At 31.8% G+C, this 144,179-nt stretch overlaps 4 protein-coding genes across 4 annotated transcripts; 2 read left to right on the forward strand and 2 right to left on the reverse strand.

Moving 5' to 3' along the window:
• The first annotated feature begins 19,647 nt into the window (after positions 1 to 19,647).
• LOC143074179 (uncharacterized) lies at positions 19,648 to 27,370 on the forward strand. Its single transcript, XM_076249726.1, has 6 exons — positions 19,648 to 19,901; positions 20,374 to 20,652; positions 22,522 to 22,773; positions 23,309 to 23,395; positions 25,339 to 25,358; positions 27,203 to 27,370. Exons 1-6 carry the CDS (start codon positions 19,841 to 19,843, stop codon positions 27,368 to 27,370), a joined length of 867 nt encoding a protein of 288 aa, XP_076105841.1. The 5' UTR covers positions 19,648 to 19,840.
• A 14,463-nt stretch (positions 27,371 to 41,833) lies between these two features.
• LOC143074180 (uncharacterized) lies at positions 41,834 to 45,591 on the forward strand. The gene is made up of 3 exons (XM_076249727.1): positions 41,834 to 41,990; positions 42,434 to 42,546; positions 45,394 to 45,591. The coding sequence occupies exons 1-3, from the start codon at positions 41,909 to 41,911 to the stop codon at positions 45,589 to 45,591; spliced, it is 393 nt and encodes a 130-aa protein (XP_076105842.1). The 5' UTR covers positions 41,834 to 41,908.
• Positions 45,592 to 57,149: 11,558 nt separating this feature from the next.
• LOC143074781 (uncharacterized) lies at positions 57,150 to 75,560 on the reverse strand. Its single transcript, XM_076250059.1, has 7 exons — positions 75,452 to 75,560; positions 70,702 to 70,805; positions 66,329 to 66,646; positions 65,482 to 65,591; positions 63,437 to 63,623; positions 58,038 to 58,184; positions 57,150 to 57,506 (listed from the first exon to the last, which is right to left on the reverse strand). Exons 2-7 carry the CDS (start codon positions 70,766 to 70,768, stop codon positions 57,415 to 57,417), a joined length of 921 nt encoding a protein of 306 aa, XP_076106174.1. The 5' UTR covers positions 70,769 to 70,805; positions 75,452 to 75,560; the 3' UTR covers positions 57,150 to 57,414.
• Positions 75,561 to 90,330: 14,770 nt separating this feature from the next.
• On the reverse strand, positions 90,331 to 124,440 carry LOC143076560 (uncharacterized). The gene is made up of 6 exons (XM_076252385.1): positions 124,339 to 124,440; positions 117,837 to 118,079; positions 102,751 to 102,992; positions 96,921 to 97,521; positions 95,691 to 95,792; positions 90,331 to 94,007 (listed from the first exon to the last, which is right to left on the reverse strand). Exons 2-6 carry the CDS (start codon positions 118,057 to 118,059, stop codon positions 91,321 to 91,323), a joined length of 3,855 nt encoding a protein of 1,284 aa, XP_076108500.1. The 5' UTR covers positions 118,060 to 118,079; positions 124,339 to 124,440; the 3' UTR covers positions 90,331 to 91,320.
• Between the last annotated feature and the right edge of the window lie 19,739 nt (positions 124,441 to 144,179).

Consider the following 144,179-nt stretch of genomic DNA (forward strand, 5'->3'; position numbering starts at 1 on the left):
AGTGTACTTATATGATGTGCAAATATACTTATATGATGTGCAAACATTCTTATATGATGTGCGAACATTCTTATATGATGTGCAAACATTATTATATGATGTGCAAATGTACTTATATTATGTGCAAAGATCCTTATATGATGTGCAAAGATCCTTATATGGTGTGTACATATCCTTATATGATGTGCAGTTTTCTTTATATTACGTGCAAACATCTTTATATGATGTGGTTGTGTCATTATATTATGTGCTTGTAATCTTATATTATGTGGTTAGTTTTACTACATTATATGATGTCGAAACGTCATTATATGATGTGCTTTCATCGTTGTTATGGTCAATGAACATGTTTACGATTAGAATGATTACTGTCTACGTCATAACTGATTCCGATCTGCTTCTGTAAACTATTAACCCGGCTCAAATATGTATCTATCGCTAGCGAAAGTGCAATTTATAGGGGAAATGAGACAAAGCAATTTAACAAAATCAACGTTTCAAACATTTCGGTTGAAGATTAAGATCAGTTACTACGGGAGCTAGTTGAAGACATTCCCGGCTGTGGAGAAAATGATAACAAATGTAAAAGCCTTTTATAGCTTGCTATTCGTTTTAAGCATAGGCTCCGTGTTGAAGGTCGTACTATGACCTATAAAAAGTAAAAACACAAAAATACTGAACTCCAAGGAAAATTCAAAAAGGGAAGTCCAAAATCAAAAGGCAAAATCAAAAGTCAAAACACATCAAACGAATGGATAACAACTGCCATATTCCTGACCTGGTATAAGTATATAATTGTTTCCTCTTACAAATTATGACTTGGATGGAGAGTTGTCTTAGTGGTTCTCATACCACATCTTCTTATTTCTATTCATTGCAAAAGACACCATTGAAATCACAGTCTGTTTCAAAAATATTTCATAACAATAGCTATAAAATTATCTACTGATGCATAATATGGCGAGATGGTTTGATTTATAAAATGTTATTGAATAATATTAATCTGTAAATGGTAAGATGTATAATGTAGTATTTGATATGTACAATGATATTAATCTAGTATATCATATAATCTATGCCACTAAAGGAAGAGACCGATTTCATTGAGCCGCAACTCCTCTCAAACCATACCAAGTCGAAAATATTTGTGATATGACGTTTACATGTAGTGTTTTTTACTTTTAACTTGTCTTTGAACCAATCTTTTTTCCACAGAAAACGCCAGTTATGTTAGAAAATACCCAATTTCGAAGATTGCAAGCTTAGCCGACGTAGTGCCCGCGAAATGCGAAATGGCTATGTGGGTAATTATAAAAAAAGAAAAATGGGTATCTTTGCTAATGAGACAACTCTCCACAACAGACCAAATGACACAGAAATTAATAACTATAGGTCACCATACGGTCTTCAACAATGAGCACATATTTGCATATACAGATTGTTTATTTTCAACTTATTTTAATGGAGATTTTTTTAATTGCTAATAAAATTCTGAAACATGAGTACTAGTATGTCAACAGATTTGGAGTAGCATCAACGATTTCTGAGATACAAGGGATTGATTCCTGATGAAGTGTTTTCGATTTAATTTTTCGTCCGATTACATCGGATTTTCCCCATTGTGATACTTATTTTTATCCTTTTCGGTAATGGCAACGGATTTTACGTAGACGATACAGTTATTGAGTTAAAAGGGAAAAAAACCCACTGAAAATCACACTTTGCCACACTTTTTCCAATTTAGGGTATTTAATATTTTTATTTTCCAACCGAGATGAATGGGGTGACGCCCGTCTTTTGCATTTTGTTCCTCTTTTTCGTCTCCTTAAAAAAAAGAATAAAAAGGATTAACTTTGTCATTATTGTGTCCACCTTATTACTGTGTCATCACTCTTTGTTTCAACACTTGCCCACTCGCTTGCATCTTCGTGTATCATCGGTACAGCAGATATTGCTACTAACCAAGCAGTCGTGATCGATTTTTCGTCTGACACGGTACGAAAATCTTTGTTTTGTTTACATTATATCAATGTGTACTTCAATCTAAACATATTTGTTGTTTAAAGAAATGATTTGGTCGTAAGTTGTTGATTAGAGAAGTCTCACTATTTGCCCAAAACAAGAACCCTTACTAAAAACATGTGCAGATACTTGTCAAAGAAGTTGGCGCTCGTCTCATCCGATATGATTTGATATTCATTGCAACTCTTTTTCTGATAGAAGGCTACTGTTTGTGCGTAATAGGTATAGCTGTTTCAATAATTGGCATTGAAATATTTTGTCCATAAGTTATTTTTCGATATTTTATTCCGACAAAAAGCGTTGTGTATAGCTGACCAAATGAATCCTTCTGTACGGTGCATAGTTAAATGAATGTACGGTATATAGTTTTTCACGCTTCGAAGTACCTATAAAGCTATATCCGCTGTACCGATGATACACGGTAGTACTTATAATTCGGAATACTTTGCTTGCTTGTGACAATGGTGTTCGACAAGGAGAAAACTTATCACCTTTCCTATTTTATTTACTTTTGATTGACTAAATTAATTTCTTAGTGACTAAAAATATCATGACAAAAAACATTTATCCGATAAGGCTTTAAGCCATGTACGAAAACTTGAAAACAGGAAGGATGTATAAGATTTCTGTAGAATGTCAACTTCAGCTTGTTCGTTTAAAAAAAAATATATAAACACGTGCGTTTGTCCTCCAGCTGGCTTGGTAATTTTGAAACCTCTCTCTCTTGTATATACTGTAAATAGTTATTATTTGCAAGAACCCCCTGAGGGGTTCATGCTTATATATTGGCGAGTTTTGGATGTGTCTATGGGCCACTCGATATCTCTCGGCCGGAAGTCAGAATAAATTTCTCGGAACGTCTTGAAAGTTTTCGGTTATTTATACAGGTCTAAACAGGTCGTTATCAAGTCTTTGATGTGGTCCCTTGATGACCCTTGACGATGCAATTATATATTTTAAAATGACCACTGTACAGTGTGTGTATCTAGGTCAATTATAATGTGGTAGTGGCTGTTGTCTCGATAACATTTAAACTAATTATGTTTGAAGATTGAACCACGAGATACTGTGTATTTCATCATAGACTAGTCACTTACGAGAGAGAACATTCTGGTTAAAATATTAAAATTAGATCGGAAAACAGAAAGATTATATTCTTATCAGCTTTATTTTATTCAATCCGAATCAAAGAGATATATATAAAATATATACTGTATTTATGTTTCTGAAGAAACTAACAATAATTGAAATCAGAATATTTTCAGAGTTGCAATTAAGAAATAAGCATTTTGTATGACAAGATACTCTGCTTAGATATTTTTAAATATTCATTTGTACAGGAAACATAAAAATTAAATCTTAATAAATTCTTGCATCATACAAAAAAATGTTAATAAACAATAATCCTTATATTTCTACGTTATTTATTTCATATCATTTTGTTATTTCGGTTTTATGAGTAATTATTATTTTTTTGCCTTTGTTTTATTATATATCCATAAAACGGAAAGTAAGATAAATTTATTAAATATCCAATTTTTAAACTGTCGTGAATAAACTGAATACTTGTGTGTTTTCAATTCGTAAAGCATGACTTTAAATCCTTACAGCTTACATCAACCGTAAAAATAATTTACTATTATCACAACAAAATTGAATTACGACCATAATGAAAAAAATAATAATAATTTATTTTATTAAAGTGTCACATACTTGTCTACAGATTGTTTACAGTTTATATAATATACATTGCACAATAATAAAATAAGACAAATACCCAGCCTAGAAAGGCTTATGAGACACTATATATACAAATATATATCTATTTAACAAATACAAAATAAAAACATAATAAAATGTTAAAAATGTTTAAAATTATTCGGATATTACACATCATAAAAAATAAATATTAACATAAGTAGATAAAAAAAAAAACACAAAAAAACATATCTTTTAAAAATAGATATGACAAAATTAAGTATGACGTAAAAAAAATAAATGATATGTGATAAAAAGAACATATTTTAAAGAGGTTATACAAACAGATTGCGAAGAATAAAACGAAGTAATCTTGTTTTATTAAAACCCTCTCAGTAAAATAGTCAATAAAAAGAATATGATTGAAATGAATTAAAAAAAAAATAAAAAATTAAAAAAAAATAACTGTAACTTTGACTTTTACAGAAATATACAATCATGATTTAAAAAATAAATAAAATTAAATATAACTTTGACTTTTACGAAAATATACAATTAAGACTGTAGATTACTTTTCAGAGCGCGACGTCTTCTTATCATATTATGCACCAAGATAGATAACTCGTATTGTAATTCAGCATTTTGAATTAAAAATACAAATTGATTAAAATCTGACTTTATACAAAAAGAATTATCCATGACCATTGCTCTGTGAAACAAATTAAACAAATTAAACCTTAAGTCACTGTTAATGTCACAATTAATCAAAAAGTGTATTTCATCTTCTACAGCATTATTACAAAATGGACAAATTCTTTCTTCTAACGGTATTAGTGGTTTCGTATAACGACCCGTCTCGACAGACAGAGGTAAAGTTCCACATCTAAGTTTACATAATGTTAATTATTTTATACTGTTTTAGTATGGATTTAGAAGTCTTTGCTTATATTTTGCATAGTAATATATTCACATAGTAAAATGTTTGAATTTGAAAATAGATTCATTCGATAAATAAAATGTCCATCCGTAATACTTGACGTTCGTGTTTATTGATATTATATATATTCGAAGGATTTGAAAAAAAATACTAACATGAACGTTAGTTTATTATGAAATTTCAATTCAAATTTTGTTTGTTTGTTTTAATAGTTTAACCTTATAGCATCTACATACTTGTACTATGGTACGGGTTGGAAATTGTATTAATTGTGTTGACCAACTATCCTACACGTCTTGATTCATTCACATTATAAATCACATTTCAAAAGCACACTATCGGTTTGCGTTCTCAAAAATTCTGGATAAAATATCAATGAATCCGGAGTCAAAACATTTAATGTAGACCCGGTATGACATTCGAATTCAACTATTAGATTTTCCTGAGTATCAGCGAGATGCTTTCTATTTACTATTTCGTGTGCTAAAATACTACTTGCATGCAATACTATTAAATTCACACGTGAAAGGTTATGTTCGTTTTTGTCCTCTAAATACAGGACACGGCAGAAAGAGCTTTTCATGTGACTTTCAAGCACGGTCATCATTACTAACGGTATTCTAACCTCGAGTTGTTTCTATTTTATTTCTTTTTTGAGTCACTGTTCTATTATAAACTTTGACCTGTTTGAAAAGCTAAGGATTGCCTACCCAAAGAATAGATTCCTTAAATTTGTAATGTACATGCATTTAGCCTTTTAACTTTTTTCATTCGAGCGTCACTGATGCTTTTCTTGTAGACATAACTCGTGTCTAGCGAACATCATTTTAATTCTGGTATCTTTTTTTTAAGTAAAATCAGGAAATCCTTAAAATTTGAGATGTTTTATGAGACCAAAATAAGTCTCTTCATAAGAGGTACCAATCAATTGCATGCCACAGGTTTCACCGCATACAACATCTACCATGAGAACAAAATATAAGATATATGATAGCTAAAATAAATGCATCCAGAATTCTAGATTATAAAGCAAACTGAGTGCATAAATTTATATTGCGATAGGTTTGAGCAATTTGCATAAATCATCCGGTTAGTAGAAATTAGGATTTGCCAAAAAGTTATAATCGGAAACATTATGTACATTCCCAAGTAATAAATAAAATAGTCGAGCTTTAAAATAACTATTCAAATAGAAGCTGTAAATATATACTTTGTCTTTCAACTGGCTTCTTCTATTCACAGTCAATTATTTCAATTCAAAAGCAAACACAAATTCAGCAACAATCTTTTGGTGACTCGGCAGTCAGCGGTCTTAGGTTCATGTATTGCTTTTCTTTTTTTAAAGAACGCAACTTGTTTTTATCTCTGTATACTGATGTCATACATTGACTTTGTGAGACCAAATATAAAGATTTAGAGGCCATAAATATACCGGTATGGATTATTGATTGACTGTTTATTTAGCACCACTTTCAACACTTTCATGCTATTTCGTGGCGGTGAGTTTATATTGGTGGAGAAAGCCGAAGTGCCCGAAGAGAGCCCCTGACCTTCGTTTGGAAAACAGACAATTCTGGTCAATTAAGATTGGAATCGAGCTTACCTGCCACGTGAGGAATTTGAAATCGCACACCTAAGTGTTGACATGCTAGTGATACAGCAGTTCGACTACTTATAAAAAAGAAGATGTGGTATGACTGCTAAAGAGACAACTCTCCACAAGAGGTCAAAATGACACAAAAATTAACAATTATAGGTCACCGTACGGCCTTCAACAATGATCAAAGCCCATACCGCATATTCAGCTATAAAAGGCCCCGAAATGTCAATGTAACCACTCGACCACCGAGCGCCCATCACTTTCACCCGAAATGGATTAAAGGAGATATGGAATGAAGCTGAACTCGGTGCATTACATTTACGTGCAGCTTTTTATCATGTTTATGTGCATATATTTCACAGTTTCAACGATAGATGATTATGGGTGGTTTCCTGAGGTCCAGCGGCAAATTGATATATGCATATTCGTACAAGAACATGTTAATGTGATATGAATATTAACCCTGTTTTGTACTAGACCGACACCCTGAGCCGGATTTTTTTAACATGCTAGTTCAAAAGGTAGCATTCCGAAGGAAGACATTATATCACCTTACCCGGACACATTTTTCTGATTCCGAGCCGACCAGCTTTTGCTCTTAATCCTTAATCCCGCGTGCTTATATAATTAGCTGGGAAGCAGCATGTACAGATGAATTTTAAAGTCTTTGGTTTTGACCCGGACGGGGTTCGAACCCACGACCTCTCTCACTCAAGGTGAACATGCTACGACGAAAGGGGGGGGGGGGGCAAGTTGTTTTGTAAATGTTTGATTCTAAATTTCTTGAAAGAGATTTTATCTATTTCAGAAGGGAAGCGAAATAGTTTGTTCCCATTTAAAATGAGGAAAAAATAAAACAATGATGAAACTTAAAAAAAACAAAAAAAAACATGTTTTTTGTGGGTTTTTTAAAAATTAATTTCGAACAAGGACACGTGCTCCTTCCCTCAAACTAGAGTCGGTGTCTACCACATTTATTTATTAATATATAATGTACAGATCATCTGTTTAAGCCTTGGATACAGAGATCTGACAACACGTCATTTCATTTTCTGTCCTTGTATATATTACATCAGCCAATGAAATTTCAGCCTTCAAATTTTTGAAGGTGTGTATCAATCCAACAAAACCGGAGAATTGAGCGTTTTTAATCTGGTGTCTAAATGAACTTAAAACACTGCATTTATTTATTTTTTACTTAGACCTGTTGTTCTCTTTCATATAGAGAGTGGTGTTTTGAATTTTTCAAAGTGAAGATTTACGGCAGCGGCTTTTAATATTTGACGTTTATCCTGGAAACATAATAGATTAAAAAAAATAATAGTGCAATGTGTCTGAATTATACTCTATAGTAAAGGTTCTTTTTGGGCAATTTTGGCTTTTCAGAGTTTTGTTGCCTTATTGGCTATTATCTTGATAACTAATAATAGAGAAACCTTTTCTTGCAAGGTATAGACAAGAACATATATAATCAAAGTACTGAAGTATGAAAGTTGTGAACTTAGTTTGGATTTGCCGTTGGTGGTTTCATTATTTTTTACCACGCCTTCATTCAATTATAGCTACAGATGAAAAATTCTCTGCTAGAAGAAATTGTTGAAACTAAATTTTCAGGTTTAATTTTAACAATTCAGGTGAGCGAAACGAGGCGTAAAGATTGATGCCTACGGTTGACGAAGAATTCGCCATAACATTATACCGCGGCAAATTTATAACTATATAAAATTGAATGTCACTTTTCCATTCCAAAAATGATAAAATGAAAGGCCCCCTTTATTTTTTCCTATCCCCTCTTTTTTTTTGGTTTCAAATGACCGGATCCTTATATTGACCATTACTTTACCAGAGTCCGGTTTTTCCCCAATTGTTTGTGTCTATCTTGAGAATATACAAAGAGAAACTCCAACAGCTAAAATGATCAGAAAGACAATATTTACATAAATGACAAATCAATACTAAACTTCATGTATTATCTTCTAAAAATATAGAAAAACTGCTAACGTTAGGTATACTGAAATTGACAAATATAATGCCTTCCCTCGTTAAAACGTTCTATAGAGCATGACATAAAAGAATTATTTATTAAATTTAATAACCTTAACCGTATTGTAGACTTCGTACGAATATTTTTATTATTAAAGACCCGTCGATTTAAACAAAACTTTGCAATTCATATATATTTTTACAATTTTCCAACAATATCAGATGTGATTTTTTGCATCTTAAAAAGAGGTACTAACATGGCAAGGTTTATCTCGAGTCTCAACCATTTTCTAAACGGTAGCTACAGATTTGATCCTAATTAGTAGTAACGGTATCTCCGCAGAAGCGGATCGGAATCAGTTATGACGTAGACAGTAATCATTCTAATCGTAATCATGTTCATTGACCATAACGACGATGAAAGCACATCATATAATGACGTTTCGACATCATATAATGAAGTAAATAAAACCACATAACATAAGATTACAAGCACATAATATAATGACACAAGCACATCATATAAAGATGTTTTCACAGAATATAAGGGAAACTGCACATCATATAATGATATGTACATATCATATAAGTATATTTGCACAGCATATAAGTATATTTGCACAGCATATAAGTATATTTGCACAGCATATAAGTATATTTGCACAGCATATAAGTATATTTGCACAGCATATAAGTATATTTGCACATCATATAAGGATCTTTCAATACAATATAAGTATATTTTCACATCATATAAGAATGTTTGCACATCATATAAGTACATTTGCACATCATATAAGTATATTTGCACATCATATAAGTATATATGCGCATCATATAAGTATGTTTTCACATCATATAAGGATGTTTGCACATCATATAATGATGTTTGCACATCATATAAGTATGTTTGCACATCATATAAGGATGTTTGCACATCATATAAGGATATTTGCACATCATATAAAGGTGTTTGCACATCATATGATGACAAGTGCACATCATATAAAGGTAAATGCACATCATATAAAGGTAAGTACACAACATATAATGAAAAATGGGCATAATAAGACAGTGTTGGCGTTCCATAAATAATCATTGATATGGTCATTATTATGAAAAAACTTTTAATAGAGCCTTGAACTTAAATGTTAGCAGCTTGATGATCTAAACAGACCAAAAAAAGAATATCAACTTAATAAGTGGTTGAGTTATTTTAAAAATCTTCCATGTATTTTCAAATGATCTTTTTTATATTATTGTTTCAGTTCTATTGTCCACTAAAGGGGTAAGTGGTTTAGTAGCGGAAGGATCAACAATTCGTTTCCAGCAGTTGGTCCGCTCTACTGGCATTACCAGCACTGCTTTAAATAAATTCAAGGCGGACGGTAAATTCGTTTGTGAAGCAAAAGGGTTATATCTTGTTGCTGCCAATATCATTACGCACACAGACGGCGGATGGTTTAAAATCATAAAAAACAATGTAGAACTAAGCAAAACCTACATAGCATATCATAGCGGAAACGCTTCAGATGGAACAGCAGTATCGGTATAAATTATGTGCTGCTAAATAAAATTGATTATGTGTATATTCAAGCCCGAGCAACCAAGACTTTATCTGGAGCCGAGACTACTCTCAACATTATAAAAATTGGTTAAAAAACTTGTTTCTAGCGGCAAAGCTTTTATTCATTGTGTGCGGGTTTAGCAATACATTTAGTCTCTTTGGATTTATTAACTTTTCTTTGTTTAAAGTTTGGATGTTAATTATTTTGCATCGAACATTACTGAAGGGAGAGTAATTGATAAATGTGCATCTACATTTGTACAATTGGTACCGTTAATCAGGTGGAAACCCGGTTGAAATATAACAAAAGAATCGGAGCTCTTTGTTAGAGAAGGCGATAAATGCTTACTGTAATGTTTACTATAGTAACAAAATCTTTAAAAGTTAAAAGAAACAAATAAAATGACAATTTTTTTCTCTATTACGATGTGTTCTATTTTTATCTATTACAAAGAACAATTAGATATCAAGTCGACGACATGGGTATCTATCAATTTGGATGTAGAAAATGCTTAACCTCCGATTATTTTGAAAACATTACCACGGACGGAGAACATGTCAATCTATTAGTTCAGTAATTTTCGTGTCTGTCCTTCCATTATGTGACTCAAATTTTTTTCTCTAAAAAATGGGTAACAATTGTATCGAAAAGAGAAAATCGAGTGCACCTTTTTATGTTAGGGCGAGTTTGTTTGAGTTGAATATTTTGTCTTGAAAACGTACAAAGCAAGAATATTTGATACATCATCTCGCTTCAGATACTACCATTTTTATAAATCAAAGCTACAGGTTGACTTTATAACATAAAAAAATCACAGTACTAAAAGATGAAATACTGTAAATTCAGAAATTATTGCGTGCATTTATTATTGCGATTTTGTCATTTTAGATTTAAATGCGATTTTAATTTTTACGATTTTGAGAAAAATTCTGTTAAATTCATATAAAATATTTCAAAATGCGAGTTTAAATTATTGCGTTTACAACTCAGTCGCATTTTTCGCAATAATAAAAACCTCGCAATAATTTCTGAATTTACAGTATATGGGTCAAGTTAAATACCTATCTAATGAATCATAAAAACAGAGTAGGTGTGTTCGAATAGCTAACTATTTTTTTTTACTAAAAGTACTTGACGACAGTCTCTTAAGTTGGATGATGAAAATGCATATCTTCGAAAAATAATGATTTTTTTGGGTGTGATAACTAAAGTTTATATTCTCAACCACTAACACAATCTAGTCTGCCCCCCGGCACCAAATATTTAATTAGAATTTTTTTTAAATATTTATGAATATTTAAAAAATTCCACCTGACAACCGATTAGACAAAAGTTTTAAGTTGAATCAATGCAGACAAGATCGTTAACTGATGCTCAATAGCTAGTAGATACATTTGTCTTTTAAAATACAACTGACATATAAGGATCGTAATGGTGCTCTGCGGATAAATTTATCGGTTTTCAAGTGCAAAATTGGCAGCGCGCCATCCCTACAATGGCTTTCATTTCTACGATTGTGAAAATCAACTGCAGTCTGGCGTAACAAGCGATAGCCTTTCAAAAAGTGCTAAATTCGACTCTTAGCTGATGAAAATGGAAAGAGCTCTCGCTTTGTAGATAAATTCATTTACTAGAATAGCCACGTGCATCAATCAACAAATTTTACCACACACGTGAGGTCACACGTTATGAACTTGTAGTATAGTTTAACGTTGTTGTTTACTCCAGAAGATTCGTCTATTTATAGATAAAAGTTACCTGTGTAAAATCTTATTGCTAAAATAGAGACGACAAATCCGATACTCTACGGGATTGAAGGACATTTACTTGGTTTGGATTGTCCTAACCAATCAATAAATTTTAATTATTCACGTCTCGTGATATCTTCCAATCAGGTAGCAAGAAAAATTCACGCCCTTAGTGTCCATCGTTCAATTCTTAATCTCGACTCCTAGGAGTCGAGAATGAGGAGATAATTTTGACGAAGTAGAATCCTGACTGTAATAAAATATATCGAAGAAAGCGGATTTAAATCTAAACGTGTCCGTGGATTTTTACCTTTAGTTTAAATGTTTTCTGAGATTATTTAAGAGTAGCAAATTTTTTTTTTACTGAGTTGGCATATTTTTGAAAGATTGAAGAAGATATGTACTTTTACCCAAAGAACAATGGTCCTTTTTTGACACACATTTGGGAATTTTGGTTCATGCTCTTTATCTTGGTATATGAATATCGCTGTACTTTTTTGGCTTTATAATTATTTTGATCTGAGCGTCACTGATGCTTCTTATGTAGACGAAACGCGCGTCTGGCGTATAAAATAATTAGCCTGGTACCTTTTATCTATGATTGTGATGATTTGAGCGCCACTGATGAGTCTAATATAGACTTGCGTATTGGAATAATAAAAAGAATAGTTCCATATGATTTTAATGAACAAACTAACAAATTCAACTTTAAAAATGATTTTTTTTTCTTTGTTGGAAATGTTAGTTTAAGGAAATAAGATCGTCGTATCATATCTGTTTATTCCCCATGTGAAACTTTATACTAGTTTAATTTCACATTCAGATATAGTGATGATTTTCTTTCCTTTAAGAAACCAAACTTTGCTGGTTGGGTTCCATTTATATATCTTTCAGAACTAGAAACTAAAAAAACTACAAACACAGCTTCCCATCTACATCATTTTTAGACTTATCATTCGAATTTTACATAAGTGGTTATCTCAGTACCAAAATCTATGACACACTAAACGATTTTAATTTTAAAATTATCAATTTTCCACACCTGGGTAACAATTTACTAATTTCAACTGCATATCGGATATACATTTCCCAACTTATTCGGTATCCAAGAGATTGCAGCTCCTACTCAGTCTGTTGAAAACGTCACCAGTGTCTGAGCAGAAAGTTGATGAACCAGGGGTATGTCAAAGAACGTCTCGTTATTGTTCTATAAAATATAATCGTAATATTCCAAGACCTTGTTGATAAATATTCTGTAACAACTTCACAAATAATACACGATCATTTGAAGTGTATATTCTAGGTACAGACGTTGTTTATCAACGTAATGAAGTTTAATAGTATTCATTTCATGTTTTTGTGAATATTACTTTAACTGTTTAATCAATGTTTGGTAATGTTTATTTGACGTGGCTCTGCACTTATACACCGTCATTGTGTTGTTGTGCTATAGTGAATTTTGTATTCTTGTCTATCGTTTTTCCAGCGTGCTATGTATGTATGCCCTTTCGTGTTTCTTTGTTGACATATTTGTTTTTTTTGAAATTGATAAATATTATAACTCAATGTTGACTGCTGTACATGTACCCTGATTTTTGACAGTTTTATCTATTACATATCTGTTTTCTTTGTTCACGCATTGTCAATTTAATGGAATTTTATACGACTGTCGTGCAAGTGAGGTTAAGCTAGCTATACAACATTGGATTAATCAAACATTGTATACGTAAGATTATACCCGTACCTAATCAGAAATATGAAAGTTGTTATCCATACGTTTGATGTGTATTAGCCTTTTATTTTGCCATTTGGAACTTTTCTTTTTGAATTTTCCGCAGAATTTTGGTATGTTTTGTTATTAAATCATATCATCTTTTTTGAATTCTAGTTAATGAAAAACAAGAACTACTGATTCATCTTTAAAGTGAATGTTTCTTTTACACTTATTCATGCACACATTCATCTTTTAACATTTTATTGTTCTAAAGCGAAAGATCAAGAGGCGATAACTTAAGTACTTTGAGAATAGATTTAAAGATTTCCACTCCTTATCCCATATTATAATGGGGCCATTTAGAAACATGTGCTATAAAGACCTTATTACTAAATTGATTGGAAAAGTACGCTTGAACTATTAACTATTTTTACATTTCTCGCTTTGACCGTCCATTTTAAGTATCTGTTACAATTAATGAAAAAAGATACAAAAAAGAGTTAGTGTAGTTCTGTTCCCACCAGTGACACGCGTTGTATAATTACTGTAAAACCCGTTGACCATTCATATCTATATACGGATTTGTTAAGTAAATGAATATTACCTAACAACAAAAGATGTCACGCAGAATAGACACGTTACCATATCATTCCGAAATATTACTAAAACAAAACCCAAGATCATACCTTTGAATGAAAACTACACCATATCGTTCTTGCGTTCGGAGAGCCTTTCTGGATTTACCTTCATCAGTATAGCTCAAATCTAAATATTTAAAGGACAATGATGTAGAAAGGTTAGGAGTTATAAGACCAAAAGGAATTATATAAAAACAATACTAGTAATCAAATATTTTGCTATATTTTGAATAAAGTCACGCTAGCTTATCGAACGTTTAATGTGGTCATTTTTATAAATTTCCTGTTAACAAAACTTTGAATTTTTCGTAAAACTAAGGATTTTCTTATCCCAGGCATTGATTACAGTAGCCGTATTTGGCACAACTTTTTGGAATTTTATATCCTCAATGCTCTTCAACTTTGTACTCGTTTGGCTGTATAAATATTTTTGATATGAGCGTCACTGATGAGTCTTATGTAGACGAAACGCGCGTCTGGCGTACTTAATTATAATCCTGGTACCTTTGATAACTAGTAAGTCCTGTGTGGAAGAAACCCACGTCTGGTGTATTAAATTATTTACCTGGTACCTTTTGATAGCTTTTATTCGTGTGTGTCTGCGTCCTATATGTTCTCCAATTTATTTGAGTTGTAGTCCTGTCATGTAATGTTGTCATTTTAATGTTATATTAGACATTGCCATGAAAGCGAAAGGTTTAGCTAGCCGCTTAACCAGGTTCAACCCACCATTTTTTTCTTCTTAAAATGTCCAGTACCAAGTAAGGAAAATGGCCATTATTATATGATTGTTCATTTCTGTGTGTGCTACATTTTAGTGTTGTGTTTCTCTTGTGTCGTAGTTCTCCTCTTATATTTGAAATGTTTCCCTCAGTTTTAGTTTGTAACCCGAATTTTTTTTCTCAATCGATTTTCGAGTTTTGAACAGCGGTATACTACTGTTGCCTTTATTTATCAGAGGAGGTATCACAAATTTTCTACAAAATAATAATATTTCATTGTTTACATTTGCAAAAATTCCAGAATTTTAAGCAAATTCGGTCTTTGCAGTTAGGGACAATTTCGCGTTAGCTATGTTCAGTAGGGGTTTTTGGTGAGACGACGCTCAATAACAATAACAAAATTATGAAAATTACTATGGACCATTCAGGAAAATTGTCATTTCTGTGAATAATAAACTTTTGGACGTTTTAATTGGTTACGGAAGATATGAGAGCAAAAGTTGACTATCTCGGATAGTACGCCGGAATCATTGTTAGTGATTTCGACCAAAACACAGCTATTGGAAGATTAAAAAAAACAATTTCGAATCGGCACCTCGCTAGCAAAGCAAGCTCAACACATCGACATGTGGGGCGACTTATTTTGTCAATCTAGCGATTTTAAATTAACTTCATATGTAAACTGTATCAGTCATATTGATTAAAGATAAAGTTCAAATTTGAGGAAATGTAACAATTTTCCAAATTTTGATTTTCAATATCATCTTCAGATTTTCAAAAATGCGGAAGTTTTATTAATTATAATATTAATTTTACAATCATTGAAAACGGAAAGGCCTTACACGTCATATACAATTATTATATATGATTAGTATAATTTCAAAAAGTTCATCTCTGAATAATTTCCCCAATTGTGGATAATCATGTCTGTAGTAATGTGAGTAAATATTAAATAAATATGTCTTCATCTACCTTACAATATCAACAGTTTAACATTATATCATTTCTGTAGGATCAGTCTTGTATCATTGCAATTCATGTTGTCTGATATTCATTTACATTAAAGCTTTGTGAATTAACTTCTTAAGAAACCGTTATATTCATTTTCAAAATCCTCCGACTTAAACCGTCACCGAAAAATGTTCACCTTTATGTTGTTCTGATAAAATAATAAATAAAATGATAAACATATATTTTAAAATGCAATGTAGAACTCAGTGTACATCAATATTGAAATCTGAATACTGATAGAAACCCATTTAGAGTAAATCATATTGAAATTGCGTAAATAAAAGAGGGACAGTCAAACTCATTAATCGAAAATGAACTTACAACGCCTGGCTAGAAATGAAAGAAGACAATCAGACAAACAATAGAACACATGACGCAACATAGAAAACTAAAAATAAGCGACAAGAACCCCACCAAAAGCTATGGGTGATCTCAGGTGCTCCGGAAGGGTAATCAGATCCTGCTCCACATGTGGCACCCGTCGTGTTGCTTATGTTATAACAAATCCTATAAATTGTCTAATTAGATAGGTGACATTTATAAAAGGGAAGGGGATTGTAGTAACGACATACGGAAAGACATAAGGAACATATCCGATATCAGATATCATTTGTGAAACGGTGATGTGATCCCAAAAGTAGACAGCAAAATGAACTAACTAGCATGCAAACTATTCATTGTTTTTTTATTATATCTAAACATTGTACAGTATATACTGACATTTGTAGGATGATTTTTTCAGTGTCAAATGTTCAATAAATAGGACAGGAGACATAATAATTCAATTTTTTTTTAAATGGTACTGCAGAATTGAAATTAAATTATCCTGAATCATGCCTTTGTCAGCAGAATTTATTCACGAAGTTTTTTGCGATACTTTATAACTTTAATGAACGACTACCAAAACATTGAGCAATGCACACAAGCAAAGTGATGATATATTTTCACATCTAATCTGTAAACATACAAAAAGAGCCAGTTGATTGATGTATTAAGTTATTAAGTATTTAAAAAGATAGGTTGTGGTGTGTCAACTCCTCTACCGAATGCACAACTAGTATTCTTTCATGAACGACTACCAAAACATTGAGCAATGCACACAAGCAAAGTGATGATTTTTGTTATTTTCACATCTAATCTGTAAACATACAAAAAGAGCCAGTTGATTGATGTATTAAGTTATTAAGTATTTAAAAGGTTGGTTGTGGTGTGTCAACTCCACTACCGAATGCACAACTAGTATATCATGCGTAATATGTTTATTTGTAGGTCAACAAATTACGACAGACTCTGCTTGATATATTTCTCCAATATTTTTATTATAATCATGTTGCTAATTAAATATTTTATATGGTATTTAAGTCTGGGAAAATATAGAATTATCTTATTTTTGTAAATCGAATTTTTAGCATGCTGCCAATAACTCATGGTTATTTTTGATCGATACATTTGTTAATGTTCTTTGTTACATTGTAGTTGTTCAAGCTAGGTACGGAACAGATCTGATTGGTCGAGCCCTTTATAACTATTTCATACAGTTAATGCTCACATATTGCAGTTACATCTCTTTTCAAGATTTAGGAAAGATTGAAACATATTTAAAATATAAACATGATTTTTGATACTTTCTAAAGCATTAAGATCTTTTATTTTTTTTAAACTATTTTAGATCATTACTCGAGCATCCTTTTATGAATAGTAACATAGTTACACAAATCAAGTTAACTTGTTTTTTGAACCCTTGGAATAAAAATGTTTTCTCTCGATAAATGTGAAGTTCGGGGAGCATCAGCTGGCTGTACAGTTTTAATCATCAGAAGTTATATTCAGCTTATGATGAATATAAGCATCAACATTGAATAATAATGTGATTGTTTTCCTTTACCACTCGGCTTTTATGTGTTTTCACTTATATTTTGTATGTGAATTTTTTATAACTAGTACTACTCCTGATTTCATAGGAAAAGATTTTAATAACTCCTGACTTTTATGGTATATAAATAATGTAGCATTTCATCTCTAGTCTAGAGAAAACAGCAGAAAGATACAAAAGGGCAATTCAAATTTTTATATCGAAAAAAGAACCGACAACGTCATGGCAAAAAACATAAAAGACATAAGAACAAACTAAAGTACTCAAAACACAACAAAGAAATACTGAACACTAGAACTCAACGATAAAACCAGGGGTGATTTCATGTGCGCTGGAAGGTTAGGCAAATCCTGCTCCAAATGTGGCACCCCTTGGATTGCTCATAGGATTACACACTCGATGATAATTCTAATTCGTAAGGTCACGTTCAAAGAGAAGTGAACGGGTTTGTGATTACGACAATTGGAACATATCCATCGTCATCTGTGAAATATAAACCATAACATTCAACCAATTCGTGATGGCTTGCGTACAACTGTCGAAGGGATGATTTCAACTTCACCGGAACTCTTGGTTCAATATCTTCCTTGAAACAGCTACTCTATATCACAGAAATCATGACAGGAAATGCACGCCCTGGAAAATTGTATCAACTTGGGAATATATACCCCATATGCAGGTACTACAGAAATGTTCCTACATATCAATGGAAAGTTCCTATATATAAAAGGAATGTATCTCCCTCATTCATAGCTCTGATTCCTTTCACGGATTTGGCAATACTTTTTGGACCTTTTGGATTATAGCTCTTCATCTTTTATGTAAGCTTTGGATTTCAAATATTTTGGCCACGAGCATCACTGAAGAGACATGTATTGTCGAAATGCGCATCTGGTGCAAGATAATTGGTATCGATAATTTTATTTCACAACTGGGAAGCTGAAATCGTCACTTTTTCGTTAAGGTTTTTTCTCAACAGACCCTTATTGTCAATTTATAGAAGTTAGTAAAGATATATCATACAAATAATGTGATTACAGAAGTACATTACACATATAAAAACGTTTTCATACAAAGTACATTTAACATATGATATTTAGATGCACGTAAGTACAAATGAATGAAACTAAAGTACTTTTAAATAAACAGTGCTTTTATGGATGATTATGTTGTCTAAACAGTTTCTTGTCATACTGTTATTAATGAAATATGTTAATTTAGGAAACATCATTTTATAGAAATAAATGCAGTTTTTGTGTTCTTTTCCCTAATATGTAAGTTTTTTTTCTGGTAGAGTTATAATGTAGTGTTTTAAACAGCCATTTAGTTGTTTCGTAAATACATTTTAGTTATAATGCGTTTTTTTCTTAGGTGTATACGTCCTTATGAAGGTACATTCAGAAAAGTTCTATGGAAGCATGACATTTGTAAAGTGTTTTTTTTTTCATAACGTTAACCTGTATATTCGTAACTATTCATTTTTATTCAAGGAACCTTCATTTTGTTTTCAAACGAATGTACAAATATTTTGTTTGAGAGAAAATAAAAATACAAAAAAAAAAAAAAAAAAAACGCAACAAAAAATCAGGCAGAAATCTTGAACCCAGGTCTAATGTTTCATACAAACACTGTGACAAAAATTCCATCAACTAGTTAATTGCATAACTAGTATTTTACTTCGACGTATTACATTTGTTATTGAAAGGTTGAAACCATGCATATAATAAAATAAAAGGAAGTTTTCCAAAACAATTAGTTCAAATGTGTAAGTTATTGGGTATGACCCCTCTCCCCCCCCCTAAAAAAAATTTAAATAAACCCCAACCACAATAACAATCCACTTAGTCCTCTAAATAGAATTAAAAAAAAATAACAGATAAATGAATAAATGAATAAACAATTTAGTTTTGTTTGAATTACAAATAAGTGCCTTGATATGAATACCAAAAAATCATTAATATTATAAATTTTGATTTCACGATTGTGTATGCGCCCAGTAGAAACCAAAACGAAGTAACAAAGACGCAAAATATATAACAAATATTCAAACACACAAGGCAAATACTTTTTCATATGATTTGAAATATATTCTATTCATAAAAAAAGGTATATTTTAGGTACTTCGTACTGCAAAAAACTACTTGTGGAGAAACATACCACTGCTGAAATTGTATGTCCATTTATACCAGAGTCTTGGTATAGGGGTACATCGACTTTCATTGCCTTTGGAAGAGATTTCCATCCTAGATATGCATCCAAATTTAGTATAACAGATACCTTTAATCTTAAAATTTATAATTTTACTAATGATGATCAAGGACGATACATGTGTCAAGGAGTACTTGCTGGGGAATACAAACAACAAAAATTTATAGTTAGCTTATGCAGTAAGTAAGGTATTGCATGTAAAAAATTCTGTTTGGTATATGCATTGTAAAATGATAGAATACTTATGATTTCAGCCTACATTTCAGATACATGTTGAACGAATTCGTGCTTAAACATCCAACAGTAAAATAGAATTAGAAGAGGGCCGAAATATACCAAAAGAGAATCTATTTCAAATTAAAACAATATTGAACTAGATGTGTATTTAGACAAATAATGGCTCTTCTAAGAGCTGAATAACAAGCCAACGAGCAGAATTATTTACCAAGAGGTAGACAACGCATCAACGGTACCAATTTTACTTGACCAAAGATGCATTTCGACATTTAAAGTACCTCCAAAACGGCTCAATGACTAAATCAATTGATTCATGAATATATTATCACTCTATATTTTTCGAATATAAATATTCTCGCTCTATTGTTTCGCATAAACATGCCTGTGGTTTCTGTTTTTTTTTTCTTACTGTAGACGTTCCAGAGAAGATGAGCTATTTCTTAGATGAAACAAATAGAAACACCAGTGGACCTGCTAGAAACCTTCTATGCACAGACGACACTAGTACTCAACATAATTACCACATATACTATAAAGCAGTCATTGGTATTTTCAAAATCCAAGCGATTCAACAAACTGTTGTTTATAAAAGTAAAGAAACGATAAATGGAAGTTTAATAGAGTATAATTGTTTGACATTGAACACAGATAAGTGTGTAATACACAACAATACATATCAGTTACGAGTAGAATGTGAGTAGAACACAAACGTATATTTAGTGAACATTCGGCATCTCAAACTTAATCGGACTTAAATGTTTCTGACATGCCCATCATTCTTAAATGTGGTATACCAATTTTCCTGGGCATACATAACACACATGTTTTATGTTTTATGTTCAACGTAATACTTATTTTCTAAATATATGTATGTAGATTTTGGTAGACCCTCGAAATTAAATATTCACGAAATTGTAGCCCAATCAACTAAAATTGTAATCCAATATTGAATTTACATTAACTGAAATTGCGAGATGAGAGACAAATTTGATGCAAACCCATAGATTTGGACATGCTCTTTACTTGAGGATGCCATAAAGTTGAGATATAAACTATTCAAAGAATATGTTTAGAGACGATAGGCGAGGGTTTCCATCTACATATGATTTATCAACCAAACGCTGATTTATTCTGTAAAAATATGTTCTATTGTCCCTGTAACGAAATGGTTTCTCTTTCAAAAGATGTGTTTGATTTGTCAAATTGCTACCAACAAGTATTATTTTTACAACTTAGCTCATACTTTTGATTCATTGCTTTGGTGACTTTTAAGATTGATTTTTAACATAATCTTTAATTATCAGTGTCAAAGTGTGAACAGTGTAAGTGAAGGAAGTCTCATGCATGTATATTACTTTCCTCACCAACAGTTTGTTTTTAATTGAAACTTCAAAGTGAACCTGTTTTATCATGTATTGTCGAATGTGTATAAATATTAACAACAGGATTGATTCGACATATTGAACAGAATCTGCTTACCCTATCGTGGCATGTCTGGTCACCTCCAGGTTTTTGGTGGTATTCGTGTTGCCAAAGAGGAATACGGGTGTGTCAGTAGTTTAAGCGTTTCAATCTGTAAATGCATCACCCACAATGCGAATCTACACTTTGTAAAATGTTAAAAACAGGATTAGAACACAATCTGTAAATTTACAGATACAAAGGTGTATTTTGTATCTTAAGATCTATGACAACTAAAACATGTTCATACTGAATGTAGACACAATAAAGAAGTATATATCAACCAATTCGTGATTGTAACCATACATCCTATGAAGTGTCGATTTAAGTCTCTAATCCGAACAATTCTGATAAAACAGTTTTTTTTAGTTAGGATCACATCCCTTTTATTGAAGTCTGCATAATGTGAATAACACTTGTATTACATTTTAATCGAGAATAAAAAAAAATCAATATCATGCGAGAAATATGTAGTTTCAAGTTGTGAAAAACAGACTGTAGTATGCGTATTAACTAATACTTAAAGTTTTGATACCAAACCTAAGGCGCGGTTTTGTTATTTCATTTTGTATTTTGTTTTTTAGTTTTATGGTTATCGGCATTTGCTATCAAACAGTGCGTTTACACTACGTATATTGTCATTTGCTTTTATAGAAGTTAATTGTTTTTGTTGTTCCGTTGTTTTCCTTTTATAGTTGATGTGTTTCCCTCGGTTTGAGTTTGTAAGCAGGATTTGTTTTTGGTTAATGGAATTATAACTATTGAACAGCGGTTGCCTTTATTTACTATAAACATTTCGAATGTTTCATGTAAAGTTTGCTACAGCACTGAATTGATACATTTTAATGGGAACAATAGATTTTTCCGTTCAGTTAATTATATATATCCTTTTGATAACCATTGCATTAATTAACAAAAAAATGTTTTATTGATGAAGAATTTTGCAATTATCCCTTATTCTGAAACAAATTTTTAAAACTAAAAAGTATCTCTAAATTTTGATAATAAAACAATCATTAAATGAATATCGTCAATTCAGATTAAAATATTGATTTAACATTTTCCTTTGTTTTGAATAAATGTTTTGTAAATCATTTACAGGGACATCAAGTTATGAGAAAACTCAGAAAACGCCGACAAATGAAACACAAGTGTACGTTTACACTTGTAAAAGTAATGGGTCTAAAATGGAAGAAAATTTACAGTGTAATAAAACTTTCAAAATATACTATTCAAATAAAACAATATATCTGACGGATTCCAAACACGTTTCCACTGGCTATTATGAATGTGCAATAGATGAAAATGATGCTTTCCAGAATATCATATCATCTTCTGACATGGAGCTAGTCAGTAAGTGTTTTCAACTACAAACAGAACATTCATAAAAGAGAACTTTGATCTGTCAAAAGCAGAAAATCAGAATAATGTTTAACAAGGGTTGTTTTTATAAAAAGAGACAACTGGGATTTGTTTTACGCATAATTAGATCTCCTTTAAGTATAATGTATTGTCTCATGTAGATTCCTACGAATAAGAGACGTCCGGACTCTCGTCAACAATCACACTTACGTATCAGACCTTATAATGCAATTGGTATGGGCATTATAAATGAAATTAGCAATTTATACTGCAAAGAGTTTTTTGTTCATATGGGATTTATCTGATAAAAGGGTGATACTGCAATTTAAAATTAAAGATCGTCCTCACAAATGATCGTTCTAACAGATACATGTATAATGTAATATTACCATACCAGCGTATATGTTGGTGTTTCGAGGAATACACATTTTCTTATCAAGTGATCATATATTTGATTCAAAACTGAACGTGTCGTGCTCTGTATATAAACACAGCATTTGGTGTTTAATATGGTATCTATTTTCAGGGAATTATGAAGTGTATTTATTTATTGGCGTATCCATTTTTTGTGGAATGGTTTTAATCGGTGTATTCAGCTTTTGCGTCGTGAAAGGTTTGTACGTTATTGAGAGCTATTCACCATTTATATAGCCCTCTTTCAAGAAAACCATTTCAAAAGCAGCGTAGTCATTTATCTCAAATCAGAGATCTATTTCAAAGAATATTCAGCTAAAAAAACACATTTTGAACACGAATTGAAGCATTTTGAAACCCTGAACATAACATTTTCGAATTATTGTTGTCTAACTCTTCTAAAACAATAGCAAACTGCTTAATATTAAGTTATTGTAGCAATTTGAAAATATGCTGGCATTTCTGACAAAAATAATGATTACACAATTAAGTCAAGAAAGTTTTTTAATGTTTTTCTTTATTGCTACGTGAAGTGCATTTTTGTCACAAACTATAGATATGTGGTTTACATCAATTAGACAACAACCCTCATAAAAACAACAGAGTCTCTTTATTTTACTTCAATAATAATTTTTAAATTGAGAATTGAAATGGGGAATGTATCAAAGATACAAAAACATGACCAAACAACCGAAGCCCACCAATTGGCCACCAACTTGTATTTATAATAATAAGACATTTGTATCTATTACACTAAGACATTCTAAAAATAAACACAATATTTTGAAATACTTCATTTATCAATATAAGAAACATAACTGCAGAAAGCTCGGCATAGTGATAGTGATCGCGCGGTGGCAGTGGCATTAGTTAAATTCTTAAAAGCTTTTAATTTTAGAAGTTAGAAGTTAGAAGACCTGGATGCTTCATATTTTGTATACTGATGCCTTATGTGAAAAAGTTTCCGTCTGTCACATGTCCAATGTCCCTTAACTTTTCATGGTTCAGTGACTACTGAAAATAAAAAAGATTTTTGTTATTTAAATTTTTCCCTTTTTACGAGAAATAGGATAACTATATACGGTATGTGCATACCTTGCAAGGTCTTCATGTTAATCAGACAGTTTTCACTTGACCTCGACCTCATTCATGGATCAGTAATCAAGGTTCAGTTTTGTTGGTCAAGTTCGTATCTCAGATACTTAAAGCTATATGTCTACTACATTTGGTGTATGGAATGATTGTAAATTGAACATGCCTAACTGGCAGGTATCATCTGACCTTGACCTCATTTGCATGGTTCAGTGGTTATTGTTATGTGTTGTGGTATGTTGTACTTATACTGTATGCAGTAGGTCTACTATATTTTGTGTATGTAATGATTATATTAAAGGTGTACATGTCCAACTGGCACTTGACGTGATATGACCGTGACCTCATTTTCAGTTCTTCTTTCTTTCTAATACTTTATGCAAAAGGTCAACTGTATTTTAAGTAGAATTTTTTTGTATGATGTACATGTCAGTCTCGCAGATTTTATTTGACCTTGATCCCGTATTTACGGTTCATTGCTCAGTGTTAAGTTAATGTGTTTTGGTCTGTATTTCATAAACTATAAGCAATAGGTCAACTAGATTTGTTGTATGGAAGGATTATAAGCTGAACATGTCTGCCTTGCATAGTTAATCTGACCTTGACTTTGACCTCATTTTCATGGTTCATTTGTCAATGTTTAGTTTTCTTGGGTAAGTCTGTTTCTTAGAAACTATAAGCCATAGGTCAACTATAGTAAGTGTATTGTATGATTGTAAGGTGCACATGTATTTCCCGATTGGTTTATATGACCTCTACCCTATTTTGTTGGATCATGTTAAGTTTACGTGATAGGTGTAGTAAAGCTTTTTAATTAGGACTACCAACATAATATCAATGGTTAGTAATAAGGCAAGACATTTCAGCGTGTGCACTCTTGTTTTTTTTAAATATGATAAAAAATTGAGTGAACTTTTAGATTTCGTCAGTTTCGGAAATAAATGTAAATATAATTGTTACTGATGTTTCCTGGTAGCTCAACCTATGATAAGTTCAAGTAAATAACAACTGTCAAAAATATATAATAATAACACGTCTTTTTTATTTCAGTTTTGAATAAAGCAAAAAATGTAAGTAAAAACAGAACACAGCTTACAGATTGAAGACACTGTTTAAAATTATGTCTGATCCATAAACAAAACATGTAATGACATCTTGCATTTAAGATGTTATAAGATTGCTATGCCGTAACGAAAAGTTCCTACCACCGTATAAAATGAGGAACAAAATTATTTGTGACAATGTGTCAACTTCAAAAATATTCACAGTCGCATAACTGCCGTAAAAATGAATAAATCGAACTGACGGACATACATGGTCGACTACATATGATAGCATTCAATCCTATCAGGATTAAGAACTTTCTGTCAAATGGTATCAGAGGAGCTGCTTTCACAAAGTGTCATTGTGGTTAAAATTAAAAAGAACTCAAATCCTATTATTCCTGTTACAATCATCAAATCAAATGAAGTTTGATGTTAACCAGCAGTACCCTGGGTTCAGATTTGCATTTACAAGGTGATATTGTGACAATACTAAAATTCAAAATAAAAGTTTAATATCTCTTGGAAAAATTATCAGAGGAAAATTGGTAGTAAAATATTGCCAACCTTACATGATAAAAAATATTCCATCTGCATTAGAGCTTTCTGTAAAACTGACTCAGATAAATTGTATCAACACAATTCTAAAACAAAAGAACAACTACTCCCGTTAAAATTGTGAATTCCCACTGAAAATAGAGTATGGTCAAGAGAATATAGGATCATATAAATAAAAGTACAAAAAACCAAAAACATAGTGAATCAAATGAAGCGACATCAATGCAAAGACAGGATAAGCGTTTACTTATTTGATCTCCTCGAATATGAAGTAGTCAGCTCTATATTCCTATATCAACGTACGCTTTACATCAGTTTTCCAAGGAAAAAACTATAACTGCAAGAAACACAGTGAATGCATTTCCGCTTCAAAGAATGATTACTTATTTCATCTACTCGAATATAAAGTATTCAATTCTATATTCCTATATCAACTGCTTTACATCGGAAAGATTTTATACTGCAATGGCATGCAAAAGGACAGAAAAGCATGTGTGAAAAATATCAAAAATTTTGTGAACACTTTAAAGGAGGGTTTGAGCGTTCACAAACACGTTAAAGCCCGTCTAATTCTTTATATGTGTGTCCAAGGATAGTAAAATTGTTGTTACTGTCGGCAATATTTGTATTTTGTGCTGTTTGTTTAAAAAATCAAATGTTGCTTTCCTTAAGAAGCTGGACATAGATGACTGATGTACCCATATTTTGACAATTTAACCTTTTATGTCTGTAAATGGAATTTGATGCGACTGTCATACAAGTGAGAAGTTTATTGCTATAAAACCAGGTTTAATCCACCAATTTCTACATTTGAAAAAGCTTGTACTAAGTCAGGAATATAACAGTTATTGTACATTTGTTAAATGTGTTTTATCTTTTGATTATGCCATTTGATCAGGGATTTTCCGTTTTGAATTTTCCTATGAGTTCAGTATTTTTTTGATTTTTCTTTTAAATAGCTTATCATACCTATGGGTTTTGATAATTTTCGAAGGTCGTATAATGAGCTTTTCTTGTCTCAATCCCTATATCTTATTCTTTATTGGTAGATGTCTTATTGACAATCGTATATCTCTTAATGTGTATGTTGTTATAGAACAAATCCTTTGAAACCACGACCCTTTCCCATCCCTTCTCCGAAACCCAAATTGTTAGAACATCGACAAAGCATTGTTTTATAAAGCAACCTGTTGACATAAGGAAAACATTAACGATGAGATCTAAAACTTGTCTTATTGTTATTTTGTTATGTGTAGCAATTGATTAATTACATGACAATGCATGAATATATATCCGCTTTTATTTCAACCTAGAATGCTGAGAATATTGTAAGACATCATGAATCACAAAACTTGCCGATGGAAGGATATTCCTCAATTGAAAGAAGTCGATTTATTCAGGTTGGACAAACAGTTTCATATACAGCCAGTCGAGTATCAAGATCGAGTACATCAAACGAGAGAAGACATGGACTAGGTTAACTATCATAGAATTATCATTGATTTTACAGGACGGATTTTTTGGTTAAACTTCTCTTTCAATTCAAAGACAAGAAATATTTTAGGATCGTTACACATATATATATTTATTTATGCTAAGAATTGGTATGTCAATCGGATAAAATTTTGGTTTAAATTTTGATTTTCTCTTAAACTGAAATTTTCAAGATTTTCCGAAAAGACGAGCAGCTGTTCACACTTAATAAGTGACATCCACCGTAATACCCTTGTTTAAATATGTTGATGTATCACAGCAGGTACTTGCTTTTTATGATATGGGATAAACAAATGACTCCTGTCTAACCACAAGACGTCGCCAATTTCAAATTCATTAAAACATCGGAGCATCTAAATCATATAACCCGAATTGGAAAGTTGAAATGAAAATAGTTGAAAGGACAAAGAAAAACGGTAGCTAAAAGATTTCATTCAGTGGAACTGAATGTCATACAGATAAAAGGCTCTGAGTTTTGTAAAGCCTTGTTAAACAAATGCTATCTACAAATTGCCTGTAAAATTATGAACTATGAAAGATCAATTGTGTGTTGGCAATCCCATAAAGAGCTTTTCTAAAAAAAAAAGACAACGAATCTTTATTGACAATTCAATAACATTTGTAATTCCCTAACATACATATCGTGTACCTAATTCAAACAGACACACCTTTGGTGGTATAAATATAAACGGTTACAAATGTTCAACAGGTAAATTAAGTTGATTTTGTTTTCTAAAACCAAAAATGATGAAGATATAAATTAGTTAAACCACAATATAAAACTGGTAGATTTTTTTACCACAAGGATAATTTCGAATTTATAAGCACTTACAATAACAAACCATTAGCATGTACAGTGTTTGAAATTAAAAAAAGAAAATAATATTAAGTTGTGTTATTACCCGAATCAAGCTAATTCAAAAGAGTCATTTGAAGATCAATAATATATTAATGATAAACATATACATACAAATAATGAAAAAAGAAAGTTAAATGTAGGTCAAAAGTCAGTTATACAACATATAACAATTGTATGTAAACATTAATTTACAATTGAAGAACCAGCAGTAATATCAAATAGAACCAGAAACCAAAATCAAAGAGTGTCAAACGAAAAACAAAATTTACAAGAATCCTTTTTGAGAAACCAAACCAATGGAATAACTGTAAGTTTTCCAGTGTTTAGACAAGAATCCTTCGGGATGCTAAATTATCATCTTGGTTGCAGAACAATCTTCAAAAAAAATTGTAACTGTTTATTGCAATGCTTTATCGTTAAGACAGACAAGATAGAAAATGTAAAAACAACCTGATAGTGATTCATCACATGAAAAGAAGATAATGTAAAATATTTTTCATTGTGCTTTTTATTTGTATTTGACACTTTAAGTTTGTCAGTAATAAATTTGTTTTTAGTTTTAATAAAATACATTATAAGTATAGAAAACAAGTTCATTCCGTTCTATCAGATGAAGTCAAATATCATGTGATCAAAGGGAATACGGAATAGATTTGTTTTCTTTATTTAACAGATGCAAATTTCGTTAAATTTTTTTAAATCAGATTTCGATGAAACTTGCTTATATTCTGTTTATTATAATTATATAAGATACTGAGGATACTGATTATTGTCCTCTCAAGAAAACGACACGATGCAATCAGACAAACTAGCTGATGTAAAATTGTAGCAAACAAAAGCGATAAGATGAACAGTCCACAATGCACTATAGCTATACAGAGCATGTGTGAGCCCTGCTTAATCTAGGTGCTCCGAAATGGGCCATATAAATGAGATGATGTGGTATGAGTGCAACTGAGACATCTCTCCAACCAAGTGCCCATCTATGTATCAAGAGTTAAAAACTACAGATTAAAGAACGGCCTTCAAAAATGCGCCTTGTTTTACACGAAACAGCAAACTATCGAGGGCTCATAAATGATTAATGAAAACAAATTAAACAGGAACACCAAAGGTTTAATCTATATAAAAAGGGAGAAACTAGAAACACATATGAACCACACTAGCAAACGACAACCACATAACAACATGCTCCAGACTTAGGTGTATATTTTGTTAAGATGCAAGTTCACGTTTCAGGAAAACTCATATGAAATAGTATATATTTGAATTTTTATGTATTTTATTTTTATACCAATTTTAATTTCTGTGGAAAAACATTTGTAGAACATAGACACACATATCCTGAACTATACTGAAATACAGTTTGACAACAATACTGTGAGTCCAAAGTTTTATATTCATGGATCTGAAAACAGAACGCCATATGCAGACATCGACCTTTCTATAAAGGCTGCTCCGCTTCCAGATAGCGAATCTAGTGATAATGAAGTAGACGATAACCAAAGTGATGTTTTTCTACGTTGAATTAAAAAATCATAATCAACTTGTTGTAAAAGACTGTTCATTGTAAATAAATTAATAAAGAATATAGACACTCGAAATTCGCAATCATTGGTAGAGAACCCGTCAAAGCTAAAGAACAAAATTGAGAATGGACATTATAAATATGTCAAAGAGACAACAGATCGACCAAAGGGTAGATAACAGTCAAAGGCCACCAATGGGTCTTCAACGCAGTCAGAAAATCCAGCACCCGAAAATGGTCCTTAAATAAAATAAAAAAAAACCATACAAGACTAGCAAAGGCCAATGGACTCTGACTTTTCGGCGTGGTTAAACATGTCCTGTGAGATCACAATTCTCCCCTTTACCTCTAGGCACTGTAGAATAAATGTAAAATAATAGCAATACGCACAGTAAAACTCAATGCAAGAGAAGTCAGAGTCCGATATAAAAAAAATTAACAAAAGAAAAAAAGCAAAAAGTTATTGAAAGAAATAAAGCATCATATAAAATTTTGATTTAGATATTAAATCGCATTCGTATTAATCATTTAGTTTAGTTTAATGACATTAAGTACATAACTTAGAGTTTACATGTTCACATTTGATGTTATCAGCTCTTCTTAAATATAAAAAAAAATCAGCAACTTCACATTTTTTCTCACGCTAAAAATGTATATCACTACCCCGTGAAAAATAGCTTGTGGCCTTAATAAATGACACCATTATTTATATATACTAGTCAACAAAAGAAACGATACACGACTTTGAAATAAAATTGATCAAAAAGTGTTAAATATAAAACAAAATGAGATATACTATTTTAAAAAGCTTTCATTTGCAATGTATGCACATGTGATAATGAAAATCAAAACTTGTCGGAAAGTATCTAAATTCCGTGCAAATTAGTTTTGCGGAAAGTTGAATAAAAAATCGACAGATAATTTTCATAGTACTAAATAAAATTTCAAGTTTGTTTAAAAATATTTAATATGCTAATCAAGTTATGCGCATGTTGTAATTAATGGGTTGAAATATTGTTTTTTTCAAATTTTTGGGAAAAAAGTGTTTTTTGAAATCTCAAAAAATGCAAAAAAACATTTTTTTTTTATTTTCGTCTCAAATCAATGCTTTATATATGAAAACAACGCACAGTAAATTTGGAACCTTTCGGATAAGTTTTAAGATTTTTACCGCTTTTTGAATATCACTTTACACATACTGTCTATGGTAAATCAGTTGATAATGTATACATTTTAACGATTTCTCGTGGGGCCGAACTTTGCTTAACAAATAAACAAAGAAACTGTATGATTTTTAAAAACAAATTGATGGCAAACATTGTTTTACTTTTAAATGTATATATATATATATATATATTTAAAATTGAGAATGGAAATGGGGAATGTGTCAAAGAGACAACAACCCGACCAAATAAAAAACAACAACAGCAGAGGGTCACCAACAGGTCTTCAATGTAGCGAGAAATTCCCGCACCCGGAGGCGTCCTTCAGCTGGCCCCTAAACAAATATATACTAGTCCAGTGATAATGAACGCCATACTAATTTCCAAATTGTACATTTATCTTTTTTATCATTGAATTCATGTATGTTCTCTGACAAATTCTAATAAAAACAATACAATATAAGACTGGTAATGTCTAAAAAAAAAACACTTTTTTGGTCAAACAAATCATTACTATCAAAATTGATACTTATATTTTAGGCAAAACAAATTCCCAAAAGCCATATTTCGTCGTTGTTACAGGGTTTAAGAAATGCATATTTTCAGATATAGATAATAGAAATTTGAACAAAATTAAGACTTAGTTTTGATGATCACAAGCCAATTCTACATTTCACTTAAATTTGCAAAGGGGAATAAAACTTTTTTTCCTTATTGACATGAATTTGTTTGACACTCAAATTTATCTCCTCGCGAAATTTATATTTTTACTGAAATATATTCGTTTCTTGGTTAACATAAACATTAGAATACAGATTGTCTTGAATATGAAAAAGGAGAAAGTAGATGATAAATAAGAGAACTAATCAACAGTATCCAAATCAAACAGTTTTAGTAACTGTAGGTCCCGTACAGTCTTTACAGAAATTCAAACAAATGCAGCTTCAAAAGCCTCTGACATGACAAAATGTGGGACAATTGAAAAAAAACAACAGTCTGAATTATGACGAAACTATAATCTAAAATCAATAATAACCGACAAAAATGACTGAACCACAGAATCTGGACTTCGTACAATACTTTTTAGCTCACCTGGCCCACAGGGCCAAGTGAGCTTTTCTCATCACTTGGCGTCCGTCGCCCGTCGTCCGTCTTCTCCTCTGAAACTACTAGGCTAAATTTTACCAAACTTGGCCACAATCATCATTGGGGTATCTAGTTTTAAAAATGTGTCCGGTGACCTTGTCAACCAACCAAGATGGCCACCAGGGCTAAAAATAGAACATAGGAGTAAAATGCGGTTTTTGGCTTTTAACTCAAAAACCAAAGCATTTAGAGCAAATCTGACATGTGTTAAATCGTTTATCAGGTTAAGATTTATCTGCCCTGAAAATTTCAGATGAATCGGACAACCCGTTGTTGGGTTTCTGCCCCTGAATTGGTAATTTTATGAAAATTTTACTGTTTTTGTTTTTTATCTTGAATATTATTATAAATAGAGATGAACTGTAAACAGCAATGATGTTCAGCTAAGTAAGATTTACAAATAAGTCAACATGACCGAAATGGTCAGTTGACCCCTGTAGGAGTTATTGCCCTTTATAGTCAATTTTGAACCATTTTTCGTAAATCTTAGTAATCTTTTACAAAAATCTTCTTCTCTGAAACTACTGGGCCAAATTAAACCAAACTTGTCCACAATCATCATTGGGGTATCTAGTTTGAAAAATGTGTCCGATGACCCGGCCATTTAACCAAGATGGCCAACACAGCTAAAAATAGAACATAGGGGTAAAATGCAGTTTTTGGCTTATAACTCAAAAACCAAAGCATTTAGAGCAAATCTGACGAAGGGTCACATTGTTCATTAGGTCCAGATCTATCTGGCCTTAAATTTCAGATGAATCGGATAACCCGTTGTTGGGTTGTTGCCCCTAAACTGGTAATTTTAAGGAAATTTTGCTGTTTTTGGTTATTATCTTGAATATTATTATAGATAGAAATAACCTGTAAAAAGCAATAATGTTCAGCAAAGTAAGATTTACAAATAAGTCAACATGACTGAAATGGTCAATTGACCCCCTAAGGAGTTAATGTCCTTTATAGTCAATTTTTAACAATTTTCATTAGTCGAAGTTCATTATAGATAGAGATAATTGTAAGCAGCAAGAATGTTCAGTAAAGTAAGATGTACAAACACATCACCATCACCAAAACACAATTTTGTCATGAATCCATCTGTTTCTTTTGTTTAATATTCACATATACCAAGGTGAGCGACACAGGCTATTTAGAGCCTCTAGTTTGACGTTCTAATTTAATCCATTGGCAGTAAGTTGGTTGTGTGCTGGTTGATGTATTATTCGTAAATACAGGATTTCTCTTATTAACTGTAAATAGCTTGGAACAAGCTATAAGTAACAGCGAGTACTTGCAGTCCAGGACTGTTTGTCTTTTGTTGTTATGGATGTATAAATACCTGCCACGTCCGATATGTTTTTTTCTGTCTTAAATATCATTTCTGGTTTGTATCGATCTTAAAAGTTCAGTCATTTACAAATGATTTGTATAATTTATTCTTATGTTCTTCTGCAACACCATTGTCCCTGGTGAGAAGCAGAATTAGGCGCTCCAAATGTTCAATATACCATATTCGTAATTTGCCTGCACCAAATCAGGAGCCTTTTGTTCAATGATTGCCTATTATATTTATTTTTCGTGAATTGTTTTGAAATGAATTAGGCCGTTATCTTTTATACGAATGCCTATTATAAGTGAATTCATCCACTCCATCTTAACTTGGGTCGGTAAATGATAGTCCTAACTTATTTGGTATGAAATATATCACAGAGAAATGAAATTAAGGTTAAAAAACATTGGTCGTTGAAGATCAATGTAGAATGACAATCGTCAGATGCTATTCCCGCAAAAGAAGTAGTACCAATGAGCTTCATGAAAAACTGACACAACAATAGGAGGTTTTGGTTGATCAACACTAAGGATGAAAAAGATAAAGAAATATTGGCCAGTACAGCAGAGTCACATATGCCATCAACCTAAACACCCGACAGTTAAGATAAAATATTACGGAAGGTATTGAAAAAATAAATATGTTAGAATAGAAATGGATTTTGAATTGGTGGTGTGTCACTTTAATTTGTTTTACAATTTCTTACTGCCATGCCTCGACACCGATTAGCATATAGGAAAGCAAGAGTAAACATGCTCGACATTGTCGTCTGCTGAAATATCAAGTGGATAACAACAGAGGATTCCGAAAACAAAAGCAATTGTCAATTTGATATAAAAAATCAGGAAGTATTTCAGCTAATCATATTATTTAACACTCCATTAAAAACGTAAATGATTCGTACTTAGTATTAAATTATTCTATATGAGTTTTCAAAAAATCATCTTCGAATTACTTCCTCATTTGCGGATAAAAAATATGCCTGTCCTGATGTGAGTATAATTATATGGTAAATAGTTTTCTAAGCACAAACCTGCTAATTTTTGAAGGCCGTACGGTGGCCTATAGTTGTTAATTTCTGTGTCCTTTTGATCTTTTATGGAGATTTGTCTTATAGGCAATCATACCTTATCTTATGTTTTATACTCACCGTTTTAAAACCATTTAATATCGAGGTAAAATCAGGAGTCTTGTACTTGTTATAACCAGTATTTCATTTTTTCCAGAACTTGATTTGAAAATTAAAACTCGACTGAATATCTCTGGTGTTTCTTCATTTACTTTTATAATATCGGTATTGTTTTGTATACATTATAGGCTTTATATCTATAGAAATATATATTACTAATGATTAGAATATCACTCAAATTTTAAATATTTCAGACTAGAACTAATTTTGAAAAATTTCAACGAAAAGCTTAAACACGGTCAGTATAATATTTAAATACGAGGATGTTATTGAGACAATAAGGTTAAAACACATTACACAAAACAGCATACTCGTATTGTTTAAGTACAACATATAGATATACTCAAACGAAAACGTGAACTAAATTTCAGTATGCCATAATGTGTTGTTTCGGAGATAATTGCGACAACAGTTTTAAGTGACGAATTGACAAACGAACGGACAGATCTATAGAGATGAAACAGCATACCACCTCCTGCAGACATGGGGTATTACGAGCAGAGAAGGGACATCATGTCCATGCATTTTGTTACTAATTAAACGATGGGAATGGCTATGAGTGAAACCTCGAAACAGCTCTTCTGGTGTTCTTTGAATATATTATTAAAATCCAAAATGGTGAAAACTGTATAATCAACACTATAGTGACTTTTTAAAAGTTAACAATTACTTGTCATAGCAGAATTCTATAATAATGCAATATGTTATTTTATTTCAGGAATCATCCTGTTATTGACATGAAAAAAGTTTTAGTATTCTGTATTATAAGTAAGTGTAGCTGTAGTCGATCAAAAAATAACTCAAATAAAAATAAAAAATCTCTTAATCATTTAAACTCGTAATAGATAGAAATCAATAGCGTAGGTTTAATATTTACTGAATAAAGATGGTAAAAAACATTTACTAGCATATACTAATATACTAAAAATAAGCTGAAAAGATTTATCCTGCAGATTTCTCGTGAATGTTACCTACAGAAATTAACCTTTTTGGTTTTTTACTAATATGAGTAACACGAAAGGTGCCATATAGAGAGGAAAAATTAGTCTCTTTATCATGCGAATAAGCGTATCGGTATATATCACACAAAAAACCCCCAATCATAATGGTTAAAAAATCAGTATAATCTTAACTTTGTTTAAGAATTCATTCACCACAACAGTTAAACATGAATACTAACATGAATATTCCAAAAGATAAAATATGTCAATGGAATATTTATGTTGATATATGTATTGTCATAAATAACAGCATATTTCAGGTGATATATACTGCGACGAAATGTTTGTGAAGAAATACACAAGTGTCGACATTTCATGCCCTTTTACACCAACGTCATGGTATTACGACCAATCAGTGATGATTGCTTATGGAAGAGACGTCAACCCTATCTTTACGTCTAAATATATTTAAGCGATAATGTGGATCTTAAGATTTTCAATTTTACTGATTCTGATCAAGGATGGTACATGTGTAAAGGAATTATTGATGAGGAATTCAAACAAAATGCAGTTATGGTAAATTTGTGCTGTAAGTATGGTTTTTATAGAAATTTGCTGTGAAGACTTTTTGTAATGTATCGTATAACTTTTAATTAATATAAAATGCAAATACCTACCATTTCTGGTGTCAAAAACATCAGCTCTACTTTAAAAGTGTAATATAGGAAGATGTGGTATGAGTGCCAATGAGACAACTCCCTATCCAAGTAACAATTTATAAAAGTAAGCCATTTTAGTTTTAGTAACCATGTAGTCTCTAGTTTCCAAAATAGTGTATAGAAACCCCCCCCCCCCCCAAAAAAAAAAAAAAAAAAAAAAAAATAATGGTGCATTGAAATAGCCAAGATATAAATTTATGATCAGATATGTTTTACCTCAATAAAATGTAGAATTAATTACCTACAACTGAAGGTAATTAATTTAAGGAAATATTTTTGTCGACCTATTGTCGTATGCAACCGGATGTGACGTACTATGATTTGGTGGTATTACACCTATATAATTACTATACAGGGATGTTTTTATTTTGTTTATAACCTTTATTTTTTTTTGTAGACGTACCAGATAATATCAACTATGAACGAAACAAAAATTGTAGTGTATTAGAAAGAAAACTTCTCTGCATAGGCGACCAGAATACACAATACAATGCCAAAATTAACCACAAAGCAATCATAAGCATTGTTAAACTTCCTATATCTAAGCAAACCATTGATGATAGAATTGAAAACACGCCAACAGGGAAGTTTATCCAGTATAAGTGTTTGACATTGAACGCAGACAATTGTGTGATCAGCGACAACACATTTCAGTTAAATGTAGAATGTAAGTAAAAGAAGAGGGACGAAAGATACCAAAGGGACAGTCAAACTCATAAATCTAAATCAAACTGACAACGCCATGGCTAAAAATGAAAAAGACAAACAGAAAAACAATAGTACACATGACACAACATAGAAAACTAAAGAATAAACAACACGAACCCCACCAAAAACTAGGGATGATCTCAGGTGCTCCGGACAAAACCATGGCTCATTTTTTTCTCTGATCTTATTGACAATTTACAAATTTTAAGTCTGAGTAGCATTTTCAAACTGTTGAATTTCGTGCGACTTCAGAATTGTATATTCCAAATGCAGATAACATTGGTAAGTTTCTGCTAAAAAAGGGATTTTTTTATTTCAAAATTAGTATTGTTTGTCAATGTTTCTGGGACCGAGTTGAATGCTGTAGTCAAATTTGAGGTATATTTCTATAAATAAGCCGCATAAGACGCATCTGACTTTTGTGAAAAGAAGAGGATAAAAAAAAAATGCCAGATGATAAGTTCACTATCAAGTATACAAACTTTTTAAATTGGGTTCCATTGATGTATCCACCTTAAATTAACGAAACCATAGATACAGCTTATGCGTCTTATTTATAGAAATATACCTCGAATTTAACTACAGCGTTCAACTCGGTACCAGAAACATTGACAAACTAGACTAATTTTGAAACAAAAAAATCCCTTTTTAGCAGAGTCATACCAATGTTATCTGCGTTTGGAATATACAATTCTGAAGTCGCACGAAATTCAACAGTTTGAATATGCTACTCAGACTTAAAATTTGTAAATTGTCAATAAGATCAGAGAAAAAAAATAATGAGCCATGGTTTTGTCTTATTCATAAAAGAAATATTTATCAAAACTGCATGATTCAATGCAAACTGTTATTTCTATATTCTTATAATAATATACTCATCGTAAAAACAGAAACTGAATCTTTTAATGAACAATTTCTTTGTTTTGATTGTCAATAATTTACAGGGATATCAGGTAATGAAACCACAAAGGAGATTGCAGCAAATGAAACACAACTTTATGTATACAGTTGTAAATGTGATATCTCAACAGAAGAGCTACCATGTAATGAAACAATAAACATATACTATTCAAATAATACTGTATACCTTAGAGATCCTGAAAAGTATGCCACAGGTACTTTTGAATGTGTATTGGTTGAAAACGATGTGTTCGAGAAAACCACAATTCCCTCTGACATTGAACTTAAGAGTAAGTATTTGATTATGCAGTGCCAGAATTGTGACCGCAAGCTACCATATACTTGATTTATATTTTAAATAGAAAATAAGTTGATGAAATGACTCTTGCATAGTATTTTTTGCACACAAATAAAAATTATTTAATGTCTGCTTAGTTCGCATGCCGTTTGAATAGCTCATACCCAAAAATTTTGTTAAGAAATAAATATTTAAAGTAGAACCCAAAACTAGAATAAATTGACCAAATAAGTAAATCTTAACTGATAAAAAAAGAGAGACAAGATACACAAATGTATATCAAAGGTGTATTAACAGTCATAACTGAAAGACAAAACGAAAAGCGACAAAAGACAAACAGTCTTTAAAAGACATCACAAAAAACAACCAAAGACCCAAACAACACGAGCCCCGCCAAAAACCTGGGAAGATCTTAGGAGCACTGGAACGCAAAACAGATATTTATGTATTGGAGACTATCGGCTGTTGTCTGCTCTTTGGTCCGATTGTTGTCTCTTTGGCACATTCCTCATTTCTATTCTGAAAGTGATATTATGGGAAATATAACTGATGCATTTACAACACTTTAAAATGCAAATGAATATGAAAGACGACAACCTTCAACAAAAAGATTGATTTCAGTACTTGCTTAACACTTACACATGAATAAAGTGTGAAGATCTTATCCGAAATATTCAATTTGAATTAAACTTCAGATGTTGTTGTTCAAGTATATAAACTTATTGGAATTACCGTTTTTTTGGTGTTATTTTAGTCGGTGTAATTATCTGGAGCATCAGAATAACTTTGTATTTCATTTCAAATTCAATTTATTTATTTTTCACATTTATTTGCTATCTCTAAAACTGAGTAACCCTAAACATTAGTCGAGTGTCTTATTTGTAATTTGGTAAATACACAAAAAGCAATCTTTCTATTTGAAACATATGTTTCTTCATATCTATAAATTCTTGTCAAACCAGTACACCTATTCTAAAGTAAAACTATAGAAAAAATAACATAAAAAAAGTATGAAAATAGTTTCGCGAAATTAAATGGTTTTCACTTTGGGAAATCGAGAGCAACTTAGGCACAGAAGCTTGATGAGTTACAACGTTATCTTGAAAATACAAACGTGAGTATATAGATAAACTCATTATTGATACAATGAATGACATTTGTATTTGCGTAAGACACGCGATTCAACTACAATAAAGTCATCAGTGACTCTCGAATAAAAAAAAGGCCAAATAAAGTACTAAGTTAAGAAGGATTGGAGCATTGAGGACCAAACATTCTTTAAAAGTTTTGCCAAATACGACTAAGGTAATCTATTCCTAAGGTAGAAATGCCTTAGTATTTAAAAAAAATTAAAAGTGTTGTTAACAGGCAATTTATAATTACGACACTAAATAACTTCACTAGCAATGTCATTGACCCAATGGTTGAAAATATAGTCATCAAAGATACCAGGAATAAACTTTTGGATTTCAATCAGACGTGCGTTTCGTGTACGACTGTTCATTGTCGCTCGAATAAAAAGAGTTAAAAAGGCAAATTTAGTACGAAGTTGAAAAGCATTGAGGACCAAATATTCCTTAAAGTTTTGGCTAAGGTAACTTTTATTGAAAAGAAACACAACGCATTCAACTTTCTAAAAACCTTTTGTTACAAATCAAACATTACAACTTGAATAGTAAAATTTAATTAATTGAAATGATATGAACATTTTGTGAAATTCAAATTTCAGAAATCCATAAAAATATAATGGCAGTGTTTTCTTTTGTATGTTTAGAATTCTATAGGTTTATATAATATAAAGTTGTCTAAGATGTATGATAAGGGCATACATTTTAAAATATTTCAGCTTTGACTAAAGTCAAAAATGTAAGTAGATTTCAACAAAAGTATCAAGCTGAAAAAATAACCATTTGTTTTCTACATTAATAAATTGCCAGCTCATCTGCATGTTCCACTAAAGCATTTTCCATTAGATTGACCAACATTATGTGCAAAGTGAATGAGGGTCTACAGAAATAATGTGAATCTGTTTATTCACGTAGTGGTATTGACCATATTGAATTCTAACAAATTCTGAAGAACTTTTTAGATAATTTTAAACGTGGATCTTTTTTTTTGAAAATAAGGTCTATCAAAACTTTAGATTTTTCAAAGTTGTTTACCACCATTCCCCATTTGAAATTGAAAAATAGTCTGAAAGAAATAATCCACAAAGATTTACAACATAAAAATGGTAACATACGCTATAAAAGAGGGACGAAAGATACCAAAGGGACAGTCAAACTCATAAATCTAAAACAAACTGACAACGCCATGGCTAAAAATGAAAAAGACAGACAAACAATAGTACACATGACACAACATAGAAAACTAAAGAATAAACAACACGAACCCCGCCAAAAACTAGGGGTGCTCTCAGGTACTCCGGAAGGGTAAGCAGATCCTGCTCCAAATGTGACACCCGTAATTGATAACTTCAGGATAGGAATCGGTATATTTTATAAAAAGAGATAAAAAGTTAAAACATGCTACACAGAGGAACAAGTGATCAGTATGCTGGAGTTTAATATTGACAGTATATATGCCCTAATTTGACATAAATGGCCAGCTCAGTACACGAATTTTTGACAAAACGATTTGAATTTTGAAATTATTTATTTCCTCCACCTTAGTAGCAATACACCTACATCACCTGCAAATAGGATATGTATTTCCAGCTCACACACAGAATTTGTAAAACATCACCGGTGTCTGAGCAGACATAAAATAGGGGTACAATATATGTCAAACAACGTCTCGTCATTTTTTCTTAAAAGATTTATTGGAAGGTACCAAGACCTTGTTGATAAATATTAATAAACCCTGACCAAAGTACATCCTAAAGGAAGTATGGGTGTCTTTCACAAATAATAGAGAACCTAATGTCTAGATTTCCAATCAAATTAGCAAAATGTGATGAGAAATGTAGATCTGAAATTTCATTTAAATGAATATATTTATAAGATTTTACCTTATAAATATTAATTATTTAAAAAGCATAGATTATTTTTGATTGTTTTATAAAGACTTCAAAATAAGCATTGTAAGGGGAGATAACTCCGAAATAGTGCTTTTCTAAAAGGAATCTTTGCTATTTCATATTTTAGCTGGAAAAACGCACGGTGATCCTATCTTTTCTTTGAATATTCGCAAAGCATAAACTAAAGCTATCTTCTCGTATTTTATTTTACAATACTATTATTAAGTTAAGCTTCTAATGTATAATCCATACAAGAGGGGCGAACAATACCAAAGGGACAGTCACCTCATAGATTGAAAACAAACTGACAACACAATGGCTAAAAAAGAAAAAGACAAACGGACAAATAATTTTACACAAGACACAACATAAACAACTAAGGACAAGGCAACATGAAACCCACTAAAATCAGGGGTGATCTCAGGAAAATGTGACATTTTATCACAACAAAAATAGCTTGAGAAAATGCTAGGTGATCTATCATTTTTACTAAATTGACAACCGTCTACATAATAAATGAATTGGAAGATTAAAATCTATAGATGGTAAAGAGAAATGAAAACGTGTCTGTTGGTTTGTATAGGGTTTTAATATATCAATTGTCTTATTATACACACTTGAAATATATTTCTTATTTCATATCTACGTAGAACGCTGATAACATTGCTAGACTTGACGAATCACAAAACTCTCCCGCTGAGGGATATTCGTCTATTGACAGAAGACATAGCATGGAAGTTGGGCAGATGGTTTCGTATAAAGCCAGTAGAGTCTCAAGATCTAGTATAGCAAATGAAAGTAGGCATGGACTAGGTATATTAATTTCGAGAAAACTCTAACTACTTCCTTACTCTCGTTATTGTCAATATAAAAAAGCCAGTATTAAATTAACCACTACCAGTGCATTCAATCGTTCATCAGGAATATTAGTGTCACTTGTTGATGAGATGCAAATTTACTTTTAACGTGTGTTGACCATGCAATCTTTAGTAAGCAAATGAAATGTTGAAAACAATATAGATATAGATATAGTGAATAAAAATATATCAATTTTATTGACACAAACGCTCTTTTTCGTTCTTAACCCTAAAGCAAAATAAAACCGAGCTCTTCTTAAAGTAAGTTATAAAAACTGTGATTGTATTTATGAGGATTAGCAATTACATAATCTGTGAAGTGTAATCAAAATGTATGGTCCAAAACCTTTTTGTCATGATTGTACATAAAATGATACCTTCAGTATTTTTTTATAACAGTATATATGCCAACAGTAAGCTCAGATGGTAGAAAAGGTCGACAACCAGAAGAACGTCACGGAGACCTCAATTTACCAGTACCATATTTGAAAAACAAAACTTGTGGACATAATGTGAGTTTAGTTTGCTGTACTGATTAATACTTTCTAAATATAATATAGAATGCCAGTTAAGGGCATACGATACAGTTACAGGGGAGGTTATGACGTTGCTAACGTAAAATGTTTTTTTCGCGACGTCAAGCTGTGACATACCGGGGAAAGATGCATTTTCGACTGATTTTTATCATTCAAAGTGATTTAATTTGAAAACGAGTGCATAGACCCCTATTTTTAAAAACGACATTTTGTTTCATTTTGCAGGGAGATTATGTGAACCAAATTTTATAAAACTGTAAATAATGCAATTTTTTTAATGTTGATAAACATACATCATATAATTACGTTTTTTCTCAATTCATGACCATTTGATAAATATGAGTTATTTCTGAATAAAAAAGTTTTAAGGGTACTTAAAGAATACAGACATTTCTTATCATTTAACAAAAAAAAATTGTGTTATCTTTTAAAACAAAAAAATTATGACATTCTTTCGAAAGGGAAAATACGGCCACAAATCCGAATTTTGAGCAAATATACAAAAGACCTCATTTAACTCAAAAAGTAGCACATGAAGGTATATTTTTTATTACATATTTGACTTAATCAGGCAAAAAAAATAGCCTATATGGAAATTTTCATCAAAACTGTATCGTATGCCCTTAACTAATAACACATGTATTCAATCTTTCTAAATTGTGACATCTAAATAAACTTATAACAAGGTATAATACCACCAAATTAAAGTACGTCGCATTTGGTTGCATACGAAAAAGGGTAAAAAAAAATCCCCTGAATTTAACAATTGTAGGAAATCAATCCTACATTTCATTACAGAAAAACAATTCTGGGTCATAAACATATATCTTTAGTGTTTCAAATCACCATTATCTTTTTTATTTGGTGTTTTCTAAAGAATATTTTGGAAACTTGAGGTTACATTGTACATGGAAACTAAAGCAAGCTGGTACACAAGTATCAAGGGCGGATCCAGCCCTTTTTTAAAGGGGGTTCCCATCCAAGGATAAAAGGGGGGCTTTCAACTTTATATCCCCATTAAAATGCATTGATCGTAAAAAAAAAGGGGGGTCCAACCCTCGGAACCCACCTGAATCCGCCACTTGGTATACAGCAGGTGAAAATGTGATTGGTTGACTTCCAGTGATAGTATTTTTTTTTTATGTAATGTCATATCATGTGGAATTTTATCTATAGTACTGGACAGGATAAAACTTTACTAATTCCAAGTATTTCTTTATCTAAATCAAAGATAAATTCTGCACAATGTTTTTGAAAAGTGCAAATTTAACAAAGACTAATAAAGGACAAGAGGCTGTCACAACGACAGCAAACCGGATTTATTAATATTTATTTGTGTCCTGGCAATATCACAAGAACCATTACTGATGAATGGTGAAAGTGAAAATCGTCAATATCAAATTTGACCTCCATTTTGTCATCAGTATCAACATCGTAAAATTTGAAAAGCTTAGATTGAATGGTTCATGAGTAAATGCAACAACGTGAATGGAAACGCCATTTCACAATCTTTCAAGAACCACAACTCCTGAACGGTAAAAGTCAAAATCATCATTATTGAACTTGACCTCTAATTTGCCATCAGTAACAACATATAAAAATTTCAAAAGCTTTGGTTGAATGGTTCATGAGAAAATGCACGGACACGACTGGAAACACCATTTTTCAATCTTTCAAGAAACATAACTCCTGAACGGTAAAAGTCAAAATCGTCATTATTGAACTTGACTTCTATTTTGTCATCAGTAACAACATATTAAAATTTGGGAAGCTTTGGTAAAACAGTTCATGCGTAAATGCATGGACACGACTGGAAACACCATTTTTCAATCTTTCAAGAACCATAACTCCTGAACGGTTAAAGTCAAAATCGTCATTATTAAACTTGACCTCCATTTTGTCATCAGTAACAACATATTAAAATTTGGGAAGCTTAGGTAGAACAGTTCATGCGTAAATGCACGGACACGACTGGAAACTCCATTTTTCAATCTTTCAAGAACCATAACTCCTGAACGGTAAAAGTCAAAATCGCCATTATTGAACTTGACCTTCATTTAGTTGTCAGTAACAACATATTAAAATTTTAAAAGCTTTGGTTGAACGGTTCATGAGTTAATGCACGGACAACATTTGATTGCCGCCCGCCCGCCCGCCCGACCGACCGCCCGCCCGCCGTACATCCCCAAATCAATAACCGACATTTTTGTCACAAAAATCCGGTTAAAAATCAATCGTGGTATTACACCTACAACACATTCTACTCTAATTAAACAATGGGTTGAAATATTAAACATGGTAAAATTAAAAACATGAAGGCAACTATACAGACGTGAAAACAATATTTGATCCATGTTCACTTATTTCTTTATGTAACATTCCATTCTTTTCGTTGAAGCAATATGAAAATGAAAAACAAAATGCGTTTTGTAGTCTTTTGTTCCGTTGGTTATTGGGTCTTTAATGAAAAAATCAAAGGATAAAACACATCAAACAAATGGATAACAACTGTCACATTCCTGGCTTGGTTCAGGCATTTTCAAATGTAAAAGCTGGTGGATTGAACCTAGATAACATGGATAAAGCACCTGACACCGGAGACAACGGTTTAGAAGAATAAGCAATTGCTGCTAGAAATAGAATCATACAAATGCGAGTTTGATTGTAATAATTCTTACAAGTGTAAATGAATTATACTTTATGAGTGAATTAAAAAAAACCAACAGTAGTACAATTTTATTTCAAAAATGTATATGAATGTTCCATAAATCATTTGCTATACATGTTTTTTTTTGTTTAAACGTAAAGAGATTTGTTTTGTAGAATACAGAAGGACCTTTCCTCAACTATATTGAAGTAGAGTTTAACATCGATACTGTTAGCCAGAAATTTCATATCCATGGATCTGGCAATGAAACACCATACGCCGACATCGATCTTACAATGAAAGCTGATCCTCTCCCAGAGAGTGACTCTAGTGAAGAGGAAGGACCGGATACCAATAGTGACAAACCTGTTTGAAACTTTCTGTTTAATAAACTTGGAATTGTACATTTTTAAATGTTAATTTCAATAATTGAAAATATTACTCATTTACATAGAAATGGATGTCGTTGTGTTTATTGTTTTTTTTAATGTGTGCAATTTGCATTAAGCGCAGTATTACTTTTTTCTCAAATTATACTGGTCATTTGTTTTGATTTCATTATGAAAATATCAGTTTTTTTATTAGATGACAACTCTTAAAATACATAGACGTAACGCACGTTATTGCGTCGATACCATGAAATCAACCAGTCCACACTAAGAAACAGTTTTACTATAAAATCAAAAAATTTAAGCTATGTAAATTTCATACCAATAGACTAGTCAGATACTCACAATCCGAAAAAAATCAAAGAATGGTTTCATCATGAATGAGGACAAACATATTGAAAGACGTCAAACACATGCGTGTTAGAAGTAAATGACTAAATGCTTACTAACGTTAACAGGGGTGTTTATTTCTCTTCGAAACAGTGCGAATCTGCGAAAATTCGTATGAATGAAACGCTTCGTATAGATTTTTTTTACAACATTTCTGAATATGCGTTGATGTAACTGGCAAAGCTATTGTTTGACAAAAATAGATAGTCCTCACTATGGTCAGATTTAGGAAAATGGTAAGTTTTATAGGTTTTTAAAATATAAGATTATATAAATTTCGTTTTGATCAATTTTACTCGCAAAAGTACTGAAATAGGACAGGTGAACTGTCGTTTGCGAAGTTTATTATTGAAAATAATGATTTGTTGAATGCAAAATAGTGCTTTTCCGTAATTGTACAAACCAAAACCCTACAAAACAGTCGCATGCTTTTTGAAAAAGGACTTCATTTTCAAACAAATTAAATCTCTAACGTGAGGGTACCAAAATTGCACCTATTTTAACAGTTTTTTAACCTACGTTTATATATGCGTCAGACAAAAGTGTTCATTATGTGTTTATTTTGTAGATGTATCACTATTTATTATTTGGTTTCACCAATTTAATTATGAATCCATGTGGAATTATAGAAAAAATGGTCTGAACTTACCTCCAAACCATAAATGATTCTGTAATGAGGAGTACCAAATTGCATCTATACTTAAATTCGCATCATCAAAAGTCTAATAGCAAAGCTTTTGTTTAATATCTTCAGATATTTTGAATTATTGGATATAAGTCCATACTAACTCTTCATTTTTTAAGAAATCGATACTTGTATCATATTGTATTTGCTAATTTAAAAAAGATGACGTTTTGATGACATCGCATGGCGACGTTTTCGTATATTTTGCCTTTTCAGTAAACAGTCCATCTGTTGATAAATACTGTGAACGTTTTGTGTATATCTAAACATTTTTACCTATGTTGAAAGACGTGCATTGTATCAAATCATAAAAATACAAATTGTTTAGCCTCTAGGAAATCTTGTAAGATTATCGGTGCAATTTGGTTACTCTAACGTTAGCAAGTTTGTACTCCGTTTCGTTGTCGATTCTGGCCACTATATATGTCTTAGAACATCAAATGGTTTGTTTGTTTTGTGTTTTGGTGTTAGATGACACTTTTGAGAACCCGGGGTTGTATCATATCGGACATTCTTCCATAGTATCAACAAGACTACGACGTATAAAATAACGATGACTTGGGTTGTTCGTCTAGATTAGGTTCTTAAGTTATGAAAAGGCTATATATTACGAAAGGATAAAATATCATATATTTATTAGCGTAAAACTGCGATTTGTTAATTATCTGCAATTAATTTCATATGTATAGAGCTTGAAAGAGAAAATGAAATTGTTGTGTCCTAAGAGTGGCTATATTAGTACAGCGGCTTTGTGAAAAATTGTGCACATCCTGCTACAAGCATGAAATTTGGCATAGACCTTCCTCAACTATTTCTCTTTTATTTCAGATAGGAAGGCATTTGAAAAAAATGTCTCACTTCTGGTAAAATGGCGGACATCATACTAAAATTAGCCCAATATCGAAGGCTAGTATGTGAAAAGGTGTTATCATCATGCTACTATCATAATATTTGGTACAAACCTTTGTTTTGTACTACTTTTGGATATATGATATAGATAAGATGTCTTCAAAACCCCTACTTCCGGTAAAATCCAACATATAGTACTAGAATAAGCTTATTTTTAGGGAGGGTAATTGAAATGTGTTTTAAAGTATTGCTACTATCATTATATTGTGCAGGAACCTTTCTTTGGTGCTTCTCATGGATACAATGTATAAGACATATGTCTTTAATACCATTACTTCCGGTGATATCCAATATGGTGGACATAAAAATATTGACAATTTTTCATTTTGATATTCAACTTTTTTCAAAATATAAATAAAATGTTTTTTTTTTTAGCTGGTTATTAAACTTTTGGCTTCAAGTGATCCTCAAAACCACTAATTGTATTCTGCTTTATATGTTTGAATACAAAATAAACATTCCGGTAAAAAATCCCGCAATATGGCATGAATTACCATATCTTCGATGTAGAGTTTGGGGTAGATTGATTAAAACAAAATAAAATCACTGAAGTTCTTAAACATCTTTGGAATGACTTATTTATGGCCGCAAATACATTTTTATTCACAATCGGAAATTTTATCTTCCAAATTTACAAAATTCGTGGTATTGTGTCTTATATCTATAAAGTACAAGCTCCTGATAAGATGAAGAGGCCTCACAAAGAGTTGTCCAAAAGGGTTCTCATGGATCATATTTTCCCCTTCGCCATTCATAAGATATGGACTAATTAGCATAGGAACCAATACCAAGCTTGTTACTCATTCGCACCCATCATGGTATATTGCACGTTTTACTTGCTGAAAAAGACTATACCGAGTCGTGGGAATAGCCTTAATAAGTATTTCTTCTTCCAAACACACAGTTTTCTTGCTTCGTTAACCCCATCTGATAAGTTTGTTCGATCTTACAACAAAACCACGTATCGTTCTATCAATGACATTGTCAAATCCATGTCTGGTGATGTTGGCTGATAAATCATCATTCTGAATGATAGAGTCACATCTTTAAACACCATCCATATCACCAACGCAGTTCCTTTTCCAGCAAACGTGTAATCTATCAATGCCTAGTGTATTTGAAAGGTCATGGATAGATATATATCTGAAGCTTTTCCCACTTTCAAATGCAAGCCAAAGTTTGTCTGTCCCTGTGTGAAACAGCAATGAGAGCAACATAAGTGTCGACTGTTCGAGTCATGACTCAGTTAAGTCTGTGTTTCACTGCATCAGACACATGCATCTTGATTCAAGTGTCAGCCTCTTCATGTGAACATGATTCTAAGCTTGAAACATCACCATGTGGTGGATAACACAGAACATCCTGAGAAATTGTTGCCACAACTACCTTTTCCTCAAAATCTATTGAGCAAGCTGTTGCGCGAATGAAAACTTAAAAGTTCTTTCTTATTGTCGTAATCTTGTTTTGACTCTGGATTCGTCTGTGTATTCCCTTTCCCCTAAATGTAGCTCTTGCTTGTTATAACAAATGGTCATGATATTCTATCTTACTTACCTCGAGATGTATTTCAAGTTTATCACAATACCCACATTATGAGACGACAATAAAACCATGGTGCATGTGTCTGATGCAATGAGACACGAACTTGCACGAGTCATGATTCAAATAGTCGTTACTGTTTCGCTATTCCGTGACAGGGGAAGACGAACTATGGATTGTGTTTTGGAGGACAATATTCTTTGGATAAATATATATCAATGACCTTTCAAATGCACCTGGCAAAGAGTGATTACACACACTTGATGTGATCCATGTCTTTACCAGTTGATTTATGGTTCTCTAATTGCTTGAAAAGGAAAAAAAAGACTGCGTGGGAGACATTGATGGCAGTTGAAGATGTGACTTTGGCATAATGAATGATGATTGATCAGCCTAAATCACCGAGGTTTAGCTGTAATCTCACACAAACTTATCAAATGGGGTAAACACGGTTAACGAAGAAAATAACTATTTGTGCAAAAGGGAAGTCTAATTGAGGGTATCCTCTCAACTTGGTCTAGTTTTTTCCAGCATGTAAAACGTGCAATATAATAAAGGCAGGTGTTTAGGGGGACGAGCTTGGAACTGACTCTTATGCTACCCAGTTCAGACGCTAATGGATGGCGAAGGGACAAAAAGGATAACTTTTAAATAACTCTTTCTAAGGCCTCATTATTTTGTCAGAAGCTTGTACATTGTTGATGTACTGGGGAATGCGGTTCAATGCTAAACATGCTTTATCCTAAGCATCAGAAACAAACGCCATAAAATCTACAGTTTAAATGGACACATACTACAACAAGTCAAGCAAAACCCGTACCTAGGCCTACAAATTTCGGAAGGCCTCAAATGGACCACCCACATATTAAACGTGGCAAAGAAAGCAAATTCAACATTAGGCTTTCAAAGAAGAAACATGAAATACTGCCCACAAGATTGCAAAAAAACAGCTTACATCTCGCTCGTTGATCAACGATTGAATATGGAGCCATAGTATGGGACCCCAACACGGTAACAAACATAAATAAGCTAGAAATGATTCAACGTCAAGCGGCAAGATTTATCACCATAGATTACAAGTTAAGAGAGGACGGATGTGTCTCCAATATGCTTGCCCAACTGAAACTACAAGACCTCTAGACAATTGCAAGACGTACAAGCTAGAAGTTGATATTTATGTACAAAGTGGTTTAGGCGTTGATTCCCGCTATTGAACCAGAAAAAATTCTCAAAAAAGCAAGTCCTAAGAGAAACATAACTGCAAAGAAGTTCAAAGAATACCACGCAATAAATATTGTGGAAAAGCAAGAAAAGAATCACTCTAAGTGTTTTGACATTCCACTAAGCAAAACACCATCATACTCAAACTCATTCTTTGTAAAGACAGCGATCGCGTCGAATCAGCTAGACGACACTGTAGTGCGCGCATCAAGCGTAGAAAGCGTCAAATCTACTCTTACGCCTCGTCAATAAATCGGCGACGCTCTCTCAAACCGTTATTTTAAAGCCAGAATTGGTATCGACAATCATAGAGATAGAGATAGAGATACAGATACATAGGATGTCGTGGAAAATCGGGTATCCCGTTCACTGCTTTGCTTGCATGTGGTGGTGACTGAATAAACATGTATTTTAAGCAAAATAGTAGTAATTTGAAAAATGTTTTAATACTTCAGTAATTTTATTTTGTTTTAACCAATCTATCTGAAACTTTAAATCCAAGATATTGATTGAGGACTCATTTTTGAAATTTACACCATATTGTTTTTTTTTTTTACCGGAAGTGTGATTTAAAACTTTACAACAGAATAAAATCAATGGTTTTGAGGATAACTAGAAGCCAATATTTTAATGACAAGCAAAAAAAAAAAGAACAAACAAAAAACATTTTCTTTACATTTTGAAAACAAGTTAAATATTAAAATTGAAAATTGATATTTCTATGTCCGCCATTTTGGATGTTACCGTAAGTTAAGTTTTTCAAGAGATATGTCTTATACATTGTATCCATGAGAAGCACAAAAGAAAGGTTCCTGTCCAATGTAATGATAGTACCAATACATTAAAACACATTTCAATTACCCTCCCTAAAAATAAGCTTATTCTAGTACCATATCCGCCATGTTGGATTTTACCGGAAGTAGGGTTTTGAAGACATCTTATCTATATCATATAGCCAAAAGAAGTATATAACAAAGGTTGGTACCAAATATTATGTTAGTAGCATGATAATAACACCTTTTCACATACTAGCCTTCGATTTAGGACTGATTTAATAATGATGTCCGCCATATTGGATTTTACCGAAAGTGAGACATTTTGTTCAAATGCCTCCCTATCTAAAATGAAAGAGTAATAGTTGAGGAAGGTCTATGCCAAAATTCATGCTTGTAGCAAGATGTGCACAATTCGTCTGAAATATGCTTGTAGCCGCCGGACTATATACTCCTTTATATCATACCCAGCTTGTTGACACATTTTTGGATGCATATTACTATTTTTGTCAGACAATCGTTGCATTTCTTGATATAATTGTTCCGTTATTCAAAAAAGTAAAGAGTAAGGCTCGGTTAGCTTGTAATTCCTCGCACACTTTTTTTCAAGACAAAATGGATATTTTCTTCCTTTTCGGATTTAGATGTGGAAACATTACATTTAAATACGTTTTATGTCATTTGGTTTTTGGTAGAGAGTTGTCGCATTGACCCTCATACCATATCTTCTTATTTTATAAAGACTGTTATTTGCCAAAAGTACATAAATTGGGTCGTTACTTCCAGTAAGTTTTTTTTTTAAATTGCCAAAGAAATAAAACATATCCTTAATAATCGGTATAAAACGTCCAATTTTAACGTTACCATATGAGACGCAATACTGTGCGTAACGTCATATCGAAATTCAATCATTATTATACATGTATATAATAGAGTAATGATTTATAGCCATAGACTTATATTAATAATCATTTAAATGTCTTGTCATTTACGGATTACAAATGAGTAAGATTTGAAGACTTTTTTTTGTAAAAATAACTTTGTTTCTGAATCCCAGATATTATTTCGCATGTATTTTAAAAGTCTTACCTGTAACGTCACTTTTGTGGCATCGACCTAGTCGTTTCAAAGACAGTTCTTGGTTCTGTTGTGCTGTTTTGTGTGTTGTCGTATGTTGTTTTACGTGTTCGTTTTTATTCTGTGGTTAGCATGTAGAAATATAAATATACTATTGCATTTTTTATTTGTGTATTTAACTGTCCTGAATGTTTTTGTATTTATTTGTATTGTATTCCTGTCATGTAATGTTGTCGTTTTAGTGTTATATTTAACATTGCCATACAAGTGCGAGACTTTGCTTGCCACTAAGTCAGGTTCAACCCACTCTTTATTTTCTTAAAATGTCTAGTTTCTGTTTGTGTTGCATTGTTGTTCTTTGTTCACTGCAGTGTTTCTGTTATTTAGTTTATTTTCATCTTATATTTGATGTGTTTCCCACGGTTTGAGTTTGTAACCCGGCTTAGTTTTTGTCTTAATAGATTTATTACTTTCTAACAGCGGTATACTAATGTTGCCTTTATTTATTGTATTATTATTATCTGAATATTTTTTTAATAATTCAAGTTTAGATTTTGCAAAAACAGATTTAAAGTCTGCACAAATTGCACGAATAATAAAAAAACTGATATTATTTAGCCAACAACAGATAAGAATTTGAATAAGCAAAATACGTACATGATAGCGTATTGTAACGAATACCGAGCGGTCAGGCTTTGATGTTAAACTATAAATGTGTAATCCTTAGTGTGTTGCTATAAGAATGTGTTTTATAACAATGTATAAGTATATATGAACTAAAGTTATAACTGGCGACCCTTCTTTGGTAGCGTGGTACTCTGGTATCGGTGTACGTTGCGGTATTCCGGTAGATCTAAGGTTGGTTCTGTATAGGTTTTGTGGTACTTAATGGTATTCCGGTAGATCTTAGTTTGGTTCTGTTTAGGTTTTTGAAAGAACAACAGACTCGTTAAATAAAAATCAACTTGTATTAACTTTAAGATGCGTTAAATATCTATAATTCATACAAACAGCATATAACTTAACAGTATTCTAGTCTTACAAATAAATACCTTACTTTACTAGAATATCGTAAAGAAAATGGATAGCAGAAATATAAATACCTCGAAAGTTTAGTTTGGTAATCGGCAAATGGTAAATCAAATTCAATGTCAAAAGATAACGTTTCTCTCGAGAAGTTATTCTCTAAATGCAACTTGTTAAGGAACTAACAAGCCCACATTATACGGAATAGTCTGGTTACTACTTAGTCTGGTAAATGGTTTCGGTACATGTATATTTAAATCGCTTGGAATTAGCGTGTGTTACTTGCCCAGGGTAAAGTCGTACTGAAGTCTTATCCGTTTTCTCCTCCGTATTTATACCTCGGTAAAGCAATCTACCGATTTGGTTTACCATTTACCATTTCGGCTTACCATTCACCATTCCGGCTTACCATTTACCATTTCAGCTTACCATTTACCTAAATTACCAAATCCAGAGCCGACGTCATGACAAAAATAGGTTATGACGTCATTGTGTTGTACGTCATTCACAGGTGTTCCGATTGTAAAAACATAGACAATAAAAAATTAATAAACATACTTACATAGTTACACAAGAAATATATAATAGGAACAGTTAATTAACGGTAAGGTTTAACAACATCATCACACAATTTTAGGGAAAACAAGTTCCATTTCAAGGGACCCCCCTTTCGTTAAGAATTTGAATAAGCAAAATACGTACATGATAGCGTATGTTTTAGGCAATTTAACATGATACATATGTTCATATAAGTCTCAAATCTATGGGTGTTCCAGATCAAATTTTTAATAAATATCACTTCTCAAACCCCATACTATTCAAATATATGGCATTTTTTCCAAATCTTAGACAGATTTTGATTTTACGTAATTTTGTCGGAAAAAGAGTAAACTATAATGTAACCAGTGCCGATGACAACGACTTTTTTGTTATATAGAAGGAGAGGAAAGGCCTGTTGTCAAGTATCCTAATCTACACGCTTTATTATACTTGAAAAGAACCAAGAAAATAAATATAAGGATCGGAGAATCCCAGAGGAAACTAAGTTAAATAGGATCTAGAATGGTTATTTGATGTGGTACCTAACACTACAGGGAGATAACTCTGTAAAATCAGCTTAACGTTTTAATTACGTTGTGTTTTTTAGGGAATAGTAAGCTTCTCAATGATAAAAATAAGTGTTTGTCAAACTGCTATATATAACAAGTGTAATTTTTCTGATAAAACGGTTGGTTCAAATCTTTTAAATTTTTTATAATTTTGTCAAAGGATCAAAGTAAATACTTTGGCAAAATTTTATGAAAATTAATAAACGATCCAAATAAATGTTAGTGAAAGTATTAAGTACCACCTTAAGGAATGACTGTTATATTTATTCTGTCTATGAAAAAACCCACATAAAATATGGTGCACACTGAATAACCTGCAAAGCGGGTTATTTTAAAGTGTGCAACCACATTTTTTTTATGTTATTCGAATAGACATAAAACATATTACAATTCGATTCTAAATTCCATTGTAAATCATGAAAAAAACATTGATAAAAAACACTGCCAGTCAATCAGAAGACGCTTTACATCAATTTAAATTGTAAGTTCATACATTGATTAAAACATTCGCCTTTCTTAACATGATCGTCCATGAATTGATTTAAAAATTTGTGTATTTATTTAAGGAAAAATATCAATCACGAAAACTGTTTCTCTAAAAGATTTATTTTGTAATCAACCTCATCTCTGGTTTTAAAATGTGTAAATATTTCAGTTTTCACTGAGAAAAGAAGACTTATCAATTGAGAACCTATCATGTATTATCATTAAAACAGAAAACGTTACTTCAATAACGTATCATTTCAAGACAACATTGTGAACTAATTGCTTTTTAAAAAGAGAAATACTCATAACCAGTATGATACAATTCACACGCTTGATATTTTGCGAGTGTCTTATAGTAGTTATAAAAATAGATATATTATAAAAATATATAAGGAAGAATAATTTGTTTAGAAAAACAACCCATTACCATCTTTCATTATAATATTTTGCAAACACAGAATGTATGATTCTATGTGTATATGCTGTTGACAAAGCACATAAAATTGAGAATGGAAATGAGGAATGTGTCAAAGAGACAACCACCCGACCATAAAGCAAACAACAGCAGAAGGCCACCAATGGGTCTTCAATTTAGCGAGAAACCACCGCAAATGGAGGTGTCCTTCAACTTGCCCCTAACAAATATGTAGACTACTTCAGAGATAATGGACGTCATACTAAACTCCGAATTATACACAAGAAACTCAAATTAAAAATCATACAAGACTAACAGAGGCTCCTGAATTAGGACAGGCGCAAAAATTGCGGCGGGGTTAAACATGTTTTTTTTAGATCTCAACTCTCCCCCTATACCTCTAGCCAATGTAGAAAAAACAAAAGCGCAACAATATTCACAGTAAAACTCAGTTTAAGAAAAGTCCAAGTCCGATGTCACACCATGAAACAAAAGAAAATAAACAAAATGAAAATAACAACAGATTACTAGCAGTTACTGACATGCCAGCTCCAAACCTCAATAAAACGGATTGAAAGAAATTTTCGTCATCATATAAATATCAGGCACAATTCCTCCTGTTAGGGGTTTAGTGTTATACCATCATAAAATATATGAGAAGAACATAACCCGTGTCATGCCGATGCAAAGACCCTATAAATAAAGGCAACAGGGGTATACCGCTGTTCAAAACTCGTAAATCCATGGACAAAAAACAAAATAAGGGTAACAAACTAAAACCGAGGGAAACGCTTAAAATATAAAAGGAGAACAACGACACAACATAAAATGTAACACACACAGAAACAGACTAAACATTAGACAAAATCCGATGAGAATAACAAATACAACATCAAAACCAAATACACGAATTTGGGATAGAAAAGTACCGTGACACGTCTTATAGTAAAGTGCATTCACACTCAAACACAAGAGAAAACAAATGACACAACGGAAACACAACGTTAAAATGTAACACACAGAGAAACGAACTATAATATACCAATGGCCATATTCCTGACTCGGTACAGGACATTTTTAAAGAAAAAATGGTGGGTTGAACCTGGTTTTGTGGTATGCCAAACCTCGCACTTTAATGGCAATGTTAAATATAACATTAAAATGACAACATAATATTACAGGAATACAATGCAAATAAATAGAAGAACATATTAGACAAAGACACACATGAATAGTAGCTAAAAAAGGCATCAGGTTTAAAATTCAATACGCCAGAAATGCACCGTCCACACAAGACTTACCAGCGACGCCCATATAAAAGTTCGAAAGGCAAAACAAGTACAAAGTTGTACAGCACTGAGGATCAAAAGTTCAAAACAGTCCTATAAGTTAATTAATATTAAAACCAAAATATGCAATCTTTAATGTAATGACCTGACAACAGTATCGTAACTATATCCCTTCTTAATAAGTCTGTTTAAAGGTTTTGTTAGCTTTCGAGGTGAATACTGACATTTCTGTGCTTTGTGAAGAATATTATCATAAAAGATTGGATGTTAAATACCTGATAGTACAAGATGTCTGCGTGTTGAGTTATATTTACGAATGATGTCCTTATACCGATGATAAAATTTATTAAATGTTTTGACTAGTTTGTGGTATCGAAACTCTTGTGTAATAATTTTTCGGTAATACATAAATTTCTCTCGCCAAATTCTAAAACGTTGTTACATACACGAATTTTGTATTAAGCTGCCCGTTAATGATATAGATATGAAGATCGAGGAAAGGGCAGTGGTCATTGTTAGTATTAGCATTATTTAAAGTAAGTTCAACAGGATAAATTTCTTTAGTATACAATCTGAATTCGAAGTCGTCATTAGTGAGAGCCAATATATCATCCAAATATCTAAAAGAATTGTAAACATTTATGTATCAAATATTGTTTCGATAGGTCTTTGCTTATTTTAGTCATAAATTGTAACTAATAACAATACAAAACAGGTCCGCAACAAGTGGTGCACAGATAGTCCACATTGGAATCCCAATAACTTGACAATATACGGAATCTCCAATTTAAAAGCGAACAAAAATGTTTTCAAGTAAAATTCAAACTCAGATATAGTATCAAAATTTGTTCAATATCAATTTATTGAATACACACAATACTATATCTATTTATTGAAGTTCAATGAATTGTTTCTTTTCCTTTGAATGCTTTGCTTCTTTTTTAATGGACCTTTTACGTTTGTACCGTGTGTATTTCCAAGCTACAAGTAAAGAAGCACAGATATTTTTAGAACAGTTTGGCAACACCCTATATTGCGAATTCTACCACTTGAATTACTTTTCTGAATCAATTGCTTCTTATATTTGTGAAAATCGCGTTGACATAAAGTTTTACATATATAAAACACAAAACTACAATATTTATACTCCCAAATATAAGGAATCGGAATATAATCTACAAAACTGTTGCAAGACACCAACTGTCACCAACCAATATATATTTTTCTGTTGACTCTTTTTCATTTTCCCATACGCTATCCCGATTGAACCCTTCTCCAGTATGCTCTTAGACTAATATGCAATTAAAGGCATGTTGATTTTTGTGTAAATAGATGTAGGTAGTTGACGACACATTTGTGGCCTTCGGTTGTGTTATTTTACTCTTTCTTCCGGTTTGTGACTCCCTGACATATTCCGCATTTCTATTTGCTGTTTTAGTACTTAGATTTTCTGACTATTGTACGACCACTGCATACAAACACCACACACTTATAAAAATATTTGGAACTTACCTATAATAATAATGAAAATCGATAGAAGCATCAAAGCTGCAGCAATCAGTGCAACTGTCAATGTTGGAAATTTGGTGGTTTGTGAGTCTTTATTTGGAACATGTATTCTTGTTGCATTATTAAGAAATAGTGGTATACTCTCATAAACTAAAAAAAAAAAAATTTGAAATCATGAAATAAAAATTTAAGAATATATTGTTGTGTTTACAAAGTACCATATTTTTAGTTGCTCTAATACCGCAGTCTCACTAGGCCATGATCGCACTACGTATATGATCTGTGAAAAATGCTAAAACTGATGATCGTAGTACGATCGTGTAGATCGCAGTAAGCTCGTACAACGGTCACGGTGAAGTCTTCAAGATCGTGATGAGTGTGGCCAACTTTAAACATGTTCATCATATTATATACTTTGTTTAACCTATTTTTAATTTAATTAACATTATGTTTGAAAATCATATTGTAATTATTCTGCTCAATTTAAGCGCCGTGATTGGCAAATGAGATATTTGTTGTTGTTGTTATTGTTGTTCAAAACAATCGTGGTGCGGTCGTGGCGAAATTAGGTCGTAGTAGATAAACTCATCATAGATATCAGGACAAAGTTTTCGTATATACGCCAGACGCGCGTTTCGTCTACAAAGGACTCATCAGTGACGATCGAAATCCAAAAAAATAAAAAAGCCAAATAGAGTACGAAGTTGAAGAGCATTGAGGAGTGAGAGCGCCTAAGGTCGTAGTCAGATCACAAAGGTCGCTATACCATCATAGCGAGAGCGTGATTCTATTCGGAGAGACTGCGCTACGATCTGACAGCGACGTTATAACGACCTCATTACGACTATCACGTTCTCAGCGCGTCCCAACTAAGCTTCCAATACGACCCTCACATTCTCACCGCGACCTAACTACGCTTTCACTATGACTATACCACGCTGTTCACGACCATAGTACGATTCTAGCACGCACTTGCCGTCCTCATCACGCTCTTCTCACGACCTGACTACGTTCATACTACGACCATCATTCTCTGTGTCATTTTCACATAAATTATATAAAAAAAAGTTTCCTGGATTTTGTTGGTTTGTATGTAAATATCCATTTGCTCTAACGGCTTCTCATTTTTATAAGATTAGACCGTTGGTTTTCCTGTTTGAAGGGTTTACACTAGTAATGTTTTAGGCCCTTTATAATTTGCTGTTCGGTGTGAGCCAATGCTCTGTGTCGAAGGCCGTACCTTGGCCTATAATGGTTTAATTTTGTAAATTGTAACTTGAAGGAGAGTTGTCTCATTGGTATTCATACCAATTCTTCCTATATTTATTGACACATCTGTGTCATCTCTGCTATCGTTCACTAAAATATCGTCAGGTTCTAGAAGATTTCGATGACACGACTGTATTGTTTCTGAAACATCTATGTAATAATCAGAAAAAGAAGGAATGGAACTACATTGATATGGAACACGGTGTTGACGTTATTGCTGATAACGTAGTAGACGACGACATCAAAAGTTCAATGAAAGATCCAAAACTTAATTCCATAGTTTTTGTTTCACTGAACCCCCCCCCCCCCCCAAAAAAAAAAAAAAAAACCAAACAACAACAACAAAATAAAACACAAAACCCATCCCACCCCTCTTAACTTAGTTAACTTAAAAAAATGATGGACCAATATGGATATATGTAAAAATCAATGTCGAATAAACGAAACTTGCAGCAGTTGAACACCCCCCCCCCCCTCCCCCGAAAACTATTTGATTTAAGTTTTTTTTTATCCTACATTGATCTTTTGATGTCGTCCCTAAGATCGCGGCATGAACGTAGTGTAATCGTGGCAAGAACGTGCTATAATCGCAGTAGAAGCGTGGTAAGATCGTGTTTCATTCGGATAACTCGTGGTATGATCTTAGTGGGAACGTGAAGAGCGTAGAAAGATCTTTACAAGCGTAGTGAGGTCGTAGAATAAGCGCATTCAGAACGTGGTATGATCGTAGCAGGATCGTTTAAGAAGCGTAATGAGGACATAGTAGCATTGTGAAATCAACGAGAATTTACATTTTCATGCCGCTCATACCGTGACCTCACCACGAACTTATTTTAGATCGCAGTGAGCGTTGTGCGATCGTGTTCTAGTGGGGCTTGGGCTTAATATCTGATTTGTTATGACCTATTAAACTGATGTTCATAGTTTGTTCTTATCTTGTACGTTTACACCTATTTCCAAGGTTAGGGGAAGTTTTGGACTCTGTTGGAAAGTTGTTTCATTTGCAATCACATCTTATTTGTATAAACAACATTAAATAAAAAATAAAAATAATAATTTTAAAGATTTTTTGAGGCAATAATATATCTGAAGACGAAGCAACTAAAATGCATATCTGTGCGTGATATTAATGTATAAAAGGTGAAGAACCACAATTATAGTATTCTTCTTATTTGATTGTACACTTAATGTCTACCATATTGTGAGGGAATAACACTTTACTATAAATCTGCCGTAAGAAATTATTTTAAATTTTGAAATTAAAACACAAATATTAACACATAAATAATACGGTTAGTAATCAAACAAATTTGAATATATCAATTGGACGGGGGCATAATGAGACTAACTAACAATGGTAAGTCACCTTTGATATTTGTCACGAATACAAAAGCCTGTGGTTTCCTGGGCCATTACAGCCCTTGGATGGTGTAAACTTCCCGAAAAAATGTGTATGGTGTATGGTGTATGGCATATGGTGCAATGGTAGAAGGTGTATGGTGCTATGGTGTATGGTATAAGGGGAATGGTGTAATGGTGTAACATGCGATCGGGAATGGTGTGAATGAATGGTGTACGACATATAAAACTATGCAAAATATTGATTAGAACTGATTTTTTATTTTATACATTAATTTACAATATTGTGATCAAAATTCGTTTTTAAAAATAAATAAATAATTTTGTAGTCGCACGCTTTATTTGAAATTAAATTGCATTATGATGTGTATGGTGTATGGTGCAAAGGTGTAACGTGCATGGTGTAACGGTACAGGGTGTATGGTGTAATGGTGTATGGTGAATGGTGTAACGGTGTAATGGTGTATGGTGAATGGTGTAATGGTGTATGGTGTTAGTGGGAAGTTTACACCATCCAAGGACTGTATATATATATTCCGTTTGCAGGTGCTGCTGGAATGTTGCTACATAGAAATGGAAAGTTCATAACTTGCCATAGAAAGCTGAAATAATCTCTTATGTCGTAAAGTTTTGTTGTCAAATTATAGATGTAAGTCAAGATATGAGGATCTACGTTGGCCATTTTTTTTTATTGAAACAAAGTAGGGCCAACTCTTTTAATTTGTCTTTTAGTTTGGAATTGGGAATTCTAGTGTCAAGAGTAGATCAAGAAAAGTAATAAATCTTAATACTAATGCTCAAATAATTAGAATGTATGTACTCTTAAAGATCTAATGTTTTTTTGAGCATCCACATCTGATTCACGCCATCGTTAGAATAGGTAGTTTCGCAATAATATAATTGGGAAAGATTTTTCACGGAGTACTTGGAAGAATCCAATAATATACCGTTGTTTCTAATACACTTACGAAACCTAGAACATAGAACATAAAACAGACCTATGCTTATCCAGTTTTTTTTCTTTGGTATGTGTCATGGAGATAAAGGCGAGTCTTTAGGAATAAGTCTAGTACTATTATATTTGATATGTTTCCCTCAGTTCTAGTTTGTAACCCGGATTTGTTTTTTCGATTTATGAATGTTAAACAGCGGTATACTACAGGTGACCTTATTTATGGGGACATCTCAATCTGCCAACATTAACATTATTGGCTGCTTGACAAAAAGGGAAAGTAGAGAAAAACAATGACAACGGGTCTGTTTTAATTGTATTCATTTAAAAAATTTAAAGATAAAATATGGGCAGAGATGAAAACTAATTACAATAGGAAGACGTGTCCGCTCAGTTAAAGAACATGATCATTGTACAATATTTTGTTCTAAAGAGAACGTAGTAATTCTTCTCATTTCGAGGATTAATTTGTCCATTGTTCTCCTACAATTGAAAACAGACATATTCTGTTATTTATGTGACTGTTTTAAGTTTCAGATTTTAATTAGTGATAGTCGTTGGTTGTTGTGTAAATTTGTTGTTTTTCTTTAGATGTTATAGCTTAAATTAGGCATTTGATTTTGAAAATGTTTACATTTGATATGCTGGGTCGTCTAACGATTATTACACGGTATGGGTTTTGCTCATTGTTGGAGGTCGAACACAACCCTATGGGTTTTCGTATCCTAATCGATTGGTCTAAGGTGGATATGGTCTCATTGAAGCCTAGGATTGTATCTAATGATATGATTAAATTAGTCCAACGAGTGAAAATATTCAATGTCTGATTTCTTCCTACTCATACTTTATATCTACTAACTTAAACATGTTAAACAAATTGCGCTAGTAATTATCAAGTATGCAGGTTAAAATTTGAAATGTTATCAATATTGACAAGACTGCATTATTGCTGCGAAAAGAACGTTTTAAAATATGATGTGTTGTACCCACAAATCAATTTCTACGATTTTTATGACTTATAACTGTTTTATAAAGGTGCTTTGAACTGTCTGCCTTTGTTGTAATACTTCTTTACAACCGGGATAATGAGTCAATTATGGAGTGAAGGATAACATGATATTTTTTTTGCATTGATCTTGTCTGTTCTTTCATCGAATTCACATTGTCGTCACATTTTTCTTATGTATCAAATCTTCGTTTCGAAAATTTTTATCACTATATCGGGTCCATACTGCCCGAATCTAATCTTTTTATGACACATTGATGAAGTATTTATGATCAAAATGATTTAATATTTGGTTAGCAGCTTAACAGTGTCGACTCGCAAAACGTGTGAAACTTTTTTTTTTTATAACAACTCATCTGGAAATAATTCCAATGAGAATGAGAAGGTGTTCCATAATCGGAATAAAATACGTTTAGAAGAAGAAGAAGAAGAAGAAGAAGAAGAAGAAGAAGAAGAAGAAGAAGAAGAAGAAGAAGACAGTCAAATGTGTCTTTTTACTGAGTTCATGAATACGTTGAATGCATTTACTTATTTCGTCACATGTTTAAAAAGAACATCTGAATAGAAGAACTCTTTAAGTGACCTGCAGCATGAAAGTGATCAACTTTGTTCTACTTCCGATAATTTAAACTACTGGAACATGCTTTGACACATCACCCTATCTAAATAGCGTCTTTCTGCTGTCATAGAAACATCCAAATGTTCATACTAGTAATCAGAGTACATTATTGTTTTATGCAACCGACATTGGGATTTTTAAAAAATGTTTCTATAATCATCATCCAAAAGATGTAAATATATAGAACACATACATACCTGAACATTCATACGTTTCGTTTCCTTGAAATGTAACTGGTTCGGCTACATGTTCAAATTTACACTCTAGCTCTGGCTGCTTGTTGCAGTCTTTTTCTAACAATCTGTATGATGCATTATACGTAACGCTATACACAAACCCATTTGCCTTGTACGTTACAGGAACTATTTTTAAGGTGAGACTATTCTGTAAAGGAAATTCATTTATTATATTAGTTTACCTATGGAAATAGTATTTCATAAACTGTTGATATGAAAATAGTGAAGTGTCAGAAAAGTATACTATTGTCAGACTAAATTATTCAATGATAAAAAGGCTTCATTAACGGTATTTATTTACAGACTTAAAGTCAAATTAAACCTCAAATTAAAAAAAAAAGATAAAGATGTATATGATTTTTATAACTAAATCAATAGTTTTCATTATAACACTTCTTTACATATACTTATTTCTGAAGACAACTCTTTAATTTGTCCACATTCAGAGAGTTTATTTCATTTTCGTCGACATGTTTTCCGTATATGCAAGTGACCTTAGCAAGACCAGTCTCATAAAAATCCGGTGATTGCAAAACGCACGAATATGTCAATAAAATAAGCAATTATCTGATTGTATATGTTAAACACGTGCTCTATATCCATGCTTTTTGTTGATTCTTTACTATAAGGTGACAATCGGTAATACAATTGACAATTATACGATATCGAAACGTAAAAAAATGAAAAAAATCGTGCACAGAAGACTATGATATATACATGCATTGGTTCCAGAATTGGATAAACATTATTTTTCACCAGCCACTCGTTTCATATGACCTTAAAACAGGTCATACGTTAAAACGAAAATTGATAATATGTCGGAATAAGAACAGATAAAAATAAAAAAAAGGCCACACCTGCTTCTAATTATATTAACCGTCATTTGTTGAAATTCATTTTAAATTTTAAAAACTTCAATTACAAACAATAAAACAGTATACTAAGATGCAACGTGTAATGTTTTCAAAATATCAATATGAAATGCCATTTCAATTCAGCAACAACATTTCCCGTGAAGACAGTGACATATGGTATTTTAATACTGGAGAATTTGAAAATTGACTGTAAAGAAAAGTAGATCATTATTGTTTTTTTAAGAATCGTATGTTCGATTTGTCTATGTATTAAATCTTAAGCGAACCATTGTTTATTTTTTTTATAGATTTAGTAAGATGTGGTATGAGTGCCAATGAGACAACTCTCCGTCCAAGTCACAATTTATAAAAGATAAACCATTGTAGGTCAAGGTACGGTCTTTAACACGGGGCAGAGGCTTTTTATGTATATGTTTTTATTATATTATGACAACAACCCGACCAAAGAGCAGAAAAAAGAAGTTTGCCACCAATAGCTTTTCAAAACAGCGAGTGAAATCTTGCACCGGGTGCAGTCATCATGTGGTCGCTTAACAGCTATGTATAATAGTTCAGCGTAAGAACGTACTGAAATTTACAGTTCACGGAAAATAAAATTACAATATACATGCATACACCTTACGATTTTGGTATACCTTTTCATTTAGTTTTATATTATAAAATAACATGTTCCACATAGTATTAAAATAAGGCAGTTATTAATGCCACGCTTTCATTACACTCTTGACGGGGTATTCTATAAAGTAGTCGGCAACAAAATTCAACCGTGTTCAATTCACTTTGGTTATTGAAGTACCCACTTTTTGTTTGTTATCGGGATCAATGTTATTGTCGGGCTCGACTGAAGACAAGCAAAAATGTTTGGCATTTATTTTCTTTTATACGTATGCACTACCTAGATGACTAAGAATATATAATAAATGAATACAATATCGTTGTCTCTCTGATGAAGGCTATACGGTAGTATTCCCCAATATGTTCGTTAGTCTTGATGGATTGTTGTCATATTGACAATCATACCATATCTCCCTTTCTATTTTTCTGTCTAGAAATTTTCATGATAATTACATACCTATGTTATTCAAACAACAAACCCAGAACAGTCATATACCACAACACCAATGTACTTACTCCAAAATACAAGGAACAATTTGGCACAGGATATACCTTCTGTAAGTCAAGAAAAACTAGTAGCAAATCATTTTCAAAAGAAAACTTAACATTAATTCCTGTTGGTGGATCTGAAATTAAAGACATTTGTGTTTTTACTCAAACAATATTTCTTATCCAGCCGTTTACTTCATCAAATTGATAAAATTATTCAAGATTTGATATATTTCTATATTTTTACTATAAAAATTTTGATTGTACAATTGGCTCTGATTCAAGCATGCAAAAGTGGTGTCGCTTGAAATACACTTAAACATCGAAATAGACATAATCACCGTGTAGCAGCACCACCAAATAAAAAAGTTGTTTAATCCCACATACAGTCAAAACATTTCGCCGTGCAGTTTATCCACATTATTAACATGTATTTTTCTTTGAGAACAACAGTTTATTTCGAAATACAGAGTCGTTGAATCTAAAATATGATGTAACTTTGATGTACGATCGTCAAAATAGAAAAATGTATTTTTAGCAAGTTTGAATTCGTCGCATACTTCTATGAGCATGTAGCACCATATCCGATTTGACGATTTGAAGAGAGAGAAAGCCAATGAAGATCATTAATGCCCTATAGAAGATAAGCTATTATTATTAGCAATCAGTTTATTATTTCACTTGGCAGCAAAAAATAGAATATAATGATAAAAACACAAAATTGACCAAGACTGACTTCACATTTTTTGACCACTGTTTTGGTGGTATTCATATCCGGTGTTGATGGTACAAATTGCGAATGAAACAGATAAATAAAAAAATATCCACATAAACTGAAGAATTGATGATTAAGTAATGTAGTTTATGTACTTACAATGAAACCAATTCTCGTTTAATGACAGATTTCTTGTAGAGGATTGAAATCCGCAGGAACAAGAGTAATTTACATTAATGTCAGATGCTGTTAAATTTTTAATGATTAAGGAAAAATCGAAAGACCCGAAATATATATCTTCTTCGTATTTGTTGTTATTTGATGAATATCCGTTGTACACAAGTCCCTTATGTTCAGGACCACCAGACCACTGACGTACAGGACAATCTTTAGGATTGGTCAATATGTATTCTAAATGACACGTTAGAACAGTATTTTGTCCGAACATTGCTGGCACAGAAGACACATTCCAATACACTGAAATCAGAAAAAACAGTTATTAAGTAAAACATAATATTTTGATAAGTAAAAGAATTTCGTATTCTTTTATAAAATATTTTGAAGTTTCCTTTATAAATGAAACCAGAGATGGAATAATATTGTCATGTTCAACCACAATTTGTCTCAACCAAATATGACTAAGTACAAGACAAATATATAAGACACCAATATACACTTATAAGTCCAAAAAGAAGTCATATTTAAAGGTGATATAGTCATTGAATTAACTTCAAACCTTTGTAACTGTACTTCATTCGCATTTTAATGCTGAGGTGGTGACTTTGAATCCCGCACTTTTCAGGTGCGCTCGACTATAATCTGAATTGCCCTATTTATTTTAAGTTTTCCTACCGAAAGTCGATGATTATATCTGGGTTTCCTCCATTAAATTGGTTTACCAATAATGCTGAAAGTGGGGCTACACACCAACCAATCAACCAATTATTCAGTTTTAAAGAAAGGCGAAAGATACCAAACAGAACAATCAAACTTATCAGACAAAAATAAACTGACAACTCCATGGTTAAAAAAGAAAAGAACAAGAGACAATCAGGAATACTACACAAAACACAACACAGAAAACTAAAGACTGGACAACACGAATGACAGCAAAAAATGGGAGTTATCTCAGGTGCTGTGTAAGGGTTATCAGATCTTGCTCCACATGTAGAAATTGTTGAATTGCATGCACAAATCTGGAAATAAGTTTTATTCGGTAGGTCACATTTGGGAAAAACGGACGGCATTATAGTTCACCTTGGGAAAAATAGTTTTTAACAGTTGGCGTCCTTAAAACTATCGAAGTAATGATTCAAGTTTTCTTTTTAGAACTCTTGGCAGCCACTTCTTAGTGAGCATCAACCTCTATTAAGGAAATCATGATAGAAAATACAAGCAATGACATCTTACAATCTGGGAGATATATACTCAGTATGCAGGCTCTGCTAGACTATGCATCTTGAAATTGAAGTTCAAAATAAGGAGGATGAAATAACCCCTTACGTAGATTTTGTTTTGTTTTCAACCGTCCCTCAATGTCGATTCTAGATGTAAGTCAAGAATTGAGACAGACTTAAGTGTATCTCATAATGTATCTATTGAATCATTTCTCTCAAAGTTCGAAGGGATAGATTCATTCAACATAGTAACCAAATTTGAAATATTTTATGATGAAAAACCATGATCTATATAGCGGAAAGGGAAGTTAAAGGATACTGCTAACTTCTTTCATTCTTCCTAAAAAGTTCCTATATAGAGTCGGCCTGAAATAATAAAGGTTTAAGCTATTAAGAAGAGGAGCACATGAGAATGACGATTGTTTTTTGCAAAACGAATTCATGAGGAAATAACATCACATAAACTGTTGGATAATTGAATTATGTATTGAAAATTCAAAGTTTATTCCTATGACATTTGCAAAATGAATTTACGATCAATATTAGTTCTACTTTTCTGTTTGATTGCAACCAAAATATAGAAATGAAGATTCCTTCAATATACTTGATACCAAAATTTCACAACAGACCACTACTCTACTAAACCTCTTTCAAACAACTAACATAAAGAAATGAGGAATCAAAGATGGTGCTAAAAATCACTATTAAACTACATTCTCCAGAGGTTGTATGAATCAGATGTGGGTACTAGAGAAAAAAAAGATGTGCTGGATCACGCGCTAAGTGTTCTTCCTTTAATTATCTTGAATATTATTGACATAATCCATTGGGATTCAAATATTCTTTGAATGTCTGTTCTGAGTCAGGAGTATGACAATTATTATCAATTCGTTCCATTTGACGATAAAGTCTAAAGTTTGATTTTGTCAGCCTCATGGACTTCCCGTTTTATAATATTCATTGGAGGTTAGTCTTAATTCTTCCTATACTTTTTTTGTTTCAGGAAGGAAAATTTTACTTTTTTAACACCAATCTGATTAAAACAAAAAGTCTATTAGATATTTTTATTGATTACATATTTGCTACGTGTAAAGAATTTGTTTTCCACATAAAGAATCTGCATTGAAAAATACTGTAGTTGTCTTCCTTTTGACTTGTTAATCTATCCACAAGAAGGAGACTTCGAATATAAGTTTCTTAGGTAACCGAAAAGAAGCTAGCATTGGCCCTAACGTCGTCATTTGCTATATAAATGATATTGCCTCGTTAAATAATTAAAAGTTTGGTGACTGCAATAGTGGAACAAAATAGTTAAAATCATAAATCCAAGATTTAAGAGATAACAATTAAAAAAATAAATATGTTAAAAACATAAAAGCCATTTGTTCAGAAAAAAAAAGTTTTTTGTTTTTATCTTTTCATGCACACTTATTGATCATTCAAATTATACAGAACTTGAATAAAGACAAAAAAAAAACCATATTTTTTTTAAACAGTGGTTTAACAAGTAAATGCAATAATCAGTCACTACCGAGTATATATAAAAAAAATCTTATTGGTCATGTGAAAAATAAAAGTTTCCAAATATTTCTACTGTAAAAGAGAGATATGATTTACTTCCGGTATAAATAGAATTTTTTTTAATGTCTGTTGGTGAATGGTATCGAAATGAATCCAAAAATATGTATCCCTTTTGTGTACTTTTATTTTAAATAATTGAAATTGTTTCAAAATACAACTTCATATATCGCAGGACTAGATAATCTATGTTAATTTAAAAAATATATTGTTTTGAGGTAATTTTGGATGAAACAAGAACAAATATGGCTATCATCGATTTACAGCAGGTCAATTCCAATTGACCTTTAAAGAGGTCGTATGTCGGTCAGCCGAACGCAGAGGACTACTGCTTTAACGTGTTAAAGCTATTACCAAAAGATTATTCATATATTTAAGTCAACGATTAAATAGTTGTCCCGAACATTTTGCTCTATTTTTAAAATTAAGTTAGAAAAGTCGTTTTCGACCCAGTGACATTAATGTTGCGACAAATTGTTGACAAGATCCTTATAATGAATCAGTTTTGTGAATGATCCGAAATACTGAAAAAAGCGAACACAAAAAGGGGAATAACTCTATTTAGCTGTAACCGCATCGCCTGGTCCAACTGATTAGCATGAGCAAGTAACGAAAACTGTCGACTTTTTTAAAGGGTTTTTACTAGCAGTAATAACATTAAAAAAACAGCAAAAGGAAAACTGTTCGGTTAAAAAGATTTTAGTTGCAAAATTGCAATAAATGTGCAATATCAAATACCAGAAATCTAAATGAGATGTTACGAAGAAACGAAAGTCGCGGAAGAAAAAAGTAATCAAAATACAATAATCTTGAGTGTAATCTGTTTGTTAATTTATTCTTTAATCTTATACAATGATTATCTATATGCTACAATAATAGGCTAATGACAACTTTCCCTTTCAAGAAGACTGTTGGTTTTAAAAAATCTATGAAAAAGTTACTACATTTCTGCAAAATCGATTTTCCGTGCGGTTTTAAATACGTGCTATACAAATATGATCTGATTTGTAGTTTTAAAGGATTGTATCTCTGGGAGAAAAATGCTTCATATATCATTGTGTTCAATATTCAGATGCATTTTAAAATGTTTTTAAAATTGCATATTTGCCATACTCCTATATTTATTCATATTTGCAAGTAATAGCCGCGACTATTTAATATGTGCATGTATCGAGAGAATGAAGACACATTCGATATGTAAATCCTCTCAGCGCATATACTTCGATTTTTTTAATACATTAGTATGTGTCAAAAAAATAATCATCCTATCTTTTGATCATACGTATTTTGTCATTTTTAATTGTACAAAGAATCGACCTAATCAAACTTTTTCTTTATTTATATCAACAAACCAGTTACTTCCAAAAACAGATGTAATAATAGACAAAAAAGACACTACTAGATATATCGACATAAGAGAATGGGTGGATAGTTTATGTGTCTGTATTGTATATTTTTATCAATTCAAGAGAAAAGCAACACATCATAAATGAAATTAAAATTGAAAACAGTAACAAGTCCTTCATCAAGCTTAATTTATAAAAATTGTACACCTACCTTGGTTAACAATACACGGCAAATTCAATATAACTAGGAATACAATGTTTAAATACTTCCAATCCATGCAGAATTGGTCAGCTTAACATGCTTAAAAGGCCAACCTGCAAAAAGTAAAACAATGTTTCATAAGATAAGAATTATGCATTCAATAACCATTCCAACTTATAGTATTGATAAACAGGTCTCTAGTTTCGTTTTTGTGTTTACAGAAACTTTACCATATTTTCTGAAAATGATAAGCTAGTTAACGTAAATGTCGATGTCAGTTGACAAAAAACCAATAAAGAACTGAATGCTTTAGTTGCATATACATGTATATTGTGTTTACTTCAGCACTTGATTTTCTTTGTGGCAATTGTACGCACAGACTATCGGAATTGTAGATTAATTTGAAACGTCATAAAATATCCACTGTAGAAAAGAAATCTGTGTTGTTTTTCTTCAATGTTCTTCAAGTTCGTATTTGATATCTAACTTATTTTTACTGATTTTAAGTGCCACTAGTCTAATGTCGGCGAAGTAGTTGTCTGGCGAAGCGATTATACGACTGGTATCTTTGGTGATTTTTTAAGTGAGTATTCACTTTATAGTTGTATTCGGTTTGCTACTTTTTGATTTTATGAGATTTCCTTCAATATTTTCTTCTTATTTGTTTTTTTTTTCCTTATCAAGCGAAGAGACGACTTTTGAACTATAATGTTGTCTTGTTCGTGATAATCCGGCATCAAAAATAATAATTTATTAAACGTAGTCAGTATAAAATCGCCACTTACAGATATATTTCATTATAAAAACAAGCAAATCTAACCATGTTTGTAGTATTAGAAACTTTTGACATTTTCAAATACACTCAAGGTTTGAACGCACACAATTCGTACTTGATCTTTACTTTTCGCAAATACATATTAGACAGAAAATGATTAAGCATTTTAAAAGTATGTCAAACATACAGGAGTTATTTAACATATATCTATATTTAGGTGTACATTCAAACCTTACCTGACACACTTTCTTTTATGTAGTATCATAATATTAGGACCCCAATTAATCTTCTAAATATACTGCCTTTTTGTGTTTGCAACGTTATGATTTTATTTGTTGAATGTAAGTAACTGTTTAAAATTAAACCTAACACATATTATCTATTTAAAATTGATATATCAATCAAATTATCGTTATAAATAGAGTATCAAGTTGGCTGTCCATTGGCTATTAAAAATAGCAATTCCTTGGAAGGAAAACAGTAGTATTTAATTTACCTGGTATTATATCTTAGGTGCACTCCGCTTTGACAAAGTAAGTTCCTCTTTAGAGTTGTTTTTCGAAAAATCATTATTTAAGAACAGAGAAAATAATTTTTCTTTATTTATGAATAACTGCATTTTGTATAATTTATTCCTAAAGTAAGTTCTGTTTGACAAGCAAATAGAATTTTGTATTCAATACATTCGATGTTAAAAAAAAGAAATCGCAAACACTACAAACGAGGGCTCTCTGAGAACATGGTAAAACAAGCTTTTGACTTTAATTTAGAAAACAGATAAAGAAGTAATGATTAAATTAGTTTTCAAAGGCACCAGGATTATAATTTAATACGTCAAACGCGCGTTTCGTCTACATAAGACTCTTGATTGACGCTCAGAATAAAATAGTTGAAGAGCATTTAGGACCAAAAATTCCAAAAAGTTGTATCAATTACGGCTAAGGTAGTCTATTCCTGGGATAAGAAATTCCTTAGTTTTTCAAACAATTCAAAGTTTTGTAACAGGAAATTTATTAAAATGACCACATGGTTTATATTCATGTCAATACCGAAGTGCTGACTACTGGGATGGTGATACCCTCGGAGACGAAACGTCCACCAGCAGTTTTATCCTGGTTTTTATTTTTAAAGGGCTGCTAAATCAGAATGTTAAAATTAAAACTAATGCGGGAAAATCAACTGCCTTTCTGTAATTGCTTCGAATGATTTATAATTTAAGAAATCCAACGTATAATTGAATGCTGTTTTTTGAAAATATATTCAAATAAAGGCATTTGACTCTCGTATTGTGTATAAAAAAGTAAAATCACAAAAATACTGAAGTCCGAGGAAAATTCAAATCGGAAAGTACCTAATCAAATGGCAAATTCAAATGATTAAACACATCAAATGAATGGACAACAAAATGTGTTCTTCCTTATAAATTGTTACGTACTTCCATTTTGAATAAAATTACATACAGTGTGTGACTATTTTGCAGCAAATACACAAACATGAAGCATTGACTGATGTAATAACTGACCAAACCTTTATTCGTAAAGCAATGTAAATGTGGATATAAGCAAGGCATTGATATAGTAAGTCAATGAATAGTAAGAGAGACACCATTTAACTTTAAAAAAACAGGGGGTATGGGTTTGTTCTTAGTGAATAAATTATTACGTTTTCCAACCCGATCAATCAGATTTTTTTTCAAACTTTAACACTATAAGGTATGGGGGAAACTGCATTGAGAATACATTGATTTGCTAGCTGATTGATTAGAATATTTTTTTAAGCAAATTTAAGATCAGAATATTCTTTTTAGAACAAAAACCATACCCCCCCCCCCCCCCTTGAAAAATAGTCTTTCCGTAATAAGTGGTTACAAAAGTGAAAGCAATTATCAGTTACTCCCAGGTAAATTAAAAATAGGCTCACTGGTCATTGAAAGAAACAACATCGATTTGTATATACTTTTACTGAAAACGGGAGATAGTTTGTTACTTTCAGTGCAGAAAAATGACCTCATAATTGATTATGATAAACTACATTACACTGATTCCAAAACGTATGGCTTTTATGTACTTTTGTTTGAAATAGGGCTGATTGTTTGCTTATTCTAAGTCCATAAGTCATATGATTGGCTTCATGCTGATGTCAAAATCATATTGTTTTTGTTTACTTTTGACTGAAACAAGTACAATTTTAAATATGACTACCTTCGATTTATAACAGGTAGTTTTCGATTGACCTTAAACAAGTTTTGTATGTCTGATAACCTCACGCTTTAGGACCACTGCATTAATATTTTATTGACCAGCTATTACATTTTTTCCAAAAGATCAATCTGAGATTTATGTATCGAAAGTCAACGACGATTAAATAAATGTTTGCAGAATTGTTTAAATTCGATGAAATTCTCGGCTGAATGGTTCAAACATTATAGTCTACTTTTAGAAAAAAATCTAAGTGTAGAAGACTCGTATTCGACCCGCTTGCATTAACGTTGCGTCAAACTTTGACAAGATCCTTATGGTGAATCACTTTTGTGAATATCCAACATCTCATCAAAATGCGAACACACAAAAAGGGGAATAACTCTTTATACCTGTAACCATATCACCTGGTCCAATTTTAGCAGATCATGCCTAGATAGTAATGAAAATTGTCAACTTTTGTTTTACGATTTTTGTACAATTTTAACCTGCAGTATAAGCATGAAAACACTTAAAAAGGAAAACTACAAGGTTGAAAAGAATTGCGATCAGATATTACTAAATAAATGCGACATTTTAGAATCAAAAGTGGCGGAACAAAAAATAGTCAAAATACGATCAGTTATTTTGCATGCAATCTATTTGTTTATCTTTTCTCTGACGAAATAAATATCGATATGCTGCAACATCCTACTAACAACAAATATCGATTTCATGAAGACTGTTTGTTTAAAGAATCTATAACAAAAATCACTTCATTTCTGCAAATCGATTTGTACGTACAAGCTACACAAATAGGAATCTTGTTTTCAATTTAAATAATTGTATCTCTGGGGTTACATGCTACATACATAAATATATTTGTGTTCGATATTCGGATGATTTTCAAAATGTATTTACAATTGCAAATTTACAATACTGTGGATTCATTTATAGTCGTGGGTGCCAATTTTCGTGTATTACGGAACACTTGCATGTTCGTGGATATCTAATTTCGTGGTTTTTCCGAAGTCTGCATAGAAGTCTATAGAAAATTTGTTATTCGTTGAACATTTAATTTCGTGGTCCACATGTACCCACGAAAGCCACGAAAATTGGTATCCAACGAATAATAATGAATCCACAGTACTCTTCTTTTTATTCATATGTGTATGAAATAGCCGCGACAATTGAAGTGCTTATATTGAGCAAATGACGCCACTTCCAATATATTAATGCATCCCTGCGCATGTAATTCTAATTTTGCGTATGTGTCAAAGGAATAATCATCCAATATTTTTGTAATACGTATCTAATCATTTACAATTGTACAAATAATCGACTTAACCAAACTCTTTTCTTCACTATTACCAAGAGAGCAGTTAATTTCAAATGCAAAAGTAATATAAAAAAAAAATCCCCCCCCCCCGTCCCTTTTTTCACCAATTCTTTAACAAAAGTAGGATCTAACCTTATTTGATTTCTTACTTTTAGCATTAAAAGAATCGTCCATATTCAAGCACATACTCTTGGAAATGTGTATCAAATTTTCAGTAAATATTTCAAGGCTTTAAATTTGATACAACGACCTGCATTGCGGATTGATTCTGGTAGGAGATTACAGCAATCAGACAAAATAGATACAACGAAATGTCAGCATAAGAGCACCGAGGAATAGTTTCTGCGTCGAAATCATTTATCTTTTTTTTATCAATTCAAGAGAAAATCATCACATCATAATTGAAAAAAAAAGAATTGGAAACAGAACTCCTGCAACATGCAAAAATTATGTAAATGTAAGACCTACCTTGGCCGACAACACACGGCAAAATCAATATAATTTGGAATAAAAGGTTTAAATACTTCCAATCCATGCAGAATTTGGTCAGCTTAAAGAGTCAACCTGCAAAAAGTAAAACAATTCTCCTTAAGATAAGAATCATGCATTCAACAACCATTCCAACTTATAGTATTGATAAAATAGATTTCTAGTTTCAGTTTTGTGAGTTCAAGAAAATTCTCAATACTTTCTTAAAATGATGAGCTAGTTAAAGTAAATATCAATGACAGCTGATATAAATCTTTAAAGAATTGAATGCTTTAGTTCCATAAAAATTGGGTTCACTTCAGCACTCGATACTCTTTGCCGAAATCAATCGGAATTGTAGAATGTTTTTTTACGTTATTAGTTTACAATCGCCACTTAAATGTGTAAAACAAAGCAAATCTAACCATATTTGCAGTGTTAGAAATTTCTGACATTTGAAAATACATCTATTCTTGTGCTCACACAATTCGTACTTAATCTTTGGACTTTTTGCAAAAACAGATGACACAGAAAATGATTAAGCATTTTAAAAGTATGTCAAACATACAGGAAGTATTTAACGTAGAACTATATTTAGATTATCTGGTACACGTCTTTATGTAGTATCATAATATTATGACCCTAACCAATCTTGTAAATATCATGTCATCTTTTCCGTTTACAATATAAGGATTTAATTTGTTGTATGGTAATAACTGCTCATAATGAATCCGTTTTACATATTCATTAATTTTTAATTGATATACCAATCAAATAATCGATGTTAACATAGTATTAAGTTGTATTTCCATTGGTTATTAAAAATAGCATTCCTTGTAAGGAAAACAGTAGTATTTGAATTACCTGGTATGATATTTTTTTCTGAAATCAACTTTGGCGAAGTAATTAGTTCCCCTGGCGCGGTAAGTTCCCCTACAGAGTTGTTATTTGAAAAACTAGTAAACAGGAGTAGGGAAAATGATGTTCATTTGTTGATGAATAGCTGCATGTTATTTAAATTGTTTCTAAAGTAAGTTCTGTTTTACAAGGAAATGGAATTTCGCATGTCATGTTTTAATGTCATTTAAAAAAAAATTGCAAACGAAATGTAAGAAGGCTCATTAGGAAGATGGTCAAACCTCCGTTTGACCTCAATTTCAACAGGTTATTGAAGTATCAATTTCACACATGTCTGTTTTGTCGTCGTTTGTACTCATCGTTTGTATTAAAAAGAAATGCAAAAATCAGAAAATGTTGAACTTGATCCAACAGAGGAAAAATACTATCATCCTGTAAACATTTCAAATGATTTATTATGAATACTTTTAAGCTTTAACGCATTTTGTTTTGAAAATTATGAAAACTATATGACTTTTGCATTTTGAATGAAGCATGGAAGCCATCTTGCCTACAAACTTTGCGGCACTTCCAAATTGAATAAAGGGTTGATGTGCAGTGCTGGGTTTATGTGATAAGTACACCAGAATATGATGTTAGTGATAATCGAAATTGCAAGCGCTACGGGATGACATCAAAAGATCGATGTAGGATAAAAAACTTAAATCAAATAGTTTGGGGGTGGGGAGGGGGGGTTAAAATTCTGCAAGTTTTGTATATCTAAAATCGATTTTTACATATATCCCTATTGGTAAATCAATTTTTCAATCAAGGCTACAATAACACGCTTTTACTATGACATCATCAAGCAAAATAGGCTCGATTACCATATATATATAATACATATATATAACTCGTCTTAACATCAACCCAACAATGTTAGATCTGTAAATTTGCTTTCACAAATTTTTGGTTCTTCCCTCGCCGAGATTTGAACCCATGCTACTGTGATATCGTGACACCAAATCGCCTGCACTGCAGCCGTCCCGCTAGACCAAACGACCACCTGGGCTCTCAATAAAAAAGAGCTTTCGCTGGCCGTGTGTTACCTTTCCTCGTCAGTTTTAATCTAGCGGCGTACTACAGTACATGATATATAAGGCATGAAGATGTTATTGTTATAGATCAGCTAAATGATCTATAGTAAAGGATCCTACAAATTAATGTAATATACAGTCACAGAAAATAATTATATTTATAAGTACGTCTGAGTCAGTGACAACTCTACAACAGATGTATTCATCGGATCGCCATCAATGATAGTGATACATGGCTGTGTACATAATGTATATACAACTCGTCTTAATACATATATATATATATACGCACTCCACAAGTATCGCGTAAAAAAATGTTTTGCTACAGAAAAAAACGCTCGCTGTTAAAATATCTTCTTTTTTTTTTATATTTACAGATCTTTGATATATATATATATATCCCTGCGATTATGGATTATGTAACATATCTCATATTTCAGGGATAATGTAGAATCACTTAAATCAAAAGAGATTATATATTATCCCTGAAAATGACCAGTGATTTGACATAATCTCTGAATATTTTGATAATTACTTTACAAATTCCCTAATATGAATTCAGGGATTATTCATTATTCAAAAACCTTCTATTGAATGTAGACAAATTATCATTTGTTTTTCTTCTTATTCCCTGAACGTTTGAGTGAACAGTTTTCTGTCCTGATCTCTTTATGACACAGACACATGTTTATTGGGTTTAAGAAAACGTATGCTTAAATGTTACTGACAATTCCGGAGGAAAAACTAAAATATAAGATATATTCAAAGAATAAATACAATGACATTGTAAATTTGATGACAAAAGAACTTAGTAAAGAAGACAAAAATCCTGCTTCTTTCAATCTGCTGACAAAGTTTTGAAATTGTTGAAAGACCCCTACAATCTTGTATAGTTCATTCAGAGTACACTTTTGATATCATTCTACATTTACATACTTTGGATTCATTTATTTTCGTGGGTACCAATTTTCATGGATTGAGAAAAACCTGCATATTCGTGGATATTTAAATTCGTGGTTTTGGCAAAGTCTGAATACATTCCTTTCAAGCAATTCGTGGTTCCTCTGTATCCACGAAATCCACAAAAATTGGTATCTAACGAATATTAATGAATCAACAGTTGGAGGATCTTGGGAAGGGAGCTGGTGGCCAATATATATCAAAATTACCCCGATTTGCGTCTCAGGAGTATATCATTGCTTTTATGAGGTTGGACCCCCTCCCATTAAGAAAAATAATAATTTTTTACAGATGCTTAGTTCCAAGTTTCTGCAAATAATTCAGATATGCGCCTTTTTGTACAAAGAATGGGTTTTCATAGAATTGTTTTTTGTTGTCACTTAAAATTTATCTCTAGTAAAAGGAATAATCTTTACATTCAGAGGTTAATACCAATTGAAGGGTTGTTCCTAACCTGTTTATACCAAATCAATGGTTTACTTTTGTGAGAAGGAGGGTACAAGATATTTTTCCTTTTTAAAGAAAAATCAAAAAGCATTAATGTCAGCAAAGGGTATTCGCCTGAAACTATAATGAAATTCTTTTGTTTTGCATTTAGATTGTTTATAATACCAAAGGGTACAAAATTATTTCGACTATTTCTGGTATGAAATCCTTCATTGTGGTGACATTCAGAAAATTATCAGAAAACGCAGTTCGTGTGGCGATGAAGTTAAATACTACGCTCGTCTGTAGGATATGTATACCATTTTTCCACAAAATTCACATTGCAACAGGGCATTACGCTAGTGAGTGATCAGATGATAAAGAAAGCAAATAGAAAATATGTTAATGTTTCAACAGAGGCTGTGGGATGTCAAGACACCCTTAACGTCAAGGAAGTTTATAACGTGCATATAATGATATAAAAGGTATGACATTTACATTAATGTGGGATAAAGGTTGTAAATATCGGTCTACATGATTTAAATTTGTCCAATTTTAGAAAAATTAAAGCTGCCAGTCTGGCATTAATGACCAGAATACGAAAATTACCAATACACAATAACACAATGGCGGAGTGTATAAACTACTTTATAAAGTGCTTGGCCATTTAGTCATTTGATAGCATAAAAGTTATATATATATTTAAAAAAAAAAACTTCCAAGAAGAGAGAGAAAATCGTTTTGTACTTGAAGCTAAAAAGTCTCGGGTCAAAGGATGAATGAATAATATTGTATGCTTTTTGTTTAAAAAATCCTGCGCATATTTTTGCAATACATATTGACTTAATTCAAAAGTGTTATGAACAGTTTTGTGTTTCAAATATGTCTGATAAAAATCTCCCTTTGCACTTTTTAACAAAACTTCATGTCATCGAGTGAATAAACTCATCATAGATACCAGGACTAGATCTTGTATATACGCCAGACGCGCGTTTCGTCTACAAAAGACTCATCAGTGTCGCTCGATCAAAAAAAGTTAAAAAGGCCAAATAAAGTACGAAGTTGAAGAGCATTGAGGAGAAAAGATTTAAAAGTTTTTCCAAATCCAGCTAAGGTAATATATGCCTGAGGTAGAAAAACCTTAGTTTTTCAAAAAATCTAAATTTTGTAAACGGTTAATTTATAAATATAACCATATCAATGATAATTCATGTCAGCACAAAAAAGTGCTGACAACTGGACTGGTAATACCCTCGAGGAAATAAATCTCCACCAGCAGTGGCATCGACCCAGTGGTTGTAAATAAACTCATCATATATACCAGGACTAAAAGGAATGTGTCTTTCTTAAAAACTAAAATATTTGAAAAGTAAAACCTAATTGGAAACAACACACGAAAACAATAAAATTTATGAATGTTTAAGTAAACTGTAGTTTGCATTTTAGTCTCAATATAGGTATATAATCTGCAATACTAGTATTCTGCACTGTGCAAAATACTAATATACCTTAATTAATTTAAAAACATTCTTTGAGTATTCCTATTTGATATATTCAGCTCGAAGCCTTACTATAAGCCTAACTATATAACCCATATATCAAAGAAATAATGTTAACCATAATAACAGATAACATAACCTATACATGCTATGGATAAAATGATGTATTTTTAATAATACCAAGGTTTCATGTGTGCAGGTAACAGTAAAATTGTTTTTGTTGTAGTACAATATTTACTTCTTATCTCTCTTAAGGTCACAGAACAATTTAGCTACATCATTGCAAAACTATGTTTGGTGCTTTTACGTTATCATTTAAAATACTGTATGAAGTGACGAATATAATGGTCATGGAAAACGAATTATAATGTATCTGTTCTATCAAATATTTTTTTATAACTTTTACAATTCGGTAATGAACTGGTCTCTTTCATATTAGTTCTATTGTTCTTTGGTGAACAATGGCATAATTCCATAAGAGGCGCGAAATATATCAAAGGGACAGTCAAAATATAGATCGATAAGAAACTGACAACGCCATGGTTAAAAAAGACAAACAGACACATACAAATCGGTTGACCGCTATGAAATATATGTTTGTAGTATGACCTGGAGATTTCACAATGATCGTTATGAGAATGTTTTCATCGACTGTGATATTATTGAATGAGTCTTTTCCCAACTTTGTCGTTAAAATGAGCAACAAGAAGGGTGTCATATTTGCTGCATTACATGTGTACTAGCTATAGCATAGAACACCCGAGACCTTTCACGTATTTTTACAGGACTCAAGTTTTTCAGTTTTTAGACATCTACTATTTTCTTTATTTAGTGTCGTGTCGTCGGTTTTCGGGTTTTATCATTTCTTTTTTGATTTATGAGATTGCAATGTCCCTTTTGAAGCATATGTCTATTTTAAAGTCTACTGTCAATTTTGTATAATTCGGGGCAATATTGACCCTTATATAGAGTACAGACACTAATACATTTTTCAAGAATAGAATTGTCTCAAACAGAACATTTAATGAATAAAATTGAGAATGGAAATGGGAAATGTGTCAAAGAAACAACAACCCAACCATAGAGCAAACAACAGCTAAAAACCACCAATGCGTCTTTAATGCAGCGAGAAACTCCCGGACAAGGAGGAGTCCTGCAGATGGCCCCTAAACAAATATACATACTAGTTCAGTAAAACTGGACGTCATACTAAACTCCTAATTATACACAAGAAACTAAAATTAAAAATTATAGAAGACTAACAAAGAACCCTATTTTTCTATTTGATTCGGAAGGAGTATTTTTACATGTTTGCACGGAGTATAACCCCCGTTAATCTTTAGTAATGAAAATTGAGAAAAAAAAACCATTGCCGTAAAAATCCTTAGTCGAAATTCAAAATTTCCAAAAACAAAACAGTTAAATAGTGGAGTGCGATATAACAGCAAAAAAGTCTTATCTTCAGTTGATTTTAGATAGCGTATACTTAATTACTGATCATGATCAAATTCAATTCCACTAGTTTTCATCGTTTTAATACTTATCATTTTTCGCAGCTGTCAGCTAGTTATTTCCAAACCTTTCGATCTCGATGGCATAATGACAAGGTTTATCCTCTGGTAATACATCTGAAAAATTCGGTTCATCGTTTTTTCTCTTTGTCCGTATATGATATGGTAAACTACTTACATGTTATTAGTACTTTAAACAAAAAGTGCATTAAACAGATAATATATGCATTCAGACAGCAATTGATCTTAATATAAATATAAATGATGAAAATTAAAATTACATCAGTACCTAATATAAATAGTGATATTTTTAGAACGAATACTTTTTTTATTTTTAGTAAACATGAAATTATTTAAATTTGTTTCCAAACTTAAATGACAGAATTAAAATAAAAACATGTCACAGATTGCATAAGCTGCCAAAATCTAAATCTAAAAATACATTTATATTTTAGGTATTTAAAAGGTACCCACTAAATCATCGAGTATTTTTAATGGTCATTCAAGTAATATTCATGATAGTCGTAGAAATGTATTCATTTAACAATGGATTGTTCATTTGTATTCGATGAACTTTTTATTTTTAGAATTTGTACCTGTGTCCGATTTGACATGTTGTGTATTTTTTAGGCCATTCAAATCAATTATTTTGTAAAAGAAATAAATAAATGTCAATTGAAGAAGTAGATGTTGATGGTAGATCCTTAAACAGAAATACAACACCATGTAATCGATCAGAATTCGAAAATACAGTGCATTTACTATTACAAGGAGACATTTTGTTTTGTTTCGGGAACAGTTTAATTTATGTAAATAAAGGCAACAGTAGTATACCGATGTTCAAAACTCATAAATCGATAAAAAAAACCCAACAAATCCGGGTAAATATGTTGTTTGATTCCTATTGACATGTACCTATCATAGGTCTCAAGAATTTCACAGTGATAAGATATACATTAATGACCAGTTTGAATGAAATTCTTTGCGGGATGCCGACAGAAGAATTATATTGGTTATTTGGGATTTTGTCTGATGCTTGGTCCGTTTCTGTGTGTGTTACATTTTAGTGTTGTGTCGTTGTTCTCCTCTTATATTTAATGCGTTTCCCTCGGTTTTAGTTTGTTACCCCGATTTTGTTTTTTGTCCATGGATTTATGAGTTTTGAACAGCGGTATATTACTGTTGCCTTTATAGATGTATTGCAAAAAGAAAACAGTTGTTTAAGGTTTTATAAGATTGATATCAATTTGCTATTATTATGGAAAAATCCTAAGATTAACATAAATATTCTTCCAGCATACAAAAAATCTAATATAGATCTACATGTATGAACGTAAACAATAATGAGGTTAAATCTTTGAATAATGAAATTCTCTTCTCCACTGATTTTTACACCGCTTTTAAATTCATATAAAAGAGATCGAAAATATGCCAAAGGGACATTTACAAAAAAGGACTAATACCAAATTACAAACAACAGTATTAAATCGAAACATAGAGATCTTTGGGCTGATTAACACAAACCCCAACAAAACTGGCATAATTTTGGTGGCTCAGAAAGGGTTGGCAGATCTTTTGTTCCACTGATGAATTTCATCGTGTAGCTTATGCAAGTATAAACCGTTGATAATTCTGTTCTGGTCTGATATAAGCCGCGAACCTGAAGTGAGCTTAATTGCAAAATTCAGACAAAACCCTTTTTGAAAAAAGAAAAAACAAAATTTTATTCATATAAACTATCAACTATCAACTAGTTCTAAATCTATTTATTTATAACCCGAAACTAAATCGGCATAAAAGTCTATGGGCGAAATGTAAAACGGGAACAAGATAGAAAACCTTCTTATCAGTCCTTATTAATTGTTTCATATTTGTGTGTATATGTATTTGAATTATCTAAATCTTCATATGTATTTGAAATATATGTATTTATGTAATGATGAACTGATATTGATTCGGTGCTACTATTTATGCTAGGTCGGTCATCTGATTCAAAGTTATAGTTCTTCCATACAACAGACTGATACGAAACGTTGTCAATTTCTTTATAATCATTTACATTAGAAATATTATCTGGATTTTCCTCATTTGCAGACTCCATACTATAAGAAAAAATAAGAGTATTTAGTCCATTGTTTGATAAATGTCATGAGACAGGCCTGCTGTAAATTATATAGATCATGTAACTACAACAATATCTCAAAACGGCTTTTAAGAACATTAACATATCAATTATATAACAACAAAAAGATTGAATTGTATAAATATTGAACATACTAACATACCATGTACAGTCTATCTGCTTTTTAGCGTGTTAAATTCAATTTTACAGATCACTTTTATTCCGATTTGATTGAAAATCTGAGAGAACACTGGAAGAACACTCAATATTATCAAAGGTTAATCAAACCAATTAATAGAATATTGACTGGTAGTACTCTTTAATTCGTTATATGAAAATGAAATTCCATTATAATTTTTAAGTACAGAAAACCGTACTTTGACCTATAGTGGTTTACTTTTACAAATTGTGACTCGGATGGAAACTTGTCTCATTTGCAATCAAAACACATCCCCGTGTCTATCATTAAAATATATTTTAGGAAGGGTTTGTGTTATCAAACTGTTGACTTTTTTCTTTGATGTTTCTTTCAAAATAAGCAACCAATAATCAATCCATCCTTTAAATTTAATGTGTGCAATGAACATTTTTTTTGCATGCATCTTTTACAGATTGAGGGTAGTTTATATATTTCTTGACCATTCTATATTTAGAAATTGAACAATTTATGTAAGTGCATAACATGAGCTGAATTTGAAAAAAAAAATATATATTGACTATATTCACAGACTGGTTTGTTCTCATAAATGTATACATAAATTTTAGGTTCAGATTCTGCATAGTAAAAAGGATATTTCTAACATAGCTCCAAATGTTTTAATTGAGATCTTCATTTTTTTAAACCACCTTCTTGTTGAATGGAGCTTTATCAATGATATTGTATACGGCGGTTGCATAGCAGACGAATGAACAAAGAAATATATATCATCATCTTATTATTTTGTACAATCCATAAAGTAAAACGTTCCTAAGGTAAATATTTGAATTGGGATGGATTACACTTCATTTATCTTCTATCATCTGTGGTTTGTTGAATGTTGTTTGCAGACGGACCTAAAGTAAGAGGAATTATTCTTTGTTGTGTAATCTAGACTACATATTATCAAATAAAATACAAAATGTATTATCAAAATGTAAGCACTCAAAGATTCAAATGAATCTTTACTACGTTTTGATATTGTAAAGAAAATGTTGTGCTCCAGCATATTTTGAGTATTAGGATGTATATAAGAGGGTCTTTACGTGAGGCGTTTACATTCTTCACTATCCTCACTGTTGCAAAATATGACTTCAAACACACACACTTTTACTGAATGAATATTTGTATGTCTTATTTTAATATCAATAGTTAACTTACTCTGTTTTCTGCCTAGTTTTCTATGTATTAAAACATTTGCAAAAATCATGAAAATAACTACCTGACCTGCAGCTATCAATATTACACCATAATGTATAATAAGTTTCATGGGGTAAATATCTTGAAAACAAATTAAAACATATAAAAATAAGGTTTCAGAATTACAACGATATGACATTAGACCCTGATTCTTTTTATCCGTCTGTCTTTATAAATTTTACAATTCCGTAAATAAATAATGTTTAAAAGTTTAAATACTGATAGCTGCAACTCAAACATACAAATCATGTGGAATTGTGTTTTTTTTTTAATTTTATGATCAAAAAGGGTTAGAGTATGGTAATGTTTTTAACAATGTTTTTCTTAATTTTCATTATTGGTCAGAAAACTATGCAATAAGGGATTTTTAATTAAAAATTAATCTTATTGTTTCATCATTTTTTGTTTTAGGTGCAAAATAAAGATTCCTTATATATTGGTGAAGGAACAATAAAATTGAGACAACAACCCGACAAATGAGCAGACAACAGCTGAAGGCCACCAGTATATATTGACAACATATTTCGGAAGATAAAATATTCATTTGATGAAAGCAAACTAATTAGGTTTTTTTTTCATGTTGAAAAAGGTGTTATTTTTGTTTGTCTTTTTTTTTTTAGATAAAAATATTTATTTCGTTATTTTACTGTAGGTTCTAAAACCTTACTGTTAGCATAACTTGTTGTTGAATATGACATTTTCATAGTATGTAACACCGCTCCTTCTGATGAGAAAAACGGGAAACTTATCCCGGAATTTGTCACAAAACCTTCTAAGAATCAAATAAAAAGAAACATGAAGTAAAATAATAAAATAACTGCATTTCGATGTCCTTCACCACAAATCTTTGGACTTTCCTCTAAAGTTTTACACAGGAAGAAGATTCGTTATGTTCATTTTGCAATTGTTAGTAAGAAAATTATAAGATATAGTATAATTGCAAGTGAGAGACCCAGCTATCAGAAGTAAACTACTGTATAGACTTTAGCAAGCAGCAAACCCCATACCATATAGTTATCAAAGCTACCAGGATTATAATTTAGTACGTCAGACGCGCGTTTCGTCTACATAAGACTCATCAGTGACGCTCATATCAAAATATTTATAAAGCCAAACAAGTACAAAGTTGAAGAGCATTGAGGATCCAAAATTCCAAAAATGTGCCAAATGCGGCTAAGGTAATCTATGCCTGGGATAAGAAAATCCTTAGTTTTTCGAAAAAAATCAAAGTTTTGTGAACAGGAAATTTATAAAAATGACCACATTATTAATATTCATGTCAACACCGAAATGTTGATTACTGAGCTGGTGATACCCTCGGGGACGGAACGTTCACCAGCAGTGGCATCCACCCAGTGGTGTAAATAGTTATCAAAGGTACCGGGATTATAATTTAGTACGCCAGACGCACGTTTCGTCTACATAAGACTCATCAGTGACGCTCATATAAGATTTAGTAAATGTTTTGACTAGTTTGTGATATCGAAAACCCTGGAGTTATAATTTTTCAGTAGTACATACATTTCTCTCGTTAAAATCTAAACTATTGTTACATACACGAGCGAATCGTACAGGTTGAGATATATAAACACCGTTAGATGGTGACAAGGGAACGTCATCATCTAAAAATGGAAAAATCATCTCTTTTATCATAAATTTTTGTTTTAACCTTTCCGTTATTGGTATGGATACCAAGATCGAGGACAGGGCAGTATTAGTATTAGCTTTATTTAAAGTAATTTCAACAGGATAAATCTCTTTAGTGTACATACTAAAGTCCTCATTATTGAGAGCCAAAATATCATCCAAATAAAGTATTATTAAATTTGTGTATCAGATGTTGTTTCGATGGGTCTTTGCTGATTTTTTTCATAAATTGTAACTCATAGCGTTACAAAACAGGTCCACAATAAGTGGTGCAGTTAGTCCCATTGGCATTCCGATAACCAGACGATATACGGAATCTCCAAAGCGAACAAAAATGTTATCTAGTAAAAACTCAAGGGCATGTCCAATTGACATAGTTTTGTTGTTGATTGCTACTAAAAAAAGACCTGAAAGAGTTTGAACATATATATTCACATTCTGACTTTTTAAATGCCCATTTAATTTTGTGTGTGAATTTTTTCTTAATCAGAATGTGAGGCAATGTGGTATATAGGGTAGAAAAATCTAAACTTTGAACAGATTCAAAATCACCAATATAAGCATGCAGTTTATCAAGTACTTCCTACGAGTTCTTGACACTCCAAAAGTAATTAATTCCACTATTTTCGAAGGCCTTATTTGCACAATTTATTATCAGGTTTTTTATTGTACCAAGTGTACTGGTAAGAAGAATAGACAATTTAGAAGTTGAACAATGGCTTGAAGACAAAATAAATCTATATTTGTAAGGTGTTTTGTGTAGCTTTGGAAGCCGATACATAGTTGGGACTTTCATAGTATTTGGTTTTGCTCGTAAAACGGTAGCTAGAAGTTTATGTTTGCTACATATGTCGTTTTCTGAATATGGAGTCAGTTGGAATGTTTGTGAATTGGCGATTTCTTTTTTCAGACAATAACAATAATAATATTATTAGCAGCTTTATCGGTCGAGACAAAACACAGATTCCTTGGCTAGTTATTTTAGTTTATGTTTGATACGGGAAATAGGTTTATTGTGGTTATTGTTAAGAGTAGAATGTTCTTTAAAATGTTGAATACGTATATCAACTATGTTAATTACTGAATTTGAAAAAAGAGTCCAAATATTTTTTGTCAGCTTTTCCCCGTTTTATCCATTTCAAACAGTAAGCAAGGACACTCATTCCAGTTAATAAATGACGGGGGACGATATTTTGGTCCTTTACTGAGGAATGATTTTTATTCTCGGTCTTGAACGATGTTAAGATCTCCTGTTATAACATAAGAAATAGGTCCATAAATGTATTTGGAATTACTGCAATTACATGAAGTATGTGTATTTTCTCTGATATTTACATCCTTACACAATTGGCTATAATTAAACAAAAATTTACGGGTAGATATCTTGTAAATATGACAAATAAGAGGGAGCTCATTATTATCGAAATATCGAGGACTTTGTTCTTTAACAAATTCCTGGATATGATTGGTAAGATTTGTCTAAAATTTTCTTTGATTGCGTTATTTTCTTCGACCATGATAACGGGTTTTCTTTATTATGACGAGGTTTTTGTCGATTATGAGGAGGTTTTTCTTTATTATGATGAGGGTTTTATTTATTATGATGGGGATTTTCTTTATTATGATGGTTTTTCTCTATCAGGATGAGGTTTTTCTCTATAATGAGGAGGTTTTTCTCTATCATGATGAGGTTTTTCTCTATCATGATAAGGGTTTTCTTTATTATGATAGGCCCTGTCTTTATTATGATGATTTTTCTCTAACATGATGAGGTTTTTCCTTATTATGATGTGCTTAATACCCAAACTGTTCCCATGTCGTTGCACTCCCCGATACTATATAGGAACCCCTTTTTTTCCTGGATTTTCTATTTTTTTTAATTTATATTAGTCTGGGTGTTAGAGTTCGTTTAATAAAAAAGTTAGAATCGAGGCTGCTATTTCATCCTATACATTTTCCAAAACGATGAGTACAAAAGTTTTATCTGGAACTTTCGGTAATAATTAAGTTTATGATTAAGAAATGCAAGACTTCTTTTTCCAGCTAGTAAACTTGACATAAAAAAGTAACGTAAAACTTGCAATTCTTGCAGAAACGATTGATGAATCAGATTTAATAAATAGACTTCAATAAAGTACTACTGGCAGATATTTAATATATTGAACTCAAGATCAATTGAGGACATTATAACAAGAAATGTTTCCTACTTCTTTTACCTAGTTTGTCTTTAAACAACAGAAATATTTGTAAATGTACTATGACATGCATCTTTTGCATCTCAAATCAGTTGTAAAACGATGTTTTGAAGTGTTTAAAGTGTTTAGTCTTTGGATCCAGCATGAACTGTACATAAACATCTGGTAGTTGAATTCTAAGTTCGACTACATTTTGACAGTCTTAGAATTATCAAATGGAACATATTGCCCAACTTTAAAAATACAGTCTCTGAAATTGTTTTCAAAGTACAATTTCACAAAGATCCAGCGTGAGATTTGCCATCAATTGACGTCAGTTGTCTATTAACCTAAACAAAATTTCTCCTATGAAACTATAAGGCTAAATTTAATCAAACTTGGCAACAATCATCAAGCTAAGGGGTTATCGGTTATTAGAAATTTTGAGCGATGACCCTTCTCCATTCACCACTATTTAAAACCAACTTTGTCACTTTGTCAACACGGATAAAAATAGAACTTAGGGGGGAAAATGCAAGTTTTATATAGTGTCTTGAAAACTGCAAGATAGAGTAAATCTGACAAAGGCAAGAATTGTCAAAAATGTTAAGATCTCCCTACGAAACGCGCGTCTGGCGTACTAAATTATAATCCTGGTACATTTGGTAACTATTGATTTGTTTCACTTTTGCGACATAAAAAGTGCAGTTGGGTAAAAAAAATTCAGCATGATATAATCTGGCGTACTAAATTATAATCCTGGTACCTTTGATAACTGTACAAACAATTCAATATGGCTTAACTTGTCAGTTTTCTTCTTATTGCATTTATTGTCTTTAATGACCGTTAAATGCAATTTTGCGTATTATTTAGAAAACTGTTATAAACTTATAGTTATATAGACGTATACAAACTTAAGGAAAAAAAAAAAAAAATGCTCTTAAAAAAAGTCAGCATGGCTTAAATCGTCAGACGACTTATTGCCTTTTAAAGAAAATATTTTTGGCATTTTTGCCTATTATCTTGAAAACTACACACTATAGATGTCATAAACAGAAACTTTTAAAAGCAAGAAAAACATGATTTTTAAATATTTTATAAAAAGAAACATTTAAATACACGAGATGGTTTAATTAACTATTAAAAATTAGTTAAGTTGTCTGTTTTTTGATAATTGGATTTCTTGGTCATATAAAAATCAATGTTAATCTGAATATATTTTATTTTTTAGATATTTACACCCTGTTGAAAATAATTTTGGAAATGTGAGTGTTTCTTATTCAAAAGCACTATAATATTAAACACATTAATTCAAAGTTACAATGACCATAGTTTAATTACAATTTATGATGTCATATATACTGAATTTATATGGTCAACAAGGAGATAATCCAGTAAAAGTTATCAGCTCTTGGTCCATTATTAATTTAAGAAATTAGTATATATCTATTTGGTTATTTGAAGAGACAGAATCAATCATGCATATGAGTATAAAGGATTGATGGGCTCATGTTTTAGTTCTTTCTAGAATCCACTTGAATAATATCCAAATTTACGTTTCTCTTAAAGAAATCAATGAATTTGATATTTCAATCTATAGATAATTTTGTAAAATATGTATATTTCCTTTTTTTTATGCATTATAATTATATCTAACAATTTTAGTTAAACTAACAATGTTTACCACCTCGCCTAATACATATACACTGACGAGTAATATACATTCAATATACGTTGATACATATTTTAATCAATATCATACACTGCAAAATAACATACCAATAATTATTTCTAAACAATTATCAAGTGTGTCTACTAGTAATGAATTCAATATGATAACCATTGTCATTTTTTATTTTCTCAATTACAACTTTAACTTCTGGGCAGTTCGATTGTCGTTTAACATGAAGCTTTGTCTGATTCTTTTAATATATCACATGTTAACATCGCAATTATTCAATTTAAGATGTGAAAACCTGCATGTGACATAATAATTTCTTCTTTAAGGAGTCTTTGTTTTGCTATTGAAGGTATAAGCAGAAATTAACATCACCAGCAAAATGTAAAAAGGTCGGTTAGCTTTGTTCACACTTTGAGGCATCACCATCGATCGCTATTTAAAATATTCTAAAGCCTAATATACTCTGCAGCTGGTCGCTTATCGTGGCTTATGGTTCTTAATTAACTAAACGGCAAAGTCTTAAGCATTGTTTTGGTGTAGCAGTTTAACTGTATATGTATGGCGTCCGTTTTCGGCTACTTCCAATGGAGATCGACCCTTACTATTACATTGGTTTATATCAGCATTATTATTTAATAAAAGTTGAACTGTATCTGTATGTCCTCCTTCACAGGCAACAAATAATGGCGACTGATTATAACTTCCACACTGAGCGACGTCGGCACCTTTCTGCAGTAAAAGTTTCACTGTATCTGTATGTCCTCTTTCACAGGCCAAATACAATGAAGACTGCTCAAACATGTTCCAACAAGAGATATCAGCATTGTACTGAAGTAAAAGTTTCACTGAATCTGTATGTCCTTCCCTGCATGCCATATGTAATGGTGACATTCCGATACTATTACACTTATATACATTAGCCTTATTTTCAAGTAACAATTTAACTGTATCTGTATGTCCCTTTTCACATGCAATACATAATGGTGATTTTCCAAAAATGTTATTATGCAACAGGTCGGCATTGTTCTGAAGCAAAAGTTTCACTATAACTGTAAATCCCAGTTCACACGCCACATACAAAGGAGATTCTTCATCGTCATTACATTGTGTGACATCAGCATTGTTCTTAAGTAACAAATCCACTGTATCTGTAGCACCTCCTTCACAGGCTGCATATAACAGAGATTGGCCACAACTGTTCAACTGAGACATTTGGACTTTGTTTTGCAAAAATAGTTTTATTACTTCGGTATATCCTTTTTGACTGGCTACATACAATAGGGGTGTTTCATTATAGTGATGGACATCAGCGTTGTTCTGTAATAACAGTTTCACTACTTCTGTATGCCCACATGTACATGCTAAATACAGTGGAGACTTTCCATCAAGGTTACACAAGGAAACGTCTGCATGGTTTTGAAGAAGTGCTCTCACTATATGTGTATGCCCTCCTTCGCATGCAATATTCAATGGAGGCTCTCTATCTTTATTACACAAGGAGATGTTAGCATTGTTATGCAATAACAGGTTAACGATATCCGTATGTCCTCCTTCACATGCAACAGACAATGGGGAATTTCCATATACATTACACTGGGAGACATTAGCCTTATTCTGTAGTAAAAGTTCCACGATAGCCTTATGTCCTCCTTTACAGGCAACAAACAATGGTGACTCTCCATTGTCATTACACTGGGAGACATCAGCCTTGTTATTCAGTAACAATTTTACTGTATCTATATGCCCACCTTCAGATGCCATATATAAGGCTGACATGCATTGTTCGTTTTTCTTATTTACATTACAATTACACTCGTCAATCAGAAATTGTGCAATATCAAAGAAACCATATGAGACTGATTCTATCAAGGGAGTTGTGAATATATAATCAATATATTCACCGTCATCGTATTCTACTTTGCAACCTTCAATATCGAGTTTTTTTAATAAAGCTTTTGTTTCAATACTTGATCCAAAATATCTTATTAATTTATCAATAAAGGATTTATATTTCAACTGTTTATTATGAAATGTACTTGTAATTACGAACTTTCTTAAGTCACTTAACAATCTTTCAAAATAGTCTCCTTCTTCGTCTTTGGTTAAGATTACCCATTGATTGTTTTTCTGAACCTCTTTCAGAGATTCAAAGATGAAATAATCGCGTATAAATACATAAGGTGCATATCTTATAAATGATTGTGTAAGGAGCTGGCCACAAATCGTCGCTGCCATTACATAAATTTTGTCATGTATCATTCTATACTCTGTCCCTATTCGTTTTAAATAGGTGTCAGTTAACGTATCAAAACTAGATTTTAAAATTTTTCTTGACAGTTGTTTACTTAAATCTATGCCGAATTCTTTAACAATTTCTTCAAGTTTGTACTTCTTCTCCGCCGGAACTGATTCTACTTCGAGCCAGTTTATATTAAATCCATCATCAAATAAGATACACAAAACAAGAACACAGAATTGTTTCTCGTTTTCAGCTATAATAATATTAATGGTCTTTTTAATACTGTCTACTGGAGCTGTTAAAAGTGTCTGGACTTCTTTAGATGATTTATTTTTTGACAATTTACATAGCAGTGGAAAGTAATCAACCTTATCCATTACTTCTACTATATTGTCATTTATATCATCTTTTATGTATTTATGCAGCATAACAATTCTTTCCTCTTGCAGAAGACACAACTCTGTTGATAAAAGATTGAATGTTTTTTTGTTGAGTAATGTAACACTTTGAAATTGTGAGTCTTTAAATATATGAAGTCGACATGATATCAATAATTTAGGACCTGATAGTCTTGAAACAGTGTTACCGTTTTCAATCTCCTTATCTTGTTCTGCAATTTCAAAGATGGTCTCTATTTTGTCTGAATAATCTCTCCACGTCTGAATAGTCTGTTTGTTAATTGTGTCCTTTCCACATATGTCATCAATAACAAACACTTGATTCTTTTTATCGTTATGATAACTCATTATTTCTGATGGTTTCATAATGGGTATTATCTCATATTTAAACCTATCACGTAAGTGTAAGGCAGCATGGTGAATGTTTGCAGATTTCCCACAACCTGAGCTTCCTGTGACAACAATACATGTATTGAAAGGTAAGGATGACAATATATGATGCGTAGCTCGGGTTTCCAAAAAATAAGTATCATCAGTCTCCCAGTATTTTATTTCATTGTTATGTTGTGCTACAAAAAAAAGTATTTGATTTACTAAAACAACATCTATAATTTCAATATACAAGGCAACAACAAAGACAAAACAAAACCCCCTGTAGACGACGCGGGTAGGTTAATGCTGTATTTTCAAAAAAATTAAAAGTGATACTTAAATTACAACTCTCAATAAAAAGACTCAATTATAGTGTAATTTGTTATATTTTTTAGTTTTGCTAGTATGTGGACAATATAATATTCTGAAATTATCACGTTGTGATCACGTGACACTCAAAATATATTTATAACCGTGAAAACAGAAAAATCGAAAGTGCTAGAGTGTAGACAGTGTTGTTTTTCTAAGTATTGTTATCTGTGGATAGCTTATGAACCGAAGTAATAGAAAAGTGCTACTCGCCTCTATGAATAAAAAGATTGATTAAATAAACTGAGATTTTCGACTTAACTGCGCCAAAAATACTCCCTTTCTTTTCTTTTTATGTCGACTCCCATAAAATAAATCACCCAACCAAAAACCAGGCAGTGTTTTAAAGTTGACATCTTCATATAAACTGTATTCGTACATAAATCATAATGGACACAGGAAGGAAAATAAGATACATAGAATCTGGTTTCCTATGTCATAACAATAGTACAATAAATTACAGATTGATGGATACTTGGCGATACATATATGCATTTGAACATCATGTTGCAACATCATATACTGTTAGGAAGCTACGCTATCAAGATGCAATAATCCGCAATCAACACAAATTTGTCGATGAAAAGATATGTGTAAGAAGAGTTTATTTAGAATATTCCATATGTCGAACGAAAAATTATAGAATAATAGGTTCTCTTAAAAGACAAAGTCGGAACGATATTGTACCTATTGTAGAACTATGCGCAGCTTTATCTCTACGACGAAACCGGCTTTATGATTTATGTATATCAAAGATAAAGAGTATCAACATCTTAAATTGTATATTACGTGCATAAGTGCATTTAATTATAGTTGAATTAAACTAAGCTTTTTTGATAGAGTCAAGTTAATTGATTAATTGAAGTAATATTCCAAATTTATTGAGAAAAAGGGTTGAGTAAATGAACATAATAAACATTTATCATTAACCTTACTACTACTTTTTGTTTCGGTATCCGTATCGATATCGGTTTCGGTATCGGTTTGTGGTGAACATGTCAATTACGGCAGATCACAACTAACAACTAAGTGAACATATTTTGTAGATTTTTATTACAATTTGTTAGAAGTACCATACACAAGGAGATTTTAAATATGAAATCATTACCTTGACATTTGACAATGACCTCATTTTTTTGTGGACACAGGACATCAAAGCAAAACACCATAGTCCTTTTTCATTTATCATGTTTATGGTGTATAAGTAACTTTTACATTCCACTTTAAAAGAACACATACATGACTTTCATAAAGAATCTTCAGATACTTCGTGCAAAATTATTATTGATAATCTGGTGATATAATGAGCAAGTTTATATAAAAAAAAAATTGTTGGAAGAGAGGAAAACACAGAACAAAATCATAAGGTCTTTCCACGGAATAAGAGAAATACTTAATATCCAGAAAAAAATCAAAAGGTCTTTTCACGTAAAAATTGAAAGACATTATGATATAAGAACAAACATACTAATCTAAATAATTTAGAATGGGTAAGATTAAATCATTCATACCTCGAATATGCTTAGGTATGTGGTCTTCATCTAGTGTTTGTATAATTACATCTAAGTCTTCCACTCTTTTTGAAACACATGTTGTCTGTATCCTGACACTTTCTAAAATTATAGGTAATTAGTTAACATTACCAACTTAGGAATAGAACTAACGTTCTTAAATGTCTTGTTTACTATTGGAATGTTTTATTTGAATCTTGATCGACGTAACATCAGAAATGCGCTAAAGACGATCCCAATTAAAAAAAAAAAAACAGCGCTCATGTTCGATATCACATTTTTGTGAAAGGTTAGTCCGCGAGGGTATCTTCAGCTTGGTAGTCAATGCTTCGTTACTGTTATGATTTATAGCATACCTTTTCACAAAGTTCCCGTTGAAATATTCAGAAATAATTAAGACAATTAGGTTTCAATTCCTTCAGGTAGAGTTTAACTAAAATAAATTTGACCAAATATTTCTGTTACAACTGGTAATATAAGCACCTAACGTGTCTACAAATTATTTATAAATCCCAGCTTTTCAATGTTTATAGCTGAGCATACCTTATCAAATTAATTGATCAAAGCGCTACGGGCATTTTATCTAGTTTCAATGGTAAATGCCTGTATCAAATCCGAAATTTGACACACTTTTATTATGTTATGTATCCTATACAGTAAAGGAATATATTATATATCTTTTATATCATTTTTTAAATTCAGAACTCTCTACCTTACAAATCAAGATAGCACTATAAGCAATAGTATATGTAGGTAGATAAATAGTTGGTAAACAATATGTTGCATCAGTGGTTACCGGATAAATTATAAAAAAAAATCATTGGTAGCTAAAGTGTTTAAAAATGACAAGAAATGTGTATTTAATGGCAAGAAAAAACATATAATGAAAACTTCTGAATCTAGAAAATATTTTTTTTAAATTTTTAAATTGACATAAATCATGCTACTGCAGCATGTGGATTAGTGTACTGGTGAAATCAAATTATTTATTTAAAGTTGACTTGTTTCATAATGCATTAAACATTTATATGTATAACTGTACATTCCCTTCATGTAGATATAAGTTTTTGACTTAAAATATTTTGTTTGAGTGTTTCTGATGCAGGTTAATAAATAAGGCGTTCCGTATGCACCAAATGTACGAAGTGCTTTATAAGACAGGGACTAAAGATACCAGAGGGATAGTAAAACTCATATTTGTTCGGTGCTAATAAAATGAGACAAATATACCTGATTCTAATTTGAGGCTGTCAACATATTTTAGTACATTTAAAAGTGTTTCATCAAACATTTCAGATTTGGTCTCAAATGCATTCTTTCTTTCTTCGTTTTTGCATATATAAGCATTCACTTGACAACACAACAATTTTATTTGCTTTTCAGAGGTTTCCTTCTCCTCCTTGCTTTCTTTAACAATTATTTCCATTTTATTAAATTCTGAAGTAAGTAGCCGTTGAAAATACTGTAATTCTTCTAAATCTTTTTCAAGAGCTGCAACTCTATCTTTATATTCAAACAGTGCTGTTTCGCTTAAATTTAATCGTTTAGATAGACTATCTTCATTTCCTTTCCGTTCCTGAACTTCAAAATCAAAATTGACATTAGTTTTTTTCATTTCTGCCTTTTGATCTTCAATTAATTGTTTAAGTTCTTCGTTTTCTTTTGTTTTGTTATCAGTATATATAACAAATTGTTCTTGTAGATAAGAAACCTTGGTGTCAAGAATATTTTGAGTTGACAACAATTTTGCCATTCCCGAATCAAGTGTATGTGTTTTTGCATCCTTTAAACTTGCGGCAGTGGCTGCTGAATTATCAAGAGTTGTGATTGCCTGAAAAATAAGAAATACTTTTAAAAGAAAAAATCTTCACCTATTTATAATATATTGTTTTCATCGTTTACATCGCTGTGTATACTATGTTGTAAAAATATTGTGTTCTTATCGTTTTCATGGTGATGTATACAACGTTAACACGATCGATATCGTGTCAACATCGTTTACATTGTCCGAACTCTTACATATTGTTAACATAATTGACATCGTTAACATCGCAAAGATACAAAGTTGTTAAAATATTTTGTTTACATCGTTTACATGGCTATAGCCATACATTGTTAAAGTCATATCAAGCGAGTGACTGGTGAACAATAATAATGTTTATCCATTTCTTGAACCACTGCGTGTATTTATCTTAAACTTAGTCTTCTGTGCACGATGTTATCATTTTTTACACAAAAATATCGTATAATCGTCATTTTTCTCTATCTCTCTGTCTGTTTTAAAGTGAAAATATGGCCGCTCATTAACTGTCGTATTTTGAAGCCGAAGATTACCGATTGATGCCTTATAGTAAACACAAAGAAGCATGGACATTGAGCACGTGTGTAACATGTACAATCAGATAACAGTTTATTTACATGACAGATCCATGCGTATTGCGATCACCGGATGTTCACGAGTAGAGTCGCGCTAAGATCACTTTGAATACGGAAAATATGTCGGCGAATTGCTTCCGGAAAGAAAGCAATTAAAAAAGGTTAACTTTTTCTAAATGTGGACAAATCCATGATTTTGTCTTCAGAAAAATTTTTAGGTACATAAGTTTGCTAAGGACAACTATCCATTTTGTTTAAAAAACATATGCATATTTGTTTTTAATTTGAGTTTTCTTATGACTTTAACATTAAATTGTATCAACCTCATTTACATAGTAACAGCTGTTGTATACTGTTTACATCGTTTAAATTGATTTTGCGATAAAGATGACTAAATATCATTCCTATTTTATGAATATGATAATTTTATTTTATTAAAATTAATTTCTTTTCTTTTTTCCCTTCGCACAAAAACTTTTATAGATAAGTAGCAAATGAACATATTTAGATTTATTAAAAATACATAATAGACTAAAGTATCATTAATTTGAATAATATACCAAACCATAATTGTAGTTATTGTCATTTAAGCCCCAGTCCCACTATTTTAGACCGCGATCGCACCACCCTCATCGCGATCTAAAATAAATTCAGATCGTAGTGAGCTCGCAGTATGAGCGGCATGAAAATGTAAATGTTCGTTTCTTTCACGTCGCTACTACGTCCTCATTTACCTTCTTCGCTTCTCAAGATTCTTCGACGCTCTTCACGTTATCACTAAGATCATACCACGATTTATCCGATTGCAACACGATCTTCCCACGCTTCTACTGCGATTATAGCACGACCATACTACTATCATACCACGTTTATACTGCGATCTTACTACACTCACAGCAATATACATGTATCGTCAACATCGTGTTCTATATAAATACTGTAGTACTCCTTCTGTTTATTATTGATACGTAGGGTTTCTCGGAAACAATGCAGTCATGCAACAAAAATCTAACCAGAACTCGTGGGCGTAGTGGTATAGGTAGAGGCAGTGGGAGATCTGCTAGTAACGATTATGATCCGGATGAAATATGTCGGACCGACCAATCCAACCTCAATCACGACTTATTTCTGGTCTATCAAGATCAATGACCATGCTTGAGAGCAAGAAAGTAAGGGTGACACAGATGTGTCGTGCATAGTTGAGCCGTTGGAGAAAAAAGGACAAGAGATCCAAATTACATACACACACACAAAAGCTGGAGAGCTTTTATATATTTTAAATGGAAATGACAATGAGCTTCATGTTCGTAGTATGATTGTAGTCGGGACGTAAAAACACCGCAATGAGGACGGCATGAGCGTGCTAAAATCGTACTATGCTTAAACAGCGTTGCATACACGTGTTATAGTCGTAGTGGATGCGTGGTTGAGTCGTGGTAAGAACTACGATGGTACAGCGACCATTGCGTTCTTACCACGATCTTACTGCGCTCTCACTACGATTCTACTGCGATCTGATTTCGCCACAAATACGTCCTGACAAAGACATATTATTAGTTTACAATGAATCCATATATATTTATTTGATAAAGTGTAAATATGTTCAGTTTTGGTTGATGTGGTCAAATAATTTTGTTAAGACGAAACAGTCTGATATATCGAAACTACTGAAATTTGTTTACAATTCAATTTTTTGAATAAATAAAGGACATGCTGAAACTCTAAATTGATGTGGAAATTTTTCCAACATTGCTGTCATTTGAATATACAATCCATCTTGATATGTAACTATAAGTGATTTACTATGCTACTATATATATATATATTTAGATTTTCATAATAAAGTGTAAAGATGGTCAGTTTTGGTTGATGTTGTCACATATGGTCAGTTTTGGTTGATGCTGTCAAATATGGTCAGTTTTGGTTGATGCGGAAAAACTTTTTCGTTTATATGAGTCGGTCTGAGATATCAAAACTACTGAAATTAGTTTACGATTCAAACTTTTGAATATAAAAAGAAGACATGTTTGCACTATAAGCTGATGCGAGCATAATTGTGTAGTCATGGTAGTCATTGCTTTCATTTATATTAAACAATCCATCCTAATATAAAAATATAAGTGATTTACTTTGCGGCTAACAAGATTTAAATCATGTACATAATAAAGTGCAATTATGGTCAGTTTTGGTTGATGCGGACAAATAATTTTGTTATACCAGTCAGTCTGAGGTATGAAAACTATTGATATCTATTTTAAGATGCAATATTTAGAATAAAAAGAGGACATGCTGGCACTCTAAATTGATGAAAACGAAATTAGATAGCATTGCGGTCAAATATTTCTATCATTTGTATTATACAATCCATCTTAACATAAAAAATATTACAGATTTACTATGCGACTATAAGAGTTACATAAAAAAGACCAAATATGGATAGTTTTGGTTGATGCGGTAAAATATGGTCAGTTTTGGTTGATGCGGTCAAATATGGTCCATTAAGGTTGATGCATTCAAATATGGTCAGTTTTGATTGATACAGACAAACAATTTTATTACAGGAGTCAGTGTGAGATATTAAAGCTACTGATATTTGTTTCTGATGCTATATTTTGAATAAAAATAGGAAATGCTTGCACTCTCAATTGATGCGAAAAAAATTGTGGTCATTGATTTCCAATATTGCAGTTATTTATATCGTCGCTGGGCTTCTAAAATGTCGTATATGACTTTTTTGGCTAAAATATACTTTTTGACACCAATTGTCTGGGCGGGAGGAAATCTTTGGTATTACAAACTAGCATGCAGTTAGACCAATCAAAATGTGTGAAATGAGACATATTACAAAATTGCCAATGTCAGTTGTTTGTAAAGTTTGCTTCCAAAATGTTGTATGAAAACTTGAAAATCGTTGTAGAATGGCTATGGGAAAAAAATAATTGTACATTTCTTTATTTCTGTGAAAATAATTTAAGTTCTTGGATAATCCAGAAATGTCAAAGTTTTTATTTCACTGCTATTTACAAAAATGTTCAAGTTTACATACGACATTTTGGAAGCATGCATTTTGCCAAAATTTTCAAAGCCTGTTTGTGAGATATTTTTTTCTTGAAAAATTTGTAATTTACAACATTTTAGAAGCCCAGCGACGATATGCTACAGTCCCTCTTGACCTAAAATTATAACTTAAATACTGTGCAGCTATATAGATTTACATAAAAAAAAAAGCAAATGTGGTTGATGCGGTGACAAGATTTTATTACATGACTCAGTCTGAAGTATGAAAACTACAGATATTTGTTTACGATTCTATATTTTGAATAATTTGGGGACATGATGGCACTATAAATTGATTGGAACAAAATTTTTCAGTCATTGTTTTCCAATATAATTGCTGGAATTTGTACAATACATCCTTGCCTAAAGATATAACTAGATTACTGCAGTGTGCGGCTAAATATATATAGATTTTACATGATGTAGAGCGAATATGGTCAGTTTAAGTTTAATTTAAACACATATTTTCAATTTGTAATCAATTCTAACCGTAAAACTGTTCTAGAAGTAGAACTGACCAAGATTTTAGTCAGTTCTAGGTACAATGTAGAACTGTCTAAAACTGTTATAGGGCAGAACTGTCAGGATCAGTTCTAGGTAGAACTGTCCAAATCAGTTTTAGGTTAGAACTGTTCTAGCTAGAACATGTAGAAGGTGTTAAGCTGACAGTTCTACGTACTGTTCTAGAACAGTTCTCCTGACAGATTCTGACAGATTTAATGAGAGGTTAGAAGTGATCTCCACTGTATGTCAGCAGAAAAACATTTGTAAGTAACAGTCTTTCTGTACCTATTTGTATTTTGTATTATGTCAGCAGAAAAAAAATAGGATGAATTGGGTCAAATTTATTTTCTTTTCAGTGAAATTGATGTAATTAACATGTCCAACAAATTTTGAATTTAAAATAGACGACAAACAAGTATTATAATGTAGATAACTAATGGAATGTTAAATCAGCGTGCGTTTTTACAAAGCATGTGCCTTCAATGAGCGATATATGAATCCTTGTGAACATTCTTTAAATAAATCAAAAGCGGATTACTACAACTATTTGTTTAAAGATATGATGTTTACACAGTATAAATGACTTGCACCCGGAACACTTTTATAGGTAAAACTGCACCAGGAGCGCTCATAGCTAATTTTACAACTCGCGAAAATTATCAAACCTTTGTGAACTGAAAGACAAATAGAGAACTGTAAAAATTGTAAAATTCATCTCAGGTCAACTTTATAAGAGGACGTTGGAACTTTTGTTTCTTAAAAACTTCTTATATTTTATAATACGAATTCCTATAAATTTTTCATTTTAATATAGAATACAAAAATAAGAAGATGTGATACGATTCCAAATGAGCCAACTGTACACAAGAGACTAAAAGTCCACATTAATCAATCTGCATTGGCATACGTTCTGAAATATAAAACTCGGTTGAAGCTTGAATGTCTGTGTACGTTTTTGGAATTGATGTCAATTCAAAGAGCCTATTGAACCTTGTGAAATTTTTTATCCATCTGTATGTTGTTATACACCTTCTGTAAACTGACCTATTACGAAACTAAGGTGCATGCAAAACCATTGTTTCTAGCAACATTAATTTCTATCGCAATTTTTACATGTAAATACCTGCTCTAAATCTACCCAGATTCTACTGAAATCTACATTGGATATCGTACCATACTTCGAATGTGATATTATAAAATTTTTATAATATTTCAAGCGTGCAATGTTGGCGCCATTACTTATTTCATGAGCGAGAGGTAATTTGTCAAATCCATTTATAGGTGATGTCACCACTGGATGCATGTTGCGGAGTAAACACACCATCAGTGTCAAGTCTAAATCAGCTGAAGTAACAGTCGCGGATCCTTTAAAAGAAATTAGAAAGAATGTTGCTTATCTAATATATAATAACATGAATACTACAGAAATATGTAACATTGTAGGACTACAAATAAATAGACAAATCATATTAACTTTCAATAACTAGTGTTTTTAGTTGTTTAGATGTACTCGTCCAATTCAACCGCCACGTCATAACTGTTTTCCCGGACAAATATTTGTTATAAATATATTTACTGCAGGGTTTGGTACTCGTGTTGTGTGTATTTTGATCCATCTGATGAGTTAAGCCCTTTTTAACTGATTTTTATAGTTCCTTCTAGTACAATGGTTGTCGTTTGTTTAAGTGTTACATATTTATATATTCCGTTGTTGTGTTCTACTCAGAGTTTTTGTATCTTCATGCATTTGCCTTTTATTAGGTCCGGGACACAGTTATCTTCCTTCTTTCGTTACGTGAAAATAAATTAGTGGTCTGATCTAGTTTGGAAAGGTCAATAATAAGTAAGTCTAGATCTGTATCTGTCCGACTAAAATTGTCCTTAATTTGAGTGACAGCTTATTTACTTTTCTAAATTTTTTTAAAATAAAATCGTTTTTTGAGCAAAAAAACCCTACCAGTAGTCCTAGCATGCTTGTTTAAGTAACAGTCAATTTAATGTTTACATATTATTCATGATATCTACACTGATGTTTGATGAAAACACTATCCTACATATACAAATGTCTAAATAAGCCTGCAACAATTGGCTATAATGTTAACACGTATTCAAAAAAATATTCAGGGAGAGGGTTATGTACGGCACTGATGTATTAAAAAAAAAACAGTTGCTAAAAAAAAGGCGTGAGGTACCAAAGGGACATTTGAAACTCATACCTAGAAGACAAGCTGACAACAGAAGAGCAAAAACGAGAAAACCACGAAAAAATATGAAAAGACAGAACAAATATTAATGAAAACAGAAAATTATGATTTAAGCAATAATTAGCTAGAGTACTACGTTCTCTGGTCGCCTATTAGTTTGAAAGCCCACCAACCATGTCTAGGTCAGAAAGTCTTTATATATTTTAAATATCAAAAACAAAAAACAAAAAATAAAGGTGTTTTCATATTTCGTTTTTGATTTCTGAAAAAAAAAACCAAAATGAAAACCAAAAGTGTTTTCGTTTTTCATTTCTCAAAAAACCAAAACGGATCACGGAAGTGTTTTCATTTTTCGTTTTTGATTGTTCCAAAACCAAAGTGAATATCAAGAGTGTTTGTTTTTCGTTTATGATTTCTCAAAAATAAAAAAAAAAGAATCGACATACGCATTTCAGGTTCATGTATATTTGCGGACATTTTTCATTTTGAAATAACAAATAACAAAAAACTGGGGTGTTTTCATTTCTCGTTATTGATTTCACAAAAGCAAAAGTGTTTTCGTTTTTGAATTCTCTAAAACCAAACGGAAATCGAAAGCGTTTTCATTTTGTTTTCTGAAAAACAAAAATCAAAATCATAAGTGTTTCCGTTTTACGATTTTGATTTCACTAAAGCTAGGTTCACACAGCCGATCGGATCAACTCGATGCTCCCGATTGTCCAAATTTCCACGACCAAGCGTGACCAAATTCTTGATCGGTCCTGTTTCCGACTTCTACCCGACTGCTATCCGACTGTACACGACCTTAGCCCGACCATTCACGACTCCTTAACGAATTCATCTCGACTCAAACCCGACCACTAAATTTAAATTTACTCGACTAGCTAGACCAAATATACTCGATCGCAGCCTGATCTCGGCCAGACTAGATAGACTTGATCGTATAGGCGTCGTGGGATAGTCAGGCATAGGTCGGGTATGTACAATTTCAGTATAAGAACATTTGATTTTTTTATATCACCCGCTGCAGCGGAGGAGGCATTAAGTGTTACCCTTGTCCGTCCGTGATTACGTATAAGTACGCCCCACCAACTACTTTCCGTTCTCTACTTTTATTTTAGTCTAAACTTAATTTTATGAAACGCAAAACCATAAAACACTGATCAAGTGCAAATTTGGGTGGTTTCACTTTTTCCTTTCTTGAGTAATGACTCTTTATAACGTTATATGCAAGCTGGGGAATTATCTGTGTTCAATGGACACGTTTTCCTTTTATTTGGTTAGATTCAGTAGTTCACAGAAGGTCTGAGTAAAATTTTACGTTTAAAATATCTACCTGGAACTAAAGCAGTTGGATTGTTAAAGTTAAAACTAATACAAAAATCAGTATCTAAGTCTAAAATATCAATTAGCACACATCAATCATCCAATTGACTTAGTGTTAAGATATCATTAACAGTAAGAAAAAAACATGATCTTGTTCAACGCCAAATCATAGGTACATGTATCAGCAAATAGTAGTACCTTAATGTGTATAACAATAATTTTTAGTATGTTTTTTATAAGTTACTGATAACAGAATTAATATTTATACCAATAAGCACAATATTCAAAGATCTATTTACAGTGTTCAATATAGTCCGGCTGATCGGTGAAAAAAATATGCTCAATTAATGAGGAAAGCACCACATTTTGCATGATGGTACATTTTTGTGTACTGAGCAATATTAGCTATGGACCTACCCTCAAGATATGCTGACTTATATCAACAAAGACGCCATACATTTTAAAACATTTTTTCAGTATTGCACATACAACAGTGGATTTGATGCTGTAAGCCCAAAGTTCAACGTATTGGAATAAATTGGTGTACTCAGCAAGATTTTTTGTTTTGGTCTATCTTTAAAATTCAAAATGGAGTTTTTTCTTCAAAATGGCCGCCTTGAAAAAAATAAGCAAATATTCATTATTGAGAATTGACCTGCATTTAAGCATTTTATTAAAGTATAGTTTCATTTATTCTCTGTTCCAGTTCTGTCTTGGATTTTGCCTAGCTTGTCATTCCATGTACAATGTAGTTGCTTTCATAAAAAGCTGCAGTAGTAGCTTTCATTAAAAGCTGCAACATTCTTTGTTTTGGGTCAACCATAAAAGCAGTGATTTAAAATGTATCTGCCCTAATATATTTTGCCTATCAAGAACATTGAAATGGCAGAAACTGAATCACTTAGGGATATGGAGAAACTCACAGATGAAGACAATTTAACAGAAGAAAACTACGAAATGACTTTTTAACAATTGTACCAAGCATTTTTAGCAAATACACGTAGGAAGTCTAAGGAAATCTAATGCTCAAAGAACAGCTGATATTGACCCCAATATAAACAGAAGGAAACGCGAATTGATCAAATATGTGTGTCTCATAACTATGCAAGCTGAACAGAAGATAAAAATGAATATTTATAATGAACAAATGGTAGCAACATCTCAGCAACTTCAGCAGTCTGCATACAGGATAGGCCACAATGCTAGTGGTAAGCACTTGGCGTAATTTACAGTCAGACCAATGAGAAATCTAATGTTGTGGTGAGACAGATGGACAAGCTGACAACAACTGAGGAAGAAAACACAGTTCAATTTAAAAGTGCATTTGAACAGCAGGGTACTTTCCAACAAATGGCATCTGTTGTGAGTGAATTTATGGTCAAGCGAAATAAAGAAGTCAAAAATTCTGCAGTGGACACATCATCTAAGACAAAATTTGACCTTAGCCAGTACAACGCAAGTACACAAAAAGTTCATAACAAACTCCCTGCCTTGGGTCTTTTCACAATTAGTTAGCATGAACCATCACCCGCATCAACTCTGTTGACAATTGACCCTGCATGAGACAGTTTAAATTTTTCAATAACAACCTCCATTTAACAATAAACTAAAAACCTGAAGCACTGACCAAGGATACCAGCAAAAAGCGTCTGGTAACAAATGCAAAAATTCATCGAAGAGGATCAATGACTTTGGAGGCTTTCATTTACAAAATGGAATGAATTGCCGTAGACGACAATGTGAAAACAGGATTAAGGTGTGCAGGCTTCTAGATTGCCTGGCCGATGTTGCATTGGAGTACAGATGATGATCCCAAGGCATTAAGAGAAGCATTGAAGCAGCGCTTCAGCAAGAAAGACGATCAGACCAGATTGGAATTTAAGCATTCCTCCTAGGATGTAAAGACAAAGTCCTTACAAAGCATGTAATAGAGAGGAACCCAGAAACGACAAGCAAGGCGTTAAAATAATTGAAAACATCAAAAGCCAACCAGATGGCGATATATGGATCAATAAGTGCCAATTATGACCATCGGTAAGACTTCTTTGCTGATGACACAGTATCACCGACCGGGAATTTAAGCAGTGCTTTGAAAAATGAGGTGCATAACCTCACTCAAATTGTCACAAAACTAGCTGATGTTATGCTTTCAAATAATCAGCGTAACCGTGTTTGGACGATCAATATAACCTTGGGCCTTCTGATCAATATAATTGTGAAAGATCACCTAGCTTAAACCCTGCCAGATCAATGGAAGATCACATCATCAAAATACACGTGGTAGATAGCCAGATATAAATACATCCAATCCAGACATTATATGGTCCCTAATGCAACAATCAGCATCTCCACGGACAAACTCCAAAAATCCCGGTTATTTCAGGCAACGGTCACCTTCACCAAGATACAGAGCATATCAAAGCGCAACCCTAACAACGGAGTCTTTAAAGGCAGCGGGTCGGGCCAGTAGACCAACTCTGATTCCCAAGTCTATTGGCCATGAAACATCACCACGTGACAAAACAGAACAGAGGCCCCCGGCCTCGTTTGATATTGTCATCAGACGAACCATTGGAACAAGCCCAGCAGTACGATTGTGGATACTGCTACAATGATAACATAAATAAATCAGAAATGAATTGCAACAGATAATAAAGATTCGGAGACCGTAACGCTACGTGGTTTGGATGAATACCTAGTTACTTTGAAGATTATAAAAAAAGTTTATTTTAACACCATACTCGCTGACTATTTGCGTATAGGTTTCGCATGCAGTTGGAAAAGGAAATAGTTGTCCCGTAACCATTTTAAATGATGGCAATCGTCACATCCGCCCAAAGAAAGTTCACCTTTTGGTTACATAGAATAATTTTACGATAAACTGGGTACGGCAGATGCAACCCTGATAAGTAACGATAGACGTGACATTGAAGAGTCACGAGACAAGGTGTCCTCGGCACTGCCTCAAAGTTCAGATAAGTTACCTAGTATGTCACCACATTTAAACGACCCATATCAACGTTCAATCGACTCACTTCAACCCATTTCATAATATTCCAACCATTAAATCAGAAAGTGATTAAAGTACAATTACAATAACGTGTAACCTATTGATTAACATTTTTTTATTTTCACTGTTTGTTTTTGTATATGTAGACATATTTGCAAATATATGCGTTCTAGAAATAACCAAAATATTTTATTTATATTTTAAAATTAATCGATAGAAAATTCAAGAACATGAAGGCCATTTTTAAAGAATCATTACTTTAATTTCCGAAATTATATAGAATACCTTGCGGACAATCTTGACATTGGAAAACAGAACTTCAAACTACGAATGGATTCTGTTGAGTGCTGTGCAAGAAGAGAAAAAGATGAGGTTGACACATTTTCGGAATGGATAAAATCATCGAGGTCATTGATTCAGATAAGAGTAAGTAAGCTTAAAGGGCCAATGAACACCAAAGTTCCTTCCATCTTTAAAGACCCCGATGTCATAGAGGAGTTGTCTTGCCTCCATGACAAATATGTTGTCGTTCCAGCTGACTAAGCCTCAAACAATGTTGTTTTTGTTTGCAAGAAACACTACATTGACAAAGCCTCTAACAACTAATAAAAAAAAATATGCATCTAAGACTAAACTATCAAGTACGCTTACGAAGTAGGAGATCCTGGAAAGTCACAAGTTAGTTCTAATCTTTTTTGGTGTTAATCCAAAAGATAAACACCAGGATCTTCTATCCTTATATTGGATTCCTAAGTTTCACATGAATCCTTATAAGGAAAGGTATATCGCAGGTTCTTCCAAGTATTCCATTTAATCCCTTTCTTAAGTTCTTACTGGTATACTCACTGCAGTCAAAGAAGGACTTCAGAAATATTCTAAAACGACATATTCAAGAAGTGGTGTTAATCAGATGTGGGTACTGAAAAATTCAGAAGAGAAATTGGTGAATTGTATATCTCAATCATTAAACCATTGTCCCAACATTAAAACCTTTGATTTTTCAACTCTTTATACCACTATACCACATACTAAACTTTAAGCTCGACTGAAAGAACTCGTCAGCTTATGTTTCTTTAACAAAAAGGGCACTTGACGTTTTAAATATCTAGTTTGGGGCGGAAATTTAGCTTCCTTTGTGACAATATCATACAGAGTCAAGGAAAAAATACAATGAAGAAGAAATCACTCCCATGCTGGACTTTTTAATTGACAACATATTTATTGAATTTGGAGGTTTGGACTTCCAACAAACTTTTTGAATCCCAATGGGTACCAATTGCGCTCCTCTACTTGCAGATTTTTTTTTTGTATGCATAGCAAGCAGAATATATCCGAGGGCTTGTACAGAAAGTAGAAAAGAAATTAGCCCAATCTTTTAATTTCAACTTTCGGTATATTGATGATGTACTGTCTCTTAATAGTAATAGATTTAGTGATCACTTACATTTAATATATCCAAGTGAACTTGACATTACAGATACTACAGACACAGATAAATCTGCTTCAAATTTAGACCTTTTTCTCGAAATGACTATTGATGGTAGGTTGAATACCAAAATTTATGACACAGGCGATGATTTTGATTTTCCCATGGTCAACGTTCCATTTCTGTGTAGCAACATCCCAGCGGCACCAGCATATTGAGTATATGTGTTTCAATTGATACGTTACTCTAGAGCTAGCTCAAACTACGTTGATTTTGTTGAACGAGGAATATTGCTATCTCAAAAATTGCTCAGACAGGGATTTGAATGAATCCAATTAAGGTCAAGAAATTTTACGTCGCCATCATGAGCTGATTAGCCATTACGACAAAAGTGTGTCAGAAAACATATCTGATATTCTTCCTCAGTCATTATAACCTTCCATCATTACAGAACTAAACAAATGAATAACACGACGGGTGCCGTACATGATGCAGGAAATCCTTACCCTTCTAGAGCACCTGATTTCACTCCCGGGTTTTAGTGGAGTTCGTGTTGTTTCTTATTTATTATTTATAACTGCTGATATAAATGTCCTTTGATTTTTTTAGTCTCTGTTTACACCTTGGTTTTGATTGTTATGGTCTTATAACGATTTTGCGCCATCTTGAAAATTGCAGCCATATTGGGTTTTCTGAGTTGGTCCATAGCTGAAATCAAAGGGTAAAGAACCAAGAACTACTGTCAAAATGTCATGCTTTTCTCAGCAAGTGAGCAATTCTGCTCTATATCTGCAAAAATCAGCCGAACGATAAATTGAGACAGCATGCGAACAACACAAAAATAAGGAAAAAAAAGGTTTTTGTATCAATGTTATTATTTCCAAAATGTCCAAAGAGTTAAAAGATTTTTTTTTATTGAAATACAACATAAGTTGAACTCTTTCAGATCTTCCAATGCTTAAAGAAGTGCTATAATTTCTTTTGTTGGCGTTTTGTACAACATATTACAAATTCTTGTGAAAAATGGAATGTTATTGTAATTGCCTACAGTTTAAATATTGATCTATAATACATATATATTTATATAACTCGCCTAAAATCAGCCAAACAATGCTAGACTTTAAATTTGCTTTCGCATTTTTTTGTTTTTCCCTCGTCGGGATTCGAACTCGTGCTTCTGAGATATCGTGACACCAAATCGCCTGCACTGTATCTGGCGCGCTAGACTCAGAAGCATAAGTTCGAATTCTGACGAGAGAAGAACAAAACAATTGGCTGATTTTTAGACGAGTTGTGTATACAGAATTACATAGCCATGTATCACCATCACTACTGGTGATCCGATGGATAAATATGCCGTAGAGTTGTACCTGGTTCAGACGTACCCAAATGTTATCAATAAAAATACATAATATTGAAGGTTATTCATATTGTAAAGAAAGATGTGGTATATTGCTAATTTGACAACTCTACATCAGACACCAATTGATGTAGGAGGTTAGCAACTGATGACATTGGACAACCTTCAACAAACAGTAAAATCCATACCGCATAGCTATTTCATTGAAAATTATATGTTATTGCTACATGTATGCAAACAATAATTTAATTTTTGCATTATCCATAACATATTTATTGGTTCTTTTTCAGAAGGATTGAAATTCATCACTTTGAAAAAAAGAAGAAAACACAGAAACAAGACTAGAATAAATTCATAGCCAAAAGTTAGATCAGTTATTATTTTCATCATTCAGTCAACGAATTGCAGTTCTATCAAATACCAAAATATATTGAAACAACAATAATGACAATGTTTTGTTTTGAATGACCAAAACGTGGACTATACATTACGATCACACAGCGGTGAATAATAAGAAACTATTAATTGTTAAGGGATATCCTGATTTTTTTATGTATTTTTAGTATGTTTAATAGCCTAATAATAGTAGTTTCATTGATTTCAAATGGGAAATAATTGTGTTTCAAAGAAGTATTCTAGAATTCGTAAATGACATTGATACTTAAATTATTGTATAAAAGTTTAGTTTTGAACAGTTATAATTACAATATATTGTATTGACATTTCTAAGGAGAAAAAAAGATATTCAACTAAAAAGATTCATCTTATAACAATTTACTACCAAACAGAATTGTAAATTGTAAAATACACATTACTATATATTTATAATTTGAATCACATAGGATTTTATTTTGTTCCATGGAATAACTATAGTTCCATGGAATAAATATAGTCCCATGGGATGATTATAGTCCCATGAGATTTTTTGTCCCATGGGACAACACTTATCCCATTGGACTACAATTTTCCAATGTGACCCCAAAAAAAATTATCCTGTCCCATAGGATACGGAAAATCCCATGTTTTTCTAAATCAAATTGCAAAATATATATAATAATAATAGCAGAAAAGCCATGATATTATTGAATCCCATGTAAACCCGCACAGTTTGGTATATATACGACACTGTAGCTCTATGGAGAGGCGGCGGCGGATTTGCAAATGAGTGTTTTGCAAATTAAAAGTGTCCAGTGTTTAAAGTTATGTATCTCTAAAAATATTGAAATAATCTATCAAATAAAACAAAAATTCTTACTTTTTATATCTCATCCGGTCAATTTCCTGTCATTAGTGTAACCTTAATATATCGCCGAAAACAATGCCGGGTCAGCGGGTGATCGAATTCCGATATATCGATAAATTCACTTATCAATTATAATTTATTAATTGTTTTTTTTCAAATAAAGTTATCTATTAAAACTTTTAAAGAATAATTGATTCTCTTGATTTTATATTGGCCCGTCACTGTTTTTAAATCATGTGACACGCCACGCTTCCGGTTAATCACAGGAACCACCATCACATAAAAAGGCACCTTCTTAATTATAATAAAAAAAACATCTTCTTATAATAAAAAAACACCTTCTTATAATTAAAAAAACACCTTCGTATAATAAATAACATGTACACCTTCTGATAATAAAAAAAAACCCCAACATTTTCTTATAATAGAAAACCATCTTCTTATAATAAAAAACCACCTACGTTTAATGACAAGGCACCTTCATATAATAAAAAAAACCCACCCTCTTATAATAAAAAAACACCCTATAATAAAAAAAAACACCTTCGTATAATAAAAAAGACACATAAGACAGCTATGGCGTTCCATGTGTTTCATTGGCATTATTTCCTATCAATGAAAATGAAACAATAAAGAGAAATATTGTACATTAATATATCAAAAACGAAAAACGGAAACACTTTTGATTTTCAATTTGGATTTAGAGAAATCAAAAAACGAAAAATTAAAACACTTTTGTTTTTCATTTGGTCTTTCAGAAATCAAAAACGAAAAATAAAAACACTCTGTTTTTTTTTATATTTCAAAATGAATAATGAAAAGATGCAAATATACCTAAGAGACCTAACGGCTGTTTGTTTGGTGTTTGATTTTCCCATTAGATAGATGATTACAACTATTCACAACTATATGTCACCGTCAGTTTTTTTTCCCACCCGAACTGAAGTGGAGAATGTAACGGGTGTTTTGATATATGGAAAGACACCCACATGTATGTCTGGAGTGAAGCTCTTATTGAATGTAGTTTAAAGATAGATTCAAAAGCAGAAAGTTTGACAAGGGAGTTTGAAACCATAGCTTATGCGTATGATGCATGGAAGGGAAGTAATGAACGCATAACATCAGTACATCTGTATCTGATGCCTTGACTGTCTTATCATCCTACCCTTGATTCCTTTCACACCGAGCTCTATCTACATGGGTAGCATGTAAAGTCATGCGAATATCCTTTTCTTCGTGCGTACAAAATAAATCTTCAAATCTGGATATTCCTTCTGGGCAGATTTAGGGGCAATGGAAGTGCCAGCGAAATGAATGACTGTCTCATTTGTCATAATATATAGTAACTTCCATGATCTTGAACAATCGATTTGCCAAGAAATCTGATTAAGGCCTGCTTGTTCTAATCGGCTCTAAGAAACTTTTTCCAGTCATGTATTTGACGACCTTCTATATATGACATGAAACACGTTTACAGACAAACAGGAACTAGATTCAGCTTTAAAATAACTGAAGTTGTGTCTGCTAGTGTAAGATTTATAGCAAGAATGGAGGTACATTATTTTTTAATCATCATTACGACTGTGGTCTTGGTAGGAAACTTCATGCAATCATGATCTTTCCGTGCTGCCATAGCATGCATAGCCTCGATAAAGCTTTCTTTTTGCATTCAGTAGAAGAACCCTGACATATAACAAACTTATCTCATTGTATTTTATTCCTACTTCGTTTAGGTCTTGATGGGCATTGTTTAATGGGAATATGAATATGTGCCATATTCCGTGTCTGAAACGTGACCAAGGAATTTGATTTGTATATTATAATTATAACAAAAATAGCAATTTTAGAAAAAAATCAAAGTAATGAAATCCAACACAAAAAATTTCATAAAACAAAACAACGATCTTCAAACTTACTGGACGATTCAAAACATACAAATCGGCCATACAACAAGCAAAAAATTAGAGAAATGAAGCGAGTAACAATTGTCGCAGTTAATGAACTGATGGAGTAAGCTACAAAACGATTAATGGCATGCGATAAGGCGTGTTTGAACCAAGGCAGACATTTTGACTAAATTTGTGTTCTAAATTGCTATTTTGTTCACATCGATTAACATAACACGAAAGATATTTGGCACACATATGAACCATGTCTTGTTGCTTTAATCAGAGTAAAAGTTCCCGTTAAAGTAACACGTCATAAATTTTCTTTCGTTCAAAGTGTGGTAAATTTCAGATAAACAAATAGTCTTGCTAAAATCATGAAATACATTTAATTATATAGATGTTTTCAGCTTTCGTTATATGATTAATATAATTTTGAAGCTAAATGCTAAGTATCATTAAAAATAACACAGAGAGTAATAATTTAATTTTTCGTGTTGAAAATAGCCTGTATGGTGCTGTATTAATGTACCCTAAGGAATTACCCAATTTCAAAAACTTTATCACGGGAGCTTACGACGACATTAATGAAGGGAATATATAACTATTTTCCCACAGTCTGCACATAAAAATAGCTTAAATTAGTTAACTAGATGCCTTTTTCGATACTGGACACCTTACTATAATGCTCTTCCAACTTATAGTATCAATTTTAAATTCTCAATTATTTTAGTTTCATCTAAGTTCATACTTGACAAGATCGATTTAAAAACAGATCTTATAGCTGTCAGTAGCTGCAAGTACTCTTAAATCTTATTTTCTTGTTAATTCGACCTGTTGATACTGTCTATAATGCTTTTTGTTATTTTATATTAATATGGAACTTGTCTATTATATACCAGCTAATTTTCACTTACTACATTTTTATAAACTTCAAGATTTACCTGTATTATTTAAACCGTTTTTTTTTCAAAAGTGATAATTTTCGCAGGGTTAAATATTTCGCAGTGGTGTCTTGCCATGGCTTTGTTTGGACTTGCTTGTTTGCTTTTTGGCCTTGAATGTTTTTCCCTAATATTTTTTTAACTGTGCATTTACATTCAGATATCGCAGATCAAATTTATTCGTTCATAGTGTATTAATTTACGTTTTTTGATTGAGTTAAGACTGCCAATTGATATTTTATCGTGTGTTTTTCTATGTTGTGATGTTATGCTATTGTTTCAGAAAAAGGGAGACGGTTTGGTACCATTAAAATATTTAATCCCGCTGCAAATGTTTGCACCTGACTCAACGTTAGATATTGCTACTACCACGAAAAATAGCGTTAAGTAACTATTTGACGGGAATTTTTTTTATAGAAATGCTGAAATAAATATTTTAAATTATACATGAAAATAAAGATTGATTCTTAAATTTTCACATTATGACATAGAAAGAATAAAAATATAGTATTCATAGGTTTAAGGAAGACACAGATTATCCGAAAAACGTTTACTTAGCGTTGTCCCATGTAACAAACTCGAAACATAAAACTCGAACAATTCGCGAAATGTTCACGCAACTCTTCGAAATTTTGCATGAACATTCTATGATGTGTTATATTTTAGTATTGGTTAACATGGTTCTCTCCATTTAAAATTTGCATACATATTTTCAAAAGAACATGATGTACAGAAATGTCCCATCGGAAATTTAATTTGGAAACTTGAAACATTTCAGTTCAAAAAATAAAATTTTGACAGACAATTCATTAAATTGTAAGCACGATCGTTTTGTACTAAGTGTTAGCTCCCAAAATTAGAATTGAAAAATAAACTGAGCTACATATTCAATTCAAAACAATAGATTTGCAATGTCTTGCGGAAATGTACGAGTTTAACTTTCATGCCTTCACAAAACTTTTACGGCCAAAAAAACAGAGATATGATTTCGTGAGGATTATTTTTCGGCTTTGACAACTATATCATTAAAAAGTACTTTCAAAGTTGAAGTTGGTACCCCAAATAGCATTAAGATTACAGGGTTATCTATAAAAAATACGGATTAATGAAAATGTCTTGCAAGTTTGTCCGTTATCATAATTTGACGTCGCCACAAGCGTAATATGCTACGGATGGCATGAACTGCATTCGCGTGTTCCTTTCTCCACTAAATATAAATGTCCGGCTTTCAACAAAATGAAATCATGCACACATATTACAAAAATACACATCTATAAGACGATCAAAAAGTAAGAAAACTTCAGTATCATAACTATAAGTTATTGTATGTCATTGCTTGAATAAAATCATACTCGGGTTGAATATATAATTCAGCAATATTCCTCCAAAAACACATAATTACTATCAGTAAAATTGAATATCCTATGTTAATTATAACATCATATTTGATTGGATTCTCACGGCATTTATACTTGTGTATTATACTTTGCATTTACCCCAAAAGGAAAGCAGGAAGAATTAGATTAAGCGCGTTTCCAGTTTAATTAAACGTCATTTTTCTGTTACACTAAATGGTAGCAATATCTGACGTTGCGTCGTCCTAAGTCAGGAATCTGATGTACAGTAGTTTATGTAATTTATACGTGTTTCTTGTTTCTCATTTTTTTTATATAGATTAGACCGTTGGTTTTCCCGTTTGAATGGTTTTACACTAGTAATTTTAGGGCCCTTTATAGCTTCTTGTTCGGTGTGAGCCAAAGCTCCGTGTTGGAGGCCGTACATTGACCTATAATGGTTTACCTTTTTTAAATTGTTATTTGGATGGAGAGTTGTCTCATTGGCACTCACACTACATCTTCCTATATCTACTTATGTGTGCACGTAAGCATAAGTATTTGAGCAGATACTGCGGTATCAAAAGAGAATTGGACTACCTTGCCATTAAATGAATATATAAGATTAAAAGATCAAAATCTGATAGAGTGAAATGATTCCCTGAAATCATTAAGTTCAAACTTGTCCAAAGATTGTGAAAAATTCGAACTAAACAATATAAAGGATAGATCAACTGCACTCCCATCCCTCTGATACAAATTATTTGATTGATAAGGGTCCATTTGTAGTCTTAAGTCTTTCTTACACTATAAGATTACGTTTGTTTTAGCGAACAGCTTTATGTTAATACTTTTCAAATAGAATTACAGATTATAAAATATGGACACATACTGAATGAATCCCCTGCGTTACATTACAGAAATTATAAACACTACACACACATTTAAAGAGCAGTGACAAACATAGTTCAGAGTAACATAACTTATATCTTATCACATAGATATTATGAATACAGTTACTGAGACTGTTTCGTAAATAATATTATTGAAACAATATTCCTTGGTCTTGGATGACGAACTTTTTTTCATGATGTACCGAACCTTATGAGTTAAATATTTTACGTTAATGTCCTTGACAGGGAACTGATTTGATCACATCATTTTACCTAATGATTGATATAAAATAATCAGTTGTATTTGGTAGAGGACAGATTCTCATAAATACCTCATTCGTGGTAGGATTCAAAATAATTTTTTTTCTGTATGGAGACTTGTCTACATCAGGGGCATACCCACTTGAGGATACCGATAATCTATTCATTTCATATATATTTTCTACAAGGCGCTTTACTCATTTGACATACATGCTATGGCATTTGCTTGATAGAGAACTAAAATTAGCCGAGGATTTCACTTTACGGGAAAAAAAGCTATATTTGATTATACAGATGCCAAGTTTAAAAAAAAAACGTTTACCTGGTGGAGGATACAGAATATCCCATTGTCCTTGATAGAGAACTCGTTTTTTCCTTGGAGGTGGTTTATAAAGCAGTTTCAGACTGGCCTCGACTCCCGGTTTATGTAAATCGGCTGACAAATTTGGATGTAGTTTATCAAAGAATCTTGTGAGTGCTCCAGTGGCTACTCTGTAGTTTAAATAAACAATACGAAGAAAGTTCTCTTCCTCATTTGATACCATGATCGTCAAAAGTCATCAACCTATAATGAGAAAAGAAATGCAAGTGTAAAAAACAGTTAAGCACAAGATAGCTTGTATAGATGCAATACCACCAAATTATATTCCCTTGAAATTGACAGTTGCAGGGAATTCATCCTACATTTCATCGCAGTAAAACATTTCTGAGTCCTAAATTTATATCTTTTATTCACAGTTGATTTTTTTTTATAAGGTCCACTACATGTATAAGACGCGTTATGGCTAGATTGATATCAACAGATATGAAATAAGTAAAAGTTTGTTTTTGCAGATTAATATTGTTGTGCTGATATTTAAAGTATTTATGAATATAAATTCAGTTTCCAGCCGTGTATCATCTTCAGTGGTCATCGAATGGGCGAATATGTCAAAGAGTTGTCACTTGCGTAGACGTTTCTGTGACTATATTATACAATCATAGATATTTGGCTAATCTGTTATTAATTTCATCAGCATACCTAGTATATCATGCACTGTGTCACAACTGTGCTTCTACTGAAAAGGATAGCTAGGTAACACTAGGCCACCGATAGCTGAATTATTTAGTTCAGTCTATGTTGCTGAATGGTCTAGAGCGATGGATACAGTGTAAGCGGTGTTGCAACGATATCCCAATAGTATGAGTTCGAATCTCGGCGAGGGAAGAACAAAAGTATGCTCCTCTTATTTTGCAGATTTAACAATTTGCGCTGATATTTAGATTTTATTGCAATATATAATATCTTGCAACAGGTACAGTATAACTGTTAATTCAGAAATTATTGCGTGCATTTGCTATTGCGATTCTGTAATTTAAGACTTAAATGCAATTTTATTTTTTGCGATATTGAAAAAAATCCGGTTAAATTCATATAAAAATAATTCGTAAGGGTTCCGCGGAAACAAAAATGAGGAAACAAATTAATAGAAATATTTCTCTCTATACTATCTTTCGATTGTAAGAATCTTCTGTCCAAAATTGGTAAAAAGCCAGGATAGTTTATGAATCAAATGAATATTTCAAAAACTTAACTGCAGACTGTATATAATGTTAACTGGAAGAAAAACTAAGTCCATTCAGTAAAGTACTAAAAAAAAAAATGGAACAAATTGTAACAAAATTTCCTTCTAGATACTAGCTTTAAATCACAAACAAGCTTCTGTCCAAGTTTGTACAAATCCAAGATAGTCTAATGTGAATGACCAATAAATGACCAGTATATAATTTTTTTTGATTCTAAACTCAATTAGATATTGGAAATATACATCAGAAAATGTAAAAAAAACTTTTATGTCACCGACTTTGATTTCGAGAAAAAGCCATTTTCAAAATGGTCCGATAGGGTATTTAATCACATTGAATATAAAGGGGGACTGGGGTATTACTGTTTGAAGTAGAAACGCAGCCAAAACCAGGTACAAATTGATATGACTGGTGGTCACTTAAACTGAAGTATAATAGTAAAAAATGATGGCTTCAAAAAAACATTCAAATTTTAATATTCAATTATAATAAATGCATGCATTTCAACAGTGGTGCTAGAGCCAAAAAGTTTTAGGACAAATATCATCGAACCAATACCAACCAAGTTAACAACTTCATTTTTGCCTTAACTCCAAAAATGAAGGTGACAACTTTTGCACTCAGCGGAATTGCAAACTTGTCCCGGAGACTGTTCTACCCTTGATTCCTTTCACACCGAACTCTTTGTCTACATGGGTAGCACGTGAAGTCATGCGAGTATCCTTTTCATCGTGCGTACAAAATAATTCTTCAAATCTGATAGTTGAACTTTGTCATTTAGGGGTAATCAATTCGTAAATTTCTTCGACTATCTTTCTTGTCATCTGTTTGCATTATTTCTCCGTTCCGATATATGATTTATCCACTTTTTTAACAACCGGTAACTTTAGCAGCGGGACATTAAATAGATCGCTTTCGGTACTTATCACGACGGAACGTGTTCTGTCCATATACTGCTGCTTTACATGGCATATATATAAACAACATTATGTCAATGATTCTACAAATTCTTGAAAGGGTATAATGTGTTTATTAATACATCTGCAGGTTAACAAGTAAAACATGCATAAAAACTGACATCTTTGCTATCTGTTTTTGTTATCTGTATAAAATTTATTGTATAAAAGTCTATAGAAACGTTAAAATTTACTAAATGGTTCTGGCTCCAAAAGTGTTCACGTGTATGGTCAAAGTATATATAGAACCAGTACATGATACACAACATGCGACAAAAAGGGAGAGGGGTAGTAATAACACAAAACTAAATTAAACTAAGGCTTGATTGATGTAAACTTCAACAAAAAATGGAAATAAAGGGAACAGGAAAATATGAATTTATTGCATCACTTAAAAACAACCTTTGAATTGACGAGTGATTTCTCTTTATCGCCCGTAGGCCATCACTTGGCGTCCGTCGTCTGTCGTCCGTCGTCCGTCGTCCGTCGTCGTCTGTTAACTTTTAAAATAATCTTCTCCTCTGAAACTACTTAGCCTAATTTAACAAAACTTGGCCATAATTATCATTGGGGTATCTAGATAAAAAATGTGTCCGATAACCCGGCCAGCCAACTAAGATGGCCGCCATGGCTAAAAATAGAGGATAGGAGTAAAATGTAGATTTTGGCTTATAACTCAAAAACCAAAGCATTTAGAACAAATCTGACATGTTGTAAAATGGCTTATCAAGTCAAGATCTATCTGCCCTGAAATTTTCAGATGGATCAGACAATCGGTTGATGGGTTGCTGCCCCTGAATTGGTAATTTTAGGGAAATTTTTCCAGTTTTGGTTTTTACATGTATCTTGAATATTATTATAAATTGCGATAAACTTGAAACAGCAATAATGTCCAGCAAAATAAGATCTACAAATAAGTCATCATGAGCTAAATGGTCAATTGACCCCTTGAGGAGCCATTTATAGTCAATTGTAACAATTTCATAAATTTTGTAAATTTTTGTAAATTTTTCAAAATGTTTGTATCTCTTACTACTGGACAAAGTGCATTATAGATATATTATGTATATTGTTAACAGCAAGAGTGTCCAGTAAAGTTATATCTATAAACACTTCACCATTACCAAAACACGATTTTGTCATGAATCCATCTGTGTCCTTTGTTTAATATGCACATAGACCAAGGTGGGCGACACAGAGCCTCAATATATAGTTAGATCTTATTATGTGTGACAATAAATTAAAGTGCTTGTCTCTCTGAATTTCTCTCGAGATGTTAATTGTCTTTGTAGTACAGTGTATTTTCCAGGTGATACATCGTGTACAACATTTAAAGAATGGCTATTATTTATTTTGAATTCATTGACCCATAAAACTAATTTTTGACTCTTCACATTGAATAATCCGCGAAGCGGATAATATAAAATGTGAAGAGTCAAAAATTTATTTTATGGGTCAATAAATTCAAAATAAATTATTGCCATTCATTATAAATAAATTTCTATCAAAAATAAGGCTCAAAGAACTTTTTATAATAATTTATATTAACAATAACAACGTACACACGTGTTGGCGTATGAATACACAACGTCAGAGTGGGCGTGTCGCCATAAACATTGCAAATAAAACTAATTCTATTAACCAATCAGAAGACAGTAAATACACGAAATTTATTTATTTACAAGAAAACTAAACATACGGAGGTTGAGACCTGACATAAAAACAGATATACAGATTGATGTTTAATTTGTCTACCAGAATAATCCCCATAAAAAACAACAAAAAACACAGGCTGAGAAACGTATGGAAATTGTGTGTTTTGTTATAGTCTATCTGCCCAAATGCATATCATCATCAATGTCTTTTCCTTTTGATTTCCATTTTGTTGTTGTCTGGTTGTTGTTTTATTAAAGTACTGACTTCCTAAGGGATTTTCATTTTACTTTTACAGAAAGTGTGTGTGTATTTATTTGTTTTAGTAGGTTTTAAAAGATTATAGAAGATATATAGTAAAATTATGTCTTCAACTGAAACGACTCTGTCTCCTCCAAAAACTCATATCAAAGGAAATTAAAGCATGTTGTACGTTACAAATGCCAATTGTGTATACTTAATAGAGGTTCTCACATTTTTTTTTTACTAAACTCCAAGAAATTAGAATACGAAGCCTTCAAACCAAAGGTCGTCACTCGTTGCGTCAAGTTTTTTCAACACATCAATTCAAATTTCTTTCTTAACTTCTGGAGAACCTATACTGTATCTCAAAATATGTGATGAGGCTTTTTACTAGCCCTTGTCAAATTTGTACCACTTAATACGCTATTATGCGCAAATGTGCCACTTAGATGTGTCGATATTTCTGACGAAGCGGGGCCGATAGTAATTTACGTATACGTCCCTTTATTAACACTTTGCATGAACAAATATTATCATTATCAAGCACCATATGCTGAAATTTACATTAATTTTGTAATTTGATTAAGGACTTTCCATTCCAGGGTTACATGTAAGACTGCCTCCTATCTTGACTTACAATCTTGAAATTGACAATGCAAGTTGGTTAAACACAAAACTTTACGACAAAGGAGTTGATTTCAGCTTGTGACCTTTCAATTTTAATTTCCAAATAGTAAAGTTGTAATGATCACTTCGTAAATGTTACGGACGCCATCACGAGTTGTTGACCGTTATGGAATATCCGCTTCACAGATGATATTGGGTGTTCCTTTATAAGTTATTTCGCATCCCTTCTCTATTTACACGAATGTAAATCAACCGAATAAGACTATTTACCTGATTTGTAAATACATGAGCAACATATGAAGTAGGATCTGCTTTCCCTTTCGGAGCACCTGAGATCACTCGCAATTTTTGGTAGGGTTCGTGTTGCTATTTGTGACATTTAAACTAGTGTGTTTGTTTTTTTCTCACACATCGTTGTCAGTATAATGGAATTTGCTTCGACTGTCATACAAGTGAGAGGTTTAGCTAGCTTTAAAACTATGATTAACCCACAATTTTCTACATAAGAAAATATTACTACCAATTGAGGAATATGACAGTTATTTAATGTGATTGAGCTTTAAATTTTGACATTTGATTAGGGACTTTCCGTTTTGAATTTTTCGCAGAGTTCAGTATTTTTGTGATTTTACTTTTTAACTCATGTCTTTGAGAAAAGAAAGAAACCAAGCAATAATGGCACACAAAGGTTATTATTCCTCGTCTAACGTCTCACAATCTAGAGTCAGTTGGAAGGACTTTATAGAAGTACGTGAGTGAAAGTCTATTATAGAAATAAATGTATAGTAAGTCGTATTATTTATAGTTCCAATAAATATTCTTCCATGTATGTTCAAGACATATATTTTATACAAGTATATCATCAGTTGACTATGTGTGGATGTATATTGCAATATTATGAATTGGGTTAAACATGGAGAAATCGATTATACGCAAATATCAAGAATAAACACACACCAGACAACATATACTATTCGCTAGATACTTTTTAATTCATGTACATAATTTAACGCTTTAATGTCCAAATGAATTTTAATTGTGTTATTTTACACATGATATCAAAGGAAAATTGATACGCAGTCGCATTTTTCATACAGTGTCATAATACATAATGATGGTACAAGAAATATTAATAAAATTCGACACTTGCATGTTAACTTGTTTTTAGAAGGTTATACAAAAGATTTATATGATTTTTATCTGTAATTTAAATCATTATTGAAATTCAAGCTTTACGATAAAAATAAACACAATGGAATTGTTATTAAATATTAGTATAAAAAATTACGCAATTGAATGCTCTGAACCATAACGAACATGAGGGCCCTCATGGGGTTTTTGATTATGTGATTACTTGGCCGTTTTTTTAATGATTATTTGATTATTAAGCCAAATATTTCATGATTATTTGATTACCTAGGACTGTATTTTTAGTTTATGATTATTTGATTACTAAAGATAAGCAAATATTTAATGATTATGTGATTATATTGGCAAAAAAATGGTGATTATGTGATTACTAGGACCCCCCCATGAGGGGCCTCGAACATGTGATTTTATTTTATTGAGTCAACTAAAAAATTCACAAAGGCCCTTTTTGTGAAGTTTGTCTTTACTTTTTTTTGTGTTGCAAATTTGGTTATTGTATTGTTTGCTTATCACATATACCTAAAATGTCGTTCGGAATATAAATCGGGTAAAAATTCCTTTCGATTTTGTGCGAAACGTAACACCTTTGTATTAATATTTAACCTGCAATAATAAGGAATTTTAACTTACCCGATCTTCGTTTGATGGTTTCAACACATGTATTTCTCATTATTTTTTTTATCTGCACCATAAAATGTTATTGCGTCTAAAAAGTTTGTTTTCATCAAAATCATTGTATAACAAGCCTCGATGTAGGTCAGTAATTTTAAATGGATTTCATGTAACTGGGCGGGTTGTAATAGGTGTCTTTTGTTAACAGGTTTAACGCTATATATTCTTTTCGAAAAAATGTAAGTGTGTCAATTGCATGCTATATAAGAAATATTAAAAAAAAGGATAAGTATTATAAACAAATTATCAAGGCGAATCGTTTCAACTCTAACATTGGGGGTGTTAAATGACATTCGTATTTCAGATAAACAAACTAAGATTATCAAATTATTTTGCAATGTGACTCTACTTTATTACTTTATAGATATATACAGATTAAAAAAAAAATCAACCACGAAACAACAATCGATTGTTTTAGATTCAAGGTGTAGCTCTAACTTCATTTCATTAATACTACTTTGTATTATTAACAAAAGAATAGAAAAGTAATACGATTTTATACACATTTAGTTAAAGCGTATAACTGATACAGATTTCTCAATATCACTAACGATGTGATATACAGTCGAAATAATGTAGAAAATCCAACAAACTTTATCTTTTGTAAGGCATTTTCAATTTGCTTTGATCAAACAAACATTTCATGAACAACGTCTTAACAAAACCTACTGTTGTACGTATGACATCAGAAGAATGAAATTATCGAGTTCGTCTCACACGTCAAATTATTGGTAAACGAACTGACGACATTTTTACCCCTTATAAGTTTGTAGTTTAATATCTGTGTCAGCTGTCTGCTGAGCATCAAACGTGACTTGTTCCCGAATATGGGTCATTATAAAAAAACATGCAAAACTATGTTATTAGGTCTTTTAAAGTCACAGAAATGAAAATATATTAAAATAACACTTGCATATGTAAGATATGAATGTTTTGTGATACACAATATACAGTTTACAGTATGAAAGGTTATAAAAACATCCTTAATGTTTTCTTAAACCCTTGGAGATAGCCAGAATTAACTTATATTTTTTACTATAAATCCTTTCAGACTTGAAATAGGACTATTAATCATTTCATTTGTTATTATGATTTATCCCTTTTTATTGCATTTTGATATATACAAATACTTTTAACTGATTTAGAAGGTGTATGTTGGTTTTGTAATAAAATTTTCACCAAAACGAAATGTAACATTTTTTTAAGTCAATGGTGTAACCAAAGGACAAATTAGTAGGATAAGAGTTACATTTGTATTTTTCGCAAGATTTGGGCTTTTACATCAGTCTCTGCCTTAGCAATGTAACCTGTAAGCATGTTATGAAAAAGAAAACAAACAATTATGTGGAAAATTTAGTGAAAAAATCGTAAAAGTAAGTAAAAGCTATATCATAAATGAAAAAAGTGTCCATGGTGTACCCTTGTAAAAATCATTTTTTGAAAACATTTCCTTAACTTTGAATTATGAATTATATTGATTATAGAAACATGCACCAGTAACAGCATATGGAATAGTGGAATGGAGCACTTATTTCGTAACTGAATCTTAAAATACACCTTAAATCATTGATGTTACTGTCAATGGTGAGACCATTTTGATAAAATAACACCATTGACCAGTTTAAAAACACCACTGAATATATCATGACAATCAGCATTGTTTTGTGTTTTTTTTTTATGTTAAACAAACGAGACATCATATTATTTATGAAAATCAATACTTATTTAACAATGTTTTAACAATATATATCATGTATAACATATACAAAGTTTTCACAAACTGATGTATGCCGGTAACACCAATGACACTATTTAGTAACACTATTGACACTTTTAGTAATGGATGTTATGTTATATAATTTGCGATTTTCTAGCCTAAGAGGTATTTTTTCATCTTTTTCTTTTGCTCGGTGTTCTTGGCCTTGTGTTCATTACTTAATAAAAGTAAAATTTGCAATGTGATGTAAATGGTGATACTTTTGTGTCATTGGAGTTGCTAAAGGTTCAGTGGAGGTACTATATAAATATGTGACATTTTTTTAATTTTTATTCATAAATGAAAGTGTTTTTAGGTCGTATATGAAGTATTAGGTATATTATTATCATTCAATCTTATACATTTTACATATATACAGTTTAAGTGTATTTTTTAATATTTACAAAGGTCATAATTATGACAGCCAACTTTTTTACGACAATGTATTCTGAAATTTATGTTTGAATAGAATGTACAGCTATATGAATAATGTCAATAAGTCGTAATTTAAACCTAAACAACAAATTGGAACAGTTGTTTGATGTTTAACAATGATATTTAGCACCTAAATGTATGTTTTAAATTGGTGACACCATTGACACGTTTATTTCAAAGGATGACCTAAAATTGTTAAAATTGAACTCTTTATTTTCCCCATAGCATACTTTTGAATATCGTTGCTACCATATTATAGAATAGAGGGCCACATTCAAATATTTTAAACAATGAAATCATTTTTCAAAATATTACCTCGTCGAAATTTGCACTTTTTTAATAATGACCCTTATAACTGTTATACCGAGTGTTCATTGCTATTGCTATATGACGTTTATCTGTATTGTGTACATCTTACATTCCTGTATTCCGTTTTATATTTTTGTTGTGGTTTCGGTTGAATCATGTTTGTTGTCTGATCGTTTGTTGTACAAATAATTACAAAATCGCCTTTCAATAAACTCATCAAAGATACCAGGAATACATTTTGTATATACGCCAGACGCGCGTTTCGTCTACAAAAGACTCATCAGTGACGCTCGGATCCAAAAAAGTTAAAAAGGCCAAATAAAGTATGAAGTTGAAGAGCATTGAGGACCGAATTCCTATAGGTTTTGCCAAATACAATTAAGGTAATCTATGCCTGAGGTGAAAAAGCCTTAGTATTTCAAAAAATTTAGAATTTGTAAACAGTTAATTTATAAACATAACCATATCAATGATAATTCATGTCAGCACAACAAAAAGTGCTGACTATTGGCCTCGTGATACCATCATTGTCATATTCCCGTATATGACTGTTATACTGAATGTGAATTTGCATTGTTATACGGCGTGTCTCGGTATTTTGTACATCTAACATTCATGTATTCATTTTTAGTGTTTCGGAATGGTTTTGGTTGAATAATCTGTATTATCTTATCGTTTGTAGTCCAAATATTTATACACATGCTCATTGTCATGAAAAATCTATGGACGAGTATTGTGAAAATAACTGTCAAACAGTGCCCTTACAATTTGGGATATTGCGCTAAAGTGCCCTTTCAGACAACTAGCACCCTTCTGCCCTGAGATTCAAGCCGGAACTCTATTTTGTCGAGATTGCATGTTAGTTATGTAAGTGCGTCAGTGGTTTTTCTATCCTGTGGTGTTTGACTTTGATGAAATATGTTTGTTGTTCTTTTGCAATTTGCATGTAAGTGCTGTATATATGTCATGTAGTGTTGTCATTACCGCGAAAGTTTTTAACACTGTCGTAAAACAGAAGGTTTGGCTAGCCATTAAACCATGTTCAACTCATTATGTAACATATCCTGTACTAAGTCAGGCATCACATAATTTTATTAACCAATCATGGTGGCCAAACTTTGTGCTATACAATCAAATGAATTACAAAACAAAGCAGAACAGTTGATAAGATTGATTAGAACTATTAGAGTACATTTAAACTGAAAACATGAATACACATTCACACAAAAGTAACAGGATTATAAACCATATCATTGACAAAACATAAATTTATTTGTGATGCCACTATGACCTGGAGAAATAACATAATTTTATAGTCCTAGGTCTAGGTCTAACATGTCTAAGAAACAACTCCTGAACGATTTTATTACATATATATATATATTTTGCTCTGTATATTTTTCAAACTAAATTGATATTGGCATAAGGCGTTTGTAATCAAATAGTTCGTTTTCTATGTATTTTTTTTTTATTTTTCAGTTCAGTGTTCCTGGTGTTCGTTATAATTCCGCTTATAGTTGATGTGCTTCCCTCGGTTTTAATTTGTAACCCAGATTTGTTTTCTCTTAATTGAATTGTGACCTTTGAACAGCGGTATGCTAATTTTAAAATTGAGAATGGAATTAGGGAATGTGTCAGAGAGACAATAACCCGCCTATTGAGCGACCGAAGGGCACAAGAGGGTCTTCAATACAGCAAGAAAATCTCACACCCCGAGGCGTGCTTCTGCTGCCCTCTAAACAAAAATGTGTACAAGTAAAGGGATAATGGACGTCATACTAACTCTGAAACAAATATATGAATTAAATTTAAAAATCATACAATATAAACTTCCCCCAAAACGTGTATAGAGTAATGGTGTATGGAATATGGTGCTTTGGTAGAAGGTGTATGATGATATGGTGTATGGAATATGGTGTAAGGGGTTTGGTTATCAAAGTTAAAAACTATGCGAAATATCGATAAGAACTGATTTTTTATTTTATACATTAATTTACAATATTGTGTCCAAAATCTGTGTTTTTTTAAATAAATGAATAATTTTGTAGTCGCACTCTTTCTTTGAAAATGAATTGCATCATTTATAATTTCGGATGGTGTAGAAAGAATGTGTAAGATGCATGGTGCAAATGTGTAAGGTGCATGGTGCAAATGTGGAACGTGTAGGGTGTAATGGCACGGTGCGTAAGGTGAAATGGTGTATAGTATATAGTGAAATGGTGTATAGTGTATAGTGTAATGGTGTATGGTGTATAGTGTAATGGTGTATGGTGTATATAGTAATGGTGTATGGTGTATAGTGTAATGGTGTATGGTGTATAGTGTAATGGTGTATAGGGTAATGGTGTATGGTGTACAGTGTAATGGTGTATAGTGTAATGGTGTATGGTGTAATGGTGTATGGTGTATAGTGTAATGGTGTATGGTGTATGGTGTATAGTGTAATGGTGTATGGTGTATGGTGTATGGTGTAAAGGTGTAATGGTGTATGGTGTATGGTGTATAGTGTAATGTTGTATGGTGTATAGTGTTATGGTGTAAAGTGTACAGTGTAATGATATATGGTGTATAGTGTAATGGTGTATGGTGTATAGTGTAAAGGTGTATGTGTTTAGAGTAATGTAGTATGGTGTATAGTGTAATGATGTATGATGTATGGTGTATATTGTAATGGTGTATGGTGTATAGTGTAATGGTGTATGGTGCATAGTGTAATGGTGTATGGTGTATATGGTAATGGTGTATGGAATATAGTGTAATGGTGTATGGTGTATGGTGTAATGGTGTATGGTGTAATGGTGTATGGTGTATAGTGTAATGGTGTAATGATATATGGTGTATAGTGTAATGGTGTATGGTGTATAGTGTAATGGTGTATGTGTATAGGGTAATGTAGTATGGTGTATAGTGTAATGGTGTATGGTGTATGGTGTATATTGTAATGGTGTATAGTGTAATGGTGTATGGTGTTCAACTTTGTTCGACTTCAATCAGACAAAAAACATACAAAGAAATGTCGGCATAAGAGTACGGATGGATATTTTCTGTGTCGAAATCGTCTATTTTTCGTTATCTATTCAAATAATAAATATAGGTAGCAAAGATACCAAGATTATAATTCAGTACACAAGACGCGCAAAGCAACACATGCTATATTTATGAAATTTACTCTTACCTTTGCTAACAACACCCGGCAAAATTAACTCGAATATGATTATGAAAACAATGTTTAGATAAATCTTATCCATGCAAAATTGGTCAGCTTAAAGAGTGAACCTGCAAGAGGTAAAACAATTCTCCTGTAGATAAGAGTTATGCATTCAATAACCATTCAACTTATAATATTGATAAAATAGGTTTCTAGTTTCGGTTTTGTTCCCAATGCTTTCTGAAATTGATGAGCTAGTTAATGCAAATATCAATGGCAGCTGGCAAAAATCTATATAGAACTGAATGGTTTAGTTGATTATAGATTGGGTTCACTTCAGCACTGGATCCACTTTGTTGCATTTGGAATTATAGATTTATTTCTGATGTCAGAAGATATCCGCTTTTAGGTCAATATCGGCTCTGTTAGTCTTAAATGTTCTTCCACTTTGTATTTGATATTCAATTTATTTTCACTGAGTTTTAGTGCCATTAATAAGTCCAATGTCAGTGAAGTGGTTGTCGGGCGAAGCGAAGTATAAGACTCGTATGTTTGACGATTTTTAAGGGTTAATTCACTTTTTAGTTCTACTCGGTTTTGCTCCGTTTTGATTTTATGAGATTTCCTTCAATATTTTCTTCTAATTTGTTTTTCTCTTATCAAACGGAAAGACGAATTTTGTACTATATAATGTTGTCTTGTTCGTGATCATCCGGCATAAAAAGTTTGAATTTATTAAACGTAGTTAGTATAAAATCGTGACTTACAGATATATGTGTTAAAAAACAGGCAAAGATAACCATGTTTGCAGTATTAGAAACTTTTGACATTTTTAATTTGAAATACACTCAAGGTTTGAACGCAAACAATTTGTACTTGATCTTTACCTTTTGCAAATACAAATGAGACAGAAAATGATTAAGCATTTTAAAAGTTTGTCAAATATACAGGAGTTATTTAACATATATCTATATTTAAATATAAATTTAAACCTTATCTGGCACACTTTCTTCATGTAGTATCATAATATTATGAACCCAATCAATCTACTAAATATACTTATGTTGTGTTTGCAATATTATGTTTCATTCGTTGAATGTAAGTAACTGTTTAAAATGAAGCCTAACATACATTTATCAATTTAGAATTGATATATCAATCAAATTATCGTTGTAAATAGAGTATCAAGTTAGTTTCCCATTGGTTATTAAAAATAGCAATTCCTTGGAAGGAAAACAGTAGTATTTAATTAACCTGGTATTATATCTTTTCCTTTAGCACACTCCGCTTTGGCAAAGTAAGTTCCTCTTCAGAGTTGTTTTTCGAAAAATCATTATTAAAGAGTAGAGAAAGTATTTTTCCTTTGTTTATGAATAACTGCATTTTGTATAATTTATTCCAAAAGTAAATTCTGTTTGAAAAGCAAATGGACCTTTGTATTTCATACATTTGATGTTTAAAAAAAAATTGCAAACGATACAAACGCGGGCTCACTGATAAAATAGTAAACTAGCTTTTGACCTCAATTTGGAAAACAGATATAGATATAATGGTTCAATTAGTTATCAAAGGCACCAGGATTATAATTTAATACGCAAGACGCGTGTTTCGTCTACATAAGATTCATCAGTGACGCTCAGATCAAAATAGTTATAAAACGGGAACAAAGTTGAAGAGCATTGAGGACCAAAAATTCCAAAAAGTTGTGCCAAATTCGGCTAAGGTAATCTATTCATGGGATAAGAACATTCTAAGTTTTTCAAAAAATTCAAAGTTTTGTAACAGGAAATTATTAAAATGACCATTTAATTGATAGCCATGTCAACACCGAAATGCTGACTACTGGGCTGGTGATACCCTCGGGAACGAAACGTTTACCAGCAGTTTTATCCTGATTTTTATTTTTAAAGGGCTGCCAAATCAGAAAATGTTAAAATTAATACTGATGGGGGACAATCTACTGCCTTTCTGTAATTGCTTCGACTGATTTATAATTTTAAGAAATCCAACGTATAATTGAATACTGATTTTTGAAAATATATTCAAATAAAGGCAATTGACTCTCGCGTTGTGTATAAAAAAGTAAAATCACAAAAATACTGAAGTCAGAGGAAAATTCAAAACGGAAAGTCCATAATCAAATGGCAAATTCAAATGATAAAACACATCAAACGAATGGACCACAAAATTTGTTCTTCCTATTAATATAGGATTAAACACATTTTTTCTAGAGGTTATTGATGTGTAAACCGGGGCGATTAACTCACAAACTGAATAAGTCAAGTTTGTGAGTAAGAGGACCGGTTTACACATCAATAACCTCTAGAAAAAATGTGTTTAATCCTTATAATTCTGCATCCAAACATACGCAATTATTAATTCACATTATTTGATTGATGGCTGCTATATTTACCATCAAAAGCACAATGGCATGTCGTCACTAAGCAGTGGCCGCCATTTTGACTTTCTAAAAACCATAAATGTCCGATAAATGCAACAGAATCTAAAATGAAATAAGACCTACCTCAAAAACTTCATTTAAATTAAATAATATCCGAATTTGAAGCGTACACGTAACGAAATAATCCCTCCCTTGAATATTTTCATTCGTATGACGTCGTGTTTTTCCATGACGTAAATTCGCCAAATCCTTCATGAAATTTCGCGGAATTTTATTCAAATTTTATTTTTATACATTTTCGAAACTTTTGTGCATTTATTTTATTTCTTTTTTTGTTAAATATGCATTACAATAGAAACAACTGTTATGCAATTGTTTTATAGTCTCAATTTTATGAAAATCCCAGTATCCCTGCAAGAATGTGTATCGCGCATGAATAGATTACGAAAGTAGTTTCGGAAACATGGTTTATCGAAGTGTAAACCAAGAGAAAAATTCCCAATTGACCAATCCAATTCAAGTATTTATAGATATGCAAATGATATAAGAATTATATTATTATGTACTTCCATTTTGAATAAAGTTACATACAGTTTGTGACTTTTTTTTTTACAGCAAATGCACAAACATAGAGCATTGATTGATGTTATAACTGACCAAACCTTAACTCGTTAAGCAAAACACGTTTATAAATATGTGGATTTAAGCAAGGCATTGATAGAGTAAGGCAATGAATAGTAAGGAAGGAATAATTTCACTTTTGAAAAACAGGGGGGTGATGGGTTTATTTCTTAGTGAAGAAATTATTAAGTTTTCCTACCCTATCAATCAGATTATTGTTTTCAAATTTAAACACTATAAGGTATGGAGGAATCTACATTTAGAATAAATTTATTTGTCAGCTGATTGAATAGAATATTTTTTTTCAGCAAATTTAAGATCAGAATATTCTTTTTAGAAAAAAAAACAATAACCCCCCTTGGAAATAAATGGTCTTTCCCTAAAAAGTGGCTTATAGAGAGAAAGCAATAATTAGTTACTCCCGTGTAAATAAAATAAAAGCTCACCGGGAATTGAAAGAAAACAAACATCGATTTGTATATATTTTTACTGAAAACGGGAGATAATTTGTAACTTCGATTACAGAAAACGATCTCAAAATTGCTTATGATAAACTACATAACACTGATTCAAAAAATGTATGGCTTTTGTGTACTTTTGAAATAGGGCTGATTGTTTGCTTATTCCAGTTTCATAAGTCGTATGATTGGCTTCTCGGTGATGATTTAAAAATCATACTGTTTTCGGGTACTTTTGAATGAAACAAGTAAAAATTTAAATATGACTACCTTCGATTTACCAAAGTAACTTTCGATTGAAATTTAACAAGGTTGTATGTCTGTTAACCTCACGCTTTAGGACCACTGCATACATTTTTTTATCGTCCAGATATTACCAAAAGATACATCTGAGATTTAAGTATCGAAAGTCAACGACAATTAAATAATTGTCTGCGGAATTGTTTAAATTGAATTTATGAAATTCCCGCCTTACTGTTCCGAGTATTGTGCTCTATTTTTTGAAAAATCTAAATATAAAAGACTCGTATTCGATTCGTTTGCGTTAACGTTGCGTCAAACTTTGACAAGATCCTTATGATGATCACTTTTGTGAATAGTCCAACATATCATCAAAATGCGAAAACACAAAAAGGCAAATAACTCTTTTTACCTGTAACCTCATCACCTGGTCCAATTCAAGCAGATCATGCCGAGATAGTAATGAAAATCGTCAACTTGTTTTTACGATTTTTGTACGATTTTCACCAGCAGTATAAACATGAAAACACTACTCAAGGAAAACTATAAGTTTGTGAAGAAGTGCGATCAGATGTTACGAAAAAATGCGACATTTTAGAACCAAAAGTGGCGAAACAAAAAATAGTAAAAAAAAACTATCAGTAATATTGCATGCAACCTGTTTGTTTATCTATTCTTTGACGAAATGAATATTGATATGCTACAACATTCGGCTAATAAAAAATACATCTTTGATAAAGACTATTTCTTTAAAGAATCTATAAAAAAATTACTTCATTTCTGCAAATCGATTTTTACGTACAAGCTACGCAAATAAGGATATTGTTTACAATTATAAATAATACTATCTCTGGGGTATACATGCTACATACATATATATATATATATATATATATTTGTGTTCGATATTCAAATGAATTTCAAAATTAATCTACAATTGCAAATTTGCCTTACTCTTTTATTTATTCATATTTGTATGTACATTTGTAATTTAAGTGCTTATAACGAACGAATGACGCCATATCCAATATATTAATGCTTCCCTGTGCATGTATTTCAAAGTTTTTAATACATTAGTATGTGTCCAAAGAAAGTTCATCCCACATTTCTGTGATACATATCTAATCATTTTCAATTGTACAAAGAATCGACTTAACCAAACTCTCCACATCACTAATATCAAGAGAACAGTTACTTTCAAATGCAAAAGTAACGTTAATATCCGTGTAAAGAGAGAGCCATATCTCTTGCACGTTAAAGACACCCTTGTAGATTTCGAAAAAGAGTAGGCTAATGCCGCTACAAGGCAGCACTCGCACCCGCAAAGTGAAAGGGATTAATGTAAGTTGCAAAACTTGTTTCCCAATCCACTACAAATAAATATGTTTAAACTAAAAACGTTAATATCAAATCAAAATCTTCCACCGTTCCTTTTTTTCACAAATTCCTTAACAAAAGTAGGATCCAACCTTATTTGATTTCTTACTTTTAGCGTTCAAAGATTCAATTGACCGTATTTCAGGGAATAATCTTGGAAATTTTCAGTAATTTTTCAAGGCTTTAAATTTGATACAAATGAAAAAGCTTTTCGAGATTTTTCTGACGTCTAACGACCTGCTTTCTGCGGATTCATTTTGGCAAGGACCGACAGCAATCAGACAAAATAGATACAGCGCAATGTCAGCATTAGAGCACGGATGGATAGTTTCTGTGTCGAAATCGTATATTTTTTTTTATCAATTCAAGAATAGGTCAACACATCATAATTAAAAAGAAGAAGAATTGAAAACAGAAGTCCTGTAGCATGCTGAAATCATGTAAATTTAAGACCTACCTTGGCTGACAACACACGGCAAAATCAATATAATTAGGAATGCAATGTTTAAGTACTTAAAATCCACGAAGACAATCAGCTTAAAGAGTCAACCTGCAAAAAGTAAAACAATTTTCCATAATATAAGAATCATGCATTCAGTAACTATTCCAACTAATAATATTGATAAAACTGGTTGCTAGTTTCGCTTTTACGAGTTAAAGAAAATTTCCAATGCTTTCTGAAAATGATAAGCTAGTAACCTAAATATCGATGGCAGCTGACATAAATCTGTAAAGAATTGAATGCTTTAATTGCATATAGATTGGGATCACTTCAAAAATGGATCCACTTTGTCGAAATTGCATGCGCAGATCAATAGAAATAGTAGTTTTATTCTAACGCCAAAAGATCAACCTTTAGGACAAATTTCGGTGCTGGTGGTCTTAAATAGTCGTCCACTTTGTATTTGATATCCAACTTATGTTCACTGATTTTTAGGGCCACTATTAAGTCTAATTTCGGTGAAGCGTTTGTCTTGCGAAGCGAATTATAAGAGTGGTATCTTTTGTGATTTTGTTTAGCGGGTATTCACTTTATACATTGCTATAGTTGTACTCGGTTTTGCTCCGTTTTATGAGATTTCATTCAATATTTTCTTCTAAATTGAATTTGTTTTTTTTTCTCATCAAACAGAAAGACAACTTTTGAACTATATTGTTGTCTTGTTCGTGATAATTTAGCATAAAAAGTTTGAATTTATTAAACGTAGTTAGTATAAAATCGTTACTTACAGATATATGTGTTAAAAAACAAGCATAAATAACCATGTTTGCAGTGCTAGAAATTTCCGACATTTGAAAATACATCTAGTCTTGTGCTCATACAATTCGTACTTAATCTTTAGACTTTTTGCAAATACAAATGACACAGAAAATGATTAAATGAAAAGTATGTCAATAGCTGTTAATGTCTGTGTCATGTTGGTCTTTTGTGGATGGTTGTCTCATTGGCAATCATACCACATCTTCTTTTTAAAACAAACATACAAGAAGTATTTAACCATGTTAACATAAAACTATATTTGGATTATCTGGCAGTATTATGTAGTATCATAATATCATAATATTATGACCCTAACTAATCTACTAAATATACTTATTTTGTGTTTGCAATATTATAATTTAATTTGTTGAATGTTAGTAACTGCTTGAAATGAAGCCTAACACATATTTATTAAGTTCAAATCGATATATCAATCAAATTGTCGTTGTAAATAGAGTATCAAGTTGGCTTCCGATGGTTATCACATGGTTATTAAAATTAGCAATTCCTTGGAAGGAAAACAGTAGTATTTAATTTACCTGGTATTTTATCTTTTTCTTTAGTGCACTCCGCTTTGGCAAAGTAAGTTTTTCTTTAGAGTGTTTTTTCGAGAAATCATTATTTTAGAGTAGAGAAAATAATTTTCCTTTGTTAATGAGTAAGTGCATTTTGTTTAAATTATTTCCAATGTAAGTTCTGGCTGACAATCAAATAGACCTGTGTATTTCATACACTTGATGTTAAAAAATAAGATTGCATACGATACATTCGCAGGCTTCTGAAAAGATGGTAATACCAGCAATTGACTTCAATTCTGAAAACAGATATAGAAGTAATAATTTCACACTGTTTTATCCTCATTTTTAAACGGCTGCCAAATCAGAAAATGCTGCACCTATCACCGATGCTCGAGCGAAAAACTACAGTTACTGCTTTTCTGAAAACGCTTCGGATGAATTTAATTCATGGAATCCAATGTACAATTGAATGCTTTTCGTTTTTAAAAAATCTGAGCAAATAAAAGCAAGTGAAAATTCCATTTTGTATGAAACATAAAAGCGCTACGATGTAGGTATGTTTTTCCATTTTTAATAAAAGGAAAAGTTATGTACAGTTTGGGATTTATTTGCTGCAAATACACCAAAAAATAAAACATTGCCTTATCATCATTAAATGTCAAAACTAACCAAACTTTTAAGTGTAAAGGAAAAGGTGATTATGATAATGAATATCAGTATGTGTCCGATAACACAAATTTGATCCATCATAATCATTCAATAACCAAAAACAGATGATCTACTGACTAAAATATTTGAAAAACGGATCAACGAAATCGAGTCGAGGACACATGAAACTCGTCAGCTGGACATGTACTCCTTACAATGATTCAATACTCATAAAAAAGGTTGCCATGTTGTTCATAGAATCGAATAAAATAACCACAAAAACTTATCATAGACTTTTTAGATAAGATAATTCCATACTCCTATTGCTATTTTAATAGTGTAAAAAATAACTGTATCCAAAAAAGAAATGACGAATGCTTACGAATTAAAAGTTTTAAAGGGGCATTAGCTGACAAATTCATGTTCATCTAATTTATTCGGATTTTCATATTAAATTGATAACAATTCCCAAACAGAAAAATAAATGATCAAATTGCTTCCAAATCGTATTCAAATCTCTTTCAAATCGTGATTCTGCGATTTGTTAGTACCATTTGATTGCGATTCATTAAACAAATTATACACAAATCAGAACTTTCCAAATTCCTTTAAACTGATTTATTTGTGATTTCTTTCAATTGTATGATTTGCAAGCAATTTGTTTCTGTTTTTGTGTGATTTCTTTATGATTTGTTTACTTAGAATATGAAATGATTTTTAAGAGATTTGTTAACTTTGTTAGCTAGAATGGAGTGATTTCGATATGTTTTATTAACTTTGAAAATCATATGAAATGATTTGAAAATGATTTGTAAACTTTGATAGCTATCATGGTGTGATTCATTGATGATTTACTACAATGAATAAAAAGTTAATGTATTTCAATTTTCTTTGTTTATCCATCTCTCTGACTGCCGGTCGAGGTCAAATTCAAATTTCAAATACTGTCCTATTTTAACCGAACAAAGAAGGATGCAAGATGAGGAGTTTTATTCAGGGATGAAAGATGACGGTGGTAAGGAATTTCAATTATTTATTGATTTCACATATTCAACTAATACTATGCAAACGTTAACCTTTAATATTCAGAAACTGTGCATTTCAGTATCTCGTTATAATCATGATAATGTTGTAATGTAAGGATAAATTTTCAAAATTGAAATGTATTTTAAGACTTATTTTCCATAACCAGCAGACACAATTCACTGACAAGTGTAATGTTTTAATCGTTCATGATGTTTACTGAGCAGGTCCTGGACGACATAGGCTAAGCTTTAGTCATAATAGTACAATGTGTCAGATTTGGAATAAGACTAAGACCCATCACCTATTTAACATCATTCTACTAAGTACACGTGGTTGCCCATGTTATGTTTTTAAAATTTTCGTTATAGTCAAATTCTGGAGAGAAGTAAGAGAAACATACACAGGGGGAACAATTCGTCCCTCATGGCAACCAAATATTATATTCCTTAAATTACGAATAGAGGAGAAGCCATTAAAGATAAATTGAAGACAATTGCGCTTCAAAGTTTGGGGGTTTCCGCTTTCTGTGGGTTTCAGGGGCATAACATATTTTTGATCTGGATGTAAATGATTTAATCTGTGAATTGACTATTATTGATACCAATTTTATTTACGATTTGCTTGTGATTTGCTTGAGGTAGGAATATATGATTTTACTTCTGATTTGTGAAAGATTTGATTACAATTTGTTTATAATTTCTTCGTAATTTGAAAACAATTTGTTTATGATTTGCTTGAGGTCGGAATATGATTTACTTCGGATTTGTTAAAAATTTGATAATTTTTTACAATTCTTTATGATTTAAAAACAATTTGTTTGTAATTTGTTTGAAGTAGAAAAGTAATTACTTCTGATTTGTTAACGATTTCAAAACAATTTCTTGACAATTTATTTTTGATTTGTTTATGATTTTTAAGCAATTTGTTTGTGATTTGTTCTTATGATTTGTTAACTCATTTGCATGTGAAATGCTATCACTTTCAAATCACAAAGAAACCATACGATTTGTTTATCATTTAATACCATGTTTTTGTTCTTCAATTGTTTGTTTTTGTTTGGGTAAAAGTAAAACAACTATCCCAACTATAAAAAAAATAAAAAATAAACAAATTACATGGGCTCCATAATATTTGGCTTCGTTTCGTGTGCATTTGAGTTCAGACGCCAATTAATATCAAGATTACCCGGAAAACAACTGACGGTCATATAACACGATTTAAACATAAACATAAATATAAATAGAGATATTGATCTCGTGCGAATGGATTTTTCTATGTTTGTTTGATTTAAATCTTAAGGTAAAAAAAAGAAGCTAATTTTCGATTTTTCCTGTATAAGAATGATTTTTTGTGGATCGAACCAGTCAATCAAATGATTTACCTTTGTTTCCCTTTAAATTTTGACACTCTTTTTATGATAGCCTAACGCACACCAATCATGCAAAGAGGTTAAATTGAAGTTCACCTGAATACGGATTCAATGAGGTCGAATTGTTCACGTACAAGTGACACCAGTGAATAATTCATTATCCATGTTTCTTAGCTAATTTTGACAAAATTGAACCATACTGGCTGCTAATAGCGTATTATTATTTTACTATTTTAATTTCATTAATGATTGAACAAAACAAATCATAATTTAAATCTAAATGTAGCTCATAGCCAGTGTTCCTTTAAGTTACAATGTGTTCAAGTTTTTCTTGAACATTACTTTCCGATATACGATGATATTTAATTTTTCAAGATGGACTTTTGTATGACTTTTGTGTACATGTTTTTATAGCGCACAAAATGCGATGTGTCTGAAGTTGGTGTTATCAATTGCAAACACATTTCTTCAATCCCTCATTTATGAAGAAGTGGTTTTATATATAAAATAATATACCCTTATATCTCTGTTTCTTTTTGTGCTTCTTTGTTATATATTGGTTTGTTTTTATAGTGATTAACAGTATTTAACAAAGTTGACTGCTCTACCCCTTTTTTGATTTTTTTACCTGTTATGTCTATTTGTTTTGTTCATACATTGTTTGATGCGATTTTTATACAAGTGAAAGGTTAAGCTAGCTATTCAACCAGGTTTAACTCTCTATTTTCTAAAGAAAATGCCTGCACCAAGTCAGGAATATGACAGTTGTTAATCATTCGTTTGATGTGCTTGAGCTTTTGATGTTGCCTTTTGTTTGAGGACTTTCCGTTTTGACTTTCATTGAGTTCAGTATTTTAATGATTTTTCTAACATTTACGGATAATAGAGTTTTTTTCTTTTCAGATACTCAATACCCACGGTAGGTATAGTGTCCGGCTAGGATCGTGGTTTTTCGAGTGATTTAATTGGTCTTTTTGAGTGTGACCATTTTTTTTCGAGTGAATATGTAAACAAACATACTTCTTTTCTGACAAGACGTGATATAGAAGATTGAGTTTAATATACAAAATTATACAAGGTATGTTAGTATTTGAGATAAAAAGATAGTATCATTCTGAATGTGTTTCGTTAAAAAAAGTTAAACTTAGCCATACAATGATTTTATTCAAAAATACAGAATAAAGTAATTTTCATACACATATCAATGTAAATGTCGACGGAAATACATACATGGAATATATATATCTTTAGATAAACAGGCATTTTACAAAAAATATTGTTATTGCATTGAAAACGACATTTTGAGAATGAATTCATTTCTTCATGTCCGGGCTTTTTCGAGTGTGTCCTTGTTTTGTGGAGTGATTATACACATTTCTTATTGCTAAAAATGTTATGTGTTGGTGTTTTTACGTTTAAAAAAGGTTCGGATTAAGTACTTGAAAGGCACATGGTGTATTAACATTTGCATTTTATAAACAAGTATCGTTCATTTTTGTATATTCTTTTTCTCACATCTTATTAAATTGCATGTACAGTATATATTCTTGATGTCAACAATCAAATGTAAGCATAGACAATTCGGATTGAGACGTACATGCATATATTGTGTAAGGTGAGATATATGTTTGTTTTTAAAAGAGTTTACATCCGAAATATTTCATTAACAATTGGTCTTGTATCTTGTATAACTTATTTTATTGTTTAAGAAATGGAAACCGAACATGTTTAAATGCTACTACTGTGAGGAGGAGTCTGATTATGTATATGTAATAATTGGTCATACAGCAACTAAACACCATTTGAACTTCCTTTCAATAAAAGAAAAGTGCATACAAAATGAAACATATGGATATATATCAAGACATTACAATGTTGTTCCTTAGGTCGTTCGAAGCACTGGACAATCTTGCTGGTGATAGCATATAATATACACATTTTGTATTTCTACATCATTTCTAAAGGATCATATTTAGGCTAATAAACTATTCATTTCATTGTTGATTATATATGAAATTATATCCAAACTTTACTTTTAATTTCAATAAAATTGGGGTGGATTAAGTGTGTGTGTTTTTTTAATATTTTTATTAATGGCTTTTTTTATTGGGGCGGGATCATGCCGCTTTTAGTAGAATATCTTTTATTACATAGCATTTTTCTTATTCTTCACTGCTGTCTATTATGATTCTGACTCCTTTATAATTAATCTCCGGGGTTCACCACAAGAAATGTTATTAATTGTGATATCAAATGTACCATGAACTGAAGTTCAAATGAATATGAGTTACCTGAACTATGTTCGAAACACCGTTTAGTAAAGGATAAAGTAATTTCTAAATGAACACTGCGAAGTAGTTATAGAACGCTCTTCGAACAGATTGAAAAAGCATCATTTTGATTATCGTAGTAATACGTTTTCGATGATTTATTGGGAATATATGATATTGACCGCCGCATAATTACATTTATACAACAGAAAAAGTATTTTTTTAAAGTCTAGAATACCTTTTTACTTATTCAAATTTTTGGTAAATTTTTTGTTTAAAACCCCGGTTGATTTCACAGTTGCTCTCGAAAAAAACCCGGACAATAAAAGAGGGACGAAAGATACCAAAGGGACAGTCAAACTCATAAATCTAAAACAAACTGACAACTCCATGGCTAAAAATGAAAAAGACAAACAGAAAAACAATAGTACACACGACACAACATAGAAAACTAAAGAATAAACAACACGAACCCCACCAAAAACTAGGGGTGATCTCAGGTGCTCCGGAAGGGTAAGCAGATCACAAACACTGAATTATTTGTTTAAATTAAAGGAAATTGTGCTTCTTTGTTGATCAAAACAAGTATAAAATTCAATATAAGATGGTAAGTAATGTAAAGTACTATTATAATTACTGAATAGAAGTTAATTGAACTTATCGCATGCTTTATCACTCGAAAAAGCCCGAAATACACTGGAAATAATGGACCGAATTACGAAAAAAACACGATTCTAGAACACTACCCAGGCAAAAATGTTTGTTAAATAGTATTTAATGTCCGGCATGGTGATAGACAATCAATGGACAGAAAAAGGTAAAATTTATGTTTATCTACATGTGTTAATAATATTGAAGAAAACACATATACATATAACTATATTCCAGTGTGTGGTGATGTAATATTTTCTACATTCTACGTTCTAGATTAATGGAGGAATAAGTAAAAAACACATGAAACCTGTGAGTTGAGTGAAATTTGCCACGAATTTGTTTGATTTGTTATTAAATTGTGTACATTGTACGGAAAGAAAAGTACGGATGTTTATGGATCAAAACTTTGGATACAGTTATAAACTAGATACCATTACTAACATTCATTGAAAGTTTGGAAGTATTCTGCCAAACAGCTTGTAAGAAAAAGGAGATTTTTTAAATAGTAAAAGACATGCATGAAGAAAATGTAAAAAAAATAGTTTGAAAGGCAATAACTCCTTACGGAGTCAATTGACTGTTTCGATCATTTAGCTTATTTGTACATCCTACTTAGCTGAACATTTGTCCCATTTACACTTTCACTCTATCTATAATTAAATAGATCTTTTTACTCGAATTTCAGGAAACACGTTCTATCAAAACAGGCTTTAAATATTAAAAAATAAATGACTGTAAATCTCTCCACTAAAGATCTACATTGTTTGCGTACATGAATGTAGTATATATAAACATCTGTGAGATTATGTACTTATTCTTCCTTGATGTTTGATATTGATTTTTGATCTTAACGTAGTTTATGAATGAATATCTTTTCCACAACAGTATTAGACGTTTCCATTTCGAAAGATAGTGCTGTTATAAAAATTTCGAAAATGACAAAAACTGCTCAATAAAAGTCAACTTCTATAAAACAGGATCTGCTGTAATACAAGGCTCAAAATGTGTCAAATTTAGTGACAACTTCTTTCAAAAGTTACAAAAAAATTATTACGGATCCGAACTCCCTGCCGCTTGATGAAAATGACTCTTTCGATGAAATATGAACCATGAAAACAAGACTATTGTTGAACAAAAACAAATCTAAGAAAATTCTCTTGACTCATCAGCTACATTTACAAAAAATCGGATCACCAATGATTGTACATCAACACCTAAGCAGGTTATTATCAAGCATGATATTTAGCCGTCACCCAAGGAACGTATCAACCAACATAGCAAAACTTTGAGCGTAAACAATCTATGTCA

The sequence above is a fragment of the Mytilus galloprovincialis genome, chromosome 5 (assembly GCF_965363235.1).
Source record: "Mytilus galloprovincialis chromosome 5, xbMytGall1.hap1.1, whole genome shotgun sequence".
NCBI lineage: Eukaryota > Metazoa > Mollusca > Bivalvia > Mytilida > Mytilidae > Mytilus > Mytilus galloprovincialis.

Bases quoted from the DNA above. Each gene is read 5' to 3' on its own strand.
- LOC143074179 (XM_076249726.1), top strand. From the start codon at position 19,841: ATGTGTCAAGGAGTACTTGCTGGGGAATACAAACAACAAAAATTTATA. The intron at 22,774-23,308 runs GTAAGTGTTTTC...ATCTATTTTCAG, and splicing joins TTCTGACATGGAGCTAGTCA to GGAATTATGAAGTGTATTTA. The intron at 23,396-25,338 runs GTTTGTACGTTA...TTTTTATTTCAG, and splicing joins CAGCTTTTGCGTCGTGAAAG to TTTTGAATAAAGCAAAAAAT.
- LOC143074180 (XM_076249727.1), top strand. From the start codon at position 41,909: ATGGAAGTTGGGCAGATGGTTTCGTATAAAGCCAGTAGAGTCTCAAGA. The intron at 41,991-42,433 runs GTATATTAATTT...TTTTTATAACAG, and splicing joins TGAAAGTAGGCATGGACTAG to TATATATGCCAACAGTAAGC. The intron at 42,547-45,393 runs GTGAGTTTAGTT...TTTGTTTTGTAG, and splicing joins ACAAAACTTGTGGACATAAT to AATACAGAAGGACCTTTCCT.
- LOC143074781 (XM_076250059.1), bottom strand. From the start codon at position 70,768: ATGGATTGGAAGTATTTAAACATTGTATTCCTAGTTATATTGAATTTG. The intron at 66,647-70,701 runs GTAGGTGTACAA...TTCTGATTTCAG, and splicing joins GCCGTGTATTGTTAACCAAG to TGTATTGGAATGTGTCTTCT. The intron at 58,185-63,436 runs GTATGTATGTGT...TTTTTTTTTTAG, and splicing joins CGAAACGTATGAATGTTCAG to TTTATGAGAGTATACCACTA.
- LOC143076560 (XM_076252385.1), bottom strand. From the start codon at position 118,059: ATGGTATCAAATGAGGAAGAGAACTTTCTTCGTATTGTTTATTTAAAC. The intron at 102,993-117,836 runs GTAAACGTTTTT...TTTCTTTTAAAG, and splicing joins TATTCTGTATCCTCCACCAG to GATCCGCGACTGTTACTTCA. The intron at 94,008-95,690 runs GTATGAATGATT...TTTTTTTTGTAG, and splicing joins CATACCTAAGCATATTCGAG to CACAACATAACAATGAAATA.